The 114,849-nt window shown below is 39.5% G+C and overlaps 7 protein-coding genes across 10 annotated transcripts; 4 read left to right on the top strand and 3 right to left on the bottom strand.

The window, feature by feature from the left end:
* Positions 1–640: 640 nt before the first annotated feature.
* On the bottom strand, positions 641–5,338 carry abracl (ABRA C-terminal like). The gene is made up of 3 exons (XM_084954045.1): positions 5,206–5,338; positions 3,536–3,601; positions 641–3,025 (listed from the first exon to the last, which is right to left on the bottom strand). Exons 2-3 carry the CDS (start codon positions 3,594–3,596, stop codon positions 2,841–2,843), a joined length of 246 nt encoding a protein of 81 aa, XP_084810171.1. The 5' UTR covers positions 3,597–3,601; positions 5,206–5,338; the 3' UTR covers positions 641–2,840.
* A 3,262-nt stretch (positions 5,339–8,600) lies between these two features.
* reps1 (RALBP1 associated Eps domain containing 1) lies at positions 8,601–30,357 on the top strand. The gene is made up of 19 exons (XM_084952697.1): positions 8,601–9,338; positions 10,642–10,765; positions 14,903–15,132; positions 15,990–16,152; positions 16,926–17,056; positions 18,607–18,769; positions 18,850–18,913; positions 19,682–19,836; positions 20,364–20,485; positions 20,891–20,971; positions 22,127–22,214; positions 22,734–22,835; positions 24,332–24,392; positions 24,593–24,791; positions 24,879–25,073; positions 25,512–25,601; positions 25,751–25,908; positions 25,995–26,100; positions 26,196–30,357. The coding sequence occupies exons 1-19, from the start codon at positions 9,186–9,188 to the stop codon at positions 26,262–26,264; spliced, it is 2,454 nt and encodes an 817-aa protein (XP_084808823.1). The 5' UTR covers positions 8,601–9,185; the 3' UTR covers positions 26,265–30,357.
* clu (clusterin) lies at positions 29,985–40,521 on the bottom strand. 3 transcript variants are annotated; one of them, XM_084952700.1, is made up of 11 exons: positions 40,413–40,507; positions 40,058–40,188; positions 36,589–36,761; positions 35,583–35,731; positions 35,044–35,214; positions 34,733–34,903; positions 34,381–34,594; positions 33,520–33,660; positions 31,378–31,598; positions 30,873–31,060; positions 29,985–30,625 (listed from the first exon to the last, which is right to left on the bottom strand). In XM_084952700.1, the coding sequence occupies exons 3-11, from the start codon at positions 36,704–36,706 to the stop codon at positions 30,613–30,615; spliced, it is 1,386 nt and encodes a 461-aa protein (XP_084808826.1). In that variant the 5' UTR covers positions 36,707–36,761; positions 40,058–40,188; positions 40,413–40,507; the 3' UTR covers positions 29,985–30,612. The 3 variants fall into 3 exon arrangements, with proteins under 3 accessions (XP_084808826.1, XP_084808824.1, XP_084808827.1); XM_084952698.1 differs by lacking the exon at positions 40,058–40,188 and having other exon boundaries at positions 40,413–40,521; XM_084952701.1 differs by lacking the exons at positions 29,985–30,625; positions 40,058–40,188 and having other exon boundaries at positions 30,869–31,060; positions 40,413–40,521.
* A 6,759-nt stretch (positions 40,522–47,280) lies between these two features.
* scara3 (scavenger receptor class A, member 3) lies at positions 47,281–68,143 on the top strand. Its single transcript, XM_084953557.1, has 12 exons — positions 47,281–47,788; positions 58,368–58,403; positions 59,225–59,269; positions 60,328–60,447; positions 62,738–62,818; positions 63,253–63,371; positions 63,462–63,706; positions 64,169–64,388; positions 64,672–64,760; positions 64,995–65,187; positions 65,553–65,730; positions 65,829–68,143. The coding sequence occupies exons 1-12, from the start codon at positions 47,782–47,784 to the stop codon at positions 66,320–66,322; spliced, it is 1,827 nt and encodes a 608-aa protein (XP_084809683.1). The 5' UTR covers positions 47,281–47,781; the 3' UTR covers positions 66,323–68,143.
* A 16,389-nt stretch (positions 68,144–84,532) lies between these two features.
* On the bottom strand, positions 84,533–91,917 carry LOC146371988 (adenylate kinase 7-like). The gene is made up of 18 exons (XM_084954244.1): positions 91,695–91,917; positions 91,459–91,608; positions 90,716–90,830; positions 90,384–90,478; positions 90,197–90,307; positions 89,966–90,049; positions 89,793–89,881; positions 89,610–89,700; positions 88,869–88,946; positions 88,289–88,438; positions 87,397–87,525; positions 87,078–87,183; positions 86,646–86,774; positions 86,477–86,560; positions 86,193–86,390; positions 85,605–85,822; positions 85,346–85,504; positions 84,533–85,253 (listed from the first exon to the last, which is right to left on the bottom strand). Exons 1-18 carry the CDS (start codon positions 91,770–91,772, stop codon positions 85,224–85,226), a joined length of 2,094 nt encoding a protein of 697 aa, XP_084810370.1. The 5' UTR covers positions 91,773–91,917; the 3' UTR covers positions 84,533–85,223.
* Positions 91,918–94,718: 2,801 nt separating this feature from the next.
* LOC146371987 (uncharacterized) lies at positions 94,719–97,115 on the top strand. The gene is made up of 5 exons (XM_084954245.1): positions 94,719–94,992; positions 95,292–95,456; positions 95,814–96,022; positions 96,337–96,514; positions 96,975–97,115. Exons 1-5 carry the CDS (start codon positions 94,719–94,721, stop codon positions 97,109–97,111), a joined length of 963 nt encoding a protein of 320 aa, XP_084810371.1. The 3' UTR covers positions 97,112–97,115.
* A 3,155-nt stretch (positions 97,116–100,270) lies between these two features.
* actc1a (actin alpha cardiac muscle 1a) lies at positions 100,271–103,919 on the top strand. 2 transcript variants are annotated; one of them, XM_084952262.1, is made up of 8 exons: positions 100,271–100,359; positions 101,600–101,749; positions 101,864–101,992; positions 102,073–102,268; positions 102,358–102,519; positions 102,760–102,951; positions 103,346–103,527; positions 103,666–103,919. In XM_084952262.1, the coding sequence occupies exons 2-8, from the start codon at positions 101,621–101,623 to the stop codon at positions 103,807–103,809; spliced, it is 1,134 nt and encodes a 377-aa protein (XP_084808388.1). In that variant the 5' UTR covers positions 100,271–100,359; positions 101,600–101,620; the 3' UTR covers positions 103,810–103,919. The 2 variants fall into 2 exon arrangements, with proteins under 2 accessions (XP_084808388.1, XP_084808389.1); XM_084952263.1 differs by having other exon boundaries at positions 100,305–100,359; positions 101,604–101,749.
* The last annotated feature ends 10,930 nt before the right edge of the window (positions 103,920–114,849 follow it).

The raw sequence follows: 114,849 nt of genomic DNA, 5'->3' as shown, positions 1-114,849 counted from the left end.
TGATCATTAAAACACACACACGTTACACAGCCTCTGGTTAACTATTTAAATGAAGCGGCAGCCTCAGTTGGCACTAAAGTGAACGATAGAAGAGGATGGGAAGTAATCAGCACCACATACATGTGGGGAAGTATCACTGCCTCATTTAGGATACCAATTCTTTGGTATCCTGAATGTGCAGCTTCACAGCAAAGCAGTATTCAAGGGTGCAGTAAATGTGTAACTCGCTGAATCTGTATGCCAATATAAGTAATTAAATCAGATAATTTACAACAGGGATGAATGAAAAGATTGATTGAAATGAAGTGAGAATATGTTATCAGCAGGAACCAGACTCCATTCATAAATCAGACAATTTAAAGACCTTGCTTGTAGGGTACTGCTCAAAGCTGGTAAAACCTGACTAAAGATGATTTATGAAACAGCAGCCATCATGCTATAATTCAGCTTACAGTCAACACCCCAAGCAACAAATGTTTTCATAATGATGCTAATAAGTTTGCCATTACCACAGTATTCTCACACCACACCATAGTGGCCCATAAACCATTACACAGTCTTTTATTACAGTGCTTAGATGAGTATCTTCCTCAGTTTAACATCTAGAGTCATAAAACACAGAAGGAGACAAACAACAAAGAAGTTTCAAGGCTTCGCATGTAAAGATTTTATTCCTTGGAATGTATTCCACAGCAACACAAACCTCTTCTAGGAATGTGTTATTGCCAATACAAAACACAGTAATGACACACTTGAACACATCACACAGGCGTCCCACTTGTTCACAGAAATGGCTCGAGGTATTGGCTCGGCAGTAATCATTACGTTCTCCCTCCTGCCAAACGTTCGCTTGTAATTTGCATTTGTGCTTCGAAAGTCACCCGAAACTCACGACTGAGCAACAGCAGGATGGCAAGCAGCACGTTTCTGTGATCAGGTTACAGTTTAGTTTCATTCATAATCGAGTTGGATCCATTTGTGCCATTGATACTGAGAAAGAGAGAAATACACATTTCAAGTCAAGCTTAAACAAATACACCTGAATGTAAAATATTTAGCAAGTCTGACACAACAGCAGTGAACGTGACATGGGTCACAAAACTAGCAGACCAGGTGTCGTTTCACAAGGCTGATAACCAGCTTCTTATCACGAGAAGCAAAAGAATGTGACTGATAACATGATGGAGGCCTAATTTTAAAACAGAAAAAAAAGGATATGACTTTATTAAAGAGGTGTCAGCTACAAGATGTTACACATTCAAACAGATTCAAGATTTTCCAAATGTATGGAGGCCCAAAGTGCTCAAAACGATATTAATTTACATTAAATTACTTAACTAAGATAAATTGTGTTTAAACTTTGTAAACTAAAGGAATTTATCTGTAAAGATTTGCAAATGTAATTTTTCATGGCTGTGTCTTGTCTGTCCATCGACACCAGCAGGAAAGAGTGATGCAGTTGTAAAACAAGAACATTGTGAATAATATTTTCCCAAATTTTCAGTCAGAATAAACTTTCTTATTAGTAGAAAGAAGCGGGCTAGCTTACAACCGGACGTGTCTTGCCTTTGCTCCAAATCAAAATGAATAGGAATTACCATTTGATTAATACTCCATGCTGATTTCAAACATCTGTTTTTTGTTTTAAATCAACCATATCAATAGTTATTCAGGAAATTACTTAACTCACAATTTTCTTTTTCTATTAATTTGAACTGCTTTGGGCCTCCACAGTGGGCCAGGAATGGCTGCTGATGATATTTCAGAAAAACTGATAACAAAAGTGGCTAAAACGGAATAAATCACCTATAACTGCTGAATTTTGATATAAGAGCTGTCATGCCTGGTCTGCTAAGTTTTGTTTGACCTACAGTACAAAACAGTGCTAAAATTAAAGAAACTAACAAAACTGCAAATGCACCTTTTGTATCTCTAATTTAAGCCGCAGCACGATAGTTAAACAGATTTTGGTTGCTTTGTTTTGGTCCTGAGTCACCTTTAGCATTTGGCACCAATCACCCTGTAATTATACATTAATAAAAACTGCACAAAAAATACATTCGCCATTGCTCATCAGCTATTTCTATGAAAAGGCAATTTTTGGAGTTTGTTTAGCAGAGAAATTTCACTAATGACTACGTATAAAAAGATGGAATAAAAACAACTTTAGCACATCGCAGTACAAAAAAAAAAGTGTTTTTTTTTCTTGTTTTGTTTTTTTTTTAAATGCACTTGAGCTGTCATTTAGTTAGTTTCTATCACGGAGATGTTCTTAAATTTCCAAAAGCCCTGGTCAAATAAGAGGTAGTAGACATGTCTTGTGTAAACAATTACTGGAATGGCCGTTTGGTGGCACAGTTGGAGAGCACACACTACCCTTTGTCTCAGAGCTGGACAAGATTTTAAAGCAGTTACACTCACCAAGTAATGAGGTCGTAACTCCCACTACCAAAGGGAGGATTAGCCTAGTGCAGCTTGGTATCAGTCACAAACAATTAGAGAGAGCAAATGAAAAGTGTACAGTAGTTTGCTAAAGCAGCTAAATCTAGTGAGCATGCTGTCCTGTGGGTCATCTCAGGTTATGATAATAAACTGTAGAGAGGCAAGTGAATGCATTAGCACAAAGTATTATATTCCTGATCTGTGGTCAAAATCACTACTTAATTTGTCACATAGAAAGCAAAAAAAACCAAAACAATCCTATGCAGACATGCCAGCTGAGTCTGCCGTGTACTGTTAGGTCAAATCCGATTGGTTATTGCAGTTCAGTTCAAATACTGAGCCTTGTGAAGGAAAGACCCGCAGCTGCTAGAAGGCTATCCTATCCCAACACCGGCTTCTCATTCTTGGAGCAGGATGACGTCAACGTTGTCGTGGACGCCCTGCAGAAGCAGCTCCCCCTGGAAATCGATCACCTTCTTCTTCTTGGCGGCCTTCAGGGTGCCCACCAGCGCTTCGAAGATGTTGGCACAACGGTCGTCATTAAACAAGACCCCGAACTTTACGCTACATTTACCGTCAGCGTCTGAAATAAGAGATTTAAACGATTGTTACAGCTTCGGGCAGTCAATTAAAATGACTGTGGCGATTTCAATCTCAATTCAATTTCAAAATAAAATGAAACAACCTAATTTTTTACTCCAATTAAAGTACCAAATCATTTCAATTGATCCCACAATTACAGACATTCATGCCTATTATGTGTATGTAAACTCCTACCACAGCTGTACTTGTAAAATATCTAATGGACACACCTGCATTAACTCAGAGTGGTTTGATCCACTGCCGTGTTTATAGAGGCCACCCTCCACAAACGTGGCAGTGCCACCCCGTTTCCAAAAAACCTTGACACACCCCTGCTGCAAATGGCATAACTCTGAGTTTATTTGTTTCCTGCTTTAGAAGTGGTCAGAACCACAAATCAACACTGGATGACTGCATGATTGTTGTTTATTAAAGCTCATGGGATAATATATCAAAGTACTTCAAGGCAAACCATGTCATTCAGCAATATACAATGACAGTTTTGACTTACTTTTACTGCCGAGTCGCTGGATCTCTTGAACCAGCAAATCAATTTCATGGGAGACATTCATTGTTGCTGCAGGCGAAACAAAATGCAAATAGTTGCATTAGCTTTAAATCTGACGTCACGGTTTTGAGTGCACTAGACATGAAACTAAACAATTAAACCTGTATTGCACAATTATGACCCAACTTGTCCATTTACTACTGCAGTGCTTTAGATTATTATGGTTGATTTATAACTCTGCTGCCAGGGCGTTTGGCCAGACTACATAAAACTTGGCTGCCTGTCAGCTCCTATATCGATTTTAAAATCTATTTACTTGTTTTTAAAAGCCCCTGATGGTCTTCTTGCTCCAGTATTCATGTCTCACATCCTCAGTGCGTAGGGTGCAGTATGGATGCTACATCCTGTGAGTAGTTCCAAAGTGCACGACAACACAGCTGAGGAGGCAGATTTTTTAACTTTTACACCCTGAGTCGCGAAGCAGTCTGCTGTAGAGAAAGAGAGCAGCTGAAGTGTTGAAATCTTTAAACATCTTCAGCCCAGCTTTTGACTGAATATGGTAAACAGACAATTTATTTCTATTTACACTTTCCTCATTTGATCTAATCTGTAGATTTATTACATTTGATCTAGCTTACATTATTAAATCAATGAGTAGAGCTTATAGATTATTGTGCATTAAAGCACATTGAAGTCTATGCATTGTGATGCATTTTATTTTGTCTAATGTCTTCTATTGTACTTACAGGCCATTTTTAAATGTAATTTTAGATCTGTTTTTTTTTTTTTTTTTACACGTTAAAAGTCTTACCATTACACATTACTTACTTTTTGTCTAATAAACATCCGTGTAGCACTGTAAACCGACATACCTGGTGTCATCTGAACAAAATCTGACTGATTTATTGAGTGATCATCCACCAGTAGAGGAATTTTCTGACTTTGGACAAACAAGGCTAGATTTAACAGCAAGTGCAGTAATTAAAGATAGTTAAAGAGCTGTATTTCGTCAATAAATATGCGCCAAATTTTCCTTTTTTTTTTTTTTTTTTTTTTTTTTTTACATTTTAGACAAAAGTCTTAACATTTGTTCTAATCATGAAATTGGGATTATCAGAAAGGCGTTTTTTCAATTTTGTTCCTTTTGTGAAGGGTGTTTTGGGAGCTGGGGGACTTTCATTAAAAGAAAACAAACTCAAAGTCCAGTAAACCCATAAATAAATGCAATTTAATTATATATATATCAGACACATATAAAGGCACTCGGTATGAGTACAACATATAAAAGAAGGACTGACTGCAGCACTGCAACAAGCTCCAACACGAGCAGGGCGGACTCATCAATGCGGAAGTAAGGGATTAGCGTTCACGGCTAGCCAAACCTGCTAATAAATACTTCTTGCAGTTGATTTATTTCAGAGATGTGCAGTTATTCTCAAGTGCTGAATAATATTAGCAGCTCGGCGATGCTTTACGCGACTTCAGGTGCAAAAGAAAAGACTCCTCTGAGTGGCAGATGTGAGCTCGCCGGTATGATTAGCTTCTAACATCCGACAAATCCTCCGCTGAGAGGGGAGCGAGGAGTTGTTCAGACCGATGAACGGTTGGAATAAATGATGGAAAACGATGTAACACAAGCGAATATAACACCGACACAAGGATATGAATTTTACCTGATTACTTGGGCTTGTTTTTGCTTGTAATGAGGTGAGGGACGACTTTCTGATGAATCGGCACCGGTGGAAAATGTTGCTGCGTTCAGAGTGCGCTCGGAGAACTTCACGCTTTAGAAATGGAACAACAAAGTGGTGTAAAACGAACGGAGTGAAGGTGTTTAATATTCAAAAAATAAGAATATTAAACAGAAGCATGAGATCACTAAGTTATCTTAGTAAGAATATGCATGTAAAGATAATGCAGTGTTAAACGTCTTCTTCAAGTCTTCAAGTTAGTGTTTATTTATATAGCACGTGTGCGAAGCTCTACAATGTCTCCAGGCAGTAAAAACAACAGAACAAAAACTTTACAAACACATAAGATAGAAGTTGTCACACCTGTTTTAAGCCTGTTTTTTTAAGTACACACAGCTGTAATTGACCTGTGGGAGCAATTTAAAGATCTGTACCCGATGTCCTGAGATGTCTTTACCTTAGGATCAAAGTATTCTACAACAAAACACAAGACAACAACAACAACAAAAATCCCTTCACAATAGAGCCCAACCAATATTTTGTTTTGGGAGCCAACACTAGTATTTAGGTCGTAAACAAATCCAGTAATGGTTTATATTCTAAATGAGGTAATTATTAACTGTAGTTCAAAAGCTAGTTACCTTGAGGACACTCCTTGTATGCTGTAAAGTCACGAAATGTATGCTATTCCCCACAAACTGCAGTTTATGATGTGTATAATGTTCCCCCCATAAATCAGAAGTACAGAAGCTCTTGTCCAACAAGCCACAAATTTCAGACATTTCCGCGATTTACTAATAATTACCTACTCGTAGTGGAATGCTGTGAAAATGTGCAACTGTTTTCATTTACTGGCTTAATTTGAGTAGATGTGACAAATTTCCTACAACATATGAAGGCAACACGAGCGCTCATCTGACTTCATCGTGACACGCTGCCGATAGTTTGATGGGCTGTGGCCCATATAAGGTATTGAAGAGGCAGGAGACCGCGTGTTGTCCTACGTTTCGGCCTCTCCAAACTATTTCTTGCATCTCCAAGAAACACACAGGTGCTCAGCGAGCACAAGTCCCATTGCAACACAGAAAGAGCCTATCAGCTTGTTAGAATAGTGTGCTGACTCCAAATGCTGTTACTTTTTGTTCTGCACATTGAACTCTATTCTTCTCCACCCCATCCCTATACCTCTTATGCATGCACTGCAAATAACAAAGCAGTGACTCCATCATCATAGTGTTTAGAACAATGGAAAATATTACATATGTGAAGGATTACTAACCGAGCAAAGGCATAAAAACTCAGAGGGCCCCAAAAAGCTGCAGTTATTCAACAAGTTTATTAAAAATATGTATCGAAATGCAGTTTAATTAACATGTCCTTTATTTTATTTTATGTTTAAAGAGCACTATACAGAACTAGTGAGAAGCAGATCTTAAAAAGGTTTTTTTTTTCCCAAGTAGCTGACTGTTGCAAATGTGTCACCAAGACGCCAAGACGGTTCCAACAAGAACCAGAGTGAAATAAATAGAAAATAATTTATTGTTTTGTTACATAGTTCCAAGAAACGACTTTATGTGTGAAAACATTTCAAATGGCCACACAACTAATCATTGGAGTTAAATGTCAGAATATCAGACACAAAAAAACAACAACAATGGGCGACTTATTTGCGGGGGGAAAAAACATGTACATCTGTATAGCCACTGCAGTATCAAGTCGCGTCTCTATCAATTATAAACCATGATATGAGTGCAGCTTTTATTTTGAAAATTACTCATCCGGGTCCCCGCAGCCCAAGCAAGCTCGCGCTAACTCGGACGTCGCGAAGTGTCAAGCTAGCTCATGAGAAACCTGAACTGAGACCGGAAGTGTATACAGTGTGACTTCGCTATAAAAGAAAACTTCTATTCCATTTTTAGAAAATGCTTTGAGTGTTTGACACCAGTGACAGAACTTGACAATTAATTATCTCATTTATGATTCACTAGTTAAATTGAAACATTTAATGGAAAATCTGAACAGATGTCATTAGATCAGATTTTTTTCTTGTCTTTCTTTAAAAGGCTCTCACATGATAAGACTTAGGGAAAGACTGCTCAATTTAATTGTTACCGATTGTAAAAGTTAAATTGGGCGTTTTCCTTTATAAATACAAAGATGCCACAAACATGAGGCCTCGGGCTTAATGTGGAGCACAGATATACACAGAAATATGCCACAACTTCTGTCGTCCATTTGTGGTTTTATCCTAAACAAAAATAATTGCACAAAATTGCATGTTTTGTTTTAATCATAAATATTTTTACATTTGTTATCCGATTCTAAATACCTAGGGTCAAATATCTCCAAGTTTTTTGCAATTGTTACACTTACATGTTTCAGATTAATAAACTAATGTTAATGTCGCACAAGGATAACCTGAGTAAAAATAAAATGCAGTTTTAACATAAATATTTCATTTTTTTTTTCCATTCAAAAAGTAATTGCCCCTTAACTTAATAACTGGTTGTGCCACCCTTGGCAGCAAGAACTGCAATCCAAAGTTCGTTTTAACTGGCAATGAGGCTTTCACGAGGAATTTTGATCAACTGTTTTGTGCTTAATTGTTATAATTCAGCCACACTGGAGGGTTTTTGAGGATTAATGGCCTTTTTAAGGTCATGCCAAAGAATCAAAATCTCAAGTTTAAAAGAATCCCAATCTCAAGTTTAAGTCTGGGCTTTGAGTAGGGCACACCAAAACCCTCATTTTTTTAATCCATTCAGAAGCAGACTTGCTCAATTGTTTTGGATCATTATCCTGCTGCATAACCCAAGAACTGAACAAACTGATGGTTGGACAATCTCCTTCACGATTTTTTGGTAAAGAGCAGAATTCCATCACTTACAGTTTGCAATGTATATTTACTCCTGTTATATTTGTCTAACAAAATGTGTGTGTTGATGTGAAACATTTAAGTTAAGTGTGACAAGGAAGGAGGCAAATACCTTTTCTCATCAACTGGTTGTAACAGGTTTATAAAGAAATAGAAAATATAAGGGGACTTCAAAAAAAAGTTCAATTACAGTGAAAATTGTAAAATAAAAATACAGTTCTTATATTCTTTCAAAGGCCTAAAAATGTTGATACTTTAATGGCAAAACAATAATTTAACTTAAATCACTATGCAAATATTAAAATAGTTGAACTGCAGGCGAAGTGAATACAAAAGTTGTCAAGTGTATAGTTATATGTAGTTTACTCTTCCAGCACAAAATGTTATTTTATAAAAAATAACATAAAAAATAATATATGTATACAATCTATAAAACTAGATGCTTCTGAGTGAACGCTATGTTTTTCTTTAATCTGAAGACTCGGACCGGAAGTCTCCTCTTAACTCCGCGTGACTTGACACTGGTGGCAGGAATGGCGGCTATGATCACTAGAGGAAGGAACCAAGAGACCCTGAAACTTTACTTCTGACGGCCCCGCAGAGGAATGTGTTTCTAGTGAAGGGCAGAAACACCCTCCTGTAACGGATTACAGCGAGAAGAAGTGCTGTAACGTGAGATCACGGCGGTAGATGTCCGGGTCGGGGAGGTGGACGCACTTTGCTAGTTAGCCTAACGTTAGTGCCACTGACTTTGATTCAAGGTAGCTGTTAGCCCGCTGCACTACTAGCCAGCTGTTGGCCACTTGGCTTGGCTGGCCCAACAAGTTATTAACTGTGTGAAAGCAACCTTTATTTGAATCTTCGAGTTGGGATCGGCTCCTGCTTGGTACACAGTATTAGGGACGTTTACAGAGATTGGGATAAGGCGCGTTGGGAACATCATTACAACAGCTAACCTCAACGTTAGCTCGGCTTAGCTAAGTTGGGATCCTGAAGTCTCGCCCATTTTTTGGATCCTGCCCCAGCCATTGGCTAAGGGCTAATCAACAGCCAACTTGTGTTCTTTTCAGGCTCAATTGGTACTACGATGGAAAGTCTAACGCTGAGTGATGTCGAGCAGAAATATTACTCGGATTTGTTCGTTTACTGTGACACGGACAACACCAAAAAAGTGGCTTCCAACGGGAGAGTTCTTGACCTTTTCCGGGCGGCCCAGCTACCCAGCGAAGTTGTCCTGCAGGTAAGCTAGCGTAACCGTGTTATCATTCAGACTGTGAAGGTGTGCGTGAAACGAAGGGCCATTGGGGGATTTTTGGCAAACTTGGCTGGCAGGCTGACTGTTGGAGCTGTCCTGTCAGCCAGTGTCGTTGTGGTTATTTAGCCCGGGTGCTTAGCAGAGCTGCGCAGCAAGAGAGACACACCTTCTTCTGGCTAATGTTAGCCTTAGCTAAACAGAGTAGGTAGACAACTCACACAATTTATTTCTTTATTGAGTTTTTTTTCTCTAACTGACATATTATACATGCAATAAAAGCTGGCATGCCCTCTTCAGTTACCTTTCTGTGGGTATGTGTTGAACTGTGTATCTAACGCACGAAATACTTCTCATTGCTCTTGCTGCCCACTCTTTCCTGTCTTCTCCCTCCATCAACATCTGCCTTTTTTGTTCATTACTGGCTAACATGGTGGAAATGCCTGTGCCTGCACGCCTGTGATCCACACAAGTGGAGACTTTGTTTATTAACCCTCAAATACGGATTGCCTTCTTGGTCAGATTGCAGAGTGTCCCTGCTCTGACAACTGTGAGTCATCAGTAGCCAGTTAAACTGCAGCAGCCCATTCTTGTGACTCCAGATCTCTCAGCATGGCCAATATTTGCAGTTTGTGAGTCAGCATCCTTTTCAAGGTCAAGAGGGGGGGGGGGCTGTGTGGTGGGAGAATTAAGGAGCGTTGTAATCCTACCACTTCCAGAATCTACACTGAGCTCTGTGTTGGCCCGTGAGACACATACTGATACAGTGTCATGTTGTAACAGGCTGAGAAAAGTCACTGCTGCTTTGTATCCAGTCATACTTGGATAAAGTCCCTCATCGGCAAGAAAAGGATCGCTGGTCAGCTGTGGCAGTTTTTTTTTTTTTTTTTTTGAGTGGCTTGCAGCACTTAAGGGCACCCTCTTAAACAGTTATCCTCATGTTATAAAATCTCACCAGTAGTACTAATCCTAAGGTTTCAGTTGTTTCTTTTAACCACTTTATCTTTTGTGTGTAGAAGGCCGTTTCATTGTTTTGTAAAGCACTACAAAACATGATAACCAGACTTTTTACGCATAGAACACACTGGACATCTGCTTGTGAACATGGCAGATGAGACCATTCTTAAGGGAACAGTTCATCAGATAATTTAAACAGACACTAAACGATAGCTGTTGTTTATTCTCCTTTTTATAACTTGGATGCTATGTTTGCTTAGAGGAAAAAGCTGCTCTTTCAGATGAATACAATGTTGTTAACTGTTCTCCATTGTCCTTGTGTGCGTGGGTTTAGATCACAGAGCTATGTGGAGCCACTCGGCTGGGTCACTTCGGTCGGAGCCAGTTCTACATCGCTCTGAAGCTCATCGCCATCGCCCAGTCAGGGCTGCCTCTGAGGGTGGAGAGCCTCAACTCGGGTGAGTCCATAAATCGAAGTGAGTCATTGTCATTGTTGTGCATTGATTTCTAAACAATACCATTACACAATTGTGGTCTAGGTCCTCTCTGAAGTACTTTTAGACTTTGGTTATATAGAGATATACTGTTGTTCTCAGGCTAGTTAAAATGTTTCAGGTTAGAAATGAGTTTCATGAATTTCAGAGACAGCTGTTCTCTTCATCACCAATCAATTACATTTAATGGCAGAGCTATCATTTGTCAATTAGAGTCTTAAAGGTTTTTTGATAAGAAAAAGGTATTTATCTCAGAACTGCATGCATGTGGTGCAGTGTATTTTAAGATTTTCATACAAGCATGTTCTCATGTTTTTTTTAAAGCTGTTTCTTTGTATGTTAGCAGGATTATTTAATACTTTTTTTTTTTTTTAACCACATTTGAGTCTTGGGCCATTGTATAAGCGAGTAACTTTTGGGATAGATCCAGATATGGTTAATAGAGCTTTTGGAAGGACTCTTTACATTCATAGACACAAATCAGATTCTTCTTCTTATGTCTGATCCCCGCAGGGCTCCCACCCTATTCCTAATGTCCTTTTTTGTCACACCAAAAATTCTGCATGTCCTCTTTCACTACATCCATGAAAAAACTCCTCTTTGTCTCTTCCTCTTGCTTAGCAGCTCCATAGTTAACATCCTTTGTTGGCTGTATCCACTATCCCTATTCTGCACATGTCCAAACCATCTCAGCCTTACCGCTTTAACTTTGTCCAGACTGCTCAACCTGAGCCGTCCCTCTGATGTACTCATTTCTAATCCTGTCACCCATGAGGAAAAAAGTCTGCCACCTTCACCTCCGTCATAACCGGTCTCACTACCATCCTGTAAACTTTCCAGTTTAACTCTTGGGCCTATCCTTCTGTCACAAATCACCTCTGACACTTGTCTCTACCTGCTCTGCCCTAACTGCACTCTGTTCTTCACCTCTCTTGTGCGCTGTCTGTTGCTTTAGAGGTTTGACCCCAGGCATTTAAACTCATTCACTCTGACTGCCTTTGCTCCTTGCGTCTTCACTATTACGACTGCCTCCCTCTGAAATTAAATGAAAATTGATCAAATTAGAGAATGTATTTATGTAAAGAAAACAAACAATTGCTGTCTGAACCAGAAGAATCCAAAAGGAACTTTTTAGCCTTTGGAGAATCGATTTCATATGCTGGATGTTTGATACATAGGGTGTCTCATAACCCTGTGTTTCTAAAACTGGGAAAATAAACACTGGTACATTAAAAGTAAGCTGTAAAAAGAGAACATCTTAAATGAAAAATGGCTCATCTTGATTAGTTAATGGGGCAGATGGCATCACATTGCTGATTGGAATAGTATTGGCCATTTATTTGTGTCACCAGATGATTGTAATAGTATGAGCTGTTTCGATGACTTCCCTATTTATCTTAAGTAAACAATGAAGCCGTGGTGGGTTTGACCGCAAAATTGCGCTTTTCTATTTGTCCCTGTTGAGTTCTCTCGAGGAAAAAGAGAAGGGAAAAACGCGGCGCACGATGTCACACTCATCCTCTATGCAACATGATCAGTTTGGCCTGAATATATTGCAAAATTGATTTCATAATTTGACAACAATATGAGGAAGCAAACAAGTCACTTCCTTCTAACAAAAGATTTAGGGATGTTTGAGCTCGGTAAACCTCGCCCTCAACTCTCTCTTTGTAAAGTTGGTGCTTTCTCAGAAGTAGACAGTTAATTACAGGATTTGGAAAAAATGTTTAGTTTACTCAGTGCTTTCAGAAAGCTTGAAGTCACCACAGTTGTTCCAAAATATTAAATAGAAAGTTATTTCTGGAGCAGAGGCTTTTGGGGTAATAATACAGGCGTTCAGAAGCAAAGGGGGTGGTTTGGTTTCTGAGTTCTTACTAAAAGACAGACCGCTGCACATAATAATCCTGTGGTGAAACAATTCTTTTAACCAGACTTAACTTAGAGATATAAGAGGATATTGTTAGTAGGTTTAAAGGAAATTTCAACCTTTTGTTAAAACTGATTATTATTTTTCTTAAAAGTAGATTCTCATATTCACAATGCTTGAAGCAGCAAACAACTGGTACTTTTGGTGGAGGAAGGAAAAAAAAAAAAAAGTATGGCAAAAAAAAATCCAGATCACTTTCTTCCCACTAGCTAATCAATTTGTTGCTGAGTCACTGAAACCATAGTGGGGTCATATACAACAGGATTAGCTTATTTGGGTGTCTTGGTCTTGGGTCTGTTTGCTTACCCACTCTCTGAGAAAGCCATAAACACCAGTAGAAAGGGTTAGGGTTAACAATATTAGTACCAGTATCAGTTCAGTATCTGCCAATGAGGCCGCCTAAAAACTACAAACCCTGCTTCATTCAACCATCGTTTTGTGGCACACGTTGAATTTTTGAATCAGTTTGGGTTTTTTTGAAATAACTGTGGAGTTTAGAAAGTCCTGCCTCGCTCGTCTTTACCTCCTTGAGATTGGATTGGTTTGCCTGATTGTGTAGTAGCAGGATTTCTAAAAATGTTCCAGACAGATTTGCATTAGTTTTTTAGCAGAGGTTGACCCAACATAGAAGATAAGATAAGATAACCTTTATTAGTCCCACACGTGGGAAATTTGTTTTGTCACAGCAGGAAGTGGACAGTGCAAAAGTTATGAGGCAAAAATTAGGATACAATAAGAATAAATACAGTACACAACTGTACAGAATAGAATAAAAATAAAATACTATATACATTAGAATAAAATAAAATAAATATACAATAAGATAAAAATAGAATACAAATACAAATGCTATATACAACTGAGTAAAAATACAACGATGACAGAAAAGATTATTGCACATTAGTGTTATTGCACATGTGTGGATGTGTGTGTTTGATCAGTTAAAGTCTTTATTGTGGAGTCTGACAGCAGTGGGGAGGAAAGACCTGCGAAATCTCTCCGCCCCACACCGTGGGTGCCGCAATCTCCCACTGAAGGAGCTGCTCAGTGCTGTCACAGTCTGCTGCATGGGGTGGGAGATGTTGTCCAACAGGGATGACAGCTTAGCCACCATTCTCCTGTCACTCACCACCTCCACTGGGTCCAGAGGGCATCCTAGAACAGAGCTGGCCCTTCGGATCAGCCTGTTCAGTCTCTTCCTGTCCCCGGCAGAGATGCTGCCGCCCCAGCAGACCACACCATAAAAGATAGCAGAAGCCACCACAGAGTCATAGAAGGTCTTCAGGAGTGGGCCCTCCACTCCAAACGACCTGAGTCTCCGCAGCAGGTACAGCCTGCTCTGCCCTTTCCTGTAGAGGGCGTCTGAGTTATGAGTCCAGTCCAGTCTGTTGTTCAGATGAACACCAAGGTACCTGTAGCTGTCCACAGCCTCAATGTCCATACCTTGGATGTTCAGTGGTTGCAGTGGAGAATGCTTGTGCCTGCGGAAGTCTACCACCAGTTCCTTGGTTTTACTGGTGTTGATCTGGAGGTAGTTCAGCTGGCACCAGTCCACAAAGTCTTGGGTCAGTCCTCTGTACTCCTTGTCGTCCCCATCAGTGATGAGGCCGACTATTGCAGGGATTAACGTTTGATTTGGTCTGGATCCAGGATTTTTTCAAAGGTGTCTTTAGCATTGTAAGATAGAGCAAACAGAAAAAAATACATTCTCCAAGGAAAAAAAAAAGAAAAACAAAAATGGGCAAGCTACAGTGTGGTAGAAATTTTCAGTCTTAGAGCAGGCATGCTGGCACGGACTGTATTCCTGTTTGTTTATCACAGATCTTTGTTTTAAGTCCTCAGCATTAAGAGTTAAGAGACAGCAAACATACACTCGGTGTGGCAGTGTGTTTCATTTTCTATTTGAGGAAACAGCTCTTTCTGAAAGGTATACTGTTGTTCCCATTTTACAGCAGTTACTCTCTTTCCAAACCCTATAAACGTCAGCTGATTGCAGCAGGCACAAGCATTCTGGGAAATCTATGGAGTCAGTAGGACGGTTTTTCTCTCTCGAAAGCCAGAAGCAACTTCTGGACTCTAGTGCACTGAAGTTTGATGTGGTCACCGAGTTGATTTCATTTTGTCAGCTGCTGCTGAACAAATATTGAAACTGAATTTAATTTGTGTCTCGACAGTCAAGGATCTACCGTTGCCAAGGTTTGTGGTGGGGAAGAACGAGGCAGAAGCAAGACATGCTGCACTGTACCAAGATCCCGACAGTCAGGGATTGTACCCTGCCCCCGGTACTGCAGTAATACCCAGGCCACCTGGCAGGGGTCACCAGAACAAGAAAGGACATCCCTCATCCACTTCACTTCCTGTCCACGAGGTCATCCAGCCCCTGGCAACTACTATAGAATCACAGGTTGGTAGTAGCAAATGCAAGAATCGATGTTGCAGGGACGATTGTATACAAACTTAATATTTCTTTGAACAACTGAACCCAGTGGTTACTTGGAGATAAGCTGCTGTGCTTCCTGTGTTTTTCCTGTGTATACTTGACAGAGACATTAAAAGGGACACTCAAAGCATCTTGAATTGAAATCTATAGCAGAGCAACAAAGTGGTGGTGGAAATGATAAATTCCAAGGAAAAAGCTTTTCAAAGCCTCCATTTGGGGGAAAAGTCATGAAATTTTTAAGTGGTCTTTACCAGATTCGAGTGGTGAATTTCTTCGTCGCTTTTATGTGTCCATAACTCATTGAAATTAAAGTCAATGTTGCTTCAAAGTAACTGCAAATAAGTGCCCAGAGTGGGAAGACTTGCCTCTGGAAGGACTTTGATGTTTGATTACATTCCTTTCTGAAGTTTTCTGCTGCGGACTTAAGTGTGTTGACACGTGTGTCAGTTATTTAGATTTCTTTCGCAAGTTTTAACTTCTTATATGTGTTGCATAATCATTCACTAGTTCCTTCAGCATCCCTTATCTGTGATGATGCAGATAAGAACTGATTGATGTAGCAGTTATTGGTCTTGGTTTGGATGTGGCGTGTTGAAGATTGACGTCTTGTTGTGTATTAGATGTGATCTAAAGGTTAACGCCCAAAACACTGAACTGTTTTAAAGCAGTAATACTACCACCTTCAAATAATTTTTATTCTGTGGACGATCATGCTTATTAAAGTTTGCTGATTCCTTATATGTGTACTAAATGTCTTTTTAACTGCTTGTTTATTTCATCGGTTTGTTTTTTTTTCTTTCTTTTTTTTAATATGTCACCAGCCTGAACCAACGTCCCCAGTGGTCTCCCCTCACCAGTCTCCCCCAACCTCACCTCATTCCTGGAGGAAGCACAAGCGGCAACACAGTGGAGGAAACGCAGAGCGACAACCTGTGGTGGCAGCAACTGGAGCCGTGTGGACGCAGTTCAGAGAACCACAAACAGGTGACCCACTTCTTAATGATAGTTTCTCAAAAGGAGAACTATTCTGCCTATTTCCAACAACATATTTCTAATCTTAGACTCTGCTAGAGTAGCTTTGCATTTGCATTTATTTCCATTCACAGTTCAAAGCAATCCTTATTATTTATACGGATGCAAATCATCCCATGACCCATCTTCTGATTGGGTGCCCATCGTAAACAGAAGGTCTGAATGCCAGGCACGTGGGGCTTCTGGACTCATCTTGGAAAATGTTCAAATCTTTTCAGATGTTTTATAGACTAAATAATTATTTAAGATGATGATGAGCAAATTTGTTGATAATGAAAATAAGGACAAAGAGAAAGAAGAGTGGCAACAATTTGAGTTAAAATGGCTTATTTTTCTTTCTTTTTTTTCTTTATTGAGGGCAAAAAAGGTAATGCATGTGACAGGGGTTTCACTTGCAAGCACTCACGAGCAGCAGATGATAACAATAACATCTCTAATGGCAAACAGAAGTGACAGTGTGGTAAAAGTTGCTTTTAGCTTTGACTTCAGTGATAAATTGTCGTTTGTACCACTTCCTGTTGTTTGCAGCGCCTACATGCTGTTAATGATATTTGCTGACACAGACACTTGCTGCAGTTTGTCATTAGGGGACCAAAGTAATTGTGCCTGCTTTTTTTTTTTTCAGCATAAAAAGTAGTTGAGATATTACAAAGAATGGTATGAAAACAAAACTTCTTAATTAACATTACATGCAAAAACATACTTTCCTGTCCTTCTCCTTTCAGGTCCAGTGGCTGGCGATGGCATGTGGCCGTCCCACTCACCGCCTCTTCCGGGTCAGGAGAGTTGGGTCAGTTTTACAGCGGACACACCGCCTTCCAGCACGCTTCCAGCAATGCACCCATCATCAGTCCAGGTACAGCGGTGTTGGCTCGACTCGCTTCCTATTGCAACAGGCTTCATTATACAAGCAAGCTAGAAAGATGCACATCAGCGTTCCATCTTAAATTACAAGGCGCTAGTTGGATGTTGGATACACTACACTGATTCAGTACTTCAGCAGCAATAATGTGAAGTAATGGGTTGCCGTATGATTTTTGTCAATCTCTCACATCATTGTTGAGGAAACTTGGCCCAATGTTGTTAATATTGCTTCAGTTTGAAGTTCATTTATGGGCGGTTCTCCTAAGGCCCCGCCACAACATTTCAGTCAGGTTGAGATCTCGACTTTGCCTGGGCCAGTGCATCATCTTGATTCTTCTCTTTTTCAGCCATTCTATTGTAGATTTGCTGCTGTGCTTGGGATCATTCTCCTGTTGCGTGACCCAGTTTAGGCTGAGCTTTATCTGTCATTGTTCCATAAGTCTTGCGGTTTGTTCAGATTTCACAAAACAGCATATAGTCCTGTGAAAATCTTCTTTTTGACAATACAGTGAACGCCCACTATTTTAAATAAGGGCTCCGATTACGGAAATGAGTTTTTTCATTTTCACCAGTGAAATCCTTGAACTAAACCAAACAGCTATAAGGTGAATCGTGGCCATATATATAAAAAAACAAACATTTGATTTGGGTAAAAAACAACCCCTAAAAACACAACTACTCAACACTCTTGTGTTGTGTGCGTATTTGGTAGTGTGTAGCCCACAGTTAGTAACAACAATCACCACTTTTGGAGTTTTTGACATTTTGCACTTACTAAGCGAGCTGACATAAAACTAAGGTCAGTCGTTGCCAATATAAAATCACTGAAATGCTCAGAAATATTTTGGATCTATTCTATCTTTACCACCATTAGCCAATCACTATGCAGAAATGGGAGATGGGACGAGGAGACAGCAAAATGAGGCTATAAATTAAAGGACACATGTACACCCTCACAATACAGACCTAGAGAAGGCGATACAGTTCAATAGAGCATTAATATAGATCAGCAAGTTACAAGATAACCACACAGAGTATTTTAGCTGGAAAATGTGATGCAAATGTCTGCCATCAGAAACTGCAAACATAAAGCACGAGATATCACAGTAACCACAATCGGGCCTTGAATGTCAGCCAGCATCTTGTATCAGTACTTTATCTGCAAACGCTGCTGCTTGACTGAAACATGAGCAGCTTCTGTGACATTGCTCAGGCAAAGGCCTCTGTACCCACTGTCTAATTATAGGTACACATCATGCCCTCTTTTAGTTTCTTCTTGTCGTTCTGAGCTAACAAGCAAAAAGTCAGTTGTACTTTAGGCTGAAAGTTCTGTAACCATTGTTTTGATTCAGTTTTGAATATTATTCTTTAAAGGTTTGATTTCTTAGAGTGCCAAGTTTGTATGTATGAGTAGGGGGCCAGGGAGACACGCACTGTACATACTAACAGGGAAGAAGCTGGATTTGCATAGGTTAAAGTGTTATTCTTAATACTTAATTATGCTCGTCTTTCTTAAATGTTTCTGTAAATGGGTTCTCGTAGGAAAGCACAACAATACGAACAGTAGCCTCAGCTGCAACGACCAATGAGATCCAGCGACAGTCCAGCACGTACGATGATCCGTGGAAGATCACAGACGAGCAGAGGCAGTATTACATTAACCAGTTTAAAACAATTCAGCCTGACCTCACTGGCTTCATACCTGGTAGGAACAAAAATACACACACACACGCTATCAGGATAAAACACGGGTTATTAATAAACTGTGGTTTCTGCGTGTTTCAGGTTCAGCAGCAAAAGAGTTCTTCACTAAATCAAAGCTACCGATTTTAGAATTGTCACATATTTGGTGAGTCACTGCTCTTCTGCTATTTATGGCTTCTGTGTGTGTTTGTGTATCTAAGGGAAATTAAGGGCACCATAAACACGTGTTCACCACCTGAATGGAGTTGATGGTCAAATTTAACAGTTTGACATGCGGATATGCTGTAGGTTAGAGCAGGATGGGCATTGATCTTTGCACCAGTGCTCCTTTGTTCTATTGAAAGATCCCTAATTTCATATTTATAAAACTTAATAGGAAGCTGTAGTAAAAGCTTTATTTACTTTTTAGACAAGTGCAGTGTGTGGCAGTTAATCCTAAAAACACCAAGAAGCTTTTCTTTGCTCTTTATCAGAATGTATCATCACTGATCGGACAGCATGTGCAACCTGGATATGGTTAACTGTTAAACTTCAAGACTAATTTTTACTAAAAAAATGCCAAACATCAACAAAGACAAAAGGTTTGACCATATGTAGTTGCTGCAAAGAAAATGTGTTTCACCAGTTCTTTGTTAACTCCAAACCAACCTGGCTTTATTTTGCTGATGAGTAAGACGTTTGTGGCTAATCGAGCTCATCAAAAACAAGTTGTCAGTTCCCGTTTATGGGATTATTTCCACAGAAGCGTGCAGTGTCAGTTGACACAACTTGTTTTGACAGGATTCATAATGACTAGTATCACTAGCTCTAAGCAGTAAACGTGGCATGTAAATGGGCAAGTCGGATCAGATTCAATGTCTGCTGTAATGCCGTATATGATATGATATTCTTACTGTCTAATGTGTGTTTAAAGGGAGCTGTCAGACTTTGATAAAGATGGAGCGCTGACCCTGGATGAATTCTGCGCTGCCTTTCACTTAGTTGTGGCCAGGAAGAATGGCTACGACCTCCCCGAGAAACTTCCTGAGAGCCTGATGCCAAAGCTGATTGACCTCGATGACTCAGCAGGTGCTCAGGCTTGCCTCTCTCTTCCTCTCTCTGCTGCACCCTTTATTAATTTTCTTATCTCACACCTCATTAGACCTAGGGTAACAGCGCTATTGTGCAAAACCCACATGTTGGAAGTAGTTAACTGATTTTTGGGCTGAGCTGCACTTTTCATGACACAGTTTTGTGTTCTCCTGCCCTCTTTTAACTTGACATTGACTCAGTTGCTGATAGCCATAACAAACATGTTTATCAAGTGTTATAATTCAGTGTTGACCTTGTTTTTACATATCAGGAAAACAGCAGAGAAATAGTCTTTCTAATGTGCTTATGCAATACTCAGAAGCAGAAATGATTGCACTTTGAAGTTTCACGATTTTTGCCATTGATGGTTAAATGTAGTTGGCATTTTGAGTGCATGAAAAAAATGTTTTATCTCAAGCTGTTCTCTGAAGTTCATCTTTTTGAAGAATCCCAACCAAAAGTAATGTCGTGTGGATTTTTTTAGTTTATTTATGTGTATTTAACTCGTGTCTATTTTTTTTCAGAAGTCCCAGAGCAGACTGCTGATGTTGGATACTCTGCGTCACCAGTAGAGGTGACCCCCAACAAGTCTCCCTCTATGCCTTCGCTCAATCAAGCCTGGCCAGAGATGAACCAGAGCAACGAGGTTCCAACGTGCACGCACCACATGACTATATGTGTCGTTTTTACACATCCTCTAGGCTCGAGACTCGAGGCTGTTTGCTTTTGCTCTGTTTGCATTTGATTCATCTTAATTGCTCAGGGTTAATTAAGTGAGGTTGCTCTCTCTTTATCCATCCATTATAATTCGAGTGCCACGTCATCCTATTCATCATCAAACATATTTTCTGATAATTCAGCACCTCCTCTCTCACTTCTTGAGACTGTGTATGAAAGTCGGCAATGTCCGTTTTGTTTCCACGCCTGCTGATGATGCCGCGTCAGTGTGGCATCACGGCAGAGGCTGAGACTGATGATGTAAATGTGTGATGTCACTGCACTGGCTGACTGACTGACATGTTTTTTCTCACTGTCTGTCTGTCTCCTGCAGCAGTGGGAGACGTTTAGCGAGCGCTCCTCCAGCTCACAAACTCTGACCCAATTTGACTCTAACATTGCACCAGCTGACCCTGTAAGTCAATCACTTAGCATGCATGGTTTCACCATTAATGGACAGACATTAACCCTCTCCAGATCTCTCTTCTTTTTCTCTCTATCTCTCTCAGGTTCTCTCTGTCTCGCTGTCTGCATGATGTTCTTTCAAAGTGCAATTAAGTGCATCAGCAATAGAAGTGTGTGTTGTGATTTGGCTTGCTCAGTTTCTATTGGACATCACCTTTTTTTTTCTTCTTTAGAGTCACATCCACCAATCACATTTTAAGATTGTAAGAGATGCATTTTTCCTCACATGATTAAGATGATAAAGGTTGTGCACAATTCTGTTGTGCATTTACTTTTGAACAGTCAAAGTTCTTCACGTTTATTTATTTTTAATTTTTAAACCGTAAACCAATAATTGTCCAAAAAATAGCTCTGACTTCAAATACGGTTTTATATTGCAGGAGTGTGCATCTGTTTTTAGACTGCTTTTATGTACTCCCATTCTGAGCTGAAACTCAAGATTAAAAAAAAAACACTTGTCAAGCTTAACCAATAAATCTCCCAAAAATTCGATTTATCAAAGTTTTCCATGTTAGTCTTAATTGACCGTTGAATTTTCTGCAGTCAGTTTGTGTATGAATGTAAGGCTAATACAGTTATTTTTAGCCATTTGAATAATTTAGAATTTAAGTAAATGTAACCCCACTGATGTAGGAGTAAAAAAAGCCCCAAATCTCTCTCTGCTGTGGAAAAATCCTGCATTGACAGCAGACCCAAATTCTCCGCTGCCATCCATGCACCAAATCTTAATGGGTGCATAGGATCTTTTCTGTCCAACTGTGAAGAACACTCTCGGAGCAGAAAATAATTTTTGAAACAATAACAGTCTTTTGTTTGTTTTTAGTTGTCGTTAGGATGGGGGGGGGTGGTGGTAATTGTATGGGCACGTCTTTTATTTTTATTTATTTTTTTAAAAGCTTATTTAGAAAATATGTTTCCAGGTCTTTCACATCTTCTCATTTAAACATGTTTGATGAGATGCTCAGTGAGCATGTCAGCTAAGAGTGCCACACAGGTTTTCATGTTGAACCTTCCTCCTCAAAGGACCAGCAGCCAAAAAAAAAAAAAAATTATACCCATCTTCTTCCTGTCTGTTTGACCCTCTCTGTGTCCATCTTTTCCACAGGACACGGCCATCGTTCACCCAGTTCCCATCCGGATGACGCCCAGTAAGATTCACATGCAGGAGATGGAGCTGAAGAGGACTGGCAGTGGTGAGAAACTCTCTGACCTTAAACTGACTGTCCAAATCCTGACTTACAGTTGAATAAATAATAATGATATTGATGCACATGTGCAGCAACAGGCAGACCTCTAAATCTGTTTTTGTGGGCAGCAATGTGAAGGAACTTTAATATGACTGAAACAGAATTATGACCTAATTGCATTAGAAAGCATGCTAGTATGTTCTTTATATACTGAAGAAAAAACATATTGTCGCAGGTCGGAAAACATCCAGCTGTGGTAATATAGTCAGATTACTTTGTGCTTTGCAGAGTGCGCACTATTGGGAAAGTAATAAAAATCCAAAAGGTCACCATTTGAAATCATTCAAAGAGAGCCTCACAGGAGCTTTTATCACTCATATACATGTTTTTTTTTTTTTCTGCAACTGAGCACGTTTTGTCCAAACTAACAGCCGGATTGCTAACATTTAATTTTCCCTGTTGATTGACTGCATTTGCTTCAACACTTTCCCCTGTTTGTGATCTCCCCCTTCCTCCAACATTTAGACCACAATCATCCTACCAGTCCTCTGCTGGCTAAACCTCCTGAACTGTCTGAAGAAGCCAAATTACCCACCTCCATGAAGTTTGTAGCTGCCAACACTGTAGGTGAGTAAAAGATGAGCTGCTATGGCAGGGAGCTTTAATACGGTGTTCCGAAAACATCATCCCACACATGATTCAGTTATTTATTTTGTTTAGCCATTTTAATCCACTTTCTATTTTAAGGTCAGACTAGAGCAGGGCGATATGACCAAAAATATTTATCAGGATATACATTTGAAAATTTGCGGTGACGATATAATTGACACCAGACAAAATACTTTACAACTCCACAACTTTATTAGTGCAAAAAAAAAAAAAACCCAGCAATGTATTTTCACTTAAACAAGCAGCTGTTTTTATGTGCATTAAAGTTATATAAAAATTTAACAGTACAAATGCAAATTCCTTGCTGACAGTTTAACCAAAAGGCATTTCCAGTGGAAATTGGCCGACATATCCTCAGCATAACCATGTATAATATACACAAAACTTAAAAAGAGGTTATACACACACAATACGCGAGCCTCCTGCCTACGATAGCCGTAATGCTCCGACAATCCGTCAAGCGGTGCGGGTTCGTAGCTTAGCAAAGTCGTACTGAAACATTTGACAGATTGCTGAGCGCCGTGTACGACATAAAATCGTTTCGAGGTCAGTAAACACAACCAGAATTCATACATAAGGCACACAGGATTATAAGGGGCACTGTCGATTTTCAGAAAAATCAAAGGATTGATTTTAAGTGTGCCGTATTTTCCAAAAAACACGGTAATAACGACGGCCCGCTAGCATGCTCTACCAAAAGTAGTGCTTTGTTGTGTATCTGATGGACGAAAGCTAAACCAGTTCCACACCACTGAAGTTGCAGCATTTTTACAAACCAATTCTGGTTCATCCGTTTCATTCAATGATCCGCTTTCGCCCTTCTCATTCTCCGTCGTCGCCATGCTTTTTCCGCCATGTGCGTATGAAAACAAAGGTACTGCGCATGCGCGTTTTACCCATATTCTATCGCGATATTTCATTTTCTTATCGTTGTCCAACATTATACTGGTCAGATCATTAAGAACAAAATTACAGATAGAAATCTGGCAAGCAGTCGATTTAATGACAAAAGAAAACCCTTGATACTTTAAAGTAACATACAAAAATCAAGACAAAAAAAAAAAATAAAAAAAAATAAAAATGGAAGTATTTTTCCCTTATATGTTGGAAGGTTTCTGTGGCTCAGGTGGTAGAGACAGTTGTCTGCCAATACCTGCTCCTCCATACCACATATCAAAGTACTGAACCCCAAGTTGCCCCAAATGCATCCATTGGCGTGTAACTGGGTGAATACAATAGGAAATACTTAAATTTGGTAGAAAGGCACTATCTTAGTACCATTTCATATTTGTCTTTCCTTGGTGGTGCCTTCATAACCTCAGTTCAGCTGCTGATAGTCCAGACTAAGATTCCAATTTTTTGTGGAAGAATTTAAAAAAAAAAAACAACTACCATTTTGTTAATTTTCTCATGATTTGTATGCTTGTGGGTTTTTTTTTTTTCTTTTCATGAAGGTGATGGTTACAGCAGTTCAGACTCTTTCACCTCAGACCAGGAGCCAATCACAAGGCAGAGGTTCGTTCATTTTCTGTCTGTCCTTTCTGACAATTACTGAAAGTGATGCTTTTGGGTTTTTCTACTTCCTCACATTGTTACTCAGTTGGTCATGTTGCAGCTCTGTTCAACGATCAACTCCAGACCTGAACTGTGATGAATCGTGTTGTAAATAAAGCACTGTATCCTGTGTGTAAATCTTTAAACATTAATGTGCTCAGGTCTCAGTCGGGTACGTCCCCAGAGGCTTTGAAGGTGGTAGCACCGCCTCCCCCTCCACCCCGTCCCCACCCCTCCCACTCTCGCTCCTCATCTCTGGACATGAATCGCACCTTTGCTGCCACGTCTGCCACAGGACAACCCCAACCCTCTACGATAGCTTACCCTCCTGCTGTGCCTCCACGACCGCTTCCCACACAAGTAAGAAAAGTATTTTATGTGTTATTGGCATTATTTGTGATTTTGATACTACGAAAGCTGTCACGACACCCTTTCATCCCTCCCCAGACATCAGTACCACTCACCGGGCATCGCGTAGAGGCAGAGAGTATACCAGGAGGCGGGGCGGTGCTCACCACCACATCCCCGCAGCAGATTCCCCAGCAGCCCAACTTTGCAGATTTCAGCCAGTTTCAGGCCTTTGCAGCCTCTGAGCAGCCCTCAAGCCTACCAGAGGTGGACAAACACATCGAGCCAGGACAGGTAGGTCGATCCTGGAGGGTCAGGGTTTGGAAATAGAATGATGCTCCTCTAGACAACATCAGTTCTTCTCAGAGATGGCATTTATAGTCTGGCTTTGTGTATAATATGTTGATATTAATGTATTGATTTTTTTGATTTTTGAATGTATTTCTTTTGCTCTTTCCCAAAATCCCCAAGTGGTTGTTTATTTTAGTTTTCCTTCCGTTTGTTATATAATGTTCTAAACCCACACATTGATTGACAGATTTCCTCCATATTACCGTTTTTTTTTTTTTTTTTTTTTTTTTGTCTTCTAGTATTAAATATTAGACTTCTTATAAAATATTATTGTTGCAAACCATCTGCAATCTGCATCTTTTAATTTCTTAACTGTGGCTGTTGTGTTACATTTGCGTAAACACTTTCACTTTCACATGCATTGTTTGTTTATGTCTGCAGGTGGACAAGCCTTCGGAGGGGGCCGGCCCCTTGAGAACAGTTAAGAGTGACGGCCAAGCTGATGAGAGACCCTCAGCTGCAGTCAACTCTGTACGTCTTTGAACTTTAAACTCAATAAGACCAGTGGTTTTTAAACTTTTTGTGTTTGTGTGGAACATCAAGAGGCAATCTGAAATTCATAGGCACACTTGTTTATTAGACTGTGTGAAAGTGAGGTAAACTCTTTGTTGTCCCGTCAGGGAGCCAAAGGCTCCTCCGGCCCCCTGGCTCCTCCCCCCAAACCTGTACGTCGAAGGTTGAAGTCTGAAGACGAGCTGAGGCCGGAGGACGAGCAGCACGGTCCACAGAAATCTAACGTCATAGCCGCCGTCCTGGCCACTCAGCCTTCCATTCCCAGGTGGAGAAACTTGCTTTGGTTGAAGACACTTTACAGGGCGTTGTGTTTATCAGCACTTTAGAAAAAGCATATTTCTCTCTTTGCAGGTCAGTTGGAAAGGATAAAAAGGCGATTCAGGCTTCAATCAGAAGGAACAAGGAGACAAACACTGTTTTGGCACGACTTAACAGTGAGCTCCAGCAGCAGCTGAAGGTATGGAAGACATTAGTAGTGTTTTCTAGTTTTAGCAAACAGACTTTGTTCTCCTTTTAACTCCCGCTTTGCTCACACCTGTTTTCTTTTCCCAGGATCTGCTTGAAGAAAGGATATCTCTAGAAGTCCAGCTGGAGCAGCTCAGACCCTTTTCCCATCTTTAACCTACATATGGAGAGCAACTCTACTGTAGTTCATCTGAATCAAGGCTGTGGCCCTCGTTGTGACTCCTCCCTTCCTCCTCTCCTTTTCCTTCCATCAATCCCGGCTTTTCCCGGAGGCTTCAACCTGCCTCAGGGCATTCCGTTAAAAACTGTCACGCTCAATCACACACTGCTCAATCAAAAACCGGACAGACCTGAGGGCACAGTCTTACCAGTTGGAGGGGATCTTAGAAACTGGCACTTTTCACTTTTTGCTAAAGAGAGGCGAAGGTGAGGAGGATGACAGCAAACTGAGAGGCAGAGCGCTCCAGCTCCAAGTTCGCTCTGAAGATAAAACTGCTGGTGTCTTGATTAAATCACTCTCTGAATGACTGAAGGAGAAATGCGGAGTGTATTTGTCATGTTTGTGTGACTGTGCATTTGTGTTCCTGGTGGCTGGCACCAGTATGCTTGACTCGGCTGCACCAAACTCCTGCAGAAAATTTAAAAAGGGGGCGAAACAGTTTTTTTTTTTCTTCTCTTGTGTAAGTGAACTGAGACGACCTATAAAGGTTTTAGACCTTCTAATATCGTCTGATGTCACAAACTCGATAGGTTGGGTCTTGTTTATTACACCGAAATTGACATGGAAGAGTAAAGACGGGCAAATTGTGCTTTAAGTGAGCATTATATGCTAAAACTTAGAAGTTTCTGGTTTATAAAAAAAAGGTTACATTTTTCCTCTTTTCACTTTTTGATCCGTGCTACTACTGTAGTGCTCTGAAGGCATTTCTTGTTTTTGAATCCTCATGAATGGTCTGTTCTGCTGAACATGTGGCACCCATGGCTGTCCATTATTGTGAAATAATCCAAAGAACACAGATTTTATGGGCTTGCAATGGGACACATGAAGACCGAAGGAAGTCTACAGCACAAATCATCCGTCGGTACATTGGTCAATAAGCAAGTAAGGATAAATTTGTCTTTTTCTAAATGGAGTTTGGTGTAGTCGCCTCTCTATTTGTGAAACATACTGGGCTATCTCCAGACAGGAACTTTTGTGTGTTTGTGTGGGGCTTAATGACTAAACCAAGACGGTGAAGGCTTTTTTTTTTTTTTTTTTTTTTTTTTTTGGTGATGCATCCTGTGACATGAACTCAGTCCACCCTTCCTCTCTTACTGCCCCCTTCAAGTCTACATGTAAACATTTGCGTGGTTGATGGCATGATGCAGTGAGTGAAAGTGCCGTGTCTTCTGTTTTTTGTTTTCTACGTGTTACAGTGTTTTGTTTTTTTGGGATCGTCGTGACTGAAGGGTTTCACTTTATGCCAAATGACTGAACTTTCACTCTTCTCTTTCACTTCCGCTCGGGCTGTTTGAAGAAAAATGCACCACCTTTTCTTTCCCTGAAGTTTTCTTCATTTAGTTTCAAACCTAGCTCTGGCTTGACATTTCAGCTTTCTTTCTAATGCTGCGGGGTTTGTTTCTTTTCTTTTTCTTTTTTTTTTCTCTCCCAAACTCTAACTTCACCTTTATGAGTCAAGAACAGACGTTCATATGAAGGGTTTGAAGATATTCCAGCTGTTTGATTGCAGGAAGCGGCGTTTATGAAGAATACATTTGTTGCTGATTGGGGAGTTTGCCTGTGATTTCTCTTCAGCAAACATGTGCACAGATCCAAACTGATGCAGCAGGTAGTGATTTTTGATGATTTAAAAAAAAGAGAAAACAACAACAACAAAACAGCTGTTTTCCAATCGGGCAGTCAGCACTATGCAATGGGCGATACATCCTCACAGACCAACTATACCTAAGTGTTTGTCCGATGATAGTAGCAACCATGTGAACAGTATACTCTGGTTTTTGTATCGTAGCTCTTCCAGAACATCATCTACTGTATGTTTGTGATGTATTTTTGCCTTTTTGTTGTGTTTTTTTTTTTTTTTTTTTTTTTTGGGGTGGTACTGATGAGCAGTCCACTTCCCCGGGCTCCTGGCTCCAGAGGGAAGTAAACTCCAGATCAGTGTTGTATCAGGGCAGTTTCACCTGAAATCTGTGGGTGTAGATGAAGCTTAACAGGAGACCAGTCAACAGAGTGGGAGACCTGAATGTCCCAACTGCACTTTGAACTGAATCCCCACCTCCCCCCCCCCCTTGTTCCCTCACAATTTCTTTTATTTGTTGTCTCTCTTTGCTTACTTTTAATCTGCATGTTGTCTTTCACGTGTATTTAAAAAGAAGATGCTTTAAGATGAAAAAAATGATGAACCACTTATTTCTCATGTTTTTTTTTTTTGTTGTTTTTTTTTGTGCCAGTGTCATAAAATGCCCCATTTTTGGTCAATGAATTTTTCTTTTATTAATGATCTATCCCTGTGTTGTTTTTTTGTTTGTTTGTTTTTGTTTTTTTTTTTTGGTGAAGCATCAGTCTTCTTCTAAAGCCTTACTCCCCCCGACGGCGTTCAGGTTTCCACAGCGGCTGACTGACCTCTTCCTTGTTGTATCAAGGCTCGCCTTCTTTTTTTTTTTTGCTGTTGAGGACGATGATGTAATTGGTGCGTGTGTGTGTGTGTGTGTGTGTGTGCGTGCGTGCGCATGTTGTTTCCAGACCTGGAACTAGTACCATTTAAAACCCTGTTAAACACCTTCAAGTGGGATTGATTTTATTTTTGCTAGCACAACAGCTCCCTCATCATCCTTTAACCCAAAAGGCAATCCAGGCAGGCAGAAGCAATCAGTCGGTAATGAAGTCTTTGATGGGATTTTGAATGCTATTCGCTCCCAGATCTGTGTTGTATATTGTATATGATACACACTTTTGGACTCATATGTAAATTTGCATTAATTGCTGACTAACAGCGAAAGAATATTCTATTTAATTCCTTCTCTCTTGGCTGTGGGAACCCTAGATGTTTAACTGCATGGATGTACTGTATCTCTGCAGATTCAACTAGCAGCTGTGTGATTTTTACACAAAAATAAAAAACGGCACAATATTTTAAAAACTGCTCTCTTTACTCACTAATTTATCTGGAAATGGTTAAAAGGTCCTTTAATTGGGGAATAAGTATCATTTATCTTCTAATCTGTACCTCCAGCAAGAAAATGTACCCAGTCACCAAACAACAGTCGTCTCAAACTCTTTATGACCATGCTGGTGGACTTCAGTGGACTTCCCCAGTTAGCCAGCAGGGATGTACATCTGACAATTGTGTCGAAAGTATGTGACGAAATCATGTCTGTGGAGTAAAATCAAGATGTTCATTTACTTGAAATTTATCACCCCATGGTTTAATGGTGTTGGGAAGAAAGTGGGTTCCATAGTGTAGCCGTTTTTATATATTTGCCTAACAAGAAATTTTGATTTTGGTCCGCATCACTTGTTTTAAACTTCCGACGATAAAGTATGATCACAGCAAGACTGTAAGATGGATGCTTATCTAACAGGGTTATGGAGAGTGGAGCCCATCCCAGCTGTCACAGGGGGAGAGGAGGGGTACACCAAACCTATCGCAGAAACCATTCACACTCTTACATCCACAGGAACACAATGCTAAGCACTGATGCACTACGCCACCCCAGTTACTCCAAAAAATATAAAAGCAGATTTTTTGTTAATTATCTGGTTTAGTTCAACTTTGATCTGTGAGGTAGTTTGTTGTAGTCTGTTCACCGGAGCCGTTGATCAATTTCTTATAAGTAAAACACAAACTCGGAATAAGAGTACACAGGGAAGTGGAATAGGTTAGAGCAGGTTTTATTCAGTTTCTACATATTGCTTCATTTCTAGGCTGTTTTACTGAGCGGCTCAAAGCAATCCTGAACTTCCCAGCTTTGGTCGACGATTTTAATTAAAGCCAATAAATCGCTTTCACCAACTCGATACAGGAAGTATCTGAGCTCTGCAAAAGCAACGATCAAGCCATTAAAGTTACTTCAGTGCTCCAGTTTTCTTCAAATCTTTGCAACCATTCAAAACTTGGTACAATCTTTAATGGAAAAACAATCTTTTTAATCACGTGTGACTGCGGCTGAATGCAAAAAGAATACATTTCAAATCCCACAAAAATAAAACTGCACAAAAAAAGTTGCCTAGTGCCCCCCCCCCGTTAAAGATGCCCATGTTGCCTGTAATACAAGGGCGTTTGTTGGAAGTACTATACACATGAGCGGAGCTGTTATCTACTAAATATCTTCTCTTACAGCAGGACTAATGTAACAATATAAACCTCTGAGGTTAAACTGTGTCGTTTGCAAAAGCAGGACTTGAAGAGGAACATTAGGTTAGCGTCAGGGTTTCAGGTGTGTTTTGATGAATCCAGAACATTCTGTGGTCAGAAGACGATGCAGGTTCAGGAGTAAATCCAGCTTATTTGACGACACTGTGGAAGAAGAAACAACAGAGATGGAGATCAGAATCTATCACTGATCTGTGAACTCTTATCCACAGGCTGTTAACTGTCACGGAGGGCATTAAATCAATGTCACAAGTCAAAGTAGCAGTGCTGGGTTAGGAAAAAGGAAATTAATAAAAATCAATCTTTTTGAATCCTAGTCCTCTTCCTAACATTTTTAAATAATCCTTTAATTGATGATTTTCTGCCTGCTGCAGTCCTCTCTGACACTCACACACTGGTTTCCTTGTAGCGATCCAGAGCTTCCTGAGCTACCACCTCAGAGAACTTGGGGTCGTTCCAGGGGATTTCGCCCGGCACGGTGAAGTTCATGGGTGGTGAGTCGAAGAGCTTCACGCTCACTTTGGTTTCTCCAGGCTCCTCCTCCCCATCAACCTTCTTCTCAGAGTCCTTGCACATCACCTGTAGCATAAGGAGGTGGGGGTTTTAGCTTTTCAGGGGGTTTCTGTAAGTTGCAGCTGAAACAAATGATTAAAATGACTGATGATAAAGAGAAAAATCGTTTCTGGATCTTTCAGAAGTTGGATAATTTTGCAGGATTTGGTGTTTTTCTTTGTCTTGTAATAGCTGTGGGCAGATACTGGTACTTAGACACCTAACATGAGTTTTTCAGGTGATAAAAATAGAAGTGTTGAAAAGCACAACTATATCTAGATAACAAATTACAACCATAATATTGCATATTTTAAATTAAGGTCAAATGAAGCAACAGTTCTTACCGCCTGAACACTGAAGATGCCATTGCTAGTGTTGTTTGCGAGAGAAGACACCCAGCCGAACTGCCTGTTGAACAAATCCAAGATGGAGGAGGTGTTGAACATTTGCTCTTCGAACCTCTTCAGGAGGGAGTTGTACTGCTGGGTGAAACGCTCGGCCAAGGCCAGAGCCTCCTCCAGCTCCTCCTTCAGGGGGCCCTCCAGAGGTTTCTTCCCAGAGCAGTCTGTGAGGGAAAAACATCATCGTGGAGCTTGAGTAAAGTTGGAAAATCACTTAACTGCTACATCAGGCTTAAATTAATTAGATAAATGCTGACCCCACCCCCCCTTTTTTTAAAAATTCAACCACTAAATGCAGTCTCCTAGTTTGGCACATCTGTTTCTACCTTCTACTTTCCAAAAAGTCCATTAAAAGTAAAGTAAACAATGAGATAAAATACTACTCTGTGCTTGCTGTAATTGAGGAAGAAAGGCAAACTTATCCTTACAAGTACTACACACAAGATGGGGAGTGAGTCATCTCTAAGGCATTAACTCCAAAGCATTGTCACGCATACATGTTTCAATTTCAGAATATTCTGTCTATATTCTGCAGTTATGCTATAGGCAAGCAGACCCGCTGATATTTAGCACCTGTGACTATTATATATATATATATGCAAGACTGCACATAATGTGTAGGTATGAATGCACTTGTATGTGCATATGGGCCAGTGGTAGGTCACTGGTAAGTTGGATGAATATTGCTATCATTGCTATCAGCAGACAGGAAAGAGGGGTAGGATCAAATAAGTTTATGTCTTCCTGCTTCTTTTTGAGCATAAATTTGAGTTACTTCTGCATCAGATTTTTTTTTTTTTTTGCTGAATGCTCATATATTCTTTATTCTTTTAAATGTTTGAAATAAACGTAGCTAATTTTGTCCAAACAATTGAGCTACATGACGTTTCTTACCCTCACTATTGCAACAGTTACTACGATATTTCAACATAAGGCAAAACGTTCAACCTGCTGGTTGTGGTAAAACTCCTTAACAGGTAACGGTTATTCATCCTCTGCGATCCTACATCTGTACATTCAAGTTTTGTTGGTCTCAATCTCAGATATGCCACATAGACAAACACCTAACCTGCTTGGTCATGGAAACTCATGCTACGAAGCCCCGGGTGCACAGTTTATGTGCTGATATTGATGCCAGAGGAGGATTGGAGCTCTGCCTTATTTGCCTCAGCACTTAGCGACCCTGTTCTATAACTTTGTGGTTGAGTTGCTTTGGTTCCTAAACTCTTCCACTTTGCATTATTACCACCTACAGTTGATAATGGAAAATCTGGGGGCAAAGTCATTTCCCGAACTGATTTGTTGCAGTAGTGGCATCCAATAATAGCACCACACTCATAAATTGAACGAGGTCTTCAGAATGAGCCGTTCATTCACAGACTGCATGACTAACTGTTTTACTTTATACAATGTAGCAATGGGACTGAAAAACACCTGAATTACAAGAATAAGAGACACTGCAGACCGTTACGTCTGTCCAGACCGGAGTATTTTAGTTTGGACAACCGTACATAGAGCCTTGATATTATGCTACTGATTTAAAAATGAAAAACAGGGAAACAAAGAGTTCCAGCTGCTTTTCATTGTTTAAAATTGAAACTATAATTTATAGCTAGTTCAGATCAACTAGCTGACGGATCCCTCTGAGCGCAAAAACAAAACAAAGCTCTTTGTATTTTCCGAGAGTCTATAAATAGATGCTTTTGTGTCAGAGCCCAGTGCTGTCCTGTCGTTTAATGGAAGAGTAACAATAGCATCATCAACACAAAGGAAGAGATCACATGATTAAATTACACTCTCTTTATAAATATTAATTGTGCTGCTCTAATCAAGACATCCCTGGATCATTATTCAGGTCTCAGTGCCTGGCTTCCTGCCAGTCGAATTTGGATGAAAGGCAGTTTGAAGAGGCCCTCATAGCTGTTAAATGGCTTCTTATATAATTTTTTTTAAATAATGAAGGATGATGTTTTAATTTATTTTGGTAATATTTCCCATATGCTCCATCTTAACTATTTTTACTCCTGTATCCATGTTATCAGGGGGAATAAAAGGTATTAGTCAATGAACGAGACACCATCTTACCAATGTGCTGGATTTCTTTGCACTTCTGACACTCGTCGCGGAACTTGAAGCAGCCGGCTGAGTTGCGACGGATCTCTCTGCAGGTCATCCTGCCGTTACCGTAAGGTTTGGTGATGATCACGTCCTCATTTACGTTACCATCTGTGTGAATGACACAAACGCGCGTTATGAATGTTTCATGTGAAAATAAAACCCAACAGTGATGTGCCTCTGCACATGAATTTAATTTTTCTTGTCTGAATGTCACTATTGGTCATGTGACTCCACAGAAATCAGAGGAGATTTGCTTTTTATTTAAGCTAAACCAATTATTACCTAGTAAGTTATTTACCAGCCAATGCAGCAATGCCGTTTACAGCTGCATAGGTATATATTACATCTAAGTTATAGCCACAAAACCTTCATTATGCATTTTCAATATCATCATTTTGACAAAAAAACGCCTAACAACATACTAAAATCACAGACCAAACGGTACTCTAATGGCATTAATACAATTTTATGTTTATGGTCTCAAGCTATTACTTGAGACTATAGTCTGATCACGAACCTGTTCACTGAGATCAAAGATCAAGTAAATGGTGGATATATAGTCACTAAAGGCTTCTATATACCCTGACTACCTTTTGCAACCAGATGAGTTGAACCCCCCCTGCTGGTCATTACAAAGAATGCAACTTAAGGGTCCACAAGCGACGTCCACATTTTATAGACAGTCTGTAGTTAGACTTAAAAGCTCTCAGCACACATTACTTTCATTAAAACGAGGGGTTTTTGAGTTTACAGCATGTGTGATTCTGCAGCCGATAGCTCTCTAGATACTTTCTGAATAAAAACATTAAACCCGACAGAAAAACCGACCCTCATTGGGAACAGTGTCACTGTCCATGTCCATCATGGAGCCCATGGAACTGAAGAAGTTCCGGCTCATTCCCATCATAGGGGAGAACAAGTTCTGGAAGCCGTGGAAAGGATCGTGGAACAGAGAGCGGATGCTTCTGCCGCGGCGAGCGTACGGTGACAGGAAGTTAGGCAAATAGATCGCAGGAGGGCTGTAGTGCACATAATCGGCCACCTGAAAACAACAAATACAGAGACCGAGCTGATGCTGGTACTGATGTAGTGAGTGAGTGTGTTTGCTGTATACTTATTCAAAGAGGAAGTGGTGCTTAAAGATTTATTCTGCACATAAACAAGCAAAGGTAAACCGTACCTTCATGCTATCTGTGAATATGTTGTCCACGCCGTCGGCCATCTCTGTGTATTTTTCCTCCAGGTTCTTGAACTCTCTGTTCTGCCGTTGTCCTTCTTGCTCCAGGATGTCGATCTTCTCTCCATTGATCCAGATGGAGAAAGGAGATGTTCTATTCAGAACCTCCTCCAGCTGCAGACCGAAGGAGCAGGTTTCATTTCAAATCAAACTTAAAATGTCTTTCATGGCTTAATATTTCAGGGGAGAGAAGAAGAATGATGAAGGGGAAAGGATGAAATATGCATAGTGTTGCATCTCCTTTAGTGTCTGACCTGACGTCCCACCAGTCCAGATCCGCTGCTGCAGGTTCGGGAGTAGTATTTCACACAGGTGTTCTTCAGACAAGGCTTGCACTCCTCCCACAGAGCCTTCATGGTCTCGTTACAAACCTCCTCCTCCTTCTCCAGCTCGGCCTCCATCTCCTGAGCTGTACGCATCGCTTCCTATACATTAAAACATCCAACTTTATTCTGGCCCCATCTTTGGTAATAATTATCTCGTCCTTTTGTGTTAAATGTGAGAATCGTCAGTTTAGAGTTACACGTGTAGAAAATTTTCTGCAGTAAATTCTCTCAGGAAATATGTAAGTTCTTATCTGCAGCAGGGATAGATTTAAGTGAAAAAAGAGAACACTTTCTCGCTGTTAAACATTTAAAAACAAAGTCTAAACCACTGGAACATTAAAAAATTACTTTTCTGTGTGTTGTGGCCCAAAAAACCCAAATCACTAGACATCTTTACTTTACTATTTCCCTAGAGCATCGTCAACAAAGGTACTGTTAAAACATATAGTGCTTAATATTAGTGCTACCTCTTTCTTCTGCTCGGTTTTCTCCAGATCATCCAAAAACCTCTTGTGCTCCTCTGAAGATTTCTGCATCACACTCTTCATTTCCTTCACTCCATTGATGGCATTTTCAATTTGTCTGTCCAGATACTTTTCTCCCTGAATGGAAATCTCTGTAAACCACAAACAACACGCAGAAAATGTTAACTTCCATAAAATGGCCTTGAATGTTACTGATATTACATGATATCTGTTCTGTTTGTTCTGCTCACTGTCAACTTCTGCTCAGGCGATTATTTTATTCTACATATCCTAAGCGATCCAGTATGTAGAATCACAGCACAAATGTAACACAGACCTGAACATTTATGCATTATCTTTTAATAATAAATTTAGAATTTAGTCATTAAATTAACCTCAGCACCCTGTCTGTCATCCACAGACTCCAGAGTCTGTAGAGTCCCAGCTGCAGTGTATTTTATCATCCTGGAGGAACCAAAAGACATTTGAAGGGCAGACTAACAGACCACAAATGTGCTCATGCAGATAGAATATCAACTACCCTGTGTCTAGACACAACACGGACCTCCATAACAGTAATGCATGCATATTACAAGCTCTTGGCATTGCACAAATCACAGAAATTTGACAGACAAGGAGATCTGCATGAATACTAAGTATCCAGGCCTAATTGAGGGGCCTAGATTTTATCGGTTATTGTTAACACCTTTGTTTGTTTATCTATTTCCTTTAACTATTTTTTTAATCTTTTATGCTGCTCTTTGACTCAACTTTAACAAATATGCTTGAAAAAAATGACATCATTTTCAATACCTTTAGTTTTATAGCACTAATGGAAGATTCCTATTAGTGGAATACCATGAAAAGAAATCTGTTGCCCTATTAAAAACAATTTATCTAGATAACCCTAACATTACTTCCGTAACTACCAAGTTGTTAACGTCATCAGATCAATCCTTTTGTGTGAACTGGCCCTTTAAACCCTTTTTTCCACACCCTGCAAACTTACGGTTAAGATCTTCTTTTGTCGGAGGAAGGATACAGCTGGCTGAGGCCACCAGAAGAGCCACCAAGGCCAAAGACTCTTTCGAGCCTTTCCTCTTCATCATCATCATCATCATTAGCATCCTCTCTGACTCTTACAGGGCCAGCAGGTAATGATGTGAATATGATGCCAAAGACCTGGAATGTAAATCAAACACACTTTCAGTCCAAACTGACTCTGGACTGTGAAAAATGTCATTGCACACACCTCTTATCTCCACCAGAGGGCGATGGAAGCTGGAGAAAAAGCAGGTGGGGAGCTACGCAGTAAAAAATCATCACGTTTGCTCAGCGGTTTTGTGCCCTTACATGGCAACAGCTAAAAATAACCAATCAATAAGACTAAATAATTCAAACTGATGAACATCTTATTCGTCCCCAGTTTCAATCATTAAAGGATGTTATGAGTTCAGATCAGTGTTCTCCTGCGGCAATGACCAAAGTGCCTTTCAGAGGCATTATATAATAGAACAGCAGGCTCTTTCTCTGTTTACCCATTTCTTCTCTGACGTGTGCTTGGTCAGCTGCCCGTTCACCCAACAATGACATATTCAGCAGAGGATGTCTGTGGTGTATGACCCCCCGCTCACGCTGACATGAGGCGGACAAAGACAGAGAAGTTCATCAGTCAGTTGGACCAGGCTTCTCTCCTCTCTGTGCAGCTTTTCCCCAAGCAGCATAAATAATCTCTCCCATGTGGGAGTCTAATCTCTGCTGATTATTCCTGCAGTCAGCAATAATCCTTATTTTCTCTAAAAACACATGGCCATGCAGCAGTCTAGCTGAACTTTGCTGATTCACTGAGTTTTTCTGAAGCCTTCTGGAGATTAGTATTTATCAGGATTAGCTCAGTGTTTAACCATCCATAATAACCAAAATTACACACTTACACAATTACACACCATTAGATAATGTGCGTGCTTACTTGACACAAAACATAACAGAAAGGAAAAAAAATCTACTTAGAAGACTTTTTTTTAAAGGATATTTTTGTTTTGTTTGCAGAACTTGGCGCACACAGTGGAAAGGCTGCCCACTTCTATGGTGATTAAACCGGACGTAGCTTTTGCTGTGGATCAAATTTGGCAGAATTACGACTAAGAATTTTTCAAGACTCTTATGAAACTCTTCATGCTGATTTAGAGTTTTGATTGAGCAAAAGGGTAGCCATGCAGATGTTTTCAGGCTTAAAGAGCTAACTGATCGCATAAAAAGCAGACATTGTTTAATATGAAAGTATACTGAAAACATTTAAGGAAGGATTCGTTGGTTTCCAAAAATCAGGAAAATCACTGATGTAGAGGATAGCCAATGTCTTCCACAAGATTTGTGAATGGGCAAATCTGTCATGTTGAGACAAGATGAACATCTTTTTCTTTCTTCTAAACTGCTGGAAATAAGATTCAGCCAACGACGCATTTACCCCTCTAGTCCTGTTCTTAATGAGTGTGTCTTCATGCAGACACACTGCAAGCTCCAGGTACTTCAGGTGAAGCAAAGCGTTTGCACACCCAGTATAAAAGCACAGGTCTTAGGAGTGTCTTGCTCATCTTCTACAGTGTGTTTTTGTTTGCAGTCGCTCGCCCACAATCTCCTCCTGTTTCTATGGAAACAAGCAGAGTACAGTATGCATACAAATCTGCTGCAACACCCCAAAAATGGTCAAGAACTTTTGCATTATTTGGTAGTTGATCTGTTTATATTTCCTGTTCCCTTTATTTATTCAACCCTGTCCTACTGAATGTATTCAATCTTCCCATTGAAAGAGGGCCATTCATACCCATGACTCTGCATGGGTTCAGTCAAATAAGAATATTTAAGATGACCTGCAGATCAGCTTACACACTCTTCCCCAGAATCAGTATGAAAGCTTTGCTATCTTTGGAAACTTTTTAGGTCTGCTTGCACTATGTGATTAAATGCCCACAGCGAATTAATAATTACTAATCAGAAAAGGTTTACGCCATCTTAAAATAGTTTAAATTTAGATTGTTTGTGTCCATTGTCTGTGTTCTTGTTACAGTACACAGTATAGTCTTAAATCAGCGCTGATGTAACCTTCCTGGATATTTTTTTTCAGTCCTTCAAAAACTGCAAAATGTCATCAGCTGTTCTAAATCCAGCAGGGCTGGACTGGACGTCCACCTGGGAGCAGAAAAAAGGTCCCACTTTCTGCTGCTTATATGAACTTTCTGAGTTTTTAAACATACAGCAAACACAGAGAGGTCATTATCCACATAATACTAAATGTCTTGCTTAATTAGAGCATGCCAGGAACTAGAAGGTTTGTAAACGCTATTTCCAATCCAGCCTTTTGTAATGAGAGAAAAAACTAACGAGTAAGGCCAGATGTTCAGTGAGGGGAAAGAATGAGCAATGCTGACATGAAAAGCACAGAAAAAACAGTGAGAGAGAGAGAGAGATGGAGAGAAAGTTAGGCAAATAAAAAGTATTAACAATGCACGGGCCCAGTTGTGTTAAATGCTGAACAACAGCTGCAAGGATCCTGGTTACACAACTGAAACACCAACACTCCTCCTCTCCAGATGTTCCTCTAGAAAGTTCAGCATTACCAGTATGACATCAACATCTGCTCAGTCTCCCACACGTCACCTTTATTTTCTGGAAGTATTTATTTACCGTTGTAAATATTTTATTTGACACTTAGATTACTATTAAAAGACATTTAGTACTGAGAAATGAAATCTTGGCTGCTGAAGAGTAATTTTGTTCATTTTTAAAGCAAACCTCTGCCACTTTAAGCATCGGGAACACAACAAATGTGTTTGTCTGATGTTGTAGTTTATGTTTATAAAATCAGAAAAATACAAAATGTCTTGCTAATTTTGTTTTTTGCATTTTGTTATTGTAACATTTATCTCATACAAATTACACTTTACACTCTAAAATAGCTTACATTACCATAACTTTGTATTTATGACGTTGTTGCCCTACAGTATACTGCTGCACAACTATTCGCACATTTCACTTATAAAGTTTAATATTTTGCAATGATTTAATTAAATTTCTTTCATTTTATTCTACTATTTCTTTATTAAACTAGTGTTACAGTGACAGTGAAATTACCCAGGTATTTCTAAAATATCTTGCCTGATAGATTTGCTCCTTTTGCTTCTGTCCCCCCATTAATGACTTTCCTGGTGCTTAAATAAGAAGAAAAAAATGGACTAATCTGTCAAAAATGGGACACTGGCCTCATTATTTAAAGTGTTTGGGGACTTCTTCACCCATAGGACTTAACTGTCCTATAGGCATGAAGGAGTCAGGGCTATTTCTATTTATAAACCAGAAAATGTAACAATAATAATAAAGATCCAGCAATGCTTTAATAGTTTAACATTTTAAAACCTGCAAACATGCATGTGATTACAGATTTATAATTTAGTTTCACGTTTTTATTATTATTTACGCACCAAGCACTGCGTAAAATGCTGAAGCGTGTTATTGAAGTAAACCACAGCGGGACGTCATCCCCCCTAATCCAGTTGTTTTGATCCAGAGATGGAGGTCACACCCATGAGTAAGCAATTTAAACAGCAATCACCTTCAGTCAGCACGACCGCATGAAAGGGAATAACACGACCTGGTTTTAATTAATAAGTTAGAAGTGATTTTTACAGTCTGACGTTTTATCTGCAAAACCTGCAAAAATGCAAACAAGGTCTGTTCTGTTTTGTTTAAATATGTTATAGCTTATATAAAAATGTAACCACCACAGTCTGCACACAAAAACACCGACCTGCAAAAAGCAAAGCTCCTCTGACTCACCTCTGTTTGTTTCCTGAGACTCCAGCTCGTCCGAAGCTGCCCCAGGCTCGCTGCTGCTCTTATTTATACCAGCGGATAACGGGGACGGTGCAGACATGTGATTCACTGACCAAGCATGCTTCTGCCGCCGCATCCAGCTCTCAAAAGTACCGCAATGTGAACACCAACTTCCTGTAATACGTTTCAAAATAAACCTTTAGAAAACAAAACGAAAATATTTTCATGCAAATTGCTGAGTTTCAGTTTAGGAATTGCAGTTCAGTAATTCTACTTACCTCTTGTAAATTTTTAACAACAAATATGGATAGACTTGCCAAACGTGTTTTCTTTCTTTTTAAAACTGAATCATCTGAATAAGTCTGAACAGTGCCTGTCAGAAACCTCCAAAACTAGATGATTAAGATCATGTAATAACACTACAAAATATAAAAGCACAACATTTCAATAGTTGGCACTGACATCTGCTCTGCTGATTAGAAAGAAAAGGCAAAAAAGAATAAAATAATAAATAAATTATTGAACAGCAACAATAACAAATAGGAACAATTAAAACAAACTGATATTTTAAAATGACGCATTTAGTAAAAAGATAATATTTTTTGGGCTGTAACATAAAATTAATAACAAAAACTTTTCACACACACATATATATAGACCTTCATATAATATGTATTTGTATTAAAACTAATACAACAGTAATAACAATATTAGACTCCTACACCTTTAACGTGGTACATCCCAGAATGAATGAGGGCCCTAAAATAAAATAAAAATCAGGCCAATTAATTATGTTGAGGTTTTTTTTGTGTAGAATACCTTTTTTGTAAGATGTAACACACATGCTCCTATCAAGATAGTCTTCAATTAATATTTTATAACTGATTATATGTTATTGTGTTCACTAAAGCGCTATTTAAATTAAATTCAGATTCATTCATAAATTTGATGTACTTTTCTTCCCCACATGCTTCTTCCACAAATTACGGAAAGCAGACTTTTATTTTGACATAAAAAAATGTTTCCTGTCATGCTTGCGTTCAATTGCTTCTGGCTTGACATCAGTGAGAAGACTTTTCCAGAAGTTTTTTGTCATTTATTGGCACCTCTCAGAGGTGGTGCGCAGACACAGAAACATTTGACTCATCCTGACAGGGACTCAATATTTAAAACGTTTCTTTATCGGCATTTTACCAAACCACACTGGAAAAACACTGTTTCATAACAACCAACAATATACTGCCTGTAATAAACTATTGAGGATGTAAGCTTCCTAATGGATATACCATATATATATATTATAAGTATAACTATAAAAGTACACAATGTAATATTTGGGTTAAATTAGTTTGCTGTATCGTTGTATATACAGTGTTTGTGTTATGTCATAATCACACGATTCTTCTGCAGTACTTTCTCTGCAACAGATGCAGTTCAAAAGGATTTACACTGTTTAAAGAAACAGGATTCCTGATGTTACTAATAAGAATGAATGAGGAATGAATGAATTCAGAAAAAAATGACATTTGTGCTGATCTTCTGTAAATATATAATGTAGTTGATCTTGCTAAATGAATTTGGGCTGAGTTGAAAAGACTTGAAAAGCTTTGTTTATTTCTATAAGACAGAAAATACTAGTGTTGAAGTTAAGAGTGTGGGAAATACTGAAAAAAATGTTACCGGGGGTTATCGTTCTATTTTTTAAAGCTTCACTTAACACAAAGACTCAACAAGGCTGGAGTAGGCTCCTGTTTTGCTGATGACAGTGAGTTTTCAGATAAATTCAAGGACTAAGTGTTATCTTAAAAATAGATAATTCTGAAAAACAAAAGCTCCCAAAACTGAAAAACAGAGCTGCATGTATTTGCTGATCTACAGCTGATGTTTTGCACTTGCATGTTTGTCCCAGGAGAGCAATGTAATACAAACTCTAGTTAAAAAAACTCAGAGGTCACCGAGATTGTTTTGACACTAGTCATTCTGCACCTGCTTTCCATAAGTGTGAGAGGGATTATGGAAATTTGAAACATATGACCCAGGAGTGTAGGAAAGTTAAAACAGAAGAATCTGCTCATGAATGCATGTCAAATACAAATGCAGTTACAGTCCAAGTGTCTTTAAACACAATTAATCCTCCTAACAAACAACTTACAAGGGCTTGTGTCATCTCAGGGCACGGATGTTCCAGTAAATCTCATGGACACGCACAAAGACACACAAACACAGCGGGTAAAACACAAATTCTTTTGTTGTGCGTCAGCTGCAGTCATGTCTCTGCAGAGCTGTGATCGGCAGTGTTAGTTAGATGTTAGTCTTTAAACAGCTCTGCAGCTTAAATTGTGTGGTTTAGATCAGTCTAACGCAAGTACAGACTAACCTGTTCGACACTCCTTAGTAAAGTTGTTCATAGAGGCATCCGTGTCCTCTTAGAGTCACAGTAGTTGAGTGGTTTGATCAAACTGGTGTTAAGCTCTTTGGTCAGGCAGGAGTTGCAGTTGGAAAAATGCAACTGTATGTAACTAAAATTCATAGATTAGAAACAGCAATAAACACACAGTATACTAAATTCCCATGCTTTTTTTGTGACAAAGTGTAAAAGTAAAGTTGCTACACTAGGTGGCACAAACTCCATTCTTATAAGGTCTCCTCCTCCCAGGACTTAAAGTTTGAAGACTTACAGTGAGGGTACTTGACTGGATTGTTTAATGCTTTCCAAACATCATTAGCACACTCGTGGTTACATTTTCAACTTAAAATATTTTACATCTTGACCTTGAAATAATAGAAAAATTCAGATGACAACATAAATTTGGCATTTATTTATTTTTAACCTGTTTATATTAAATATAAACATGTTAAATAGTCTTATATTTAAGCTATTTAATCTGTGAAGTTACAAGCCAGAGCTGGTTATTACGCAAATAGGCACACAATTCTGATGAGATGAGAATATATTGACAGGAAGAGCAGTTTTGATAAAAAGTCTTTAAAAACATGCACTATTTTAATCAACCAATCACATAGCAGCGGCTCAGCATGTACACACGCTAGAGATGACCTACTTAAGTTCAAACTGAGCATTAGAATTGGGTAAAAAGTTAATTTAAGAGTTTTGAAAGTGGCATGGTTCTTGGTGCCAAATGCGCTGGTCTGAGTATTTTAACTCCGTCCAACTTGGTACTTGCAAGGTGTAGCTAATGAAGTGTTCTGAACTCTGCTGCAGGTGATGTATTCAGGATAGCACCTTCTTCTAGCTGCCTTCTAGGGGTCAACATTGGGGCTCGTTGGCCTCCACCTTACTCTCCCAGCGCCATCTTCAAAATTCTTTGTCCAGTATTTCTTCCATCTTTCCTCTACACATGGATAAACCACCTTAGCCTTGTCTCTCTAAATTTGTTGCTCCTGGTCATTCCCCCCAAAGTCTTAGCATCTTCCTCCAGCTCTGCCTCCTGTCTTTTTGTTAGTATCACCATCTCCAAACACTACGTCATCCCTTTACCAGTTCCTCCACTTACTGTCCTTCCTACCCATATTGTGCCCCCAGTGGCTGGTAAGACAAATATAGCAACAAAATTAAACACTGCTGTGCTTAAATTCTTTAAAGAAGTCCTTTGAAAGAACCAAAGCAAAGATTTGGCTCCTCTGAGTGGTGGGCTGACATTAGACAAGGCATGCAGGACATCTGCTGTATGTAACACAACAGTAAGAAAGCAATGACCTCATCCTTCAGAATTCCTGACAATGAGAGGTAACAGAGAGTGAAAGCGAGAGAAATACTATACCAGTGAAACATCATACTCAGGCATTCTGGGAAATGTGTTTTAAATTTAGAATTTGTAATTTGTAATAGAAAACCAAGTCAGAAAGGTCGGATGAATTTGTCATCTGCAACTCACATTAAGCCTTTTGGGTTACACATGACCTGCGTGATACTGGTTAATACTTGAACTTTCATTATTTCACCAACTGATTGGTGAACACACCCAGTGAAGCATTTAGCTTCCAGGGAAACATTTTATGGTTTGTGTTGTGTTGCTTGAGCAACCATCTTTGTTTTGGTCAAAAAGCGCCCTGTAATTATTATTGCCACATGAGCTGATGAACACCAAAACAGAGGTAAAAGAAGATTAGCCGTACATTTGCTAAGATGTCCAAAACACGACTTCAAACAAATGGAATTGGTTTTAGCCACATACGCATATTTTCAAAAGAGAAGATATTACATTTCAAATTAAGCCTCACACACTGTGGTTTACAGTTTCTCTTTCCTTTCACAAAGGAGTAGACACCAACCAAACCCTGCCCCTACTCAGTTTTTGGCACTAAGTGGCCAAAAACCGATTTTATAGATCAAAATAGACTTAAATGCAGTTCCCAATTGACTTGTACACTACAGATGATCTGAGATAAACCATCCGCACTCACTGCTGCTTCCTTTGTTTGAGCTGTGTGATGTAGTTCCAAACGCTACAAGGCAGCAAATTTGTTTTTCACAAATTCAACATTTTAACTTCACGCAGACCAGCAGCGCTCACGTAAAGCTAACAGTTTTAGGGCCTGGAAGTATGTTCAACTTGTTTTCCTCAGTTTTGATGATTTACCAGCAACTGATCTAGTGTTGCTAAACCAATTATCTGTTGCGTGACCCATAGCAAATGTACTTTACATCCAGTGTGAATATGCGTTAGTTCATACAGGTGTTGACAAAGTGTGGTGTACTGTTGCGTGTGTGTGCCAGCTGCCAGGCTGCGGCTGTGTTCACTTGGATAACTACTGAACTGAAACCATCCAGCTCTGGAGCCAACCCTCAGTTGGTGCCATGACTTTGAGTATTTCAGTATATACACATGCAAGCAGAGAGCTTACTCCGCTGATGTCTAACACAAAACATCATTATCAACAGGCTTAATTGGTCCCACTGGCGTGCTGAATGACCGTGGCTAACAGACCATGGAACTTCAAACATTTGGATGATTCTGGTATCAATTTAGGGAAGAATGTGTTTCTGTGTGGATGGATGTGTGAGTGCGCTGGAATGTGCGTCAACGAAGCTGATTAAAAAAACCCAAAACTGCACAGTGTGATCAAAGCCCGGTGGGTTCATACAATAAATAACCTCATGGAATTCAAGCTTTTTAGAAACTGTAGCATCTTTTACCTTTATACTGATGAAAAAGAGCATTTCCCGGGGCTTCATTTTAGACAATGACAATTTGGCAGCACTGAAGTATCCAGATAAGAGTATTTACTATAGTAATGACTGCAAAGAATGTCTTTTGGGTTGTTACAGATTTCTGTACTGGAAAGTCCAGTCGTCCATTTTCTTAACTGCTTATCCTGGTGGAGCTTATCCCAGTTGCCACAATTTATATGAAAACATCTTCGTATTATTTTTCTTACCTATTCAACATTCCTTTTCATGTCAGCCATATCCAGGGGCTATGAGTGTGAATGGCTTTCTGTCTCTCTCTATTAGCCTTGTGATGTACTGGTGACCTTTCCAGAGTGCAGCCTGTCTCTTAGCCCCAGGCTTCATTAGGCTCCAGGTGTCCAGTGGGTCTAAATGTTTACATCTGGAGATTGTGAAGGTCATCAGAGTACAGTGAACTCATTATCATGTTCAAGAAACTAGTTTGAGATGGTTTGAGCTTTGTGATCAGAAAATGACTACACTGTGGTCATAAAGGGGAGTCCATATCTCCCACACCATTGCACAACCAGCAAATGCCTAAACCCAGGCTTGATGGATCCATGCTTTCATATCATTTTTAGCAAATTCTGACCCTGCAATCTGAACATCACAGCGGAAATCAAGACTCATCAGACCAGGCAATGTTTTTACAATCTTCTAAAGTCCAGTTAGAGAGCTTGTGCTAATTGTTGTCTCAGTTTCCTGTTGAGTTACTGTTGCTTTCCTTTTAACTTGAAGCAGTTTGGCTGTTCCCCTCTGATCTCTGGCATCAACAAGATATTTTTACCCAGAGAAATGCTGCTCACTGGATGTTTTTCTCTCACATGGTTCTCAGCAAACCCTAGAGATGGTTGTGAGAGAAAATGTCAGTAAGCAGCAGTCTCTGAAATACATCTGACACCAATAACCATGCCATGTTCAGAGCCACTTAAATCACCTTTCTAATGAAGCCAAATGAAGTGGTTCGTGAGTGTATACTTTATCAGTAATACTATCAGCAAGTACACGATAAACAGTTAATAGACCTTCTGTTCTGAACTGCAGCTCAGACTAATTATGTGATGAGACTTTTTCATTTCCTGCCTTTCAAAACTAATACAGTTATCTATTTATTTAACAGTAAACAGCTATATTAAACTGCACAGTGAGTGCAGGAGAGGGAAGACAGAGCGAAAATTGTAAGTCTGACAGACGGCCACTGGAGCTGCCTCGTCAGCTGACTGGCCGGATGTGTGTGTGTGTGTGTGTGTTGGTGCGAAATTTACACCTGCTGTTAGTCTAACTCACTGGTAGTCAAGGTTAAGGGGAGCAAACTGAGAGGCCTGCAAACTGGTGCCAGGTCTGGATTATGGCTTTGACATGTGTGTTGTAGTGTGTGCACTGGTGTGTTTTCAAAGAAACTATTTTCCTGTCTCACAGGCCAAGGCCACAGATATTCAAGGTGCTCACTCCACAGTGTTCAGACATTTGTTAGCAATTAGCCTCGGCCACAAAACTGACATTCAACAAAACACACGGACCCTCCCTGCCTCTCTCTCCCCCTCCCTTTGCCTTTGCATTCTGTCCTTTTCCCTGTCCCGCCCTCGTTTTTTACTTTCTTTGTTTCCCTCCCATCTCTCTCTCTCTCTCTCTCTCTCTCTCTCTCTGCCTCCTTGCTTATATCTCTCTTACCAATCTTGTGCTTTCTCTTCATCCTGCCATGCTCCAGTTGTTCCTCCCTCTATAAAGCTACACATGGTTTCTGTCTAAGGAGGTTTAGCTTTATCAGGCTCTGGATGGGGAAGGGATGATGCCAGAGAGCTGCAGGCAAATGTGCAAAAGTTAGATGAGCTTTGATCACCTACCTTCAGCATCGACAATTTTTTCAGAATATTTCCAATAATCCAGATATTGCATAGTTATTTTTTTTCTCAATTTTAACAAAGATTGTTTTATTATTCACTACATTGGATGTGAATGAACATCTTTTGTGCATGATTTGCTTCTTTTTTTCAAATTTGGAGGTGCTTTTTTTTTCTCCCTTTCTCTGGAAATTTGGTCACCACTGGAACGATGCGCATGAATGACCCATTGGCACACTGCTGACCACTTCTGCTTTTCCTTTGCACTTGATTTTGAGAAGAAAAAAAATAGACTGCAACAAGTCGGCAATACTGCAGACGATATCTGGAGCCAGAAATCATGAAAGGTAAAGAGACTTCACCTACAACATTACATCTTAGCATCTAGAAATGCAACTTTGCCCTGTTTCACCAACTTTTGAACATGCAAAAGATCCATCTGATGAAAACGTAGGTGAATTTCCCAGTGTGGAAAACACTTAGAAATGTAGTGAGAAACATTATGTCTCATGGTGAGATGCAGACAGGCACCTGCGCAGGGCACTAGCGATCACATATGCTTCTCATCATCTCTGAAACCTGGCAGTGCAGATCCTGAGAAAGTGCACGTGTGTTGTTGTTGGATGTGACACTTTGATCAGTCATCTTTAAATCTCTGTAATGTGTACATGCGTGCACCACAGCCTGGTCTCATAAAACTTTAGATACTCTCTAGCCATGCCAATCTACCGCAGATTGACTTAATATTCCGCTTAAGATAGGGCGGGTGAAAATATACGAGTTGAATTTGAGTATTTTTACAACAGTCTATGCAAGGAAAACTGCCAACAGCTGTGAAGAAAGCAGAAGTACTTAGATAGTTTCCAGAGATATAGTATGCACAGCAGTCACGTGGGGGAGTGGATACAGAGGGAATGACTGAGCAGGAGTGAGAGGGAGAAGCCAAACAGGACTAACAGCTTGAAAATACGTGGAGATGTCCTCACATATTCATTATCATAACTGATAATTATTTTTTTTTACTTTGAATGATCTCTTTTAACTTTCAAGTTTTATGTTTACCATATAAGAAGAGTATATTTAGTGGAAATATCAATCTCTACCTCTAACTGGTACATCGAGAAGCTGCACATGAACCACAAGGGGACACAGCAAATTAACTCCAAGAACAGTACTCTTCTCAGCCACACAATGCAGGAGGTCTGTTAGTGGTTTCAGTCCAGCCCAGCCCGAAGAAAACATGCTGCCTCATACATTCCTCCCAGAATGGAGAGGAGGGGGAGAGTCCAAAAACAAGGAGGTGGAGGGAAAGGAAAAGCAGACAGACAGGTGTATGGCTGGCAAAGGAAAAGGAAAGAATGAGCAAAGCGGAGGCCTGAGTGCAATTTTTGCTGTGGAAGCTTTATATAAATTTACAGTCAACGCATCATGAATTTGAAGTGAAAGGAGAACAAGGACACTGAGTATCTGGAAGCTGTGTTGGCTTCTTGTCACTGTATTCAGAGTGCGTTTCCTCATTTGTTTTTACTAGCTTGGATTCATAATCTAAATGTTTCTCCTGGGCATTTTCATGTTTCCACACTAGAGCTGGCAGCACAAAATGTTGAATGTGATGTTGAATGTGCAACTTGATCTTTAATTAAGACCTTAGCAACATTATGAGTTCCAGCTATAACAGTGGCTGTTTGTAAATTTTCCTTCCCTCTTCTCACCACTTTTATGTGCAAACAGAGCTTAATTCTTTCACTGCATCACAGTTTGGATACTTACATTACTGGACTTCGATGAACCATGTGGACTACATACTAACTTGTTTATGAAAAACCTTTGACAGGGTCATAGCAACTTGTTGAGCCCCTGACTGCACAAAATACTAGATTCTTCTAGCTGTAGTTGACAGTTTAACTCACACAAACACAAACAATGCCAAAACTAAGGTAACGGCAGTGCCCGAATAGAATTTGATACTGAATTTGTCAGACAGACAGCAAAGCCTCCTGCTACTGACTGAAATGTTGCTCTCTTTCCATGCCACACCCAAAACAAAACCAAAAACTCTTGTTTACCGTTTTAGTGTAATAATAATAGCATTAATTACCTTTATTTCTACATCTCTCAGTATCTCTCACAATCAGAGTTACATGCTGCTTCCTAGAATTGACAAAAAAATAGCATTAAAACATTCCAAAATCCATGAAATGAGCTAAAATAAGAAAACAAAAGAACAAATTTATGATGACATCATTTTAAAAAACCAAATACAAATAGATAGATATAGATTTTTTTTTTAGGTTGTTTAATATTAGCTGAAAAAGTTTGTTCCACAGCATTGGGCTTAAAACTGTGAAAACATGGTCCCCCTTTGTTTTAAGCCTGGGCGGTCGAACCTGTAACAGTAACTACAGTAACAGTAGCTCAGTGCAGCTCAGGTGGTAGCGCCACCTACTAACTGGAAGGTCAGGGGTTCGATCCCAGTCTGCGCGAGTGGGTGTGAATTGGTGAATGAGGCAAGTTGTGGAAAAGTGCTTTAAGTGGAAAAGTGCTGTATAATAACTGGTCTATTTACCATCTTTTGGGTATGTGGCAGTACATGGTGTTAGACATTTTGAGATGGATAAAATGGAGCCATACCATTAACAGATTTAAAAGTAATCAGAAAATCTTAAATTGCATTCTGTAGGGAATGGGAGGCCAGTGTCATATACACTATAAATGGGAAACTGCTGGATCATTTAGGCATGTATACAGTGAGTTTCAATGGCAATGGTAGATGAAGATAAAAACATAAAATCCTGTGTGCGTTAACAGCAGCTTAATTGACAATGTCAGTAAAAACAGCAAAATATAATAAAGCAAAAACATGACTAGTAAGTGTAGACCTTTATGAACAAGAATGTTTTGAGTCTGTTTTTAAATGTTTGCACAGATGCACAGACATATCTGATCTCAACTCAGTGATCACCTATTCGAATCTGGAGGAGATGAGGGTGTGAATAAGCTGTCATATTACATGGACCAACTAGTTTGACCTCAGCCATGTTTCTAATCTGTGCAAACAAGACTGGACAAGACTTTAAACACACTAGTTGAAACTAAGATGATGATGAAAAACACCCAGGTTTCAAGCAGGTTAATTTGAATGGATTCTTAGTTATCCAAGGCAAGTAATGTAGCTAATTTAGCTAATAGTTTTTCTGTTAGCTTTGCAGATAAGTTTTTGGACTCTGAGGTATACTGGATGAATTTTTATGAGTTTTAGTTGAAATCCTTACAGAGATGTTATTATTTAATAGGATTTTGATCCATTACTGTTTTGTTTCTTATGCTGCTGTTGTTTTTAGTCGAGCCAAACAAAGGCATTCAAGTTTTTGTAGTACTAGTTTCTGTGGTGCAGCCTATTTTGATTTGGTACAGTTGAGCAAACACTGGTGTTAATTAGACTCCAGAACAAAAAGAATAGAAAATGAAAAATGATGTCCAAGCTGTCAACTGTACACTTTGGCTAGAAAACCTTTGGAGTGAAAAGATGAAGAAATGATTATAAAATCTGAGGGTGAGTAAATACAGAAAGGCTTAGTTGTTGAAGATTGTACATTTCCTTTGGCCTTGCAGTCTTACTGTATAAAACTAACCAGGCCTTTCTTGCTTCTTTTTTTTACTTTCTCAGCCTGGTTTTCCAAATCAGTTTAATCTAGAAAAAACATCATCCATTTACTGGATGTTAACTGCAAAGATCTTGTGTTTTACTGCCTAACCACAATAAAAGAGTGCTCTATTGAAATGGCCTTTCTATACATTCTGGTTCACAGTTTGCAGCGACACATACCGACCATTTATATTCTTTTGCAGAAACCACGCATTCCAGTCACAGGGCACCTAAATGGCTGAGATGTCAACAAAGCTTTAGAAAGGGACTCATTTTACTTTATGAGTTGTGGTCAAGACCTCCACTCTGATCTGGAGGAGGCCCCATCTCCTAACTCTGGTTCCACTTAAGGCTTGGATTTGCAGGATGAGGAGATTTTACTGGTCAAAACAGCAGAATGAACCAATGAAGGATGGGAACATGAAAAACTATTATGATGTGGAGCGGGCATCTCTATTTGAACAGAAAATTGGATCATGCAGTGAGTGATGTGGGGAGGTCAGAGGGCATACAGAGCCTGTTATTTACCGAGGATAACATTTTGCACAATGCCTGTAGCGAAAGTAAAGTCCAAAGGGAGAAAAAGGGTGGGTATGGGGTTTGGAAAGTCCAGAGCCCCCTGAGATAAAACCTCAGCAAAGGAACCACAAACATGAAGTGGTGCTGCTTTCACGAACACTAAAAGTCAGAGAGTAAAAGAGCAGAATGACATCCTGAGATCTGACTGTTAGACTTCACGAAGTTTATATTTATATTGTAACCTTTCTTCTGCACACTTTTCCCTTAGAAGTATATCAGGGACACAGGAAAGGCTGTTCAAAACTGCTAGTGTTGATATTTTCATAGTTTTTATGGTTGTTCATTGTACATCATCTACACACGAGGGCTTTGACAGCAACAGGCTTTACCTGTGGATGCTTGTCTGCATGACTCAGTAGTTTTTGTCTGTGGCTTTCATGGTTTGGGAAAGATTAGAGCTAATCTTAAAGCTACAGCATAAAGCAATGCCCCCAAACCAGTCCACCAAGAGGTGGCTTTCAGAGTTTGGTGTGGAAGTTTAGCTGATCTCTGCTCCATCCAACACCTGTGGGATAAATGGGAATGTAGGCTGCGAGACCACGTTGTGTGAACGGGACCAAGAAAAACTTTGCAAGAAGAATGGAGGCTGTTGTAGCAGCAGATGGTTTTTGGCATTTCTGGCTGTGTTTTACAATCTTTATTCCTATTAGTGTTCACACTGAGGACATGAACTATTCATCGTGCACAGAAATACCGAATGTCTCAAATGTCTCACAAAGAATGTCCAAAATATAAATATATTTTGATTGTTTTGTACTTTTATTCTCATTTTTAATCTTGTTGGACACGAAGTATATAATGTATCTATTTCCATTTCTAGTCCTTGATTTATGATTGTTTTCTGATTATGATGCATCTTTATGCTGCATATTCTGTCCTTCACATGTTTCCTCTAAAAAAGCAAAGAGTTCAGTTTAAACTGCACTGATGTTTGTTTACCTAAACTGTGTAAATCTGTTGTATATAATAAGGTTCACACATTTTTAAACACTTTTTTTTAGCTGTTTAACAAAACATACTAAAGTCATATAATGAGTATGGGCTTTGCTTTAATTTGAAAGATTGTAAACAAATATTGTATTAACCACCATGCCTTCACAGCCATTTTTATACACAAGTGGCTCAAAAGACTTATTTTAAATACTTTGTCAATGATCCTTTGTGAATGAGGTCTTTGAAGTTTGGAATCAGAGGACCACCAAAGAATGGGATTTCTACTATGATGTTTTTCCAGGCCTCTAGTGCTTCTCTCCTAACTCTAACTCCTCATTTTCCATTTCTTTGTTTGTCTTTCTACCTTCAGCTTTCTCTTTTAAGTGAAATCCATTCTTGATCGATTTGAGATCAGTTGATTAACTCCAGCATCGCTGAATATTTCACCTCCTATCTTTCAAAAATTCCTGGCTTGCTTTTGCTGTATTTGTTGGGTCATTACCAATCTGTGCTGTGAAGCACCATCCAGCCAACTTTGCTGCAGCCAGCTGAATCTTCCTGGTCCTGATCTTAGTTTAATCTGTCTAATGAGCGCGGAACTGAGGAATGTTCTGAACTATTTTCTATAGTGAAGTATCGTGTTATACACTTTTTTTTAAATAGAAAATTGGGATGGCTTGCTCCTGGATAAGGCTCGACCACCTTGCTTGACCATGGAAAGCATCCTATGATCATCCACGACCTTGGTCCTCTGTGGACCTCAAACTTTTTTATGCAAATAGCCACATTCATCAAATAACTGTGACCTGAATATAGTTTTATACACAAATTGTGCTTTCACATGTCCAAAAATATATACACCTGCATGTACATTAACAATGCTGAAAACTCTGACTACTCTATATCCATGTATCCACAAGCACAGTTACCATATAATCAGGGCCAGCTGCTTTCATACACCACTTACACCTGGTAATGTGATCAGGATAACTTACCTGCCAGGGGGAAAATGCCCAGTTATGTGAAGTATAATTGCACTGGGATCTGAAAGCAATGAGATTTTTATGGGTGTAAAAGTAATCTGCATGTGACCACATCCTCAGGGAGAAAGGTCTAGCCAGAGATCTAACCCCTGACCAGAGATGGGCAGTAACGCGTTACTTGTAATGCGTTACTGTAATCCGATTACTTTTTTCAAGTAACGAGTAAAGTAAGGGATTACTATTGCAAAAACGGTAATTAGATTACCGTTACTTTCCCGTAGGAACGCTATGTTACTGCGTTACTAAAACCGTGATTTTTTGCAAGAATGTCTCATGACAGTGACGTAAGCAAGTGCCACGTTCGTGACAACAGCTGTGTGCAGATCAACACTGCGGGAGAGAGTATGAGCGTGCAGCATTTAAAGCGTGGAAGTACTGACCTTACTTTAAGTTTGATTCCATAAAAAGTGACAAAAACATTAGTGTCCGCTGTGCGTGGGAAGAAAACTTCTTTTTACAGCGAAAAAAAACCCCCTAAACTTCCAAGCAAGCATGAGTGCGCTATGACGTAATGGGAAATTCACAGAGAAACTCAGGGATTCTTCCACTGACCGCTGCGGCACACCTGCACCAGGGTAAACCTCCGCCTACCCTACTCCTGCTTTACAGGTGAAAATAGAGCAAAAGGACCGCTAGTCTTTGACTTTATTTATTTTCTGCTGTGTTTTACTTGCATCTATTTGAAAGACTGAGTGTAAACACACACAAAAAAAATACTTTATGTGCTGGAATGTGCAGAAAATAGGTTTAAATAGGTTTAAAACAAATTTCTTCCAGTCAGAGAATGTTGCATATAATTACATTTTTGCTTGATGCATAAAGTTAAAAGATTAAAACTAATAAAAGAAGTTTTAAAAAGGGACTTTTCCATTTGATTACATTTTGTATGATGGATTGTAGAAAAAGTAGAATTGGGCTGAAAGATCTATTGCTTTATCACCTATTCAGGTTGTAAATCGTGTTTTTAAAAAGTAACTAAGTAACTAAGTAATTAATTACTTTTGAAAATAAGTAATCAGTAAAGTAACGGGATTACTTTTTTGGGGAAGTAATCAGTAATTAGTTACTGATTACTTTTTTCAAGTAACTTGACCAACACTGCCCCTGACTGCTGCTGAGTATGCCTGGGATGTACTGGAACGAACTGGAGGATGGGGTACCTATGTACAGGTGTCCATTACCACAGCTGTTTAGCAGCATGGATTACCTACATAATACCCTTCAGAAGGTTTTATTGTTTTGGTTGATTTATTAGATAGAAATCTGTTTTTATTTTCTTCACTTTTATCTTATTACACCTCGCAGCAGTTATCCTAAACCCTGAAGGTGTTATTCTCCCTTAATGAGAAATTTGAACCAGCTGAATCAATGTTGCAAGGGTGCTTTTGAATAATCTGACCCTATCAGTGACCGGAAAGCAAAGGGTTGGGTTTTTTTTTATGTGAACTGTTTATGCAGATGCTCTGTGTTTGTTTAATTTGGAGGGAAATGCTTTCAGACCATAGGTGGTATGTTTGTGAAGCACAGCAAATTAATAAGACTGCCTTTCCACTGAACCAAAACATGCTTTTAATATGGCAGGGTTGTGTTGTGCTGCTGTCAGATCAGCTCAGTTCTGGTCTGTGTGTGTGTTGGACACGACAACTTCCCCACTAACGAGACAGACATAAGAGGGGTTTTTTCCACTGAGAGAAGCGAAAACACGACTAAAAAAAAGCGCAAGTCAAAGGAAGCAAAGGAGAGTCATACATGTAGAGTTGTTCGATATTTCTTGTTGAATACAGTTTTAGAATTTGAATTTCAACTTCCAGTAACAGACAGTGTGCTGGCATTCAAACATATTTATACCACAAAAGTCCAAAAAAATTCCAGGAATTCAGTTTTTCCACCAAGTATGTGCTTTAGTCAGGGTGGGAAGGTCTCTGAACAGGATTTATACCTCTTTTAGACAGACATGAGGGCTCTTCACTAAAACCCCCATTTAAATTTATTACTACTTTTAATTTCACTGTTACAACATGAAGCCAGTTGCAAGATTTTTGAGCAATCCGTAATTTCTTTATGGTTTGTCAGGAAAATGGGAGATAGAATTGCACAAACTCTGTTTTTACCTTATGTTGTAAAGTTCTGAACACAAACTTCTGAAAATTGCTTGCTGTTTGCAGGGTTAAATTTAGTGTTTTGGCCAACTTAGGTCAGCAGAAGAGACTTCAGAGTCCCAGTTTAACTAGTAGTAGTTATAGTGGAAATTACAAATTCAACAAATGAGTCATGGCTGAAAGATATGGAGGGGACAAGCTGTTAGGCAACAGTGCTAACCACCGTGTTACTATGTAATGATTTATTTAATGATGTTTTTATTTAACCCATTCTGGCACTTGTGGCCCTCCATAGAGCACAGAAATCATGAAATAATTAATTAATTAAAATGGGAAATAATTAATTGAAATAGTGACATCAATCAATGCATCATTAATTAATTAAAATTGCTGATAAATAATTAAATGATTTGAATGAAACAAATTGAATTGATTTAACTGATGACATGTTCAATCAATTATTTATTTATAAATATAGTTTCACTTTGGCACTTGTGGCCCTCCATACATGTTTGGTTTTAACTTATAATGAGCGTTAGAGAAAAAAAAATACCAGTAAGTGCCAAGTGTTGCAGGTATTTAGTTAAACAAGCACAGGCTGCAGATCACATTGAACACTTCAGTAACAGCTACACATTTGTGAAAGCTAATGACAAAGATTTTCTGCTGATCAGAGTAGATGGCCACCAGGTGCAGATTATTATAAAAAGCCTTTCTTGCCATTGTAAGCATGGCCTCAGTCCATAATAACCTGAAGTTCTTTCTCTCACTCTTTCCCCTTTCTACTCCCTCCCCTTTCCTCTGCCTCCACCCATCCTTATGTCAGCCTCAGTGTTTTGTGACTCGTCCACCCAGACCTGACCTCAGCCATTTCAGCACTGACTCACATAAACATTTACCTCATTGCTGCTTTTGCAAGCGTATACTTTCTTCTATCAAAACTTCACTAACATTGTTCTCCAAATAGATCCCATGGTTTAATTTCATTTGACCTAACCTAACATATATTTTCCCTAATTTCATCCAAGCCTAGAATCCCTGTTTGTTTTCTCATTTGTGCCATGTGGAACCAGAACCCAGTCATCTGAGGGCGACTGTGTGTGTCTGCATTACACACACATTTCTTTTCTTTTTTTTCAACAAAAGTTGCACTAAATCCGTCTCTCTAGTTAAAAAAATTAATGTCTTACAGTCCACCATTAGTTTAATTCTCCTGCCGTTTTTCTTTTGTCCTATTTTTTCTCACTAGCGCAGGCCAGTGATGTTGAGATGATGTTGTGGCTAACTGCAGAGATTGATCCACAGCAGAAATTCCCCAACATGTTTTTGCAACACAGAAACATTTAAGGCAGTTTTCACTTATATAACAATGCACAAAAGAGACCAAAGTTATGTTGCACAGTGGAAATCTCAGACCAAACAACTCTTACACCTGCTCATTAGCATGTGGCAAACCTTTCACTAAATGCTGCAACCTCTGACTCTTTTTTCCCACAGCTGTATTGCGCAAAGGAGTAGTTCTGTTTTTTTTTATAGCTCTAAACATTCATTACATAGTCTAAATAAATGTCCATATCCTCGTCAAAATGTCACAAAAGAAATACAAGACATGCTAAGTTGCTGCTGAATAATTTTGTCTGTGACCTGTGTAAGGAAACATTCAGGGACTAATAAGTCACTAACAAAACAGTCAAAGTAATCATTTACTGTCACATTCCAAAAACGATCCATAGAGATGTTTTTCACTCTATGGATTCCACACGAAGACAGTTAGGATGGAGGTGCGACAAACACAGCTATCATTCAACCAGGAGACTCTCGCTGCAGATGGCTGCTCCTCTCCCTGAGCCTGGTTCTACCGGAGGTTTCTTCCTGTTAAAAGGGAGTTTTTCCTTCCCACTGTCGCTAAAGTGCTTGCTCACAGGGGATAATATGATTCTTGGGTGTTTCTCTGTATGTATTATTGTAGGGTCTACCTTACAATATAAAGCCCCTTGAGATGACTGTTGTTGTGATTTCCAGCTCCTCTTCTTCAGAAACAGTTTCCCCTGTGGTCAGCATGAGTGATTGCTAAACTTCCAGCTCCACACCCACAGTGTCCCAGGTGCAGTTGTATGCTGCACATTTAATAATGTGCAATAAAGCCCCAGCACTTACTTACAGCTATAAAAACATGAAGTCAAATGCATCTGGGGATTTTTAAGTAATCTAGCTTCATTTGGTTTGTTAGGCACTCTGCGGTCATATCAAGTCATGCTTACTCCAGCCTTTTCCATGACTGTGTGTGATGACAAATTTCTCAGACTCACAACAGACACAACACTCCCACCAGAGTCAGCGCACAGAACCAACAAATTTTCTCATGCTTTGCACCACCGTGGGACTGGTTTGTCCTGAGTGAGCAACAATTCAGAGAAAACATCTAAAAAGAACAAAAACATGCATTTTCTGGGACAGCAGCTTCATGCTGTGCGCGCTCGGTACAATGCACACTTCAAGGGAAACAGGGAGGCAGCTGGTTTGTGTGATTTATGAGAGGAGTAATAAAACTTCTTTGTGGCTCCAGAGGAGCTGAATTCACTCAGCTTCATTTTTTAAATGTCTGCTTTTTGTGTCTCTTTGACAGACAACTATGGTGGATATGAGAACCAGCTTTTCAAAGGTAATGATCAAGCTCTTTTGTTGTCCTTGGTGAAGAGCCATGGATGTGAACCAGTTCATTATGCACGACTGTCAATTTGCCCTCACTTGTATTCACATTCTGTAGACACAAATTTAACATTGAACAGATGCAGGTTTAATTTTCTCCTGAGAAATCAAGCTAACTGGTCTCAGAGAAAAGCAAATAAGCCATGTGCTGTATTCATGTTACTTCTTTCTGACTTGTAAAAGCAGTGATATTGACATCCAGATCATAACTACAAGTAGGATTTTTTAAAAGCTCCTGGTAAGAAACCTCGGAGAAACCTCAGTTTTATTGGACAGCACGTATACAAGCTGTCAGAACCCAGTCAGTTAATTTAAGGGTCCCTTGGAATACTGTTTTACCTGTTGGGTTTCTCCACAAATCATGCTGGATATCTTTGGACTAAAATGGTCTTTCTGCCTATACTGGAGGTTATGTGGCTCCGTTGATATAAACCACATTCACACTGAGTGCAAATAGTGGCCTCAAGTAAACTTCTCGGCTGATGTAATTACATCCATAGCCTGTGAGATTTATCATAAGAAACCTTATGATTACAGCTCTGTTTAATAACAAGTGTGTGGAAGCTAGCCTGTTTAATGGATCAACGTTGACTATTCAGATATGAAAACTTATCCATCACCTTTCAACCCTTATGTGCTTCTTTTAAGGCCTTTCTATTACATGGAATGAAGATTTAAAGAATTGAAAATGACATAATGATGAATAAAACTTGTTTTTGTTTCGAAAACACAATCTTTTCAACTTCTTTTGTTTGCATTTTCTTTGTTCTTCAGAGGAGGACTTCACTGGAGAGGAGGAGGAAATGCCTTCATTTAGAGGTAAGGGCCACATGAACAAATCTAACAAGGAAAAACAGCATCATCTTAGGATGGGCTTTTTTTTTCTTCCCCCAGCAGTGACATATTGTGTACAAATTGTAGGTTTGGTGAGTTTGTTATGTTAAAAAGCTCCAGTCCAGTAATACAGTTTTAAAATATGCCTAACGTCAGTCCAATCAATCCATTATTTGTAATTGAAATCGTACCAGTTAAATTACAATTAACTGAAGCATTTTAGCAAAAAAATGTTATTCTTAGAGAATAAAATACCAGATGTGAACAATTTTCAAGTTTTATATCAGTTTTAGCTTTGGGACATTATTATTCACTATATACGGACTAAATAGATCAGTTGCATCAGTCGAGTCAATAAATGGCAGAATATTGACAAAAACCCCTCTAACGTAGCACATTCAGAGATTAGGTGAACATCGTTAGACGATAGAGGCTGAAGAGCACATTTGTTTCTCAGGAGTTGATTGAAAATGAAAAAAAGAACAAAAAATAATGGAGTTACATTTTCTATGCATATGAATACAAACACAAATGGAATAGTTGTGTGTCTCTCATATTAACTCTAAGATGATACTGAATAAGTCAGTTTGGTGTTATTCCTGTTCCTGTTCCTGTTAAAATGAAAAGATTTAAATGTTAAAATCATGTGCTGATGAGCCAAAACATCATGACAGTCCCTGCAGCCGAATCTGATCTGTCCCACTAAGAACTTTGGAGATGATATCTTGGACCAGGGTATTAGCTGTAGATATTTTAAATACTATACATATCAGTTCAACATGTACCTCCAGTATCTGCCAACTAAAGGCTCCGACAAGCCTTACCGTTTTGGAGATGCTTCAGTCTCTGCCTTAGGAACGTGGTTTCTATGTTTTAGCTAGTATTGTTTTTGTTTTGTTTAACTAAAGAATCTGCATACTTCTTTTATGAGCGGTTAATTTTACAGTAGATACAACTAAACGATCAGATCAGAAAATCAATTTTGTTTTTTGTTTGCTAATTTACTCACTTTGTTGACTTTGTTTGTGTGATTTGATCTCCAGGTCGTAGTCGAGGTGGCTGCGTGCGGTGCCAGCAGAGCCATTCTCTTCAACTGGCTGTCAAAATCCTCTATGGATTTGTTGCCTTCCTAATCATAACTGTTGCAGTGCTGGCTTCACTTGGTGAGCTCAACTTGACTTTTGATTTGCTCTAAATGAAAACACAGAGGTCTTCCTCATGCAGAGATTGATTGGACGCATTCAGCTCTGTGCATTAAAATGAGTGAAAAGCACATCAGATTTCTCTACATACATTTTAGTTGCCTGAATAGTGCACTCCCCAAACTCCCATAGATCAAGTGAATGTGTTCCAGGATTCTGTTGCCCATGTTTTACCTGACAGTTACTTAGCAGCAGCAGGTGCTTTTTACATCATCATCACTTTTTATTGGGCTTGAAAGCCATAAATCTTTATGGTTTACAATTGTTCAGGGACATCAGAGGACAGAGTCAGGCAAGAACTGATTCAAAATCCCTCAACACACAGAAGGCTGCATTCAGATACACATCCTAATAAAGCCCAGTTTTGAATTAGGTGTGCCACAAAATGTGTGTGGGCATTTTGTGTAATTTTTCATTTGCACGTGTGCTGGAAACCTGGACGGAGTGTGCATGTTCATCATCTGCTATCAGCAAGTGGTTTCAGCAAACATTTGGTTGTTAGGAGAAACCACTTTTTAAGTAGGGGATTTTTGAGCCCTTTATGCTTAATTTCCTTCTTTTTAGACCATTTCTGCACCTAATAATGTTTTTTTTATTTTGTGTGTAAAGAAAAGCACACAAATCAGACACCATTCATTTTTAATGTAGGATTTAAACCACAGTTAGTTAATAGTTTTAGCAGAATATCAGATGGAAATATGCCCATGATTTTTCTTTAGTTTTCTCCCTTTATATTTACAAAAATACTATTTTACTTAAGCAAAACTGTTCCCCCACAAACTGTTCCAAACTCTAAAAAGAGGAAACCTCAAGTATTTCTCTTATCTCTAATTCATACAGAGCTACACTGAAAATCAAATGCATATTTTACCATTTGTTTTTTTCCACTATAAAGGACAATTAGCTGACTAATTTGACAGCTGATACTTTTGCAAAAGGTTCTCAAATCGCAAAAAGAATAAAAAATATAACTTTTTCCTTTAAAACTTGATCATCAGCAAGTTTAACCGCCTCTTTAAGGGCAGTTTTGGAAGTTTGCTGTATATCTTAACACATTGTTGCAATTTTCCCAGGAAGGAATGTCCAAGCAAATTCACCCAAAGTTTAGAGAAGCAGTATCCTGTGCAATAGCCAGAAAGATTGCAAAAGACCCAAGAGCTACAGCTCAGACTCTACATCCCTCATTTGGTATGTTACATGTTAAAGGTAATGACAACGCAATTAGAAAAAGACTGAAGACGTATGGCTTGTTTGCAAGGGTTGCCAGGAGTCTTGCTAGGAGAAATCCAATTCTTTTTAAAAAGAGCACAACAGCATGGCTTAGGTTTGCAAAATACATTTGAATAACACACACTGACACTGTGTCAACGTCCAGTACAGCTGTGCAGCACCAAAGTACTAAAACTTTAATACCATTAGAAGAAGTCATGCACTTGGCCGCAAATCCCATCCGTGAATATGCACAAGAAGAGAAACAGTAACAGTAACCTTTGATATTCAATTCCCTGATGAACATCTGTTTTTTAGCAACAGTTTTTTTTCTGCACAAAATATGGACTCAAGTAACACAGTTTTACCCCTTTATGGAAAAAATAGTTTGGGGAATGAAACGTGTTTTGTCACACTGAAAGCATTATTTTGAAACATATACCACCAGATGCACACCCCTGCATACCCATAAAAAAAAGATTTACTCATTCACATTCATACATTTAAAATATATTCTGTTGCTTCAACGAATAGAAGAAGCCACAGGCCATGTTCAACTGCACTGTTACATCAGCTAGTATGCGCACATGTGGAAGCATTTATATATGCAAACAAACTACGGAATGGCCTCTAAAAATGCCCTGGGTCAAAGCTTAGGATGTTAAAAAGCTAACTGTTGCTAAACTGCTGTTAGTCACTTGGGAAATATGTTGAGGGATTATAACCTGACCAGCTGGATAAACCATCATTCATAATTAGTGTTTTGGCCAATGAAAACTTTAGGTGTTTTGTTGTCAGGGCTTAAATTACAACTTCCTGTTTTTACTCCTTTAAATATATCTTATTTCCTGTTAACACCAAGTTACTGCTGTTAATTATTTCCTCCTTACATGATTAAATCTAATGATTTCATTCCCCATTTACCCCAGAGCACTCGGATCGCTCACTGTTATTGTTCCTTTACTTATATATAAGTTATATATATATAAGTACAACTGTTTAAAATACTTTGAAATATTTATGTGTAATTCTGTGTACTCAGTGTTCAGGAAGGTGGACAGCCTCTCTGAAGAAGAGTCAGCTTACTACAAAAAGATCACAAAGGTCCAGCAAGGAATAGAGGGTAAAGAAACTTTTTTTAATACTCACTTTGATCCTATAAGAACTATGAGAAAATATCAAGGAATAATTGTTTTTTCACAGATAACAAAGTTCTTGCACATTTGTTGAATTGAACTGTTTTACTTACATTCCTACTAACTTCTGGGATTTTATATATTCCTAAAACAGCTTTAATTGTGTTTCAATTTAAAGCATGACAGGAGTTGACTGTCTGTGAATATTATCACATGGATCAGCACATTTTAACATATTGGAATTCAGGAAGGTTTACCTTACAAGCTTCAGCTGATTGTTTATACATTAGTTTTCTTCTTCTATTCACCTGATTACACATTAGGAACTTGGTTGTGTGGTCAGCTGTCAAATACAGTAATTTAGAGCATCCTGCCTCTTTTCCTGTGCCATCTCACGTCCTTTTTTAACTTCCCATCCCAGCTGTGAGGGCCACATCTAACTGTTCAGGCTGCCTGGATGCAACTCTGTACAGTGAGGAGATCAGTAAGCTGAAGAAAGAGTTTGAAGACATTCAGAGAATGATACTGGCACAGGAGCAGGTATGGTGGCCTTCAAAAAAAGCTCAAATAATAAAAGGGGACCAGTAGTTTAAAGCCCAAAGAAAATTTACCACCATTGTTCTTCTCCAGGTCCTGGACCAAGCCTCCAAGACCCAGGCGACACTAAAGGATACAAGTAACCGGCTGACACGTGACATCCAAAACCACCTTATGTCAATCAAAGTTCTCAATCAGTCACTGGAAAGATACCTGGATCGGGTGGAGGGCTGGAAGGACGTGGTTGAAGAAACTCAGGAGAAGATAAAAACACTGCTGGAGGATTCGTTTGACATCAAAGCTACAGCGCATCAAGTTAATACAACAGTGGCACACAGGTGAATGAAAAGCTGAGAAAGGACAGATGTGACTAGATCATACACTTAATGGAGCATGCTCAGTGTTCAGATTTATGAATGGAGGAAAGCATTTTGCAACACCAGTAACCTTAAACTATACAGCATCCACAGCCTGCCGGATTATTTCAGTTTTTCCTTAACTCTACGTGTATTCACCTTTAAGGGTGATGCTCATTTATAACTCAGTGTTTTTATTCTTGCACTCTACTAGAGTAGCTTTGCGCGATTCAAGGTTCATAATAATCCTGATTTAGGTTATATTGGGCCTTGGTGCAGTTCTCAATACATCCAAAGTTCTTGTTGGTTGCCCCTGATAAACAAATTATTAGAACATCATGTACATGTGTGCATATGTGTGTGAAATAACTCTATCAGGGATATTTGCCCTTATTATCAACACTGCTGCTAACTCCCATCTTCTGTGATCCCTCTACCTGTTAGTACACAGTGGATAGATGCCCTGCAGAGAAAAGCAGATGAGGATACGTATGTCCTCCATAAATTAACCAGTGACTGGCAGAACTACAGCCGGGTTCTGAGTGCTATCAAGTCCAACACCAGCAGCACAATGCAAACCATCCGCTTCCTACAGAACAACATCGTAGCAGATCACCAAAGGATCGCCATATCCACTGAGCTCTACTATGATCTCACTCACCAGGTTAGTGCATTTGTAAGCTTGATTGTTCTTAGATATTCATAAACAGACTGTGTTAAATAAAAAATAATTAATCATTAATAGAAGAGATATGGTTGTTTACATGGCCATAAATCAGTTAGGAGGAACAGTTATCGGGATTTAAATTGATTCTAAGTTAACTTGTCCTTTGGAGAATCAAATGGTCAATTTGCAGCTGGACAGTCTAATCTCTTGTAAATCAGTAAATCAAGCAATTTGGGGACGTGTGAGGATAGGATCCAGATTGTTTGGGTGTTTTCTGCAGGTGATGAACTTACAGATGCAGCTAGACAACGTGTCAACATTCACGGACGAACATGAGGAGAACATGCATGACCTTCACTACCATTCAAGGTAACATTCAAAACACTCAATATCCTTACACTTACTTTCTCCTGTTAAGGCTTAATGTACTATCAACTTCCTGATTTTTACATTAGTCTGACTTATGTGAAAGTTAAATACTGAAACAAGTCTGTGGGTGGAGTGATGTTTACATATCATGAAGTCTATTATATGTGTATATATTTATTTATATACACAGAGAGACATATCATTCCAGTCAGCACAAACTTCTGTCCTCTTTAGGTACTATGAGAACCGGACGGGTGAGCGGTTCTCTGCCTTGGATGGTCGCTTGAACTCTATTGAGATGGAGATTGTCTCAATCTCCTCCAGCGTCAATGCTACTGTGAGCCACGTCCAAAGCATGTATAAGTACATCAACACAGAGAGCTCGTCATGCCAGACTCGCCTGGGCAGACACACCGATGAACTGCAGGTTGCAAAAAACACAACAACTATATTGTAGTTTTTAGAGTTATTTCTGGAGACCAAGCGTTTTTCCGAAATGCTGAAACATATTGCAGTTTCTGTCTGGGTCGTACTAGTTGTCCAATACTAACAGCTTTCAGATTTAGAGTCAGCAGGTGAAAATTCTTAAAGTACACACAAAAGACTCCCAGTAGCAAAATGCTTGTTGACCAGTGTAATTTGCATGATCACTTGGGCTAGTTAGTTAGCTTTAAGGTTAGTTAAGCTGATTTTTGATTTGCCACATAAACTTCTAATATTTAGCCCTTCCATTGTTAAATTCCAACTGCTTCTCATTATCTATGCGCCCCCCTCCTCTCTTTTTTTGTGCAGAACTTGAACAACACAGTCTTGCTACTGCTGCACTTAGCTGACACTCTAAGGCAGCAGAACTTGTTGCTGAATGTCCGACTGGACATGGACGTCAGGAATTTGTCTATGGTGATGGAGGAGATGAAACTAGTAGATGTTCACCATACACAGCTAATGCAGAACTTCACTATACTTAAAGGTGGATGTTGCTGTGTATAAACAACAAGAATAGCAAAGAACGCTTTGCTTTGATTTGTTTTTTCCTTTTACATTTACAACACCATCTGTTGTCAACAGGCGCTCCTGGACCCCCAGGACCCAAAGGGAACCGCGGTGAAAGTGGCCCAAAAGGACCCATTGGGCTGACTGGCAGCAAAGGTGACCGAGGCCCTACAGGAAATCGTGGACCTGCTGGACCTAAAGGTTCTCCTGGTCCCAAAGGAGTACCTGGTGAAAGAGGCCCTAGTGGCAGTAGAGGGGCACAAGGTAGCAAAGGAGATAAGGGGTCCATGGGTCCACCAGGCCCAAAAGGTGAGAGGGGCCAGAAAGGTGATATGGGTCCCCCTGGTAAAGATGGTCTCCCAGGACCTCCAGGGTCTCCAGGGATCGAGGGCCAGGCCGGAATACCTGGCATTAGCGGGCCAATAGGACCCAAGGGAAAACAGGGGCCAGTAGGGCCGCATGGACCACCAGGAGTCTCTGGACCTCCTGGCTTGCCATGCAGCCATGACCAAATCAACAACCCCACACAAGGGACTGTGGCGCCTGCTGCTGGTTCCAAGAGACAATAGAGTCCGATGTAATTTGGCTCGTACGAAGAACTTGAAGGGGTCATGGTCCAATGCCCAATTATCAATTTCTATGAAACTGAGGAGGACAATGAAGAACTTAATGAACAAGTGCATCAAATCAAATTTAACATGGGGGAGTTAAAAAGGGTTTTCCTGATCCTGTGCTGAACTTAAAAGGAAGGCCTAAAACTACGACAGAACTGCTATTACAAACTGAACTGTTGGTGAGAAGTCAAAATGACCAAGCCTATAAGCTGACAGTGTTTGGAAAGACTTTTTGGAAGTGGTCTTCACATGACTGATGGGGTCTCTTACAGTGGAAATTATACAACAACAACAAATTAATTTACGGAACAAAATAAAAAACTAAATCACAAAATCAGTAGGAATATAAAAAAAGAAAAAAAAAACATCCATTACTAAATATGAAGTCTTGCCTGTTTAATGTAGCAGAAGCAAAGAATGTGTTTGAGGTTGTTGTCAAGCCGCAAACCTCTTGGGGCATAATAAATGGAAGGGTTGTTAACCACAGATTTGGACAGATTTGGCCAAAGGTTTACATTGTCATTCACGACTCTATGGAAAAATATCCACTCGTTCTGAGATTATGTACACATTGCTGACATAACCTTGCCAATGGGGGGCACTGTTATTAAAGTGTCACAATTAAAACCAAAATCAGTTTTCATTGGAGGTTCAGAGCGGGTACTCTGAGAACTTTTTTTCCTTTAGTGGTTTCAAAGGTGATGAATTGTTTTGTTGTGGGTTTATTTTTCATGTGAATGTCTCTTACATGCAGTGATTAGTTTTTTTTTTTGTGGTAAAGTTGTTAGTTGAAAATAGTAAAAATGAAAGCTAAAAACAACTGCTGCTGACATTAGAGATCATAATTGTGATAATTCTTAGTGTAAGATAGGAAGCTTGATATCACTCCTATATCTTACAGCATAGAGCTTAAAGTGGTGATAAATCTAGTTTAGCATAAAGACTGGGGACATGGAGGAAAGCTAGCTCAAGTTTTTCCAAGATACAATAAGGAAAAAACAGATTCAGATGTGCTTTTTGATCTTTGGAGATTAAATTAATGCTATTTTCCACTAGTATCCACTCAGCTTGACTCAACTCTATTCACAATTCTAGTGTCAGTCATTTTGAACACCACCTCAATGTACATGGGGTCGTGATAGCGATGCGGCCGAAAGTCCAGTGACTTGATTTGTATGTGCAACAAGCCCAACACACCATTGGCCAATCAGTGGCATGCAGTCTGTTGATGTCACATTTTCAGATCGACTCAGCTCACTTGGAACGTTGGCCGAGCAGCTAAAAGCACCTAGTACCAGCTACCACCACCTAATGGAAAACCCCAAAAAACCGAATCAAGTAGAGTTGAGCCGAACTGAGTTGTTACTAGTGCAAAACAAGCATAAGTGCATCACCTCGTATATGTTGACACTGAGAGAGCTTTATTTTTCTCACATCTAGAAAGAAAGCAAATAAGCTCATTTCACATTATGCGCTACTAATATTTTAAGACGTATGATGCCTGACAGGTCACAGAATTAAAGAAGTTTATATAAATTTATCAAGTATTAAAAATAAAAACACCAAAATTAGGGATAATTTTTCTTTACACTTTGATAATAGATAGTATGTTTTTTTTTTAATGGTGTTTGGGTCTTAAGAAACACAAATAATCACTGATATGTCAAAGCGAAAGTTTAACAAAAAGAATATCATAAAATGTCTGTAAATCTGGATGATGTAATGAAATGCGACTGGCTTGCATTGAACTTCAATAAATACTTATTGTAGAGTTTCTACCGTGTCAGTATCCTGTTGAACTTCCAAAGATTATATAATGTAAAGAATATGTCTGTGAAGGTTCTCAGTCATCCAGGTCATCGTAGTCAAAGGAGCTTGCAAAGAAAAGCGTCTGGACTTCTTTAAGTTTACTTGAAGACGTTTCACCTCTCACAGAGAGGTGAAACGTCTTCAAGTAAACTTAAAGAAGTCCAGACGCTTTTCTTTGCAAGCTCCTTTGACTATAATGTAAAGAAGGGAGACTGGTTTCATCCCTGCATCAAAACACATGTCACAACCCTTCCCCATTAGATTTTTAAGCCTGATTCAATTGTCTGTATATAGCCTGGTATTTTAACATGAGTATCTATTATCTAAAACACAGATAATTTATAAATTTAAAGTCTATAGTGCAATTAGTGCAGTGCAAAGCTGTGCACAAATGAGTCAACAACAAAAAATACTTTTGGATTGTTAAATATCACCTATTTTATGCAACCACAAAGCACTGTAAATCAGACTGTTAGATGTGACTACGATCAACAATCTGCACTGATATCTGAGAAAGGCTTGTGCAGCTGTGGACGAAACCAGATGAAAACCTCCCTGCAGAAGACTGTGGCTGCCCTGATCTCCTGCTGAATTATATTTTCACAGCCTTGCCCTCTTTTTCCCTGTGCTGGAACATCACATCCCTTGTGGGATGTTAAAGAAACCTGACCTCCAACAAAAACGTCCTTCAGAAAGCCACCAAAAATCCCTTATTCCTTCAGTCTCTTGAGAAGTAATAAGCATAAAGCGTTTCCTTCCTATAAAGCTGAAGCAAAAGTGTGAATTTCTGTCATTTTTAAATCATTTAGAAATTCTTCACCATAATTCAAACCATTTCTTGTCTTTCTATTTTGTAGTTGGGAAGCCCTAAAGCAGACATGTCTAAACTCTTCCCATATGTAGAGCCATAAATAATTAGCAGTGATGCTAAACTGATGGATGGGAAATTTGCAGGGCAGAGTATTAAAGATATCACCACAAACAGCTATTAACAGACATGCAAACAATTGTGCAACTATGCTACATTTTTATTTGTTTTAAATACTTTACATACACATCCCTCATTGTGCTTTTTTATTTAAATAATTATCATTTAATTATAGCCTACCTTGTTCACAATGTTCCGATCTTACTACTGCCCACACTTGATGTCAGTTGCAGGATCATCAAGTGCTTGGACACACTCTGTATCCAATGGCAGGAATTATTTGCTAATTTCAGTTTGCACTGTGCACCACATGCTAACTTGGAAGGTATATTTGAGAACCTTAAACCTAAAACTTGCAGAGGTCACTGGAAGGGGGATTTTAATTACAGTTTCTTTACATATTATGAAGGCTCAGCATCTCTAACCCCAGACTCAGAATAACACATAGCCAAAAGAGCAACAAATATTCATCATGTTTACCAGTGAAAATGCTCTACTGTTGTCTTTTTGGTGCCCAAGTAAAGCTAACTGATTTTTTTCCTACTTATAGTTTATCTAGTAGATGTAGAAAAGTTTTGATTCACTTGAAAGTTGTATATATTTTTTTCAGATTACAACACTCAGTGACGCTGTAACATAAATAAGGAGCTGTCTGCTATGAGAAAATGTTCAGAGCAAGGCATGTTGTGCTTACTGACCAGTATAAATCAACCCACCAGATTTGCTTTCTAGAACTTCAGAGTGAATTAAACTTCACTTTACAGAGTAAAAGCTCCAACTTCAAAATTTTCCTGAAAATCATTAATGGGGGGATGTAACACTTCTTCCCTCCTTCCACACCACAACTGGCTGGTGATAAAGAAGGTTCAGTAGTTGTAAAAGGCTGTATGTGGGCAACAGTTTATTACCAAAAACCCACAGGACCAATGTGTTCTGCTGATTGTGATGTGATGTCATGCCTGCACATGGCTGAACTGTGTAATGTAGAAAAAAAGCCCTGAACATCTGTAATTCACATTATAGGGTTAGGGTTAGTTGTCTTTTCAGCCCTCTTTGCCCTCCCATTTCTCAGGTGATATATTGCAGCCATAAGTAATTCTTTAATGGCCATGTTTAATTTAAACATGCTTACCGTTTTATTAAGATTGGCACCTCAAGCAGTGAAACTATTTACCTCTGTAAGTATAAAAGCTTCATAAATTAGATAACTTACTTTTCAATCTTCACTTGTCTCCTTAAGATAAAATTCTCCATTAAGAAGTCTGTTTGAGGGGTGGGGCGGGTCTTTTAGCTTTCTGTCTGTATGACAACTCTGGTTGTGTAATTTTTAAGCATATTGACATTAAACCTGCCAGAAGTGGGAGGTAGCATACAGAGACATTACCTAACCTTCGTCAACACACACATACATGCACGCACATATGCCACAAAATTTGAGACGTTAGCTAACTGTTGATTTGACAGGCCCCCAAAGAATTCATTACATAGACAGCTGTAAAAACACTCTGCTTTTCCCTGTGGCTCAGGTAACTCATACTATGTTTGTGTGTGTGAGAGAGAGGACAGATATCACACCTGCTGCAATGTGTGAGTAACAAGTCACTGTTAAATAAACACATACTGGCTTACACTTGGAAAACACACACACACACACACACAAAATCGTCACCAGTGATGTGGTAAAGACATTTTGAGGCGAGTTAGAGGCCCAGTTAGAGTAGTTTCACCTCAGCTCCTTCACATCCACCCAGTGTTCAGTTCTCTTTATTGCCTCAGATGTCCACCAACACACTTGACTGCCAGAAACCTGACACAGTGCCTACTAGCCCAAAAACATGCATTGCTTTGACTGATGTGATTTGTTGTTTCGTTGCCCAAATACAAACGATTGCTAAGAAATTGAAGTTACATCTATACTTCCTCCATCCCCATAGAATACAATATATATTTTAATTATTTGTCAGAAGGTTCAATAAACACAATCCCAGGACAGGAACAAACTCCACCCAACAACTCAGCAGGCATGCCCAGGTGTCCACCCCCTAAGAAAGAAAAGGAAAAAAACCCACAGCCATCCTCTGGTGGGAGGAGTCACACATAAACACTGATAATAACACTCATGTTTGAAAAAACTGAGATTTATCTGGTCATAATTTCATGGTTCAGGCTTTAAAAGGGTTAAACTCTGACTTTAGGAGAATTCACAGAAATGTTCTATGTTCACATAATTTATATTAAAACACCATATGTGTATATACATATTTCATGTATCCACACACACAAATATATACATATATAAATACATATACATACATACATATATATATATATGCATGTATATGTGTAGATAGATAGATAGATAGATAGATAGATAGATAGATAGATAGATAGATAGATAGATAGATAGATAGATAGATAGATAGATAGATATACATACATACATACATATATGTGTGTGTGTGTGTGTGTGTGTGTGTGAAATATGGAACTGCAATACAGTTGTTAAATACACTATGGTTACATTAAGGTAAGATTCACCAAGTGAATCACCATGTAAAGACTAAGGAGAAAACTGGAAAGGTCTGTGACACAACTTCTGCCAAGTTTCAAGGCTCAGAGGCTCGAGATGAGAAATGGACTCAAACAAAGATTCAACCAAAGACTCAGGAAGTGATAAGCAAAGAACTTTATTTAACAGTGATGAAGTGCACAAGGTAAACAGAGCTAAAGCTATGAACTGAGCAGGAACTATGAACATGAACTAGAGACGGCTGGGTGCGGGAACTTGACGAGGGAAACTGTGACAGGTCAAGGCATTGTCTGGAGGTGGAGAGAAGTAGGAGGGGAAGCCGAGAGACAGAGGTCTGGGTCAGTCCAAAATTCCAAGCAGTAGAATAGGGAGGCAGGCAGGTGAGAGTGGTGAGTAACTGTGGAAATTTACTGTGACTCACCCACAACCATGACACCAAGATTGTTACTATACAGCTAAATGTATATCTGTATTGCTGTGCCTGGAAGAGGCAACACTTGAATGAAAGAACCATGAAGTGTGACTATTATGAAGTGCCACCTCTGCTCTAAAGATAACCTTATAAAGTTTAATCCTGCATTTTCTACAACTAAATGTTTCACTCCAATATTTGCAACTTATCAAATACATAAACACACCCATAGTTGAACATGTAATTCCTAGAAGACAGTGTTTACAGAGAAATCTTTGTGATGGTGATGTTTCTTTATTTATGGCTATCTGTTAACTTTGTTTAAGGTCTCTTTAGTTTGTAAATGTATGTTTATTAGATGGAAGGAAAGTAATGATATATTGGATTGATTATCATGGTATAGTTATGTAAATAATTATAAATAATTATGTAGTAATGATAAAGAAATGAACAAAGAACTCACTTGAAAACACAGACTTCAATTTTCATGTTACACACCTGTTTACCTTGAACATTCGGCCAACTCTTAATCTACTTTATAAGACTTTTACTCCCCTGGAGGAAAAATGGCTCGACTAAAAATTCAGCTTCCTGCAGACACCCTCAAGTCAAGTTATTTCAATAAGTAACCTTACATTTAATCCAGAAATGAAATTAAAGGATTATAAGTTTGTTTGCTCTGCATAGCCGCAAAGGAACATGATTTTTCCCCCATTTTTTTATTATAACCATGTGTTTTTATGAAGTTTTAAGAGAAGCTGCAGCCAAATAAGGAGGATTAGTCCGCAGCGACCAGCTGGAGAACATTTGGAGAACATTTTTGTCTGCATTTTATTTTTTGACACGCTGATGTTCCAGTGAACTTGCTGTCGTATGAGTCGATTTTTGTTTTTTAAAGGTCTGTTTATGACAGTTGCAATTTAAACTTTCTTCTCATTGAAGTACTGGTAAGAAATACTGATGAATTGTTCCTCAGAAGTGTAAATCAGGGCATTACACAATTTTATGTGGTTTCATATAAATAAAAGAATCTTATGAACAACTCCAGAAATATGTTTAAGAGTGGGCCAAAGTTTTTTTGCCATTAAGTTGAAAATTGGTCATGCCGTTGCACATTTTTGTCTCTAGCTTTGATTCAGTTCTGGTTTATTTATATAGCACCAAATCACAACAACAGCTGTCTCATGGTGCTTTACGTGCAAAGTAAAGGCCCTACACTATTCAGGAGAAAATCTTAACAAGACAGCAGCAACATAATGGTGGCTTGTTGTGGATTGGTGGGTTTTCTCGCTTTGCCTTTTCTCATTGGGTAAAACAGGCCTTATTCTGTCCTTTCCCCATATGGCTGACAGCTGTGAGGATGAGTCCTAAAAGTTTCACAACAATAAAAAAAAACTCCAGCCATTTGTTTATAAAGTCAAAAAGAAAGAGATTCCTTCTGACTTTGTTATATCACTAGATCATAACACCAGTATAATTTTACTTTTACCACACGAAACAAGATAATGTCCAGTCTGCACATGTAGTGTTTTTGGATCAATGACAAGGTCATCTCTTTGCTCAGAATTCAACTAAACATCCAGTCTTTCACATCTGCTCCACATTTTAGGATAGGAAGTGTTATTGGGCTTTATGGGGAGCGATATCTGGGTATCATCTGTGCAAAAGGGAAAAGCAAAACCCCTTCTGCATATGATGACACTACAGGGATGCTTAAAATGTGCTTCCTACCTTAAACAAGGTCTGTTTCTTTAAAAACTGAGCCCAGCACATGACCTTGTACAGACGCACAGCCAGACCCTTGGTTAACCCTCGTTCAGTGTTTTGGGAGGAGATGGAATATAAAATTAAAGCCCTCGCCTCATTTCCCTCTCTGTGTTTATAATAACAGAAACCCAGCTGCTTTGAATGGACACTGGTGTTTTCAGACTCTAGACTCTGCTGTCTCTGCTGTCTTTCCGTCTCACACTCATTTCAAGTGACGCTCGGCCTGTGTGATTTAGCACAGCCGTCCTGACAGAAGGAAATGGGCTGGCCGTTACACATTTAAATAACCTCTATGCTGCTATACATCTTCCTTCACTACAAAAACGCAAACACAACAAAAATAAAAACAAGCACACATATGGGGAATAAAGAAGAGAGGAAAACTGGATCTATGCAGCCTTCATAATTCACTCAGAATAATGTGATGTGTTGAGTCTTTCAGAGATATGCATCCCATATCATCAGCTGCTTTTGTTCATGTAGGGACGTAATCATGTCATAGACAAACCTCAGTGATCCCAAAGACTTCACCACTGACATACAATAAAGTCGACAGTTTTTGATTTTCTTCCTCTGTTTTAAAATTCAGAGTTAGGAGCTCTTTGAGTTGTCACTAAAAGTGCTATATACATGACGACCGCATACCTAATATTGTGTTGGTTCCCCTTTTTGCTGCACAAACGGCCCTGAACTGTTGAAGCGTGAACTCCAGCAGACCTCTGTAGGTGTGCCGATGTATCTGGAGTCAAGATGTTAGCAATCCTTTAGGTCCTGTATGTTGCAAGTGGGGCCTGGAGTGAGTTTGCAAAGCACAAAAATATGAAAGAATGGTCGGGTCCACAAAATAAATCTCAGAGTGAAACGTTAAAACTGCTTCTGTAGTTTAAACTTGAAATGTAATCAAATGTAGAAATTAAAACTGTAAAGCTGTGTAGCTACCAACGTGTGGTCCTTTGCTTGCGAAAACCGCTGCTTATGTTTGTGTGTAGTCACGTGTACAATCTATAGCAGAACCATATGGCAATGTTGATAATAAATAGTTGTAAACGGCACTTTGAGTTAAGAGTTTGGGCGACACAGTGAAATGTGACAAACAAAACTGATCCCGCATGTCATCATAGGTAATCGTTTCCATAGGGAGGATATGAAGCGCAACCTATAAATGTGACAGAGCCTCAAATGTCGAAGGAACGGTTGTAAGACTGAGGGTTTGAGGGAGCCTGGGTTCCCCACGGAATCACAGTTAAATATAGGTGTGTGTGTGTGTGTGTGTGTGTGTGTGTGTGTGTGTGTGTGGGGGGGGGGTTATAAAGTTATTGCCTGAAAAACGCAACATTTAGTGGAGTCATTCCACTACATTTTTAACTGCTCAAGGTATTTATAGCCAGGTGACTGTTTTACTCTTCATGATTCTGGATTCCCATTGAAAATCCACTTTACTGAATGGCCAATGGAAATCTGATTCTCCACCATTTTTTCTGTATTGGATCACACGTCACATGTTCCTTTTTTGTATTCAAACATCCTCATTTTGGTCATCCAGAGAGAGAGAGACCATCGCAGAAGGTAGCTGCTCAGATATCTTTTCCCTGGGATTATGAGCTGCTTATTCCGAGGTGGACGGGAGTTAAACTGGATATTTACTGTACTTGAAATTTAAACTGATGCTCCAAGATGATTAAAGAAGTGGTGGCTGCTACTAAGAAGATGAGTGATTCCCATTTTTGCACCCTGTGTTGAAGTGTTAAGTAGCTGATATGAATACACAGGAAATATTTTTGGGATGGAAACAAGCATGTAGAAACATTTGCTTATCCATTAACTGAGGAGTCTGCTGATAAAATCTCTACCAAAACAAACAAACACGAAATAAATTAAAATAAAAGAAAAGCAAAACAAATTTTATGATATTTTTTTGTGTTTTTGTGTTATGTGTTGAGCACTCAAGAAATAAGAAACATCCAGTTTGCAAAAGGAAACAAATTAACAATTAACGTTCAAGATTTCCCACATGGTTTAACTTGTTTAGCATATTTATTTATATCAAAGCATTTTGTTTGACAATGAATGTAATAAACGGGGTGATAACGCAACATATCACCCACTTTTACGGTAAATATCCACATAATCATAAACATCTAGTGCAGAGGAACACACAAATAAAAGAGCTGCCAGATGAAGCAGCAGGACTCCACATGCTCAAAAGACGGGGGCGAGTAAAACCTTCTGAATCACACGATATGAATTAGCTGCACGTTCAAAGTCTTATCTGATCATAAGTGTGAGGACAACAGTCATCTAAATTTAAAGAGCAACTGCAGTGAAATGATCTATTTAAAGCAAGATTATTTTTGAAATGCTAAATTATAACAATTATGCAGTTGGTGGCTTCTTGTTTAAAAAGTTTTGAAAGGGTCCAGATGGTGGAGAAATTTTCCAGAAGTGGCTGACCTTTGGCAGACTTTCAGGACTTGTGTCAAAAACAAAAAACAAAAATGGGTCATAGAGATCTACTTTCTTTGTTATTCACAGCCCCTTCTTGTCTGGATTAGATGGTGCTAAAAGCCAGCAGATTAAACATCTTTAACTTTATGATTTCATGATCAAGAGAAACTTCATAAAGGTATAAGAAACCTTTCTTCCGTGTGTAGCTTTAATTCAAGCGTTGTCTAGCAAAACAACTGCAGTAACTGTTTATGGTAGGCTAAAGTTTAAGGTGTTAAGGTGCAGTTTTATATATAGTCCCAAAATGTGTTAACCTGTTGGAAGCAAACATCAGAAGATGCAATTTCCGGAACTATATTCAGGTAGTCTGGTGTTGGCACAATGTTAGTGCTATGGGGTGTGCCATGGATCCATGCTTTCATAATTACACTAAATACTGACTTTAACATCCAAAGGTTTCAGAATGAATCAAGACTCATCAGAGCAGGCGATGTTTTATTCCAATCTTCTATCGGCCTGTGTGAATTGTAGTCTCAGTTTCCTGTTCTCAGCTAACAGGAGTGGCACACAGTGTGGTCTTCTGCTGCTTTAGCCCATTTGCTTCAAGGTTCAATAACGTGGATTTAGAGATGCTCTTCTGTATCTTCTATATGGTGGTTGTAACAAGTGGCTATTTGAGTTGCTGTTGCCTTGCTATCAGCTCGAAGCAGTCTGGCTATTCTCTTCTGATCTCACATCAACATCATATTCATCCAGAAAACTGTTTCTGAAAATAGTATTTTCTGTTTTTTGTGTTGTTCTCTGTAAACTCAGGAGATGGTTTTGTGGGAAGATCTCAGTAGATCAACAGTTTTTCTGCCACCATGCCACATTTAAAGTTACTTAAATCGCCTTTCTTCTTTACTTTGATGCTCAGTTTGAAATTCAGCGGGTTGTCTCAGTGTTGCTATGTGACTATCTGATTAGATGTTTGACATAATGACCAGGTGAACGGAATAAAAGTATGCCATAAAGTGGCTGGTGAGTGCAGCTTCACAAGTTTTTTAGCAAAATTTAAGACTTTAACATCCTCTTTGTGGCATTGCTGATGCAATATCTGTAATATCTGAAGACCTCTTTTTACTGCTTATATAAAACCTGCATGAGTTCATGTAGGAAGATCTGTAATCAATCATCTGCTTGCTTGCTTGTTTGGCTTTTAGTCTATTCTTTACATCATGTCCACTTTCCCACACTGTCAAATAAGTGTTGACAACATCAACTTTGTGCCTGATATCTTCAAACAGTCAGCCTCCACTCTGCGTACTTTAAATTTCCCTGCTCATCTATCATTCTATCCTGCAGACTGCTTTATGCAACCTTCATCCTCCCATTCCAGAAATCTTATGAAGAAGTTAATTTGCGTGTTTAATGCTTGAGATCATCGTTTGTATGTTAGCATTTGTTTGCAGTTCTACTACATATGTTCTGTAAGGATTCTGTCCCAGACTAGTTTAAGGACTCAAAGTATTTGTCTCATTCTGTTCCACAATATTGTGTCCCCCTCTCAGACACTTACATCGGATTACAGTAATAGTTAGTGTTGCTGGGTTACAGACCTCTAATCTAACTTGATGTGGCAAAAACATAATTTGGAAAACTAGCGAAACCACATCTTCAGCAGGAACACACAGACATCATTTTGGTTAAAACAAATGACGTCTGACCTCTTAGACCCTGCCCCTATGGTTGGCTGGTTTGCATGCACAGTAAAGCATGTCTGTATGTACACACATGGACACAGACGCACACGCACTGCCACGGACTGGGCTGCGACGTCAGTTTCATTGTCCAAGAAAAGCAAGCACTGCTTTTAAACATGTGTGTGTGTGTGTGTGTGTGTGTGTGTGTGTGTGTGTGTGTGTGTGTGTGTGCGTGTGTGTGTGCGTGTGTGTGTGTGTGTGTGTGTGTGTGTGTGCGTGTGCCTGTGTGTGTGGCTGATACATGGCAGTGGAATGATTTATTCCTTAAAGTGTGAAGACAAGATATGCAAGATTACATGTGACATCTATGGCATGTTTTTCTGTGTTATCACAATGACAAATACAGAAATGGTTCACTGCACTTCCCCATCCAGTTAGAGCCATGGGTATAAAGGTGTGTGTGTGGTCCCCGTCTAACATGTTCAACCACCAGCAGATGTTAGGGTGACCACTACGGGGGTGGCATGCTATTTCCACTGCATGCGTGTGTGCGTGACCTGTACAAGGGGTGGTAGAGGTTGTTGTGACTGGAAGCCCAGCAGATAAAACAACACAGCTGAGACCACCACAGCCCTCACACTGACTCTTCTCTAACCCTCACCCCAACCCTAAACTGAGTCTCAACAACAAGATTAATACAAGCACACACACACACACACTGGGACACACAAGCTGTGTGCAGACTACTCGGCACCATGGGTAATTTTACGGTTTTACACGGATGAATATATTCAGTCTTTTCTGCCTCTCATTTGCTGTAGGTGAAAAATGGATTGCAGAATGGAGAAAATGACAACATATTTCCTATACACTGGAATTTAAACACACACTCACAAACACACACACATTGACACACACACACAGTTGTTGTGTGGCTCAGCACCTAAAATGACCCGTATAAGATAAGCAGGGGAATTTAACTACATCTGAAAAGTGATAGAAGTGGAAAGGTGATGTGTGCTATGTGTATTTATACTGCATAATGCAGTTATTATCTGAACTTTATGCTCATAGTCTTCAGATAATAAACAGGGCATGTAAACGGTACTATCATCCAAGCAGCGAAACATAAAACAACATGACCCCCACCTGTCTCTGTAGCCCGACTAAGTATTTCATTCGTTTGCATGCTCTCCTCATGTTTGCATGGATTTGGTTCTCTGGGTAATTCGGCTTCCTCCCACAGCCCAAAGACATAGGAACTAGGAAGCGAAGTTTCCAAATTACCCAGCAAGCATTTCTACATTGAGCAACAGCCAGTTGACCGTCTGTTCCCGACATTTAGTCTTGGCTAAAAAAAGAGTTATTAACTGAAAGTCATGCCAGCATTAAAAATGCAGCCTCGATGTCTGCTGGATGTCCTCAGTGGAAAGTTTCTGTTCAAAAATTCAATCAAAATGAAATGAACAAAGCATTCTAGCTTCTGAGAAGAGTAACAAACTCATGAGAAGCACTCTGGCTTTAGGTGCATTTCTTAGCTCGACAGTGTGAAGACACAGTTAGCACAATAAATATTACCACACAGTAAATGAGACACAATACCATCAGATACACTGTGGATATATGCAATTTGAACACAGGTGTTGTTTATATCTATCAAACAGACATCTAGGTTATGAATATCTATATTCAATTTCTTTATCACAATAATCTAATTGATATTTTTTGCTTTTGTTAGAAATGCTCTGACATGTCCATCTACAGTTCAGTGTTATACCACAGCCAGTTTTGATCTGAGAAATAGTAACACTGTTTCCATCTGTTATGTGTGGATTTATGGATCCAGGTTCACACTCACTCCAGATTTATTGTCTGGGACTGTAGCCCTCGTCTGTTTGTGAAATTACTTAAAAAACAACAGTAATAGCTGGTGAATAATTGGACCAGTTAGTAGCAAAAGAGTCACAAAAAAAAAAAAAAAAAAATGACATATGGAAATTTCTAAAATTCTTTTAGGAATAAAAACCAAATAAAGGCACTTTGAAAACTAGCTGAAAAATTGTGATAATAATTCTTACCTTCATAATCACCCATTAAGAGACCTAGCCTCCTTGTAGCAGATTCGTGGAAGCACAAGATTAATGGAATTTATGGCAATGTAATGGTGATGATGTGTGTATTTAACTATGTATGTATGTATGGACATATGTAAGACCATATGTGTTTTAAAAAGTGAAGTCATTTTTAATTTTATTATATTTTAATAATATTCAGTTATATTATTATGGTAGCTGGGCGAATGAATGGATTCCAATGGTAAAAAAAAGAGGAGGGGGAAAGAAAAAATAGAGGGGTACCCAAAGGAAGGTGGAGAAAAGGGGGTAGCAGGTTAAGAGGGCAGGCCTGTTATGGTCTGTTTTAAGATGGGAGGGGTGATGCGGTTCCTCTATTTGGAAATGGAGGTGGATGTTGTACTTGGAAAATAAAAGAGGAGGTTCTGATGGAGGCTGGATGTTTGGGGTGGTTGAATCATACGTGCAGTGAAAAGGCTGCACAATGGTATTATTATTTTTGTAACCAACAGTGACTTGGACATTGCTTTGCATGAGATGCGTTACTGATAAAATCCCCCAGTACGAACTTAAAATGACACATTACATCTACATCCAGGAAAAAAGAAGAGAAAAACATGATGACGTAAAATCAGGACGCACCGAGAGGAAAACTGCACTCAAAATAAAGATGAAATAAATGAAACAAGTAATTTAAAAAAGGTCGAGGGAAGAGGATTTTCTTTCCATTTTAAGTCTTCTGTATTTCATCTGCTTGAGCTGACGCCCTTCATCACAGAATGAAACCTTTCTTCCCTGTCTGCTGCTTGTTCAGGTGAAAGTTCTCACTATTCCTGGCACCCAGGATTAAAGGTTTTCCACTGGAGAGCAGCCATTATCGTGGACCAGACACTGACCTCTGGCTGTTACTGCTGAGGAGTTTCACAAGTGAACACTCAACTCTTTGATTTAGTTTTTATGAATGTTTAGATGTGCAATATGACTCTCAGTTTTACCACCAAATCAAAGGTGGAAAATTAATTAGACCATGAGTTGCCTCCATATTTTTTGTGTCTGTGGTTTTGAATTGATACTTATGGAAGGATTTGAACTGTAAACTGTTGTTCATATTTGTTCACTGCATGCATGAATACAGGGGAGAGCTTAACTAGCAGTTCATAAATAAATGACTACTACTCTTTTTTCTCAGGACTCTAACAGTAACTAACAGTAGGTCAGTGACCCTGAGGACAAAATCCAATGGAATAACACCACCAGGTGAAAAGGTCTTCACAAACCTTCTTTCTATGATCTTGAACCGTCCATGAAATTACACAGATGAATCCTTTCCGTCAGCTTAAGTATCAAAAGTGATTTCTGAGTGGACTTTACAGAAAAAGGGGGATTCCCAGCAAAGAGGAGAGCGCAATTGCACCTTTTTTCTAACATGCAACAGAGCAGGTGAGAAGTTTTAGTACAACAGCAGTTGGACAAGCTCATGTGCTGGCTTTCAGAAACAAATACTACAGTTGTTTACAACAAATTCCCACCACCAGCAGTGGTGCATGTTAACACTATGAGAATCATTCACATTAAGTTCCTTTAAAAATAAAACTTTTACCAAAACTGCAAAAAAGTACATAGTTAAAAAAGAAAATAGCCTTTAATAGGTGGGATAATACAATCCTTTCCCAGCAGTAAAATACTGGAAATGAGGGAGGAGCTGGCTGAATTTTGGGGCCAGTAAAAGCTAAACCATGCACACATCTACACTGACATGAATTATGGGAACTATGGGAGTTTGGCAGGAGATTGCTCAATAAATATGAAATTAAATATCGGTGACAGAGCTGGACCTGCTCTCTGCAGGGGTAATCTGTTTTAATTTGCTTCTGCCAGACCAGTCGGGCTCTCACAGTGTGACTGCCAACACTTACTGTGGCTGATTGAGACGAACCTTTCACCTCCTGCTAATTATACCCTTCCTCACCAGTATTTTACTCCTCCTCTACACTCCATCTCTTCCACACATGCAAGGACATTGCCATCAAATTGAGAAGTTTGGTAGATCTCCTATTATTCTGATGTGATTTACATGCTAAAATTGAATTATTATTGAAGGAAAATCCCAAAATTAAAGAATGGTTTATACAGCAGACACACCTTTTGGGCACAGATCAGTCTAAATGCATGTGATTTTATCATTTATTACCTAAAGTGGTAAATAGTTCCCTCAACAGGAAGGTTAACCAAATCTCAGGAAGCTAAATGTGAGTCAGAGACTATGTATGTGTATAGGATAATATGGAACACACTGTTAATGCTGTGAGACAGCATTAAAGGGACATGTGATGACATATGATGTGATGCGCGTCGTTTTATGTCATGTTCCTGTAAAACTGAAACGAGTCTTTGAAAAGCCTTCCACCACCTTTACCCCAGTAGTTTCTCAGTATTTCTTGCATCTAATTTACTTTATGCTATCGTACAAATTCTACTGAAATCTGAACATCTTGGGACTTTGAGGTGAATTATTTGTGTATAGCTCAGGCAGCAAAAGACGGTGATGGGTTATTTGACCTGAATTTGACCCATGATGACAGCCTTCCATGCTTTCTTCATAGCCAGAGGAGAAAAGCCAGGCATCAGAAACACCTCAATAATATAGTGTTGTCTTTTAAAAACTAGAGCCAACCAAAATGTGGAACAATATATCAATATGTGGCACAAGGGCTGAGGGAAAGAAATGCTGCCCTAGAAGGTGGTTGAAACCACACCAATTTAAAAGGAGGGTTGATATTACTTGCAACGCAAAGTAATATCTAGCAGCCTGTCAGAAAAAACCGAGATACACAGAAAAACAGGAAGTGATAAATCCAAATTTGAGCATTTTTGGTTCAAGTCACTGCAAGCATGTACAAAGGAGGTCAGGTGAAAGGTACAACAGTGTTTAGGGCCATCTGTAAAACACGGTGGAGGCTCTGTAATGGTTTACAGCCACATTTCAGTCAGTTGTGGATCTTGTTAAAACTGATGAAATTATGAATGCAGAAAAATACATGAAGATTTTCATGCACCAAGCAATGCCATCTGGAAAGCATCTGATTGACTTCACTTTCAAAGAAATGTGGGGTGTGTTATTCCTGTGTTACCTTACAGCCAGTCCAGGTTGAATCTTGCGACTGTAGAACTGCGTTAAGCAGTTTGTCTGTTTTTTCCAAATAACTGATAATACTTGTTTCATGTACAGGGCACAAGTGGTACAAAAAACCTTGACTGGGCCATTCAAACACATGGATATGTTTTGTTTTAAACCATTCCATTGTTGCCCTAGCTTTATGTTTAGGGTCGTTGTCCTGCTGGAAGGTGAACCTCCGCCCCAGTCTCAAGTCTTTTGCAGACTCCAAAAGGTTTTCTTCCAAGATTGCCCTGTGTTTGGCTCCATCCATCTCCCCATCAACTCTGACCAGCTTCCCTGTCCCTGCTGAAGAGAAGCACCCCCAGAGCATGATGCTGCCACCACCATATTTGACAGTGGGCATGGTGTGTTCAGAGTGATGTGCAGTGTTAGTTTTCCGCCACACATAGCGTTTTGCATTTTGGCCAAAAAGTTCCATTTTAGTGTCAACTGACCAGAGCACCTTCTTCCACATGTTTGCTGTGTCCCCCACATGGCTTGTGGCAAACTGCAAACGGGACCTTTGCAGGGAATCACCATGTCACCATGGGCCTCTTGGCTGCATTTCTGATCAGCGCTCTCCTTGTTCAGCCTGTGAGTTTAGGTGGACGGCCTTTTCTTGGTAGGTTTACAGTTGTGCCATACTTCTTCCATTTCTGAAAGATCACTTGAACAGTGCTCCGTGGGATGTTCAAGGCTTGGGAAACCTTTTTGTAGCCTAAGCTTGCTTTAAATTTCTCAATAACTTTATCCCTGACCTGTCTGGTGTCTAAATCCAATCAAGAATCTGTGGCAAGATCTGAAAACTGCTGTTCACAAACGCTGTCCATCTAATCTGACTGAGCTGGAGCTGTTTTGCAAAGAAGAATGGACAAGGATTTCAGTCGCTAGATGTGCAAAGCTGGTAGAGACATACCCTAAAAGACTGGCAGCTGTAATTGCAGCAAAAGGTGGTTCTACAAAGTATTGACTCAGGGGGCTGAATAATTACACACACCCCACTTTTCAGTTATTTATTTGTAAAAAATGTTTGGAATCATGTATGATTTTCGTTCCACTTCTCACATGTACACCACTTTGTATTGGTCTTTCACGTGGAATTCCAATAAAATTGATTCATGTTTGTGGCTGTAATGTGAAAAAATGTGGAAAAGTTCAAGGGGGCCGAATACTTTTGCAAGCCACTATATTCTCCATGGAGCATAAGTGAGCCTAGAGACAGCTCCCTCCTCAGTCACAGACTACAAAGCAGACTGCAGACTTTGCCTTTAATGACCACTACAACAGGAATGCCCCACTCTTATTTTATGACATATTTTACAAGAATATCACAACAAAGGCTTTTTCTTTGTGCAGACTAATTTATTCAGCACAGCAAGAAAGCAGAACAGCAGAACATAAACACTGTCTTGTTATTTGGAAGAATTGAGAAACACATAATTAAAAAAAACCCAAACAGATTAAACGAAGTAACAATCTTTCCTTTCTCTGAAAAGTTTACAGAAAGACTACCTGCACCATCTAGTGTTGAAAGAACAAATTAAAAAAAAAAAAATGGCTGGACTGAAGTCTCAAATTTTACTCACTGAATTTCTCCCTTGCAGTTTAATTTTATTTAATTTTTTTATTAATAACTAGAAAAGCAACATCTATTTTTATTATTTTGATAAATATTAACATATGCAGAAAATACATTAGATTCCATCCCATATGAACAAGGTGTAACAATATATCAATGAAAAATATATTTACAGAGCTGTAATCATACTTTTACTACACCTTTGAGCATGTAGTACAATTGATACTTAAGGTGTGTTAAAAATTAACTGTTAAAAGTTAATTTTACTGTCAATGTTAAATATTTATTTTTGGTGATGAGCTTTGTGTACACGTTTTTTAATTGAATGCTGAGTTCATTTTGTACTGTGCAGATAACACATTCTTTAACAAAATTCTTTTCAAACCATTTCATCTTAATTACAATACTGTAACAGTGTAACAACATAAAAATGCTGATCAATAGCATCAGGGCACGGCCTTCATCGGAGCAATTCTCATTCTTCTTGTCGTAAAAGATATTCCGCCTGAAAAAACAATAAAAAAAAATTCAACTGCCGTATCAGCTCACTGATGTTCATCAAAGGTAATTCTGTTGGAAAGGGTTTTTTTTAAATACCAAAAAGTCAACAGGGTCCTCCGGTTTAATCTTGCTGCACTTTACCATGGCCTCAGTGAGCGAGGGCATCACGTACTTCATCAGGTAGTTTCGCAGGGGAAGAGCTTGAACTTCCAGCTGCTCACTCTCTTGTCTCTTCACCTCTGATAAATGTTTCTGCTAATGATTAAATTATTTAACCTGCAGTTAGTATTTAAGAGTCATTTGCTCCTCTGCATCTTCTGGTATGAAACACTCTGATGGACACAGTGTTACTTACCCAGTCCTCATACTGAGCAGCCATCTCAGCCAGTACAGCCTCATTCCTGAGTTTCCTCTCAGCAGCTTCTGCGGACCGTTTCTGCCTCCTCTCTTCCTCTTTTTTCTGGTCCTGCTCCTCCTGCTCCTCTGGACTCAAGCCATAATTCTTGGGAGGGCCCACCACCCGTGTGATCATCTTCATGATGTCTGTGTACTCTGGATCATCTGTCCTGACCTCTGGAGAAGAAGAAATCACACAAACAGAGCCACTGTAAACAGGAAAGACCTTTTTTTTCATGGGTAACTGACTGCTAATAATGGTTGCAGTTGACTTTCTACCTTTCTGTACATGTATAGGGTTACACATTGAATCTACATAGTATTATACATCTGGCCCCTGATGCTGAAAAGAGCAAAAGACTAATAGAAACAGACAATATGGAGACAGAGTCGGACACTCTCACATCCACCAAACATGTTCTGAAATGTTCGACAGTTTTACTGTTCTGTTCATGGTTTATCATTTATGGGCTCTTCAGTACTCTTTGTCTCTTGTTTGTGATCAGTTTATCAGAGTGCAGTGTTGTAGTGGCTTTGCAGACAGTACCGATATGTAATGGGTGAATCTCAATCTGATCAAAGTAGTCACACACTGTTTCCTCAGCTCCACTGAGCTGTCTGTGTTTTGTCAGGCGAGGTACAAATTCATCCTGGGTGTAGCGCATTTTTTCTGCCACGTTTTCTGGAAGTCCTTGTACTCTCCTTGTCAGGAAGTCATCTGATGCATCAAGGGCAAAAACATACTCTGCAACACATGTTGGAAACAGAAGTAAGTCCACTCTGATAAGTCAGCAAAGGCTTAGACAAAGACATAACAAAGACATAAACAACCTGGAGTGATGGCCTGTTTGTAGGTTGGTGCTTTGGACATCAATGCCAAATCCTCTTTCCCAGCATCCTCATCCACATTCACATCTGAGCAACAGAAACAAGCGCTATACTTTATGAGACAAAGACTTTAAAAGATTATACAGTGACTCAAATAATTGATGAAACCTACCAGAGAAAATCATCTTCGCTTGCTCATAAGTCTTAGGGAAACCATCAAGAACAAAGCCTTGGTTCTTGCATGGCTTTGAGTTTAGTTTTTCTTCCACAATTTCAAAAAGGAGACGGTCAACCAGTCGACCTGATGGAACAAAACACTAGTTTGAATAAACCACAGAAATCTGAACACAGACACACAGAATCTGAGAGTTTGGGTAAATTGAAGCCTTTCGAAACAGAGACCCCGACAAATTGTGATTTACAATGCTGTCCATCCCTCCACAAAAGCGTGTTGTTTTAGAGACTTTTCAAGTAAGTTTCAAGTAAAAGAAAAAAAAAACTAGACTGAAAAAGACTTCAAAGAAAGATTTTTAAATAAATCAAACGTGTTTTGCAGTTTTCAGCCTCACAAGATCTTATTTAGGGTTATAATTCTGTTACCAACCTTGATTTTCTTTCATGCTTTTGTGAATATTCCCCAGTTGTGTCTGTGCAGCAGTCATTATCTCTTGACTGATATTTTCAGGGTTAGGTCCATTTACTATCTCCTTCTGCAGCATACAAAAGAAACATAAGAGATTTTCTTTATTTTTAAATTTCACTGGTACCACATAACAAGTCTCAAAGTACACCTGCATTAGTACATCGACTGTCTTCACAGAAAGACTTCCACAGGAGGACAGCACATTTTCCTGTAGCTACAGGACAGCAGTGAGAGGAAAATCAACTGTCTGGTATGTATGTGCAGTTCTGCTTCCACTGACCAGTTGTGCAATCTTCTCTTCGAGGACCTCTTTGAGCTTGATTTGATGCAACCGGTAATGATGGCAGAGCTTTCCTGCAAGGGTAGTTTTCCCCACAGCTGGAGGTCCAAGCAGCAAGATTCGAATGGGCTAAACAAGAACAATTTTTTTAAAAAGTTGATGATTCAGAAATGTTTTTGTTTTTCAGAAATGATCAGCTGTCATGAAAGAACAAGCGAGAGATACAGAAACAAACACTGGATGCACTGTAGCTCAATTTTCAGTTTTCCTGCCACCAAGTGGGACACCTACATTTTGTAGGATACATACATTTTTACCTACATTTTCATACTCATTTTCTGTCTATGATTCACACACACAGTCGTATTTAACACTTGTGATTACGGCAGTGGAATGAAGAGCTAACGTTGTTGTCACACATTCCAGATAACAGTTGGGACAACTTTCGGTCTTCAATAGGTTTTTCAAAATCTCTTCAAACTGAACACATGGACGGGCATGGATCCCAAGATGAATCGATGAGCTCTTCATAATTAGTTGCTTAATTGATTATTCAGGGTCAGTGCAGTTTATTCAGAGCAATGCAGTGTCCTCATCTGCAGCTGCAGTGCCTACCATCTGATCAATTTTTTGCAGAATGACCAGATGGTATTTTTTTTAAAAATTCTCCACAAATCAGAATGTATGAATTACAGTATAAAACTATAGTAATATAATGATGTGTAATATACAAATATACTGGGAAAAAAGTGAGAAAAGTATTTTCTTTTCTATTTCAGGTTTTCTCAAAATGTATGATGACTTAAGCAAATGATGTAGCACATCCTAAAAGATGCACTAATTTGCATAAATGGATTGGTGAAATTTAATTTGACAGACTTGGAACACTCACAAGCAGCTGCCAGGTGTCTTTGTATTCCTGCACAATGTTATCCATGTTTTCAACCATCCCGGCTTCGGACGTCCAGCTTAGGTTGAAAAAGTCATTTATGATAAAGGTCTCCAGGCGGAGGTTGATGCCGAGGCACTCCAGTTCCTCTGGCTGAAATAAAAAGGTGTTAAATTACCAACAGTGTGTTGGATAATAAATATTTTTCAGCAAACATCCAAATAGCACAGATGTTTACTACAAGTCAAACAAACAGCAGATAGTTTATTTGATCCATATTTACAGAAACTGGAGTTGTAACAGCAAACAACTCGGAAAGAAAATACATTTTAAATCTCTCAACAACAGAAATTGAACGCAAACTTTTGAGTCTTTTGCTTGTGTCACAAGCTGTTATTGCAACACTTTCAGGGACTAAAGAAAACATTTACATTTGCAAGTGACAGTAATAGCAGTACTAAGCTTGGGTGAGTATTCTGCTTAAAATACTTATATGTAGAGCTCTAGATCTTTGCATTATAGGCAGAAAAAAAATCTAAATCATCTTAAAATGAAACAAAATAAATCACATAGTTTACAGTACCTTAAACGCCTTCATGACAATTGCTTCCTGTGGTGGTAATTTCTGAATTTCTTCTGGTCCAAGCGCATGACTTATCATCTAAAGACATAAAGGTAAGAAAGAGATTGTTTTGTGTGTTTTTTCTCCTTCTTTGCCAAACGTGACTTCTGACAAAGGATCTCAGTTGGATTTTCATCACCTCAAAAGAGTATTCTTCCTATAAATACACTCACTGGACACTTTATGGGGCACTCTTTACTAGTTATTAGATACCGTTTTACCTTCAAAGCTGCCTTAATTCTTCATGGCATAGATTCATCAAGGTGCTGGAAAAAATCCTCAGAAATTTTGACATGACATCATCACACAGTAGCTGGATCTCAAAATCCACCACCACATCTCAAAGGTGATCTATTGGATTCTGATCGGGTGAATGGCAAGGCCATTTGAGTACACTGTGTGAGATGATTTGAGCTTTGTGGCATGGTGTGTTATTTGCTGTTGCTATATATATTTTGGTGAGCCCATGTGAGTAGTTTTCCCTATAATGATGCTCGGTTTGAACTGCAGCAAGTCGGTCTGACCATGTCTACATGGCTATGTGCGCTCAGTCGCTGCCATGTGAATGCTAACATTCACATTAACAAGCAACTGAATTACTATAACTAATAAGGTGGCCAGTGAGTGTAGTTTTCAATCTACTGTTTTTTTTCATAATGAAAAGTCTAGCTGTTCTAGTTGAAATTAGAATCACAAAATCACCTGTACAATATCTCCTAAAGTGTTCCTGGAATTATCAACGGCAACAATGTACTTTGGTCTTGGTCTGAGTTGAATGATGTTCTGGATCACTCTGTAAGACAAAAATATATTTAGTCCAGGTCTGTGCCATTTATCTCCAAGTATATATAGCATATGTGCAGAAGTACACTTAAATAAACTCACCCTCCAAGGTCAGATACATGAATTGTGGGAATGTAATTTGTGCCCTGTCCAAATATGGGAACTTTTGGAAACTCCATCAGCCAAGAAACCTTTTAGAAATACCAAATACATATTATCCAAGCAGTATAGACAAAGACATGCAGTGTAAAAATGTGTTAATGTGTTAATATTACCTTGAAAAAGTAATGAAAGAGGTCCTCCCCCTTTCCATACTGAAGGCCACTAACTACAACATAACTGGCAAGTTTGGACTTTTTCTGTAAGATTGAAAAATCAGAGCACTTTTAGTTATTTTTAGATATATTTATTTTCCTGGGATCCTTATGAAATCTTGGGATGAATTGCTCCTGTTGTTGTGAAACATATTTTGGAGGATTCTGCGATTTTCAGCATCATAATCTTACCCCTTTAGCCAGGTTTAGCACAAGTTTTTCCAAACTGTGGTGTTTTCTGAAAGCAGGGTGAGGCCTTCTTCTTATGAACTGTTCCTCTGATACCAGAACATCAGTTTCATCCTGAAGAGTAAGATTACACTCTCAGTCATGGAAATCTGACAAGTTCACACATTGTTTAGCTTTTCTCCAGACTCACTGGGTTTTGAGGTTTAGTCATGGCCCACGTCATTACAGTGGAGACTAAGATGAACAATTTCTGAGACTTGAGGCTCAGCATCTCATTATGAAGGGCTGTTTGTAAAAGAAGAACAGGCAGGGATGACAAACAACATTAGCATGTTATTGGAACAATGCAGTCTCTTTTAAATGTTGTCTCATGAAGATAGATAGCGATAAATTTAAAATAAGCACATGAGGTACAATCTTGCAAACAGTGCCCTTTAAAGGTACCCGGCCTTTAAAAATCTTTGTCTATGATTAAAAAAAATCTAATCTTTCACTGGTCTTGTAGAAGTCTTACAGTCATACCTGTAAGCACCCACGTTGCTTCTTCAACCTGTTGCTGTGTGGCACTTTCTGAGATGTTGTACACCACCACATCACACTCCAGCAGGTGCTGGAGGAGCTCATCACTGCTTGGTGACTGCAAAAGGAAATTGTATACCCTATTAAACGTTCAATTGTTCTTGCTGTGTCCATAAATATATTTAAATTAAAGTTGCTTAGTCTAAAAATAATTGGTTTTAAAAATACGGCTTTTAAAATTATTTGTCCTTATCAGAATCTTAACGTATGATGTTGTATAAACACACTGCCCGGAGCAAAAAAATGTCACACACTCATATTACTCATAGGACCACCGTTAGCTTTGATGACGACACACATTTGCAGGAGTATCGATTGGATAACTTTATGCAATGCCATGACATTTTTTTATACAGAGTTGCACTTATTTTTCACTAAATCTCAGTGAGGTTAAGGTCTGGACTCTGTGCTGGCCAATCCATGTGTGAAATTGATGTCTCCCAGAGCCACTCCTTTATGCCATAAGCCCAATGAACCCTGGCGTGTATCTGAATGTATACCTGTTTCATCAGGGAAGAAAAGCACCCATTGATGGAAAAACCTCCTCATTCAGTATATTCACATACTCAGCTGACCCAATTTTTTTTTTTTTTTTTTTGGCATATAATGTTGCTAACCTAACCAACTGGAGCAACCCCAGATCATGACAATGTCCCACAGTCTTTCGCATTTAGCACTTCGCTCACCTCATATTTCTCCCGTAGAAAATCCCACTTTTCACCTTTAGATGAAGGAGACACCGTACCGACGACATGGAAAGCGGGTTCACCTTCAGGGGAGGTTAATGCCTCTGCTTCTTCCTCATCCTCAGAGGTCACCACGCACGAGGCTAAAAACTGTTCAGACAAGTCAGTAATATTAAAATGGACTAATGTGACCGGTTAGGCAGGAACAATAAAAACTCTCTTTTCCTTATATTTACCTTCGCGATGTGCTTGGAGGAATATCTGTCAACATCGTTGATAAAAATTCGCTTAGTTTGTTGCTTGTTGTCCCCCATTTTAAAAACTAACACATTGACTGATTTAAAAAGCTATATTTATTACCAGACTGTAAGTTTTACAACAGGAAATGAGAAATACGAGAAAGACAGAGAAACTTCCATCTTGCACCTAGTCTTCTTAAATGTTGCTAGGGACTCGCTACTGTTGCTATGGCTGAGCCAATGAAGCTCGCTAGCTAGCTCTCGAGCGCTTCCATGGCAAGGGCTATGGAGGGCCAGGAGTGACAAAATTAATTAATTAAATACGCCATTAAATAATTAATTAAATGTGTCAATGATTAATTAATTAATTAAACGTGTCATTAATTAAATAAAATTTGAATTAAATAAATAAATAATTTGTTTTAAATGAAATGAATAGGCATTTAATTAATTATTGACGCAATGAATTTATTATTTAATGGTGTATCTAATTAAATCATTTTGTCACACAGTGAGTAGCCCCCATTTTAAAACAACTTTTAAACATTATTAACATGTTTCATTTCCCCCTCATTTAACCCCTTCCTCTCTTCTGCCCTCTTTCCCCATTTAACACGATCTGCTTCTACTACGCCCTCTCATTGCCTCCTTGCTTTCGTTTGCTGCTTTCTTTCTACCCACTATTAGATCTCTGCCTTCCTCTTTCCTCTTCTTTCCCTCTCTTCCTTTCCAGCCCAATTCTTCACCTTTTAGATAGTAGCATGAAGAAACAGGGTGAGGCTGTACCTCTCTGGACTGCTAACAGGGTTGGGCTGTGAGTTTTTTCCCATTAAAGTGACAGTTAGCTACATGCAAAACAATTAGCTGGAATATTTCAAAGAGAGAATAAGATACAGATTGTTAAAATGATTAAACATGCTGCTAATGTCTAACTGAGTCCTGTATAGCACCCCACCCAGTTAGACACATGCCATTCATGTTATCTGTACAGCTTTTTCTATGGGCTGTATAAAACCAAAACATATTTTTTCTATATTCCCTCTCACTGTAATTCCTCTATAGCCACTGCAGTTTTTCTTGAAGCGACTGTCAATTTATTATCCGATAGAGACCAACATCCCTGTCTTGACCTCCCACATACTCATGCACAAAACAGTCCCACCTATGAGCATGTAGGTGTAGGACAATGGAGCACTAACATGGAAACTTTCATGGCACCTCACATATTTATAGAGCTGACACTATCACTATAAGAAGGCTCTGCAGTTCAATTAAAAGCAAAAAATTTTTATGATAAAGTATAAGCACACTGATATGATAATCCCGCAGTTAACCCTGGCTTTGTGAAGGATTTCACATTCATATTTTTTTGTATTAACCAACTTGGGTGTGTTGATTTAACTGTATGATCATTTTAGTTAATATAGTGTTTGATGACTGACAGTTGTATCAACTGATAGTTTGATCAACATCTCAACCAACATGCTGTTTATCAAATATAGTCAAACATCTGGCACCTAATCGCTGTAATGGCAGGAGCAGCCCTACAGGGCTGAGAGAAGAATACATTATTAAGGGTTGTTGCAGGGTTTATTCCTGTTCAGTGACAGCTTTGATAGCTCGCTTAATGTTCTAGGTGCATACAAAGCAAAGCAATGAAATATTCAGTTAGTTATCTATATGAACTTTAAAACCCAGACAGCAAGACGACATTGAATTGGTGTTGATTTTCATCTGGTCCATCGTTATGGTCAGGATTGAAATGTCAATGTTGAAACAACATTTAAATACTGTGGTTAACCGACATTCTAACTTTAATGACGTTGTAATAATGTTGATTTACAGTTGTTTTTTTGTCATTGATATTTGATCTATTTATAGTCGACCTGACAACAACAACGTTGAAAAAACATCTATTTATAGTTGACCAGATTAAAGCGGCGATCACTCTGAAGCACCTCTCTCACATCCTACAGGTCACCATCGAAAAGCCATTGATTTGTAGTTGAGAGTTAAATTGTATTGGAACTGAGCGGGTATAAAGTATCAGAGAAAGTAGATTGAATGTTCTTTCGTTATCAAAGATTTCTGATCTAGTTACAGTTTACCCGCTTAAAAAAAATCATGTCGAAATGCCATGTATGTATAATTAAAGCAGCGATCATTTGGACTATTCCGTAGCACCCCTCTCACAGTGGTACATCCCTCCAGGTATCCATTCATAATAAGTCTTGTACAGTAGAATTACATTTCAGCTCAGCGGAATTGACAGGTGAAGGTGGTCTGCACCACGATTAGTATAAGGTAAGAGTGAATAAATTTTTTTCTATTCTTTATTTTGACAGTCACATTTGACTAAAAGTAAAAAACAAGTTAATGTACAGTTTCGGATAAAATATGGAAGCCTGAAATGTTGTGTCTACTTCCAGCTTATAGTCCTGCAACAAATAAATTGCACCGAGAACACAATCGATCAACAAATAAAACATTTTCGTTTCATAAAATACTGTCTTTCTGTTATAAAGCTAACATAACGCTTCGTGGGTTCCTTTGTTAGCCTTGCAGTCGCCTCGCCCACCGTGAACCCAGACTGTCGCTCTATGGTTGCTTTTTTGCAAAGTACTAAAAAAATGTGGTAATCTCTGCAATATGATTGGTAAACGTAAAGGTAACTCTATAAATGTGTACAATGACTTTGTTACTTTTGATGATTGGAGAGCACCCGCTTCAATTCGTACACAGTTCGAATGCTCACGCGGCATGCCCACGTGACTTTCCGTTTGTGCCTTGAATAATGAATAATTCACGTATCTGTAATGTATCTCGGCTATCATGTTTTTCCTCTTTTTATTGACATTGTGCCCTTTTTTTTTCTCTTTTCAGATCAGATTTGTTAACTACCATCTATCCATAAACGAGTAAGAAGCTCACGTCCTTAAATAATTACTAGTGTTTAACCATTTACTTATTTGGCTATTTTCAAATATAGCACCATTTTCTTTAATCTGATATACACTGACAATGGCATCACGCTGGTCAAGGAGGCGCAAATTAAGATCGATGGTTGAGGCCGCAGAGTCAGATATACTTCGGCACTTTGAAGAGATGGTTGGCGTACAAAATATCCAAAGCGACAATGCACAGGTTGAAGTTAAGCGACCGCGGGTGACAGAAGAGTCTGGTGTGTCCCACTGTTGTCACCCAGGCATAGACAGGCAAGAATTTAAAGCCTTGTACACTTGTGCACTTCACAAATTCCTTATATACTGTACTTACTTGCACCTTTCCGTTTCCTGTGTGTATTGTTACAAATGAAACTGTAACTGTAGGAAAAAATACACCAAAAGCACATTTACAATTACTTATGACTGTTTTTAATTTCATTTCTTTAGACCAAATCCCCTGTACACTTATATGAACTCTGAGGATGAGCAGCCTAAAAAAAACCGGTTTCCCCAGGCCCCTCGAGTGAAAATACCAGGTAATAAAATACTGTCTAGTGTCTGTGTACATATCTGTGTGTGACACAAGGAAACTTTGTAGACAAGTTGTCTGTATTCTTAAATGCTTAAAAAAAAAACTTTTTCTAAACAGCCCCCACCACTCCGCAGTCTGCACCCCAGCCCACTGATAGCAACCATCATAATGCCCCGCCCAGCTTCCGGCACCTTTTGCCACTCCGGCACAACACACAAACCGACGCAGCTTTGCGATCTCCCCAGCATGTAGAGTCTGGTGTCAAAGCCGCCGCTAGAGATGGTATGCTTTTATAAAAGTTATTAAGCTGCATCACAATATCATTGTACTCTTATCTTCAAAACACAAATTTATACTGTTGAATGTCATGTTGTTTTGATTTTTTTTTTTAGATTCCAGAGACTCTGTGAGGCCACTATTACGAGGCAAGTTCTAAAATCTTGGAATTTGACAGTTTACATGGTATTACAAATATATGTGACAGGCAAAAACTAGTAAACACTTTTAGCAGTTACAACAACTTATACTTGAATGCAGAATGTGAAGCCATCACTTATGGATATAATAGTTTCTTGCATCATACTGCTTAATCTGTTTGTCACAAGTCATTAATGTTTCTATAATTGTTCTTTGAAACAGATGCGACCTTACATAACATTTTAATGATGGTATCAGACCTCACCAGAGCAGTTCACGATCTCCGTGAGGAGGTCAGAGCCATCCGCCATCTCTGCAGCAATGAATCTGTAGATGCTGGGGTATTGCCTCTGGATTTGCCCTTGCACAACATGGAGGAGCTAAACAATGCAGAGGCAGCTCTGCAATCACCGGAGGCAAATAAGGCAATAGTAAGTATTTAAAAGTTTTGTAAACTTTGTAACTAAGAAGTGCAATAGCTGTCAAATTTGATTAAAATGCATAACAACGGCCTGTTGATGTACGATCTGCTTGATTATACAACAGCAGGCTAACATATATTACTAACAAATACATTCTACTGCAAATACTTTGGTTTATTCATTGTATGACTTGAAAATCAGGCTTAAGGGAAAACTAAATGATATGTTTCTGTCATCAATTGCATGATGTAAACACACAAGCACTTGCATACACATTTAAGACATGAGACATGCTAATTCCATCTCTTAAAATGTCTCCATAGGTGAGACGCTTTGCGTTGATTGGAGGGACCACACTGGAGGTGCGAGTCCGCCGTGTAATGGCTTATGCAATTACAAACGAGCTGGCCTCTGTACTCAACTGGGCAGGGAAAAAAAACAAGGATCAGACAAAGCAAAAAAGGGCATTTAAAGAGACAGCGCTGTGCAAATGCATATTTGGTAAGTTTGACCTTTTATTGTTGTTTTATGAGCCTAAAGTGAACAATAAAGGGATCAATTGATGTGCTGGGTGCGTTTAACATTTCCTTTGTCCAGTCTTTGCTAGATTTCTTTGTCTTTCTTAATAACAAGATTTTTATGTCCTGTTACTCTGGAGATGGAGTCGTAGGTCTTTGGCTTCTTTTGTCCTCGGGATGTACAAACTGTACAACCCATGTTTTCTTTTTTTGAAAGGATACACGGCACACCATGCTAAGACATATCAAATGTTCTGCTAATAGCTCTTTCAAAATCAAAGTGATGTGGCAGTTTGCTGATTTCCGCCTGGTGACTTTCATGTTTATCAGCCTAGTAGTTTACAGACTTTCACCCTGCTGAAGACAATTAACAAGAGGTTATTCATGTGCTCTAATTTCCCTTTTTTTTCTTTTTCTTTTTTTTGTGTTTATTTTTGTCCTAGATGGCCTGACGCAGCAGGTAGGGGTGAACTCTATGTCTGAGTTTGTCTTTGCTCAAGCTGTCCAGAAATGGCTCAGATGCGCTCCATATAGTATTGGTGGCGCAGGGCGCCCAACATCCATCCCCATCCCGGAGTAAATAACAAAAAGTGATGTGAAACAAAGAAATGTAAAAAGGAAACTTTGTCGTTTAATAAAGTATTTTGCAAATGATACATGTCTATTGGCCTTTTTTTGTTGTTTGTTTTGTTGTTTGTTTTTTTGTTGTTTCTGATGCTTTATATTTTCGGGATATTACTATTGACATGATACATTGGAAGATAATTTTTAACATATAAAGGGTGTCCAATTTGTGGAATAAGTACAATTATCTGTTTCGGTGGTTTAAGTATTGATGGAAACTTGCAGTAGTTTAGTATTGATTAAAATAGCTATAGATTGTATATATTTGTAACTGTAGATTTCAGTCATGATTTTACTGTTGTTTCAATAGAAACCAACGGTGCGAAAGAGGTGGAAAATCAACATCAAAGTTTAACAGTGTTTAAATATCAGAATCTAACATTGTTTCGATATTAACAGTGTCATAATTAAATGTTAAATCAATGTCAGCATCCAACATTGGTTCCATATCAAAACCTGACATTGTTTCAATGTTAACGGTGTTTGAAAATTTGGCGTTGAATCAATGTCAGCGTTCAACATTGATTCAATATCAAAACCTGACGTTTCAATATTAAAAAGGGTGCAAGAGTGACGTTAGGTCAACATCAGATTTCAACGTTGATTCAATAGAATCACCTGATATTGACTAAACATTGTTTCAGTGTCTCCTTGCTCTCTGGGAACACACATTTAAAAAACTGCTTTTACATAATCTCAGACCTACTCAGGTTTAGAAGATATAAAAAACTATTTGAAAGCAATCTAACTTAAATTCAGCAGATTTTTTGTTGCTTAACCTTACGGTCCTCAAATGCTGAAGAAATGAACTTTTACTCAAATTGCTAATGTGTGGCACTACATTTTTAGAAAATGTAGAGCAGTCTTTTTTTTTTTTTTTCTGAAAGGTATATTGTAAATGGTCAAATGATAAACAAACCCCTGTCTACCTAACAGGCTGTGCAGAAGCAGTTGTTGCTAACAGCTGCGTAAGTGTGTGCATGTGGACGTGGGGGGCTGCAAAGGAGGCAGCTGTCAAGACAGACATACCGTGTGCTTCCTACATTCCCTTATAAGGACGAATGTCCCTCAAAACCATGACCCATTTAAGACCATTCTCTTTTTTCCTGATTAAGACCTGGCGATAAAGATAGGACTGCCAAAAAGTGCTTCTTTGACTTGAAGGGAACTGTTGACAAAACACAGAAGCAGTTTCACCCAAAGGCTGGTGTGATCTTTCTGCTTCATATGTTTTTGCTCAGAACAACAAGCCAGATTATGGTGAGCACACACTAACGCCATATTGAAACAGGTATATTTGAGCATTTCTGTTGTAACACTTTTACACTTTACTGCAGTAATTCTAGTTATTTTTTTATTCTTCACAAATAAAACACACAGTCTATAAAGTCTCAAATAAATAGCTCCAAAATAAATGCAGAGCCATATATAAAACTGCTTTATTTAACTCAGTTGCAGTTAAATGTGATTTTTAACTACCACATATATCTATTTAATAAGTAGTAAGTGCATCTTTGCCAACAACACGAGTGCACATAAAAGCAGGAATTCATGTTTTCTTGTCCAACTATATGATCTGAATGCTTTTTTCAATGCTAAGTCCTTTTGCAGATCATCAGAGGGCAAATGACTCCTGAAGCACTGCGGTCATGCACTATGATTGCTGCTGCTATAAAAATGTAAATATAGAAACTAGAAGAACACAGTGTTCAGATATGACCTGACATAATCTATGCACAGTCTATCCAACATCAACACAGGGCGGTCATGCCTGATTTTCTTGTTGGAGTCCCCATAGACACTGAGATCACCAGTGATATATCTAGCTCTTTACAAGACCCCAGTTCCTTTTCAAATCTGTCTTGATTACAAAAATGATTCTGCTCATGGTAGGTGAGAAAAGATTCCTTCCAACGTTACACAGCAAATTTGATAAACTGGACAATTTAAGAAAGTTGCGATATCCAGTGAAAAAACTCATTTTTGGAAGGTGAATTGTATAAACAGACCGTGAGAATCAAAGAAATGTGAGTAGAAAAAAACAACAAGTAGGTTAGTAGTGCCTTTGCCTTGCACATGGCTACAAATGGAATATTTCAAAGTCTTGATGCTGCGGGGGGTATTTACATTCTTTCTGCACTCGCTGTTGCCTGTTCTGGCTTCAACATGGGGGTAGTGTGAGTTGACGAATAAGGAGTGTGAGCTACGCTGTGTGTGTGGCGACGTGCAGACTCTGGCACCTGCTGCTCTGTATTTCCCTAAAAGGACACTCTGGAGCCAATCAGAACAGAGAACGGATACTCATCACTCTTGCATTTGCCATCCCAGGAGTCTGTTGTCTGGTGGAGGTTTTGGAACTGCCTTTAGCTCCCTCCATTTACCCCCTTACATGATTACCTCTCAGCTGTCTGGAATTTTATGGCCCCCACTCTTTACAAACGACGTTGGCAAACTCTCCCAGGCAGGTCCACCTTAGACGACTCCTTAACCAGACTGCTCAGGCAAGATCTCGTATTACTGTCACACCATCTAATCACCCACATCCCCAGGACCCTGTTTGAGCTTAGTCATATTAACACATCCCTAGGGATCTGAATGGCAGCTCCACAAACTATGAATGGGAGAAATATGTTGCTATGCCTAAATCTGCATTACAAACTATTTACTGATGGTTTTGCAGCTGATTGTTTTTACCTGATGGGAGTACGACAAGCTCAGCTTTTATATTTATAAAGAATCCACAAAAATAATTTGACAGCTAAAATACAACTAAATTCACTATTTTCATGTACAAATAATATTGGTTTTAATAATACTCTGATGCATATGACATTAAAATCCTTAATCATATAGAAGATCCATATGTACTATCATTTATCACATTTAACCTTCATGTACCTTTTAAATACTTCATAATGTAATCATCTATCCTTAATAAATTTCCCACTTGCTGCTTTTTTCCCCCTTACTTCTATCTATGGCATTCAATGTCCAGGGCAGCATCTCTATAGATTGGTGGTATTTCCTGACACAGGATCCACTTTAATGGACTATTTTGCCGAGCAACACTTAATTTGGGCTTGTGTGAACCCTTGAGCCCACCCACCGGCCCCCAGCTCCAGGACGCAGAGGCATATTTAAGGAACCCCTTGCACCCTTGCCCCTTTGTCCCAGTGGAAACTCCAGTCTTGTGGTTACAACTTGGTGAGTCCTTTTGCTGGATCATTGCTGTGTTTCAGATGCTGCTTTTTGGAGCATAGGGGTCAGTGAGGATGACCAGATAGTGCTGCTGTATATTACAGCCAGTACATGGATATACTGTATTTATTACAGCTAGAAGTTGTTTCTTGCCTAAGCAGATGTTTTATTGTTTTGTTGAAGAGTGGTAAAAGGATAAGTTGTGTGTGCTGAATAGTTTAAGGGCTGCTGCGGTATATAAGGGCAAGTCAGATGCCATCAAGACTTAGGGTGGAGGATATATGTGATGCTTGACTCGGAGAAGCAGGCAAACAACACTAGCTCAGGTTAGACTCAACATAAGGAAAATTATCAGTTCATTATTTTTTCTTAAAAAGGCTTCCTCACTGATGCTTTACTGTTTTTACTGTTTTTAGCACAAGTTAAAGAGCATTCTGAAAAAGGTCATTTCCCGCATTTCTAGGTTATATTTAAATGTCGGGCTGTGTAGTATGGAAAGCAACAGATAAAGATTTTTTACAGATTTTTATGTAACTGTTATGTTACTTGAGCTAAACTGATAATTAGACTAATTTACTGAACATAATAATTGGTAAAATATACCTTTAAATTCAAATTTTATGTTTCTCAAAATCAAGTTTTTGTAACTTGGTCATATTCACAGCTACAGACAGCAGTCTCTAAGGTTTACAGGGTTGTGGCCTACTATAGGACATATTAGACAGAATAGGACAGCGGTAAGACTCTTCAAAGAGGGGATGCTGGCACTTGGGATGCAGGCTCAGGCCTGAGAGCCTGGAAGACTCCAAGCACATGGTCTCCATCCAAACAGAGGAGACTACTATGTGGCGACAGCTGAGAGGAGAGCCAGGCCTCCACTGCCACTTGTCAAAAGTCACACTGCCTCAGCTGTTAACTGGCTCTGGCTTAACGATGAGATACTAAGAAGGGGTTGTGGGGGCAGAGGGGGGTTTACAGGAGTCCAGAGGCTGAAAATAGACCCATGAGTGTGTGGTGGTGGTCCTGTTTTGGCTTTTCAAGCAGCTATAAGGCTCAGAGAGATTAGACTACTCAAAAGTGTCTTCATACTGAACATAGCGCTACATTATTTCATAGAATTGCACAACTTTGTTTCTTCATGTGAACTTCTGCTTCTTTAAATGGAAATAATATGCATTTAAACATTTCTGTAAATATACCAACCTAATATTCTGATTAATTTCTATTTTTTGTGTTATATGGAAAGCCAGCCCGGTACAGACCAAACATGTGTGACGACGACGAGACCACCGCCTTGGTGTGCGACAACGGTTCTGGCCTGGTCAAGGCTGGGTTTGCCGGTGATGATGCTCCCCGTGCTGTCTTCCCATCCATTGTTGGACGTCCTCGTCACCAGGTTGGAATACGGGAAAGGCCCCAAGTTTCTGGGAGATTACATATTTGTTGCCCTGTCACAAGATGTCTGTTTTTAAGTCTTGAGCTTGAGTTTGTTTGTTTTATTCGTTCTCAGGGTGTGATGGTAGGTATGGGTCAGAAGGACAGCTACGTAGGAGACGAGGCCCAGAGCAAGAGGGGTATCCTGACTCTGAAGTACCCAATCGAGCATGGCATCATCACCAACTGGGACGACATGGAGAAGGTGCGAAAGATATAAAGATGTGGGAAAACTGAAATGTTATTTTTGTCAACAAATAACATCATTCTTTCCTGGATTCACAGATCTGGCACCACACCTTCTACAACGAGCTCCGTGTGGCCCCAGAGGAGCATCCCACCCTGCTGACAGAGGCCCCCCTCAATCCCAAAGCCAACAGAGAAAAGATGACCCAGATCATGTTTGAGACCTTCAACGTCCCAGCCATGTATGTGGCCATTCAGGCTGTGCTGTCCCTCTATGCCTCCGGCCGTACCACTGGTGAGCCCTCTTCTGTGCAATGTCGCATGTAAGTTAAACCATATCAATCTGTGCATATTTTCTTCTAACAAACTGCCTTCTCTGGACAGGTATTGTGCTGGACTCTGGTGATGGTGTGACCCACAATGTGCCCATCTATGAAGGTTATGCTCTGCCCCACGCCATCATGCGTCTGGATCTGGCTGGTCGAGACCTGACTGACTACCTGATGAAGATCCTGACTGAGCGTGGTTACTCCTTTGTCACCACTGGTAAGAAAATTACCAACTTTAGCCAAAAACAATCCCACAGAATTTTAATGAAAAATGTAAACAGTGATCTATTTCAACATTTTTAGCCTTTTAATCACATGAGCTTACCTACAGTTTCCAAATTCCTGAACAGGCATTATGCATATACTGTGACCGTGCTTTGTCAAACGGAATTCTGAACGTTCTAGATATAAACAGACTTTTCCTGGTTGACTGAACTGTGATATTTCCTCCATTTAGCTGAGCGTGAGATTGTGCGTGACATCAAGGAGAAACTGTGTTACGTGGCTCTGGACTTTGAGAATGAGATGGCCACAGCCGCATCGTCCTCCTCCCTGGAGAAGAGCTATGAACTGCCTGACGGTCAGGTCATCACCATCGGAAACGAGCGTTTCCGTTGCCCCGAGACCTTGTTCCAGCCTTCTTTTATTGGTCAGTTGATCCACCGCACATACACAGAAAGGCACAAAATATATTTTGGTTTCATACCAATACCAGCAATAGTAGTATCTACTTAGGTGTATTGTTCTCATGGGACCTAATGTCCCATGAGAACAATAAAGCCATATATAGGCTGTGTATAAATATAATTCATAATACACTATACTGGAGTTCTGAGTTCAGTATAGCCTCCCCTAATAGCCCTTTATATCTATAACGCTATTAATTCATAGACACTTACGAATCTTACTAAATGTGTAAATGGTAACTAGTAGCATTTTATCTCCTGAGTTTCTTCTTGTTTTATTGTCTACATCTTAAATGTATTGCAACGACCACCACTGTTAGCTGCATGAACACTTACCTCTTTACAACTTTTCCCCAGGTATGGAGTCTGCTGGCATTCATGAGACGGCCTACAACAGCATCATGAAGTGTGACATTGATATCCGTAAGGACCTGTATGCCAACAACGTGCTCTCTGGTGGTACCACCATGTACCCTGGTATTGCTGATCGTATGCAGAAAGAAATCACTGCCCTGGCTCCCAGCACAATGAAGATCAAAGTGAGTCCAAGGAGTGCAAAGTTATTAAAATGTATTTTGTCAAAGAAGAAATAAGCAAGCCTTTTGTTCAAATTTTGGCATGGTGTAAAATGTTCTAATATGTACTTCATTCCTGATTTTCCTATCCACTCCTTCCAGATCATTGCTCCCCCTGAGAGGAAATACTCCGTCTGGATCGGTGGCTCCATCCTGGCCTCTCTGTCCACCTTCCAGCAGATGTGGATCAGCAAGCAGGAGTACGATGAGGCTGGCCCCTCCATCGTCCACAGGAAGTGCTTCTAAATCTTCAGACATCACCAAAAATCTCAAAACCAACCACACCAGCTTTGCTTCTATTTCTGTATTTCTACTGTTCCTTTTGCTGTATATACATGTACTGTTGTAATAAATATAGTTCCTTTTATCAGTAATCCAGAGAGTTGGAGTCATGCTTTTTCCCCAAAGAACATCAAATATAATTCTGAAAAACAAATATAATACTTCAGACGAATAAATAGTGTGTTTGAAAAAACATGGCAACACAAATATACAGTATACTCAAAAAAAAAAGTGCACTTTTAGCAAAAGAGTGGTTACATCAACCATTTTAAGGAAGACTAAATAAACTTTTAATTATTTTAACAAACTGCCCTTTTCAAGGCATTTTCAGTTTTCTATAGCTCAAAAGTTAAACTGCTTAAATAAACAATGATGGTCAACTACTATAGTTAAAGGGTTGAAAACTTCAGCAACACTATTGTCACGGTTTGCCAGGGCAAGCCGTGGGGAATGTTGGAGAGAAAGGACCCAAACGCTGGCCTTAGTGGAATAAGCAGTGGGTTTATTTACAGTGAAGTAAATGTACACCACACAATAAATCTCCAAAGTGCTCCCTCGACTCCCGTGACGTGTCTTCTCCCAAGTGCTGGTATTCCGTGCTCTCTGCTCCTGTGCCTACGCACACCCTGTGCGTCCTGCAGTCCCGTGTTCCGTTCTCCTGAGGAAAAAACAACAGACGCAGCCGTTATGGCACCGACTCCAGCAGGCATACACTTAACAGTACTTGAGACACTGACATGGAGTCTAACTCAATGATCCTGCACCGGAGGAAGCTCCATCGCTCTGTTAAGTAGCTCCCCCGACGAGCCTGATCAGAAGCAGGTGTGTGAGAACCTAGGCGTGACCGGCAGCCGGCAGGGCCACGCCCATCAGGTCTGCAGGTGGCTGTCCTTCATCCTTCAGCCACACCCGCAGACACCCATACGTACACACACCAGCATGGAACACAAGAGCACAGTGCAGCAAACATGCATCCAATACAATAACAATAATAACAATAATAATGGTCCACACTGTTCACGGACCCCGAGTCCCCGGAACCGGGTCCGTGACAACTATTCTGTGACTGCTTTCTTTCCTTATAGACCCTGCAGTTAATAAAATTATAAACTGATGCATTTATTATTATCAATTAGTATCTAAATAACGCCAGTCTTACACACATTATAGCAAGCTGGTTTTGATCAGTCTGTGGTTTACACAGAGTTTTATACATTTTGGTATGCAAGATAGAATAGTTGAAACACTGCTTTACCTTTTGTGCTATCAGAAAAAACAAAAATAAATTAAAGCTGCAAGCAGCGTTATGAGGGCCCTCGCACCCCGGCACGTCGAGCCACGCCCAACACCTACAACCAGCACGTCCGATCTGATGTCACATTGATGGAATTCATGCATTTAACCACCAGCTAACAATTCATCTCATTCAATCATGATTATAGTCGTCCCACTAGGTGGTGCTCTAACCATTACTGACAAATGGCATAACAAACATTTCCGAGCTCGAGTCTCATCATGCCTGCGACCGGAGAGATTGGACATTGTGTTTTTGAGTGACAGCAGATTACTGCTTTTTGGCGAGTGATTGAAACTCCACGTGCCGCCATGACCACCCCGTTTCCCTGAACGTAAAAAGATTCGCAATTTAACATCACAAAGGTCTTTAGATTCCACACAGAAGATATCGCGTCAATCTGACGAAATCCCTTGGAGGAGTTCGTCAAAGAACGGTGCCTGAAAAGAGGGGAAAATATCGCCAAAATTACACATTAATTTTAAAATGGCTGACTTCCTGTTGGATTTGGGATATTGCACCAGGAGACGTTTTTCTACATCTTGATATCTTACATAAGCTTGCCAGGTTTCAGACTCATAGATAAAACACAGAGCAGGGGCTGATGTTTTGAAATATTGTAGGGGGCACTGGGGAGCCATTTTGCGCTATTCAAGGAAAGTGATCACATAACAACAAAGCCTTCATCACATTGAATCTGTGGGCCAAATTTCAAGACTTTTTAAACTTTCCAAGCCCCTCAAAAGCCACTTCATCTTTCATGGTGGTCTGTATCCCTGAAGACGTCTGTGTCTGTCATGCTTAATAAAATTACATTTATTCATTATATTAAACCAAACAACAGAAAGTTTAATGCTCCTAAAATTTTGGAACTGAAACTGATATGTAAAACCAACTAGTGTCTCCACCTAACAGCCACAGAATTAAAAAGGATTGTAGATTACTGGTAAATTATTTTTGACAGAATGAATTAAGGCTATAGTGGGAATATCAAACACTAGGTTTAAAAAAAACAAACCTCCTATTTGGCATAACTTGTTCTGGCTTATCTCACATGGTGATGAAATCCTTTAAAAGTTGGACTCAAAAGTTGTTGTTTTTTTCCCACAGAATAATCAGAGAACAGATCAAACTAATGGTTGTTTCTGTTCCTCTCCATCAGAAACATTAAACTGGTGCAGTTGGTTGGTTTTCATAAGAAATGACCCATCTATCGCCTGGATATTCTACTGTAAAATGTGACAGATCTGAACTCTGATGAACCCAACTGCTATCTGTCATTCAGTTTATTAATAAAACCCACGTAGCCGGTTTTTGGACTGAAAGTTTATTGAACACTAAAATTACCATGCTTTACAATGCAGAAAGAGAAATATCAACGTAAAATATGCTGTACAGATTTTTACAGTCATTCACCAAGAGAAATTGAATGGCCTCACCGCTCAGAGCCTCACTCCTTTAAGGTATTATGTGTGTTCTATCTTAAATCTTATATCACTGAGTAATATTATGCTGTACGTCTCTGACTAAAGTTAAATGCCATTAAAAACCATCTCTCAAGACTTTCAGTACAAGAATAAAAAGAAAAAGGTCTATTTGTTCCTGGTGTTATCCAAGTATTTAAACCCACCATTCATTCTCTAAATGAATAATTCTGTTGGCTCAGGTTGGAATTAAGAGATACAGATTAGAGCCGCTAGATGAATGCTTACTGGCTAGTGGGTAGTTTGCTTGGTACATTGGATCCACAACTGTCCAAATGTACGTGTTTGGTTAAAAACGGTATCAGTCCAGTATTTCTATGCCATTTCCAACAACATAGAAATAATTCCCTGCAAATTAGATTGGGGGAAAAAAATATCTTATGAGTTATAAAACATGTTTGTTCAACTGAGAAATCCCTGAAAGTTAGCGAAATTTAAAATAATAAAATAGTAATAATTTAGCCTAGAGAAATTTTAATTTGTGTCTGCACCTACAGACTTAAGACAGGAAGGTTCATACTCATGTTTTGTCATCTGGTTTACTTCGTTAAAGAAGCAAAAATGCGAGGGAAGGCGATAACTGGATAAAATGTCATCCTCTTTCTCCTCAGCTAAATCTACTGCACTGAAGTCAGAGCTCTAACACATGAAATGTGTAAAACATGTTCATTTTTTCCTGATTTCATCACAATTACTTATTGTTAGCAGATTAAACATGCGACCCTACTACCTACAGACAGCTGACACCGAGCTGGCTAAAACACAGCAGCAATAAGCTAATGCTATATTACCTAATGTTAGACTCAATTGTCCTAAAAATCACATTTTCCCTCCAATAAACAATTTGATTACATTCTCACATTGTATGAGAGTTTATTCGCTAAGAGTCTGAATTTAACAAAGTTAGCTCCACTTCAAAGTGTCACTAACAAGGGCAGCACTTATTGACAGAGAAGTTCAGGATATCTTGAACAACACTGCAGTATCATTTTCAGACAGAAATGAGCTTCAGTGACTCATATTGGACTCAACCACAAAGTTTTGCGTTTTCCTCCATAGATGTCGATACATATTGCTACTGCTGAGCTAAACAGCGGACTGACAGCACACACTCACTACAGATAAATGGAAACCACCTTAGTTGGGATTGTGTATTTGAACTGGGAGTGGTACGAAAACAGAAATCGGTTGAATGCAGTCTGCTATGTGCTGACATCTAGTGTTGAGATTTTGCACACTGTTACTTTAATCTTGATTAATATTCACAATAAAAATATTAATCAAACATTTTGAAGTCTGTATGTGTTTCATAGTGTCTAACTGTTCTGGTACATTTAAACCTAACAATTACTACATGATGGAAACACGTCATGTTATCTCTTTTAATAAAGTCTGTGTACGTATACACAGGTCATGCTGATATTGAACAAAAAACACAAAGATCAGATGTTAATCAGATTTATTTGCTCTCTTTCCTTCTTAAACATGTTTTTAATGTTAGTTATGATTCACAATTGGTGACTGAAGACTCCACGTGCCGCCATGACCACCCCATTTCCCTGAATGTAAAAAGCTTTGCAATTTAACATCACAAAGGTCTTTAGATGCCACGCACTGCAGATCGGTCCAATCTGATGAAATCCCTTGGAGGAGTTCGTCAAAGAACGGTGCCTGAAAAGAGGGGAAAATGTCGCCAAAATTACACATTCATTTTAAAATGGCTGACTTCCTGTTGGATTTGGCATACTGCTCCAAGAGACTTTTTTGTACATCTTGATATCTTCCATAAGCTTACCAGGTTTCAGACTCATAGATAAAACACAGAGCAGGGGCTGATGTTTTGAAATTTTGTAGGGGGCGCTGTGGAGCCATTTCGCGCTATTCAATAAAAATGATCACATAACAAGAAAGCCTTCATCACATTGGAGCTGTGGGCAAATTTCAAGACTTTTTAAACTTTCCAAGCCCCTCAAAAGCCACTTCATTTTTCATGGTGAACCGCGTTGCCACCAGGGTGCGCCGTTCAGTTTAAAGTCACAATTTTCGCACTGAAGCATCATGAGGGACTGATGGTGATATTCACCGCTTTTGAGGTGGCCACGATGAACCTGTGAAAATCAGTACAACAAAGTGAAAGACATGACATTTCCTGTTGCCACTAGGTGGCGTTCTGCGTATTCCTGACAATGGGCACATCAATCTGTTCAGGGCGGGCCTGACATCACGCCTGTAAAGTCTGGTACTGATCAGACTGGATTTCATTGAGTTATACTAATTTGTTTCTTCATGGCGAGACATGAAAGTTCGCCATGCTTTCGGGGTCAAACCCTTCTGCGAAAACTCACAGTTTTCACTGTAACCCAAGACCAACTCCTTAAGGCTTTCCTGGAGAAATTTGAGGCTGCAGATGTCACCCATCACTATACTGTACCCCAAAGTGTAAAACATGACATTTCCTGTTCCCACTAGGTGGCGCTGTCCTTGATGTCAAATATGGCAGTTGAAATATGTTCAGGGCTGGAGCCTTATCATATGTGTGCTCTTTGGCCCAGATCGGACAATGTATGACAGAATGAGAGGCAATACGATTTTCATGGCGAGTCATCGAAATTCGCCGTGGCGCCACGGCCTCACCGTATTACGAAAACTCAAAAGCTCCGCAATTTAACATGGCCCAGGTGTGTAGTTGACACTGACCAAAGATGAAGCTTATACGACCAAATCCCAAGGAGGAGTTCGAAAAAGTTCGAGGCATGGAAATGGTAAAATTAGAGTCAAAATGTCACCTTCACTTCTAAATTGCGGACTTCCTGTTGGGTTTGCCTCAATGGGCCAACAGACTTTTTTGTTTGTCTTGGCATGGTACACATGTGTGCCACATTTCATACATGTAGCTCAAACGATGTGGTCATAGGGCTGTATTTTACAAGGCATAGGTGGCGCTACAGAGCCATTTTCACATGCCCATATGTAAAACCATTAAAATACAAAATTTTTCACCAGACCTGGCATGTGTGCAAAATTTCATGAGTTTTTGAGCATGTTAAAGCCCTGAAAAAGGCAATTCATTTTAATGAAAAATAATAATAATTAAAGCTGCAAGCAGCGTTATGAGGGCCCTCGCACCCCCGGCGCGTCGAGCCACGCCCAACACCTGAAACCAGCACGTCCGATCTGATGTCACATTGATGGAATTCATGCATTTAACCACCAGCTACCATTTCACCTCGTTCAATCATGATTAGTTAGTCGTCCCACTAGGTGGCGCTCTAACCATTAATGACAAATGGCATAACAAACATTTCCGAGCTCGAGTCTCATCACGCCTATGATCTTTGGGAGAGATTGAACATTGTGTTTTTGAGTGACAGCAGATTACTGCTTTTTGGCGAGTGACTGAAACCACGTGCCGCCATGACCACCCCGTTTACTTGAATGTAAAAAGCTTCGCAATTTAACATCACAAAGGTCTTTAGTTTCCACACACTGGAGATCGCATCAATCTGATGAAATCCCTTGGAGGAGTTCGTCAAAGTACGGTGCCTGAAAAGAGGGGAAAATGTTGCCAAAATTACACATTCATTTTAAAATGGCTGACTTCCTGTTGGATTTGAGATATTGCTCCAAGAGACTTTTTTGTACATCTTGATATCTCCTATAAGCTTACCAGGTTTCAGACTCATAAATAAAACACAGAGCTGGGGCTGATGTTTTGAAATATTGTAGGGGGCGCTGTGGAGCTATTTTGCGCTATTCAATGAAAATGACCACATAACAACAAAGCCTTTAGCACATTGGAGGTGTGCGCCAAATTTCCAGGCTTTTTAAACTTTCCAATTCCCTCAAAAGCCACTTCATTTTTCATGGTGAACAGCGTTCCCACCAGGGTGCGCCGTTCAGTTTAAAGTCAAAATTTTCTCACTGAAGCATCATGAGGGACAGACGGTGATATTCACCGCTTTTGAGGTGTCCACGATGAACCTGTGAAAATCAGTACAACAAAGTGAAAGCCATGACATTTCCTGTTGCCACTAGGTGGCGCTCTGCGTATTCCCGACAATGGGCACATCAATCTGTTCAGGGCGGGTCTGACATCATACCTGTAAAGTCTGGTTCTGATCAGCTTGGATTTCATTGAGTTATACTAATTTGTTTCTCCATGGCGAGACATCAAAGTTCGCCATGCTGCTGGGGTCACACCCTTTCGCGAAAAGTCACAGTTTTCACTGTAACCCAAGACCAACTCCTTAAGGCTTTCCTGGAGAAATTTGAGGCTGCAGATGTCACCCATCACAATACTGTACCCCAAAGTGTAAAACATGACATTTCCTGTTCCCACTAGGTGGCGCTGTCCCTGATGTCAAATATGGCAGTTGAAATGTGTTCAGGGGTGGAGCCTTATCATATGTGTACTCTTTGGTCCAGTTCGGACAATGTATGACAGAATGAGAGGCAATAAGATTTTCATGGCGAGTCATTGAAATTCGCCGCGGCGCCACGGCGTCACCGTATTGTGAAAACTCAAAAGCTCCGCAATTTAACATGGCCCAGGTGTGTAGTTGGCACTGACCAAATTTGAAGTTTATAGGACCAAATCCCAAGGAGGAGTTCGTTAAAGTACAAGGCATGGAAACGGTAAAATCAGAGCCAAAATGTCACCTTCAATCCAAAATGGCGGACTTCCTGTTGGGTTTAGGACATGGCCATAATAGACTTTTTTGTTCGACTCTGAACGTTATATATGTGTACCGACTTTCAAACATGTAGGTCATACCCATACCGGGGGCTCGCGTTTTTCATTTTTCTAGGTGGCGCTACTGAGCCAATTTTCCCTGGCCATGTCTGAGAACATTAAAATACGTAAATTTTCACCAGACCTGACGCGTGTGCAAAATTTCATGAGTTTTTGAGCATGTTTAGGCCCTCAAAAGGCCGATTCATTTGCCGAAATAATAATAATAATAATAATTAAAGCTGCAAGCAGCGTTATGAGGGCCCTCGCACCCCCGGTGCGTCAAGCCACGCCCAACACCTGAAACCAGCACGTCCGATCCGATGTCACATTGATGGAATTCATGCATTTAACCACCAGCTAACATTTCATCTCATTCAATCATGATTATAGTCGCCCCACTAGGTGGCGCTCTAACCATTACTGACAAATGGCATAACAAACATTTCCGAGCTTGAGTCTCATCACGCCTACGACCTTTGGGAGAGATTGAACATTGTGTTTTTGAGTGACAGCAGATTACTGCTTTTTGGCGAGTGATTGAAACTCCACGTGCCGCCATGACCATGCCGTTTCCCTGAACGTAAAAAGCTTCGCAATTTAACATCACAAAGGTCTTTAGATGCCACATACAGGAGATCGCATCAATCTGATGAAATCCCTTGGAGGAGTTCGTCAAAGTACGGTGCCTGAAAAGAGGGGAAAATGTCGCCAAAATTACACATTAATTTTAAAATGGCTGACTTCCTGTTGGATTTGGGATATTGCTCCAAGAGACTTTTTTGTACATCTTGATATCTCCTATAAGCTTACCAGGTTTCAGACTCATAGATAAAACACAGAGCAGGGGCTGTGGTTTTGAAATTTTGTAGGGGGCGCTGTGGAGCCATTTTGCGCTATTCAAGGAAAATGGTTACATAACAACAAAGCGTTCATCACATTGGAGGTGTGGGCCAAATTTAAAGCCTATATAAACATTCCAAGCCCCTCAAAAGCCACTTCATTTTTCATGGTCAACCGCCTTCCCACCAGGGTGCGCCGTTCAGTTTAAAGTCACAATTTTCGCACTGAAGCATCATGAGGCACTGATGGTGATATTCACCGCTTTTGAGGTGTCCACGATGAACCTGTGAAAATCAGTACAACAAAGTGAAAGACATGACATTTCCTGTTGCCACTAGGTGGCGCTCTGCGTATTCCCGACAATGGGCACATCAATCTGTTCAGGGCGGGTCTGACATCATACCTGTAAAGTCTGGTTCTGATCAGCTTGGATTTCATTGAGTTATACTTATTTGTTTCTCCATGGCGAGACATCAAAGTTCGCCATGCTGCTGGGGTCACACCCTTTCGCGAAAAGTCACAGTTTTCACTGTAACCCAAGACCAACTCCTTAAGGCTTTCCTGGAGAAATTTGAGGCTGCAGATGTCACCCATCACAATACTGTACCCCAAAGTGTAAAACATGACATTTCCTGTTCCCACTAGGTGGCGCTGTCCCTGATGTCAAATATGGCAGTTGAAATGTGTTCAAGGGTGGAGCCTTATCATATGTGTGCTCTTTGGTCCAGCTCGGACAATGTATGACAGAATGAGAGACAATAAGGTTTTCATGGCGAGTCATTGAAATTCGCCGCGGCGCCACGGCGTCACCGTATTGTGAAAACTCAAAAGCTCCGCAATTTAACATGGCCCAGGTGTGTAGTTGGCACTGTCCAAATTTGAAGTTTATAGGACCAAATCCCAAGGAGGAGTTCGTTAAAGTACAAGGCATGGAAACGGTAAAATCAGAGCCAAAATGTCACCTTCAATCAAAAATGGCGGACTTCCTGTTGGGTTTAGGACATGGCCATAATAGACTTTTTTGTTCGACTCTGAACGTTATATATGTGTACCGACTTTCAAACATGTAGGTCATACCCATACCGGGGGCTCGCGTTTTTCATTTTCCTAGGTGGCGCTACTGAGCCAATTTTCCCTGACCATGTCTGAGAACATTAAAATACGTAATTTTTCACCAGACCTGACGCGTGTGCAAAACTTCATGAGTTTTTGAGCATGTTTAGGCCCTCAAAAGGCCGATTCATTTGCCGAAATAATAATAATAATAATAATAATAATAATAAACAGAGCAGATACAATAGGGCCTTCGCACTGTCAGTGCTCGGGCCCTAATAATAAGAAACTGAGCAGATACAATAGGGCCTTCGCACTCTCGGTGCTCGGGCCCTAATTAAAGCTGCAAGCAGCGTTATGAGGGTCGTCGCACCCCCGGCGCGTCGAGCCACGCCCAACACCTAAAACCAGCACGTCCGATCTGATATCACATTGATGGAATTCATGCCTTTAACCACCAGCTAACATTTCATCTCGTTCAATCATGATTAGTTAGTCGTCCCACTAGGTGGCGCTCTAACCATTAATGACAAATGGCATAACAAACATTTCCGAACTCGAGTCTCATCACGCCTATGACCTTTGGGAGAGATTGAACATTGTGTTTTTGAGTGACAGCAGATTACTGCTTTTTGGCGAGTGATTGAAACTCCACGTGCCGCCATGACCACGCCGTTTCCCTGAATGTAAAAAGCTTCGCAATTTAACATCACAAAGGTCTTTAGATTCCACACACAAGAAATCGCGTCAATCTGATGAAATCCCTTGGAGGAGTTCGTCAAAGAACGGTGCCTGAAAAGAGGGGAAATTGTCGCCAAAATTACACTTTCATTTTAAAATGGCTGACTTCCTGTTGGATTTGGGATATTGCTCCAAGAGACTTTTTTGTACATCTTGATATCTCCTATAACCTTCCCAGATTTCAGACTCATACATAAAACACAGAGCAGGGGCTGATGATTTGAAATATTGTAGGGGGCGCTGCTGAGCCATTTTGCGCTATTCAAGGAAGGTGATCACAAAACAACAAAGCCTTCATCACATTGGAGGTGTGGGCCAAATTTAAAGCCTATATAAACTTTCCAAGCCCCTCAAAAGCCACTTCATTTTTCATGGTCAACCGCCTTCCCACCAGGGTGCGCCGTTCAGTTTAAAGTCACAATTTTCGCACTGAAGCATCATGAGGCACTGATGGTGATATTCACCGCTTTTGAGGTGGCCACGATGAACCTGTGAAAATCAGTACAACAAAGTGAAAGCCATGACATTTCCTGTTGCCACTAGGTGGCGCTCTGCGTATTCCCGACAATGGGCACATCAATCTGTTCAGGGCGGGTCTGACATCATACCTGTAAAGTCTGGTTCTGATCAGCTTGGATTTCATTGAGTTATACTAATTTGTTTCTCCATGGCGAGACATCAAAGTTCGCCATGCTGCTGGGGTCACACCCTTTCGCGAAAAGTCACAGTTTTCACTGTAACCCAAGACCAACTCCTTAAGGCTTTCCTGGAGAAATTTGAGGCTGCAGATGTCACCCATCACAATACTGTACCCCAAAGTGTAAAACATGACATTTCCTGTTCCCACTAGGTGGCGC

This window comes from Perissodus microlepis, chromosome 15 (genome assembly GCF_051167445.1).
Source record: "Perissodus microlepis isolate ML-2025 ecotype Zambia chromosome 15, ASM5116744v1, whole genome shotgun sequence".
NCBI lineage: Eukaryota > Metazoa > Chordata > Actinopteri > Cichliformes > Cichlidae > Perissodus > Perissodus microlepis.
This window is presented reverse-complemented; position numbering and strand designations above follow the sequence as displayed.

Coding starts and splice junctions, on each gene's coding strand:
- abracl (XM_084954045.1), bottom strand. CDS start 3,596: ATGAATGTCTCCCATGAAATTGATTTGCTGGTTCAAGAGATCCAGCGA. Junction 3,026..3,535: donor CCAGCGACTCGGCAGTAAAA/GTAAGTCAAAAC, acceptor CTCTTATTTCAG/ACGCTGACGGTAAATGTAGC.
- reps1 (XM_084952697.1), top strand. CDS start 9,186: ATGGAAAGTCTAACGCTGAGTGATGTCGAGCAGAAATATTACTCGGAT. Junction 15,133..15,989: donor CAACTACTATAGAATCACAG/GTTGGTAGTAGC, acceptor ATATGTCACCAG/CCTGAACCAACGTCCCCAGT. Junction 25,602..25,750: donor CCTCAGCTGCAGTCAACTCT/GTACGTCTTTGA, acceptor TTGTCCCGTCAG/GGAGCCAAAGGCTCCTCCGG.
- clu (XM_084952698.1), bottom strand. CDS start 36,706: ATGCTAATGATGATGATGATGATGAAGAGGAAAGGCTCGAAAGAGTCT. Junction 31,599..33,519: donor CAAAGAAATCCAGCACATTG/GTAAGATGGTGT, acceptor TTTCCCTCACAG/ACTGCTCTGGGAAGAAACCT. Junction 31,061..31,377: donor GCATCTTCAGTGTTCAGGCG/GTAAGAACTGTT, acceptor CTTATGCTACAG/GTGATGTGCAAGGACTCTGA.
- scara3 (XM_084953557.1), top strand. Junction 59,270..60,327: donor GGAAATGCCTTCATTTAGAG/GTAAGGGCCACA, acceptor TTTGATCTCCAG/GTCGTAGTCGAGGTGGCTGC. Junction 65,731..65,828: donor GAACTTCACTATACTTAAAG/GTGGATGTTGCT, acceptor TGTTGTCAACAG/GCGCTCCTGGACCCCCAGGA.
- LOC146371988 (XM_084954244.1), bottom strand. CDS start 91,772: ATGGGGGACAACAAGCAACAAACTAAGCGAATTTTTATCAACGATGTT. Junction 90,479..90,715: donor AGCAACGTGGGTGCTTACAG/GTATGACTGTAA, acceptor TTTTACAAACAG/CCCTTCATAATGAGATGCTG. Junction 87,526..88,288: donor AAGACACCTGGCAGCTGCTT/GTGAGTGTTCCA, acceptor GTTCTTGTTTAG/CCCATTCGAATCTTGCTGCT.
- LOC146371987 (XM_084954245.1), top strand. CDS start 94,719: ATGGCATCACGCTGGTCAAGGAGGCGCAAATTAAGATCGATGGTTGAG. Junction 96,023..96,336: donor CGGAGGCAAATAAGGCAATA/GTAAGTATTTAA, acceptor ATGTCTCCATAG/GTGAGACGCTTTGCGTTGAT. Junction 96,515..96,974: donor GCTGTGCAAATGCATATTTG/GTAAGTTTGACC, acceptor TTTTTGTCCTAG/ATGGCCTGACGCAGCAGGTA.
- actc1a (XM_084952262.1), top strand. CDS start 101,621: ATGTGTGACGACGACGAGACCACCGCCTTGGTGTGCGACAACGGTTCT. Junction 101,750..101,863: donor TTGGACGTCCTCGTCACCAG/GTTGGAATACGG, acceptor ATTCGTTCTCAG/GGTGTGATGGTAGGTATGGG. Junction 102,520..102,759: donor TTACTCCTTTGTCACCACTG/GTAAGAAAATTA, acceptor TCCTCCATTTAG/CTGAGCGTGAGATTGTGCGT.